The sequence below is a fragment of the Empidonax traillii genome, unplaced genomic scaffold (genome assembly GCF_003031625.1).
Source record: "Empidonax traillii isolate 1590-97213 ecotype Southwest subspecies unplaced genomic scaffold, ASM303162v1 scaffold953:size233439, whole genome shotgun sequence".
NCBI classification, from domain to species: domain Eukaryota; kingdom Metazoa; phylum Chordata; class Aves; order Passeriformes; family Tyrannidae; genus Empidonax; species Empidonax traillii.
Window position 1 is genome coordinate 100983 of NW_020956146.1, and position 132457 is coordinate 233439.

The following is a 132457-nucleotide window of genomic DNA, read 5'->3' on the forward strand; positions in this document are numbered from 1 at the left end:
CTCATGAATTTCGCTTCCCTGCCAGAAAAGTTCAGGGCTGGGTCAGACTTTTATATGTGTTTATCTATAAAATATATATATATAAATGCATATATATATTTTTCTTCTTTCCAGTTGATTTCCACCTTTTCCCATCTAAAGACTCCTTCATCCTCTTCTTCCCTTCCCACCAGGCTTTTCCTGGGGCCAAACCCCCTCTTTTAGGACAACAAACCCTCAGATGTGTTTTTGAATGACAGCTCATGAAGGGCTCTCTCCTCCTGTTCAGCCAGAGGGCTGGCAGGAGTTTGGGGGTGTTCCTGCTGCCTGGAGGCTTTGGGATGCTCATTCTGGGCACAGACTGCCAGGGAAACCCCAGTGGTGAAGGGTTTCCTGGATCCTTTCCATGGGTCACCCTGTTGGATAACCCAGAATTCCTGCTCTGCGTGGAATTGCAGCCAAAATCCAGGAGAAGGTGGAGCCCATGAGGGCAGGTGTCCAGGGGAGCTCCCACCCCACCCAGGGTGCAGGAGGGTCCTGGAGGGCCCCACGTAGTTCCCAGAAAAATTTCAGCTCTGATCGTCCTGCTTTTCCTCTCCCCTGCTCTGAATTACCCGGCCCTGCCTGCTGGAGGGGGGCACCCTTTCCCCAGGGGATTTTCCCACTGCATAGCAGGTTTGCCTGGACACAGATTCACAGAGGTGAATTCCAGCGAGGAATTCCTGAATGGTTTGGTGGGAAGAGAGCATCAAGACCATCCCATCCCACCCCCTGCCACGGGCAGGGACACCTTCCACCAGCCCAGGTGGCTCCAAGCCCCGTCCAACCTGGCCTTGGACACTTCCAGGGATCCAGGGGCAGCCACAGCTTCTCTGGGCACCCTGTGCCAGGGCCTGCCCACCCTCCCAGGGAAGAAGGAGGAGGTTCAGCAGGGCAGGAATAACACCCAACTCCACCTCTCCTGCCTTCAGCTGCCCAGGGGAGGTTTAGGCTGGACATCAGGAAAAATGTCTTCACTGGAAGGATTTTCAGTCCCTGGCACAGCTGCCCAGGGCAGGGGTGGAGTCCCCACTCCTGGAGGGATTGAAAAGCCGTGTGGATGTGGCACCTGGGGCCGTGGGGCAGTGGTGGCCTTGGCAGGGCTGGAGCGGATGATCTGAGGAAGTTTAGAGGGTCAGGAGCTGCCCAGCTCCCTGTCTGTGTTAATTCCCTCCCCCCAGAAGCAAGTGCCAGCAGGGCTTAGCTCAGGGGGATGTTTGGAGCTGCACCAGGAATAAACTGCTGAATGGCCCAGCAGCACCAGCGTGTTGAGCCGGGATCCTTGGGGACAAGGGCTGTCCCAGACCAGGCAGTGATCCATGTCCCCCAGCCCAGGGAGTGATCCATGTCCCCCAGCCCAGGGAGTGATCCATGTCCCCCAGCCCAGGGAGTGATGATCCATGTCCCCCAGCCCAGGGAGTGATGATCCATGTCCCCCAGCCCAGGGAGTGATGATCCATGTCCCCCAGCCCACGGAGTGATGATCCATGTCTCCCAGAGCGAATCCAAGGAGCCCTAATGGAATCTGCAGATCCTTCACTGCTCTGCTTGGACTCCTCTCCCTCCCCCTCCAAGCCCCTGCAAGGCAGAGCTGGGGAACAGCCCGTGGTACTTAAATCCTGAGTCCTGCCTTTCTCCAAGGGAACTGAAAGGAATTGTTTTGGAATAACAGTGCAAATCGAATTTCCCGTGGCAGATAAGGGGGAGAGAGGTCAAATATGAAAAAGGCTTTAGATGAAAGAAGAATTAGCCTGGAACTCTCCCGGAATAACTCAATTCCAGGCTCATTGTCAGCACCCCCAGAATCTGAGAGGTTCCCTCACGGAGCCCAGCAGATAAACCTGGCCAAGGCAATTTGTTATCCCGCTGCACACGGAGCTGTTTCACCAACCACACGCTAAGAATCCTCCTAAAATCCCCCTAAAACAGGGGAGAAGTCTATCAACGTGTTTGGGGCCATCATCAGCCAGCCCTGAGGAAACCAGGCAGCCCCACGTTCCAGCCAGAGCCGTGGGAAGCCACTCTGGATTGGCAGATACTCCTCCACCTCCCTGTCCTCCCGGACTCCATCCCTTGGAGTGGGGTTGGCCCAGCCTGCAGATATTCCCAAGGGCTCAAAAGAGCCAGGAGGGGTTGCAGCCCCTCTTCCCTTGGCTGGATCATCATTCCCCAGCCTTGGCAGGGTCGGTGTCGGGCTTGGGATGTTCCCAGCGGAGTTTTCCACCATCTCCCCTTCAGCTTCCCTCTCTTTCCCAGACAAAGTTCTCTCCAGACACACAATGCCAGCTTTTCCCTCCGCAGATTCTCCTGGTTTTCCCTCCCTGGCTGGTGGCCTCTGGGGGGAAATCCAGCTGTTCTTGCTGCAAACTCAATTTTTGTGGGATTTTTCATTTTGGCAGGCGCTGCCAACACACATCTGAGAGCCACAGGGGAACTGGGAAGCTCCAGGAACTTCTCCACGGACATCCCAACGTCCACATGGGGATATTTTCACCAAAACCCCCACTCTGGCCCCGAGACCCCCCTTCCATGACAGCAAGGAGCCCCTTGGTTTACAGTGGATGAAACAGCCCATCCCACCAAAGGCTGGGCTTGGCCTGGGGGGCCAAGGACCCTCAGCAGCGCCAGGACCCCCCTCCTGGATAACCAGGCTCCAGGAATTCCTGTCTCACCATGGAGTGAACCTGGCCTGGAAAGCAGTTGCTGAGCTCGCTCTGGCTCCATTATCCACGGGGATTGGGGAGGATTTCGGGAATTGCTCCATGCAGTGGGGAAGGAGGGATTTTTGTATAATTTTTTTTTACCTTCATGTAATTGAAGAGTGAAATTCTGAAAGCTCTGCTCAAGGACTCTGGGGTTTAATCTCAGGAATTGCTCCCCATTCCCTTCCTGGTTTAATGGGAAGCAGGTTTCTTGTCCCTGCAGGCATCTGAAGCTGATGACCGGTGGGCAATTGTGCCTTGACAGAGCACAAAGGCACCATGTCTGCATCCTCACCTTTCTAAACACAGCAAACCCCACTTCTTAAAAAATTTAATTGCATTGAGTCTGAAGAATTCAGGTGCCCCTGCTCATGGCAGAGGGGCTGGAACAAAATCATCTCTAAGGTCCCTTCCAACCCAAACCACTCAATGATCCCAAACCTTCCCCCCTTGGCACAGGGGAGTGAATTCAGAAAATAGATGAAAAAGGCCCATTATAAAGGAGATAAAGGACATGTCTGAGCCCTGACCCATCTCATCCCATCCCATCAAAAGCCCTGGATGAAAACAAGATCAGCAAGGGAAACCAGGGTGGTACTATAATTAACTTTTTTCTTTTTATTTACACCACAAGAATAACAAGTTGTCATAATGTGGTACAAAATACTGGACTCCTAATAAAGTTGAAATTGAAGTCGGTACTGTCAGAGAAAGACACCATTGGCCAGTAAAAAAAAAAAACAAAACAGAACAAAACCAAACCAAAACAAAAACCAGAAAAATAAAAAGAGAAAAGAGAAAAATAAAACAAACAAAAAAAAAAGCCCAAAACCAAAAAACCGAAAAACCAAAACAAACCCCCCCCCCAAAAAAAAAACAAAAAAAGAAAAAGAAAAGAACGAGAAAAATAGTCCAACTCCACCAAGTTAAAAGATGAGCACAAAGAATCACTGAAAGGAGGGTCCATACAATAAAGAGTGAAATTGTGTCTAAATTACAGCATAAACCGGTAGCTGCTACCAATGGTGACGTCATACTGAGCATGTATAGGTATAAAGTAGAATATAATATAGTTACAACTTTTTTGATACTACATATCTGTAATAAGCTCTCGGGTGAATAATGTTTCAACCCCTTCCCCCCCTCCCCGCCCCCACTTTTTTATATATATATTATATATATAAGTTTGTCATCCTCATAAATTGGAAAATAGCGCCTCCACTATGGAGCACAGAAAAGTGTTAATTTATTTTCTTTCAATAGGATACTTTTTTTTCTCTCTCTTTTTTTTTCTTTTTTTTTTTTCTTTTTGTGTGTGTGTGTTTTGTTTTTTTTTTTTTTTTTTTTTTTTTTTTTTTTTTTTTTTTTTTTTTTTTTTTTTTTTTTTTTTTTTTTTTTTTTTTTTTCCATCAATATCAAAGACAAAGCGAAGCCGGGCTGAGAACGAGCCCGGGCCTCGCGACAATGAAGAAAAGGCCTTTTTGCCTTTCGCCGCAAAGTCTCGTTTTGTTTTTTTTTTTTAAAACCACAGTGTTGCACAGTACACGACTGCTTAAAGTGAAACCGAGCGCTAATACACCCCGGAAAAGTTATAATTCCTTACAAAAGTTGGGCTGTGCTGGAGAGCTGGCCCTTCCCAGCCCTCCCCAGCCGCCCGGCTCTCCTCGCTCCGCCGCGCCCGACCTGCCCGCCCAGGCGAGAAATCAAAGCGAAAACACCAACCCAAAGGAAAGGAAATGAGAAGAGTAACGAGAATAACCATGACACAGGCAGTTTACTTGGTGTGTTCGGCGTAGATTCCCCCCCTAGAAACACTGGTTCCACATAAATACAATAAACTCTATTATTGGTAAGTCACAAGTGCTAGAGAAACGTCTTAGTTGTTTGTTTGTTTGTTTGTTTTTTCTTCTTAAAATGAGAAATGTTGAAGTAGTCCTTTGTTTGCTTTCTTTGCAGTTACTCTTTTGAACAACGAAAAGCACGATTTCTTATTGAGTTCAGTGAAACAAACAAAAATTCCCACTCTCCTTCCTTTTTTTTTTTGTGTGTGTGTGTGTGTGACAACAACATCCCAACCTTTAGTCTCCGCAAATGCCACGAGAGGAAAAAAGAAAATCTCAAACCAAAATGAAACGAAACAAAAACCAACCCAAGAAAGAAAAAACAAAACAACAAAACCCAAACCAAAAAAATCCCACAAAAAACCCAACCCCAAACCACCATTTTTTTTTTTGTTTGTTTTTGTTTTCAAAGCTGCCAAGTGTGGCGTGCAAAATCTGTATACAATATAAAGACATGCCAACCTTACAGACCATGCAACCTCAAGGTGTAGGAAACTTAAAAAAATATATTCATATATATTTATATATATATTTATATATATCAATGCCCGTCAAAAGAACGTGGGCCCAAAAAAGTTTACAAAAGGAAGAATGGAATGAAGACGTGACCGTGACTAATAAAAAAAGGAATGTTTTTGTATCGAAAGTAAGAAACCAAAAACAAAAAGCAAAACGACAACGCCCCCCCTCCCCCCAAAAAAATAAAAACAAAAACAACACCCAATGGCTATTTGTGTACTGCAAACTGGGCCTCACTTCACTGCAAAGAGGATTTAAAGATGCTCCTTCTCTTCCCAGGCAGGTACAAAGATGCCTCGGGCAGCACCACGGTGGGATGCGGGAGCACCCTGGGCTCCCGCCCTCTGGGAAAGCCATCGGAAACGAAGAAGCAAATGGCTCAAAAAGGTGAAAAATCCCCGGGGAGCCTCAAAACGAGGGCTCCTGCCCCTCTCTCCGTGCCCTGGAGAGCATCCCCGGGGAAGAGCATCCCCAGGGAAAAGCGTCCCCAGGGGAGCGGGTGATGCTCAAACAAATCCACGTCGCCCGGAGTTCAGAGGAGACGAGCCCTGACGCCTCGGGAAAAAAAATCTTTCCACCCTTGGCAAAAAGCTGAGTGAAATGATGGGAAGGAAGGAAGGTGGGATCCCGACGAGCTCCTCCGGTTTTCCTAAAGGAACCGGCTCAGCACGGTCAGCCGGCGGCTCCTGGGAACACCCAAAAGGAAGGAAAAAGCTTTGCCACAACCAAGAGGAGAAACGGGAAAAAAACCTTCCAGGGAAGAGCTGGCAAGAGAAAGGAGGGTGTGAACACGGTCACCGCCCACAGAGGGAGGACAATTCCAAGGAGAATTCCAAGTCAGTCACCAAACTCAGCAGTGGGATTGATTTTAGGTCACAGCAGCAAAATGGGCAGGCGGAAAAAATCCCGGTCCGCCCCATCCCCAGGTCCAGCGTGTTCTCACACGGGATTCTCTTAAGGAAACGCTGAGGATGGTCCTTAAAATTCCCAATTTTCGACCGTACTTGGGTCTGCACAACTCAAAGACTGTAGTGTTTTCAACTGCACTAGAAAGGGAGCAATAAACCAAAAGCCTCTTGCCTTCGCTCACGGGTGGGGTTGCGGTTCCAATGCCTCCCGTGACTCCCGAACGGAATGGAAACGGCTGCTGGGAGAACTGGAGAAAGAGGAAGTTACTGGAAGCGGCCCCGTCAGTCGTCACGGGAACAGGATAAAATAACAGGGATCACCAAATGACAGGGATGGAGGAGAAGCTGCGTGTGGGGGTCGGATGTGCTGTCCTACACTGCTCTGAGGCGGCGCCGGCGCCTCCAAGATGCTCCTCTAGGATGCTCAGCTCCTCATGGCTGGCTGCCTCTCCCACCCTGGCATTCCCAGGGGGAAAAAAACACCTCCAGCCCTACCAGTGACAGGAAGAAGAGGAGAGAAAAAGAGAGAGGTGGGAGGTGTGCGGGCATCCGTCGGTCCGGCGGAGAGAAAACGCCAGGAATGAGCGTCCAACAAGCTTTCCCAAGGTTCCCGAGATCCTTGGAGGACAAAGACATCGCCCGTTGGATGCTACTACGTCAAAGGTAAGGAAATTCCTTATTTTCTCTACACAGCTACTAGAAGAGAACTGAGGAAATATACAGTGATACAAAAGAGCTCACCACGTCCCCTCTTCCTTGAAAAAACTGCACCCAATCCCGAAAAAAATCAACTGTGTCCGTGTGCCACGGTCCCTCACGCCTGCAGGAAGCTGCTCACCGTCCAAAAGAGTCGAGGGAAAGGAGAGAAAAGCAGAAAGGAAAAGGCAAAACCCCAAAGGAAAATCGGGGAGGAAGGGAGGGAGGTTTCGATGCTATTGCCGCTCGGGAGGGAAACCTGCCGAGGAGGAGAGAAAGGTCGGAGTCACACAGACAAGGCTTCCGGAGGGAGGGGGGGGCGGGAAAGATCCATATAAAAATTAACAGCAAATTCATCGTCTTCGCTATAAAAAACTCTTTGTTTTTCTTGTCTTTGTTAGAAAAGGATCACAACTAAAAACCTTAAATTAAAATACAAATGTTTAGGGTAGTTGCCCAGTGGCTCAAGTGTTGGCTTTCTGAAAAACTTCCCAACCTGTCACCTGAAAGTCCTCATGTTTCAACCTGGATCCTTTTCCAAAAGCACCTTGGACGTTCCAATTCCCAAATCTCTCCCTAGGGAGCTTCCAATGGCTACTGTTAGAGTATGCATTTATTACATATATTTCTTTTTTTTTTTTTTTTCTTTGTTCCTAGAAATGCATCATAAATACTTTTCTCAATAATTCATAGGAATCCGGTTTCTAAGCTTGGAATACATTTGGACTATACATTATACACATATATATATTTATACCTAACAATTTAAGCAATATCTCATGCTAGTTGCTTTTAATAAAAAGCATTCCAGTCTTAAAACCTGCAGTTGTGTCTAATACATGCTTCGACAACCAAATCGATAAGTTCAATTACCAGATAATGTAGAAGAGAGAGAAAACATTGGAAAATTTGTTGTTAAAAATGGTTGAATTTCAAAGACCCAACAGTATTTGCCACTTTTTTGGCAACTACCTTATTTTTTTTTCCTTTTTTTTTTCTTTTTTTTTTTTTTTTTTTTTTTTTTTTTTTTTTTTTTTTTTTTTTTTTTTTTTTTTTTTTTTTTTTTTTTTTTTTCCTTTTGGTTTTGTGGTTTTTTTTCGTTTTTGTTTTTTGTTTTGAAACAGCAATGAAAGAAAACAAAACAAATCCAAACTTGTCGAGAGTTTTTGGAGACGCTCCGTTCAGCTGATGCCTGCTTCCCACCACCATGCCAGCACAAGCCAAAAAAGTCTTCCTTCCTGATGGCAGTTCTTGGCTTTCCCAACCAGAGGAAAAATATTCAGGAACTGCTGTGTTCTTTGTGGTTTATTATTATTATTAATTTTTTTGTGTTTTTTTGTTTTTTTGTTTTTTTTTTACTTAAGGCATTGTTCCTCAAACTTCAGAAAATCCAGCTGCACCAAATCCATCAATTAAAAAAAAAGGCACAAACTCATCTTCAGATGGCTTTGGAGACCATAAAGCCGACTCCATCTGGGCTCAACGTTTCCCCCTTTCTCCTTCCCTTTCCTTTAGATGTCAGATGAGTCCCTCATTCCCTGTCCCTCCCCGGTAAAAATACACCATCTCCCAGAGTTCCCGTTCCCACAGGAGCTGTCGCCGACTCCCAGGCAGGCAAGAGCCGTTCCAAAATATCCAAGAAATGAAACTACACGATGGGCTGAGTGGTTCAAGCAGAGATTGCTCAGTTGTAAGCACCAGTTTTTACGTTAAGGTTTGTTTTATTTTCGCGTGTGTCTGTTGTTGAAGCTTTGATTCCTTTATATTTTTGTGTGTATGTGTTTGTTTGGTTTTTTTTTTTGGCAACTCTGCCAAAGACTTCCCGGGCGTCGTTCCTCGTTGCGCTCCCAGTGAGGACCAGAGGAAGAGCACCCAACGTTGTCGGTCCTTTGCTGCTCTTCACCAGCGTTTTTCGGCAAATAGAGACTCAAAGATAGGCAGAGATTCCGGTTTTGTTGTCGGTTGCTTTGCTTTACACCTGGCTGTCCTTCCCGTGTTCTGGAATCACCCGTGGCAGGACGCAGGAGTAACAAGAGAAAGCTTCTTGGCAGAGCTTCAAGACGAAGACGAACAGACAGGAGAACTCCAGCTCGAAGGTTAATGCTACAGGGGAGGTTCCTCTTCCATGGGCTCGTCCTCAGGTCTGAGGGGGTTCACGGCCAGGCAGGACGGGGAGAGGGAGGGAAGAGAGAGCAGAGGGGTGAGCACGGCAGAGCTGGGCAAAGCAGGGCCAAGTTTCACACCTGACAGTCCCATCACGTTCCCACCCACAGGGCTGGGATCAGCTGGCTCACCTGGAATCAAAACTGGCCACTGGGAGGGGTGTTTGGACAATCTGTTCTCACTTCTGGAGCTCTGGCAGCCTTGGGGCTGTGCCCACTGCCCTGGGGAGCCTGTTCAGTGCCAACCACCCTCTGGGGGAAGAACCCTTTTCTAAAGCTCCCCTGACATAACTCCAGGTCATTCCCTTGGGTCCTGTCCCTGTGCAACATTCCCATTTCCTGCAGCCAGATCAATCCCTCCCCTCACGGCCCAAACACCCAGGGGGTGTCCAGGAACGCAGGGAGGACAGGGAGAGCAGCAGGGGAGGATGAGCCCAGCAGGGATGGGACGAGAGGTGGGGAGGGAAGCAGCTCACCTCTTCTCCGCCGGCTTCACGCCCACCGACAGCGACGCCATGGCCGTCACCGTCTCCGCCTCCTCGTTCTCGCACTTCTGTGCCTCCACCAGGGAGTATCCCACCGTGGAGGCGAAGCGCTGCAGGGAGTGCCAGTACTTGCCTGGGGGACAGGGGGGAACAGGGACATCAGGGCTCCTGCCCCATCACAGCTCCTGCTTTCCCAGACCCACCAGCCCGCTCAGATCCACCCCGGGAAGGCTCATCACACCTCTGTGACCTTGAGCCCTGCTTGCTCTCACTTCGTGGTGCTCAGATAATAACCTTCCCTCTTTTCCTTCCTAAACCTTCCCTTTCCTCTTTCCTTTCCTTTCTCACATCAAAACCCTCAGAAACTTGCAGACCTAAGGACAAACACTGGAAAGGGAAAGATTCAGTCCAATCCAGACCTGGACTGGACACCTGCATTCAGTTCCTAACTCCCACACGCTTTTTGTAGGCAAATCCCCTAAGACTAAAGAAGTCCAAGCTGGATTTAGAACCGTGAAGGCTGGAAAAGGTCTCCAAGATCATCAAGTCCAGGCCTCAGCCTTCAGTGGATTTTTTTATGCTGTCAGTTTGCCACCCATTTTCATTGGAAACACCAGCGGGAAGGGAATAAAGGACATTCTCCTGGCCCCCAAGGAATTTCCTGGTACCCAAAAAGCCACAGCAAAACCTGAAAGCAAGACCCCAGACAGCGAGGGTGGCACAAGGGGAGGAAGGAACTTGTTTTCAAGCATCTCCCTTTCTCCTGGGCTGGGCAGCAGATCTGAGGCTCTTACTCCAAACCCCTTTTAGTTTGCTGTGCTCATTTTAAAGAGAGAAATCTGGCTGGCTCAAGGTGCTGCTGAGGTGTCCCAGCGTTCCTGAGAAGCTTCTGGAAATGGAATTCAAATTCCAAAGCCACCTGGCATTTTTAGGGGGGAAAAAAAATCCCCATAGTGCTGTGGTGTCTTTAAAGCTACATTTTCACCCTATAAAAGGGAGACAACCCCCCTCCAGTTTTAAACCACAAATGTTTGATGTGGGAAGGTACCAGGACACAGCAGTGGGATTCCTATCTTACTCAGGCTCTTCCACTCCATCCCCCAAGAATTTCCCCAGGAAAGCTCCAATGCAGTGATTTTTACCTCCCTGGATGAATAAACCTGAAGTATCAGCAAATCTCTCTCACAGAATCACAGAACATCCTGAGCTGGAAGGGACCCACGAGGACCATCAAGTGGGCCTGCACAGGACACCCCAACAATCCCACCCTGTGCCTGGGAGCCTGTTTCACTTCCATGCCTCTCTATCCTTAATTAGGATGCCACAGCAACCAACAAGACTTGTGTTGTTCAGAGATAATTGCTTCAGAAGGAATCAGAGTAAGCTCTGATTGCAGGACAGTCTGTGCCTTACAGAGACTTTAGAGGGTTTAATCCTATTTCGTGTTGGATTAAGGGTTGGACTTGATGATCCTAAAGATCTTTTCCAACCTAAACCATTCCCTGATTCCCTAATCCCCCCTTAGGGGCTAAAGAACTGCCCTGAGTGAAGTGCTCGCTGTGCATTGCCCTGGCCAGTCAGACCAGTCTGAGGCTGCACCACCCCAGTTCACGGTGCAGGGACCACCAGGAAACCAGGCCATGGGAACACAGGGCTGCCAGACCGTGCAAAAGTCAAACAGGTGTCCCCCCAGGGCAACCCAAAAGGCAACCAGCTGGGTCAGTGGGGCTACTCACTGTGGATCTCGATGACCTTCTCCATGGAATGCACGGCGTTAGCGTTTGCTCTCTGCTGGAAAACCTTCTCTGGGAGAGGGTCAAGCTGGAAGGAGAAACACCAAAGAAATGTTATCACTGAGTCATGGAATCACGACTGGTTTGGCTTGGGAGGAACCTTAAAGCCCATCCAGTTCCACCCCCTGCCATGGGCAGGGACACCCCCCAGTATCCCAGATGGCTCCAGCCTGGCCTTGGACACTTCCAGGGATCCAGGGGCAGCCACAGCTCCTCTGGGCAGCCTGTGCCAGGGCCTGCCCACCCTCCCAGGGAAGGATTCCTTTCCAATCTCCCATCTAACCCTGCCCTGTGGCAGTGGGAAGCCATTCCCTGTGTCCTGGCACTGCATGTGACATGAAATGCCCTTTCCGTGCTTGACAGCACTTCCTCCTGTTTTCCAGGAGATATTTTCCTCCTGCCTGATAGAGAGCTCTGCCCATATCCATCCCAGCCCTGGCAGCTTTCACTCAGCATAGACAAAGGGAAATCAGATCCAAACTGAAAAGCACATCCTCCTCTGTGGCGTTTTCCAGCAGGTGGAGATTGCAGAGCACCAAGTCAGGGCTCTGCTCGTGCCAGAAAACGTCAGCAAAAGCAAGAAGCCTTGGACATCCTCCTGGATCAAGACCACGAGGTCACAACCCTGGCCAAGTCTGCTCTGCAGCAGGAACATCCCAGACAAAAGGCTCTGACAGCACTGCTGGAGGGCTGTTTTGGGGTTTCTTTGATTTCCTTTAGGAAAACCCAAGAAGAGGGGAACACCTTCACCCTCCCTGGTTCTCCACGTGAAACATGAATTCCTAACAAACCTCCATGGCTGAGTGTCCACAACCAGAGATGCCCACTGACTGAAAACAACAGTCAAGGCCCAGCCAGGGATATTCTCCAGCAAAGAACAGCCACAGTTTTAACAGTCAAGAAACCAGAAATCTACAGCAAAGTTTAACTGCTCAAAGCCAAGAGAACCTCCAGCCAAGACTGCTCTTATGAGCACATGGCAGCCATTCCATAGGTACTTCAGGAGCACCAGGAATTGCTGCATTCCAGATTTTAGTAATTATGGATTGCGCTTTTTATTAATTCTCTGCTCTAAAAATAGTTCTGGCCCAAACTGGTTTCTGTCTGACATTAAGGGAAGGCAAAAGCAGGGCCTGGGGGAGTCTTTAAGTAGGAGCTTTCTGACACCGCTCCGAAGCACGTTCCTGCTTCCAGAGCACTCTCCTCTTCCTCCTCCTGGAATAACCCTCACACACAACAGCCTCAGCCACTGCTGTCCTGGGAAGGGGAGGAAATACCTCTGGGCATCAGGCAGAGGTTTTAAGCACCTCCTTGAGAGCCTGATCCTGCACAAACCCCCAGCACTGCTGGCAGGGGCTGCTTTGGGGAATGGAACAGTGGCTTAGTGGAACTGCCATCAGCAGAGCTCAGAATCATGGAATCTTGGAATGGTCTGGTTTGGAAGGGACATTAAAGAGCATCTTATTCCACCCCCTGCCATGGGCAGGGACACCTTCCACTAGCCCAGCTCCAAGCCCCATCCAACCTGGCCTTGGACACCTTCAGGGATCCAGGGGCAGCCACAGCTTCTCTGGGAATTCCAGCTCCTCACTACCCTCACAGCCAGGAATTCCTTCCCAATATCCCATCTATCCCTGCCCGCTGGCACTGGGAAGCCAATCCCCCTTGTCCTGTCTCTCCACCCCTTGTCCCCAGTCCCTCTCCAGCTCTCCTGGAGCCCCTTTAGGCCCTGCCAGGGGCTCTCAGGTCTCCCTGGAGCCTTCTCCTCTCCAGGTGAACCCCCCCAGCTCTCCCAGCCCGGCTCAAAGTCTCTCCCTGCACCAACCCCACCTCTGTTTTTCCAACTCATGTCCCATCAGCGTCACACGAGTCCCCACAAGGTAACACATCCCTTCCCGTTCCCAAGGCACAGCAGTGCCTCCCTGCACACCCCAACCCTCAGCTGCACAGCCAAGCCCCGCTTTCATTTCCTGGCCGGTTGGAGAGGCGCCGGCTCCTGCTTTTCCATCACGCCTGCTCCGAGGCGGGAGTTTTGATCTCCGCAGACGCTTTGGGGACTGGCACCGTTCCCCTCATTTCCTACCCGTCCCCACACGGCTCTGGGATCGTTCCTGAGGCAGCAAAGCTCCCACAGCTGCCTGTCCATGTGTGTGCAGGCAGGAGCCTCTAACAGGCTGTACATCAAACTGCATCAAAGGGCCGCGGCACAAAGCGCCAGCCGCTCCCTCCAACTTCCCTGCATTAAAGAGATTTGAGGAAAGGCCGTGATAAAACTCGTGTTTCCTGCTTTTTGATGTGTGGGTAAGTCGGGGGGGATATTGGCCTGATATCTGCACAGCCTTACAGCCCACCTAGGACAAGTGAGAACAGGTCTAGCTTGAAGTATTTTCAAGTGTCTTGGAGCTGTGATTAAAAATTTCAGTGTTTTTTACCTCTCCCCCGGCTCAGTGAAACCACTCGGGTCGCTGACAATGGCTGAGGTCCTGGGAATGCTGGGATCTCCCCACAGCCTCACACTTCCCAACACATCCATGGCTTGGATCAAGCATTTATTTACTGCAGGCAGATCCTCACCCCATGGTGCAGTCACCCCCCTGCATCCCAGCAGGAATGATGTCCTTCAGGTGTTATTCCCACTGTTTCTCTTCCAAAGTGCTTCCTGCCACTGCAGCCAGCTGCTCCCAAAGGGGGATGGAGCCAGGGGAATTGTCTGTGGTGACAACTTGGCTTCAGAGAGGTGGGTGATGCAAAAAAAATGTCATGGAATCGTGGAATGGTCTGGGTTGGAAGGGACCTGAAAGCTCATCTCATTCCACCCCCTGCCATGGGCAGGGACACCTCCCACCAGCCCAGGGTGCTCCAAGCCCCGTCCAGCCTGGCCTGGGACACTCCCAGGGATGGGGACCAGGGCAGTGGCAGAGTCACCATCCCTGCAGAGGTTTAAAAGATCTGCAGATGCAGCATTTCTTCCTTAATCCTACTGACACTGAAAGTGTGGGAGGAAACAAGGCAGAAAAGCTGAAGTATCTAAAGTTTCCTCGGCAGGAAAATTCGCTGAGCTTCCCAGAATCCAAACCCTGTAATTCCCTGGTGTATTTCTCTGTCTTGCCCTTATCTTGCAGCCACACCCCCCGACCTTTCCAGCCAATTTCTCTGACACAGCTGAGCCTTTTCCTATACAGCAATGTGCAGAAAATACAAACTGCAAAACACAACTGCAAACAGTGCCAAGCGAGCAACAGGTCTAGAAAAGGGGAACAAAGGGAAGGGAAGGCTTGGAGGATGAATTCAGAAGTAAATTAAAATAGTTATTTTTTTCAAAGAGCACAAAGCAAGTTATTTATATAAAGGATAAACCCAAAAAATCAGTTTTCAGCTGCTTCACTCTGCTTAATTCAGACTGTCAAGCACAAGTAGCTTTTATATAACAAAAACACTCTTCAAATCAATGAGTGTCAAAAGGACCCAAAGCGATGCTGAAACTTTGGCAGGTTTTGGGGGATGAGCTGCCCAAATCCAAGGAAGGTGGAGGTTTTTTTACCAGGATCAACCAGGCTGGGAAAGACCTCTGAGATCACTGAGTGCAACCTTTGCCCCAACCCCACCCTGTCACCCAGCCCATGGCACTGATGCCACATCCAGTCTGTCCTTAAACACCCCCAGGGATGGGGACTGCACCCCCTCCCTGGGCAGCCCCTTCCAGTGGCTGATCCCTCTCTCTGGGAGCAACTTCTTCCCCATGTCCAACCTAAACCTCCCCTGGGGCAGCTCAAGGCTGTGCCCTCTTGCCCTGCTGCTGGTTCCTGGGAGCAGAGCCCGAACCCCCCTGGCTCTCCCCATCCTGTCAGGGAGTTGCAGAGAGTGCTGAGTCTCCCCTGAGCCTCCTCCTCTCCAGGCAGAGCCCCCCCAGCTCCCTCAGCCTCTCCTCACAGCACTTGTGCTCCAGTCCCTTCCCCAGCCTGGTTGCTCTTCCCTGCCCCTGCTCCAGCCCCTCCATGTCCTTCCTGACCTGAGGGGTCCAGAGCTGGACACAGCACTCCAGGTCAGACCTCACCAGTGCCCAGAGATCCCAACAGGTAGAATTCCCTACCCTGCTCCTGCTGCCACACTCTTCCTGAGCCAGGCCAGGATGCCATGGAATGATGCCAAGAAGGCCACCTGGGCACACGTCCAGCTGCTGTCACCAGCACCGCCAGGTCCCTCTCTGTCCCCCTGCTCTGTCCCCAGCCCTGGGGCTGCAGGGGATTGTTGTGACCACAGTGCAGGACCCGGTCCTTGTCCCGGTTGAACCTCATCCCGCTGCCATCAGCCCAACCCTCCAGCCCACCCAGGCCCCCTATGGAGCCCCGCAGCCCCAGGGTGCCCCAGGTCAGTGCCACGTGTCCCGTACCTCGTTGCCCAGCAGGGCAGCCACGCAGGCCTCGGAGGCGTCGCAGATGGCGGTCAGGTCGTGGCCGCCCTCCAGGGCCAGGACCACCCGGCCCCCGGCCAGGCCCATCAGCTGCTTCGTCAGGTACCCAAAGCCTGCAGGAGGGAACAGAGGACATGCAGCAGAAGGGCAGAGGTTGTGCCTGGAACGGGGCTCCTGGCGGCAGATCAAAGGATGAGAGCGGGGAATGACATCATATTAAAAAAACCACCAGGGATTTGAAAGGACTCGGCGCATAATGCGAGCCAGGCTGGGTTTTAATTCCAGAGCACCTCCATCCTCCCTCAGCACCCCAGTGCAGCAGGGAATATTCCCTTGGGAAGGAGGGAAAGAGGCGGATTTTGGCCCTTCTTCGGGAGTTCAGCCTGAAAGGACTCAACGCGCAATGTGAGCCAGGCTGGGTTTTAATTCCAGCCACAGCTCCCTGGGATGGATTCTCCGGGAGCTTATCCCAGGTGAGAGTATCACCAACCTCCCTCGGCACCCCAGCAGGGAATACTCCCTTGGGAAGGAGGGAAAGAGGCAGGTTGTGGTCCTGCTTTGGGAGATGCCGAGTCGGAGCCGTGGTTTGGGAGACGTCAAGTGGGAGCAGTGGAAGGGGAGGGAGGAGGAGGGAGAATCAGGAATATTTCAGCAGGGATAGCAGCACTGCAGTGCCCCAGAGCCATCTGACATCTCGTTCTCGGCAGACAGCTCTTCCCCTATAGAATATGCTATAAAAATTCCAGGGGCACCCGGCACTTTGATCAGATGACACACAATACATTTCTCTCCCCTTTAAACAAAACAGACCCAAGCTGGGAGGATTTAAAAAACGTGTCCTCAAAGCAACCTTCCCCCTCAGAAAAAATCCCAGAAGCCAAACAAAAGGAAAGCCAGGGAATTTCTCCCCTCCATCGCCCTGCTTTGTGTTCTGCAGAACTGGCAAATTAACAAATTAACAGGCAGATAAAATGATTCACTGCTCTGGGAGAGGAGCAAACCATGGGAAATTCTAGCAGCAGGTAAACAAGGGCTTCTCGTTCCCAAGTGTTTCTGGAGATCTCAAATAACTTGTCTCTTGTAAATCTATTTCACTTTATTCTTATATAAAGTTTATAAGGTTCAGCTCCCTCATGAGGTTTTTGAAGTTCACTGGAGAGAACAACTTTCCTGGCTTACACAAACTCTTAAAAAATAAGAATAAAATTCTTTTTGTAAGAAAAAACTGTCTCCTGGATTCACTGGAATGAAACAGTGCCGGGTCAGCTCAGCATAACCTAGGAGGGGGGATTTCAGTGCATCTCCTAAAGACATCTCGGATTCAAAGCAAAAAGGAGAAATGTATAAAAAATTATAAATATAATTTGCACTCAAAATTGCAATATGCAATGCTTAAAAAAAAAAAAAAAAAGAGTAAAATATATGTTGCAAAATAAAACCCCAGGGGAAGTCAAAAGAAAAAGGCTGAAAAAGTTTTGCCAACGCAGTGAAAGGTCTGAGGTTAAATCCCAAAACATAAAATTTGGGAATACTGTAGAGCAGCAATTGGGCCCCAGTTTTGGCTCCCTGCTCCTGCCAAGCCCCAACTTACATTTTGCTGACAGGTTATACCCTCCCAGGGGGGTGGGATGTCCTTCCACCGCATCGAAACCGGACGACACCAGCACCACATCCGGGGCAAACTCGTTGGCAATGGGCATGACCACGGTCCTGCAGCACAAAGGAACCAAGGAACACATCAGCTGGGCTCCTGAGCAAAGCCAGGAATGGTTAAACCCTCTCAATGCTCCAAGCTGGCACCGCTGCTCCGTGGCAGCAAAGCCCAGCTCCTGTTCTCCTCCGAGGCGAGAGCAGAACACGCTGCGCTGTCTGTGATTGTCCCATCGACGTCCTCGTGTTGTGAGCAGGGAAAAGAGCTGGAATAACTTGTGCTTCCCATCTGGGATCATATCCTGCTTTACAGGCATGGGAACAAGGAGAAAATGGGAGGGTATCTGGCACAGGCTGCAAATCCACCTGGAAAAAGGCAGTGCATGGCACCGTCTCCGTGTTCCTCCTCCAAAATATCTCCTTCAGGTTCGGCAAAGTGGTTTTGGTTTCTCTTTTCCTTGCTGAACTTTTCATTTCCCATGAAATGAAAGGTTGGGAATGTCCCACGCAGCAAAAAAAGCTTTAAAATGCAAATGTCCCACCCAAATACACCTCTTTGAACTGGCTCCCCACCCAAAAACACCTCTCCCAGTGCCAGCTCCCCATCCTCTCACATTTTATCCACTAAAAAATGGATGGAATTGCTCAGCATCCATAAACTATTGACTGTTCAAGCTGGTATCTAAACGAAACAAGGGCTCTGTGCCTCTGGGTTCTCACCAAAAGACCTTTTCCCTTTGGTTTCTCTCCATTCAAACACCACAATTTCTCCTCAAAACCCACAGGAGAGGCTGCAAACACCCCATTCCCCATCTCAAGATGCATTTTCCAAATGATGTTCTTTTTCCATTATAACTTTTTCCAGCATGGCCTGAAGTGGTTTTATTCATATCCCAAAGCAGGAACCCGTAAATATCTTTGCATTTATCGGCCATTTTACTGAGCGGAGTCATTAAGTGATGCTCTGAAACAGAGCCCAGAGAGGTCTGTTCCGTGCTGGGATGGCCCAAGTGCTACCAGGACACTCCTAAAATCCACCATAAATCCATAGAATCCACCTCCCCCACCAAGGGCTGGAGCAGCACTTCCAAACCCACCGCTCAGGGCTGAGGGTTTTATTCTCCCTGAACTCTGAAGTCCTGCTGAGCCCTTTAATTCCCAATCAAAGGAAAACTTCTAAAATAATCCCATTTATTTTTCCCCCCAGAGTTCTGACACCATGGGAGCTGCCAGGACCTGGGGGTTAACCCTGAGCCCTGGTGGGTGAATTTTAGAAGAGGACAAGCAGCAGTTGTTGGTTCAAAGCAAATCAGGGCTCAGAAGAAGCCGCTTTGAGGATGCCCAGAGTTTTCTCCGCTGCAGGATGGAGTGACTCCCACCACAAATGGCTACTCCAACTGGGAGCAATTCCAAGAGGTGCTGTGCGTTGTTGGGAGGTCCCTCAGAGTTTTAAGGAATGTGTCCCAGGTCCCCTGGCTCCCTCTCCGAGAGGTCCAGACAGACAGTCCGTGTCCACTGACAGTCCCAACACGTCCCAAGCCAAGAGCACTCCCAAATCCAGAGCCGAAGCCTCCCCTTCCCCTGTGACTCCCATCCAAACTCCCAAGGGCTGCTCTTGCTTCTGATTTTCTCCAAATTCCAGAATCAGAGATCACAGAATCTCCTGATTCCACCAGGATCATCCAGTCCCACTCCTGGCCCTGCACAGGCACCCCAACAATCCCACCCTGTCCCTGAGGGTGTTGTCCAAATGCTCCTTGAGCTCTGGATCCTTCCCTGGGGAGCCTGTTCAGTGCCCAACCACCTTCCAAAGGAAGAACCTTTTCCTGAGATCCATCCTAATCCTGCCCTGGCACAGCTCCAGCTGTTCCCTGGGGCCCTGTCCCTGGATGTGAGAGTAAAGAGATCAATATTCCAAAGCCACACTCCACGCTGATATCAGCTCCACATCCATAAAAGCAGCTGTATCTTTGGACATAAAACTTGATCCAGGAGGGTCAGAGTCAGCATCCCCTCATTTTGCCTTTTTAATTGGAAAAAAAGGCAAAGAAATCCCCCATGTTTCCAGGATTCCACCTGTGGGCAACATTTCTGGCCCATCTCACCCAAGCCTTTTCCTCCCTAATCCTCCCTGCCCACGTGGAAAACCAGCCCCTTCGCTCAGATCCACCCCAGTAAAGCCCAGTCCTGGAGAGAAAACGAGGATTCCACTGCAAACAACCCCAGGGCTCTGCCCTGAGGATGAGACCACAAAAAAGCCAGAAAGTCAAATTATCATCCAGGAGACGAGCAGTTCTGCCTGGAATCGGGGCATTTAAGGAATGGCCGTAAAGTTCTTCAGTGAGGAATGAACAGCCCTAACACTGAGTATTCCCTCAATCCACGTGGACTCTTTCAGAACACAAGGAAATTGAAATTTCCTGAATTTTAGAGGCTTGGTTTGCTTGCCTAAACTAAATTAAATCTCTCTTTTTGAAGAGGCTGAACAGGGACAACTGGCGGCTGCAAACAGCAAAACCTCCCCAGCGTGTCCTGCCATCGCTTGGGAGCGAGGAGAAAAAAATAAATGCAATTTTAGCTCTGTTTTCCAGAGGCCTGAAGGAATTATTTTTAGCCTGGGATCAGCCAATCGGCCAATTAAATGCCTAATAAATGACATGCAGGCAAAACAATCCAAAAGAAGATTAATTTGGGGTTTAAATGCTCAGTTGCAGCGAGGAAGTCAGGGAAATTTAGAAGGCTGAGCATTTTAGGGGAGCCTTTTTCCCACTGTTGGCCATATATATAAATGTTTTATCTATTTTCTATATATGTTCTGTAGATATTCATATGTGCTATGGATATATTTTTTTATATTATGGGTCTATCTGTATAAATACATATTTTGTGTTATATTTATATGTACTACATATCTATTTTTTAAAATTATATATAATATATAAATTATATATTATACACATTAATATATATTATATATAATATATTTATAAAAATACATTTTTATATATTATGTGTATATTTACATAAATGAACAACATATTACACATTTATTCATATAAATTCTCTATATTTTAAACATGTTATGTCTATGTGTATGTTAAGCACATACTTTTATATATTATGCATCTGTTAACAGAAATATATTTTATATATATTTCTCTATGTTAAGAATATATTTTTATATATGTTATGTGTATATTTACGTGTGCTAAGGATATATTTTGATATATTATGCATCTATTTTTATAAGTATATTTTATACACGTTAAGTATACATTATACATATATAAATGATCTATTTTTTATGTTATGGGTATATGCCTATAACTATATATTATGCATCTAGTTATATAAATTATACATTTTTATATATGCTATTTATACATATGTGTACAATTTTATATATTATGCACCTAGTTAGATATATATCTATATATCATGTAGATGTTCTCATATATTTTAGCTATACATTTTAATATATTCTGCATCTACTTATATATTATATATTAATACATCATGTGTATATTTCTATGTTTAGATATTTTATATTATTTTAAGTATTATATTAATTAGTTATATTATTATATTATATATATTATTAAGTATTATACATGTCATGTAAATGTGCACATATGTATTTATACGCTATGTATAAATTATCTGTTATATATTTATATATGATTATATATTTAAAATATTTATATATAATATATATTTATATGTGTTATGTATGTTGTATATAAATGTATATAAATATATATAAATGTGTATGTATATTATATGTATATGGTTATACACACATTTTTTATACATATTAAAAAATGTGTGTAGAACCCAAAATGTCATCCACTGCTCCTAAGGCTAATCAGCCTCCTGAAAATTCCAGCCTTTCTTTCTCCAGGCATCCATCTCCACGCTCATTTTCCATGTCCAAAGGGATTAGGAATTCGGGGATAAGATCAGTGTCAGAAGAGCATGAAATTGAAAACGCAGGAACAACCAAGCCAGGCAAACCCATCATCGTTCCCCCCCTCTCCTGCTCCTTATTCCCGCTTTATGGATCCCAGGGAAAACCAAAATCCCTCCCAAAATGGGTTCCTGCACTCATTTAATGCTTTTTGAGGGATCTTCCCAACAGTCCCGGCTTTTCCTTCCACTTTAGGTATTTGAAAAAACAACTGAGCTGCGTGTGGAATTCTAACTGTGGAGGAGACCTCGGCACGGGGGCAAAAATCCTGCTCCAACCACCAGGAAAACCTTCCTGCAGCGAAACTCCCGTAGGTAACACAGTTTAATTCCACTGATTGCTGTTCCCATGGAACAGGGAACCAGCGGGAGTTTCCCCCTTTCCCTGCAGGTCTCTCAGCTGGGTTTGCACGTTCCCGGGGAGGATTTGGGGAAGGAAACGCCATTCCCGCTTGTGTAAAACATCAGGGAATGACACATCCCAGTCAGAAAACCCTCCAAGCCTTTTACAACTGTTTGTTTCTATAACGACGCAATAACAGACCCCAGGAAGGGCTGGATGAGCTGAGGACTTTGGGAATGACATGTCCCGCATTTTCCCCTTTAAGGTTGAACACATTTCTCCCTGATCTCTGCAATTTGGGTTGCCCACGTATTTTGGGGGAGAGTTCAGCCCAAAATTGGGATGGAGTGGAGTTGCTCCAAGCTTCCCCCAAACTCCCCGAATCCCTCCTGGAATCTCCACCCTGTGTCCCCCCCTAAAAAATGCCACCAGCCCAACCCCGAGCCGGTGATTTCAGCCCTGGGTTACGAAGGTAACGGGGATAAAGTGCAGGGCAAGGCACGTTTTTAACCCTTGTTCTCACTTTTGGGACATCCTGGTGGGATTAAGGAGCATCCAGAGGTCAGGAGAGCCTGGGCACCTCGTGGGTCCCTTCCAAGTCGGAATATTCTGTAACCCCACTGCAAGAAGTGGGGGGGGGGGGCAATATTTGGAGGAGGAATCACAGTAGGAAAATCACTGATGCAAACCCCCCTCTTTCTTTTGGGATGGAGTAAACTCGCACCGAAACAGGTTTCCAGCGGGGGGATGAGTGACTCCATTAGGAATTATTTATTCCCTCATTTCCACGGACAATTAGCTCCGTTGTTTTCATTTCTCAAACCCACACACTGGCTCACCTTGAAATGAAACCATCGCGTGTGGTGCTCGATTTAATTCTGCTCCTTTTATGCAGAAAAAGGATTCTTTTTTTTTCCCCTCTAAAATAGACGGGGAATGTGAAGAGTTAAGGTTTAAAAAAAAAAAAAGGGAAAAGAAAAAAAGTCTATCAGTATCTTTGCCTGGCTCAAAGGATTTCCACTGATTCCTCTCCAGACTTCAAAGCCTTCCCAGTTTGGCACCGGGACTGGTTTGAATTAAAGCTCAGCTCTCCACTGCAGAGTTTCCAAGTTCATGGTGAAAATGCCTCCTGCTTCTGGAGTTCATTATGGCCAATTTTCTTATCTTTCCTTCATCTCCTGGTTTGATCCCCGGCAAATGCAACGTGGCATTCGATGGGGTGGAATAACAAGGTGCTGCCTTGAAGGCATGAATTGTCTCCGGGGGCTAAAGCAAGAAAAGAAGGGGGGGAAAAAATGGGATATATGACCCATTCCCTTCACTTTCTGACTCTCAGGGGACTATAAATTGCAAACTTCAAAGAGTTATTTTACATTCAAATCAATAGAAAGATTCGGGGCGGTGGGGGGGGGGGGGAATCTTTTTCAAAGGAGCTGGTGGAGATTTCAAAAGGTCACTTGATAATGGATTATCGTGCCCCAAGTTGGAGCAAGATGAAAAAAAGGCTTCCCGTTAAAGTTATGGACTGAAGGTGTGCACATGGAGTCCCATGAGCTTCCCAAAAACTCCTAAAAATAAAGGGCTGTGAGCAGCTCCAAAGTGTGCTCCCCAAAGAGCTGCTCTCTCCGGGCAAAGACACCAGGAATGGCTGGGAAAAGGCAGTTTTCCAGGAGCCTGGGAAGTTAATTAATATTTAATGTCACTCTGTCCCCAACTCCAGGTTCTCTGCCTAAGGAAGAGACCAGGTTTGGGAATGTCAGGATAACCAGACTTCCACCTTGGAGCAAAGTGCTGCCTTCCAGGAAGAAAACAGGGATTTGACAAGGTGTTGTTTTAAATTGGGAATATCCTTGGAAGGCTGTGTAACAGCAGCATGAAGGGGGGCGGGGAAAGCTCTTTTTGCTCAGTGTAACAGAAGATAAATACATGTTCTTTAGGACAGGGAAGAGTGCTCCTGGATTTAATGCCATCCCAGCAAGGTGATATTCCAGAAACTCACAACCCATGTCTTAGGAAGGATGCATCTCCCTGGATTTAGGTGGGGTGGCCACCAAACCTGCTGTTGAGGACAGAAAACCACTTCAAAGTTTTAAAAAAATTCCAGCTGGAGAGGTTGGAGCCACAGGTGGGAGGCAGGTGTGGGACAAGACTGTCTAAAAAAAATCATGGAGTGTTTTGGGTTGGAAGGGACCTTAAAGCTCATCTGGTTCCACCCCCTGCCATGGGCAGGGACACCTTCCACTAGCCCAGACTGCTCCAGCCTGGCCTTGGACACTTCCAGGGATGAGGCAGCCACAACTTCCCAGGGAATTCCATCCCAACCCCTCCCCAGGAAGAATTCCTTCCCAGTATCCCAATCTAAACTTTTTTTTCTTGACCTTGAGTCAAGTGATTTCCTCCCCTGCTCCATTTGGAGCCTCCAGTGATGCCATTTTTGGGTCCCAGAGGTGCCCCCTCAGGCCCTGGGGCAGCTGCACCCCCCCAGTTCCAACCTGGGCTGACTCTTCCCAAAGTTTATCCCACTTTTCCCACCCAGGTGAGCTCAGCCACAGAAATACTCCCCCTAAAGAGGTCACGAGGTTTTTAGCCAGAACCAGAAGGGTTTATTCCTGTCAGTGAATAATTTCTATCCATGGATCCATCAATGCTGAGCAGCAAATCTGTCCATCCCTCGAGGAATATCCTAATTCAGCTTGTTTTTGTCATGGCACTCAAAAAAGTAACTGCAACTACCTGCACATCCTGTCTTTCTAACCTTGGAAAGGCAGAAAGCCCAGATTAAGGAGGAGAAAGAAACCCAGTTTAGGTGAAAACCCAATTTTGAAGAGGAACAATTCCCTCTTACCTGAAAGCAGTTAAATATTCCGTGTCTCCCATGGGTGGATCCAGGCCACCAGTAAATGCCATGTTAACGTTGAAACCAACTCCTGCTCCTGTGCCAACCTGGAAGAGGGAGAGGGGACTTTTAACAACACACATGGATACAAACAGGGAATTATGGCAGCACATCTCTTGGATTCAGCAGTGAGGTGAATTCTTCCCCAGTCCACAAAACAAGAGTGAAAATAAAGCTCCTCCCTGCCCTGATCCTTATGGGAGTTGAGGACCAGTGGAATTTGGCTGCTGCTCTCCCAAAAAACACCTCACCAGCGCCTGGATCTTCTTCCTTGTTTTTTAAGGAATGCAATACCTTCCCATAATTAATTCTCAGCTTTATCCAGAAGCGTATTTTCTATTTCCTTACAGTTGCAACTGGGGAAAAAACCCTGTATTTTAATCAGAGTGAGCTCCCCCTCTGCTGGGGAAAAAAAGATTCACAGAGAAGAGGTTTTGGCTGCTTGAGGGAGACGTGGGTGGGAGATGGAGATGGAATTAAATCCCCCTCCTTGCCTGTCCCCATCTGCCCTGATTGCAGCTACCTGAAAACAGGGGGGAACTGAAAAACAAAACAAGGGGTTCCAGCAGCTTGTTTGCCAAGAAGGTCTCTGCATATGAAAAACGAAATAAAATTGAAAATTAATGTTTTGCAAATGAATTGAAAATTCTCCAATTCAGGGTTATTTATTCATCTGAGGCTCATTAATTACTCATTAATTGCTCATTAATGACTCACTTTGAGCAGGACACAAAGCCCACTGCTGGGAGGACTTGGGGGGAAGGCCCCAAACACACAAACCCGAGGGATGTGTTCCCAAAGGAGCACCACTGAGGTGGCAGGAGCTTCTCTCCAAGCCTGGCAGGGGCCTCCTGGGATTTCTGGGGGCACCTGAGCGGGTCCTGGTGCCAATCCATGCCCTCACCTCGTCGGGAGCACCGCTGCCTGGGAAGAAATTGCCATCATCGTAGCGATGGAGGGAGATGTAAAGGACATTGGGATCATTGTAGAAGGCCTGCTGAGTCCCATTCCCGTGGTGGACATCCTGAGGGACAGAGATTAGAGGTTAACACCTTCGGAAAAATGTGGATTAAAGGCAAAAAAATTGGGATTTGGGGGGTTTCTTGCACTTGGACTTCATTTTGGCACTTCCCTGATCCGGCTGAAGGAGTTTATGGGAAAAGGGAATAACCTGCTTTGCCCACAGATTCCTTGTTAAACACAGAATAAACACAATCCCAAGTGTCTGTGGAACCTGAGACAGGACTGGTTTACTTGGATGGAGAGAACTGCATTCACACCAGATACTGGGCGATGGAGAAACTGCATTTTTTGCCCCAAATCTGCAACTGATACCAGTAAAGTTGTGTTGGACCCAAGGAGGTTGAACAACACAACCCATCTCCAGACCCCTCATGTGGTGCAGAAACACAGCCTGGAACTGGACAGGTGTTCAAAATTCCCCTTCCTGCTGTGAAAAACAGGTGGGAAGTGAGGGAAAGGATGTCCTTACAGTAGGTCCAAAAGACAAATAAATCCACTTTAACTCGGTTTAGCCCATTTGACAATATAATCAAAACTCCTGACTGACCTCCAGCTACTCCAATGCCTTCACAGCCACATGAAATTTATTAAAAACCATAAAAATCTATAAACTGCCCCAGCAAAACCCCCAAGGAGCTCTTTCTCAGAGGTAGGACACATGGATCATCCCTTCAGAAGGACAAGCTGTGCCAAGCAGCCTATTCCTCCCAGCAGCTGGTCCTTGCATCTTGAAAAGAAAACCGGGAAGGACCAGGAAAAAAAACAGCCCTTGAGTTATCCTTGAGACTGTGGGTCGGGCCTGTTTTAGGAAGCAACTACTTCTCAATTACAACTTTATTTGGGAAACTGTGGATTTTTCAAGAAGTTTGTTAAAACACTTTCAATCACTTTAAACCCCGAATTTTTTCTCTTGCAGAGCACAGGCAACAAATGACTTACAAAACCAGAGTTGCCCCTTACAAGAAAAAACCCACCCAGAATAATTTCCACCTGCAGTTCCCCAAGGAAAATAAGTGGATTTACTCACCCAGTCCACTATGAGGATTTTGCTCACGTTGAGCCTTTGCTGGAGCAGCTTCGCTGCGATTGCCACGGAGTTAAAATAGCAGAAGCCCCTGGAAGGGGAGAGAAGAGGGAAGGACAGGGGTTAATGACAGCTTTCCTTGGTCTCAGTGCATCCATCACCTGGTGGAACACAGGAGGAAGGAATTCCTTCCTTCCTCCTTGGAAACACGGAAGGGTTTGGGTTTGTCTCGTTCCAACCCTCTGCCATAGGCAGGGACCCACTTCCCACTGGAAGATGGCCATGTGCTGAATTCCAGCAGCAGGCATCCTGCCAGCTCTGGGGAAACAGGGAATGCCCCACATTTGCCCAAACCCACTGCAAGGAGAGGCTGGAACGCTGATCCTTGCTAGAAAACACCCCCCCGAAAGCACTAAGCAGGACCTTACCCTCTTCCAGAGAACTGGATACAACTCATCTCACCTCTCAATGAACAGGAATTCTGGAGGGATAACCTAGCAAAATTCCTTTGGAATTTCCAGCTGTGGATCAGGCCAGCCCTGCAGCAATTCAAGCCAGCCCTCCCTCATACTCACATGGGGGTGCTCTCCTCCGCGTGGTGCCCCGGGGGCCGCACAACGGCAAATCCGTTCTGCACACAAAGACAGGACAGGGAGGAAGTCAGAGAGGCAAAGAGAGAGAGGCAGAATCCGCAGGGGAAAGCCTGAACTGTGCTTTGGAACTACGGGGTTGCTCCTGATGGTTTGTTTTCTCACAAGAGCAGAGCGGTGGGTGATGATGCTCTCTGGGAGGGGGAGAGAAGCGGTGGAGCTCCTGCAGTCCTGCATCCCCGAGCCCCCAGCACAGCCCAGGGCTGTTCCCACACCAACCTTGAGCTCTCCTGTGGCCACTTTGAAGACCAGCTCGATGACACAGCCCACGGCCAGGCGGGCGGCCCCCGACGAGTGCACTTCGTTCCAAATGGTGTCGCTGTCGACCTGAGGGACACAGGGAGCCACGTGAGGGGCAGGGGACAGGCAGCCCTGCTCCACACAGCCACCAGCCACAGGGAGGGCCAGGACCAGGGGGAACGCTGCCCACTGCCACAGGCAGGGTTAGGTGGGATACTGGGAAGGAATCCTTCCCTGTGAGGGTGGGCAGGCCCTGGCACAGGTTGGGCAGAGGAGCTGTGGCTGCCCCTGGATCCCTGGAAGTGTCCAAGGTCAGGCTGGATGGGGCTTGGAGCAACCTGGGGTGGTGGAAGGTGTCCCTGCTCACAGCAGGGCGTGGGACTGGATGAGCTTTAAGGCCCCTTCCAACCCAAATCATTCTGGGATTCTGTGCCCACGGTATCAGGATTTTTCTTTAATTGCCCAGGAAAGTGATCCCAGATGAAATAAAAAGGTTTAGGAAATCATTCCATGATTCTAGAAAGAAAAAGGAAGAGGAAAAAGGGAAAGGGAAAAAGGAAAAGGGAAAAGAGGAAGGAAGAGCCAGCGCAAAGGATCCCAGGGGCTGTTATCAGGGATGGTTCCTGGCAATATCCACCCTGAGGATGCTTTGGAAGCCACAGAAAAGCATTTGCAGAACAACACAAAGCCACGTCCGTGCCTCTGGGAAAGCCAAGAACAGGAGGGAAAGCCCTCCAGGGACTAACTGTGGTACCAGGAGCCCTGAAAGTTTGGGCAGTAACGTGGGAACAGAAGTACAATGGCATCTGTCACACACAACAGCTCCAGCAATCCTGGATCAGCACTGCAGGATGTGGGACTGACCTGACCAGGGCCCTCCAAAAACCCCAGACAAGGTGGGAAGAAGAACCGCCCCCAACCAGCCCATCAGGGCTCTGTGAGGGTCCACCTTTGGGCTCCTGCATCTGTAACTAATCCATCTTTTTGCCTATCTGACCCATCTTGGAGCACATCTGACCCATCTCTGGGCATATCTGATCCATTCTGGAGCAAATCTGATCCATTTTTCTTGGTCCTGAAAGGCACTGCTGCAGGACACAGGAGGTCAGGGCTTCCCTCTCTGCCTGGGCACGACAAGTACCAGGCTCCTTCCATGGGATGCAGGCTTGCAGAGGGCCATCTTCATCCCATTCCAGAGGAATGGAATACAAAAAAAACCAAAATTCACGTGTCCTAATGGACCAACAGACCCTTGGATTCCCCTCAGATGGCTCTGGGTGCCAGTTTTCCCTTTAAAGGAGACAGGAATCACCGGTGCCGAAGCCGAGCCACGTTCAGGCCCTTGGATGCCTGGAGAAACCAGGCTGGTGGTGGCAGCACTTCAGGAAGAACGAGGAGGGCAAGGCAGAGTGGATTTACGGTGATATTACTTAGACTGGAGGAAATTAGGTAGTTGGAAAAGAGCATTCCCACTGTGATTTAGAACCAATTCCAAGGGGTCTGCTCACACTCAGCTTCCCAGTAGGAGAGGACTGGATCCAGAGATCCCTACCACCCCATCCTGCAAACATCTCCAAGATAAGGATTTACCACCCAGCCACCCTCCTGGATGTCTGAGATGACTCCAAGGCAGTACTTCATCCTGGGAGTGTTGGAATGGTCTCTCCAAAGCCCTCAGTGCTCTTGCCATGCTGGAAAATGTTCCTCGTGTTGCCCTGAGCTGGACTGTTGTGCAGCTCCCAAGCTGCTGCTGTTTGGTGCCCAGGCTGCTGTTGAGCCCTCCATCATTCCTGAATCCTGAAGTTCATTACAGGGAAGAGGCTGTTTGGCTTTCCCTGCCCGGCAGCTCTTTGATGTCGCTGCCATCACAGGAGCTGTCAGGCCAGCACAGCCAGCTTTGCCATCTGGAAGGACTTTATGCAGAGAGGAAGCACATTTCTTGCCTTTCTTTGGTCCAACAGGGTGTATTCCTTGTTCTTCCCCTGGATCTGTGGGACACAACTGTGGCAGGCACCGACTCTCCCACACTGGCCTCGGTGGGATGAGGAGCCCTTGTGCTGCTCATCTTGAGGGGAAATTCATGCCTTGATCATTCTAACGAAGAATTTGCCAGGAGAGCACCCAGAGAGGGCTCCTAGAGATGGGGAGAGGGAATTCAGCTCCTGGGATCTGCTGCAGGCTCGTCCCCTTCACATTATGTGAGGAGGGGATGCCAAAGAGGAAGGTCAACAGCTCGATCCGGTCTCTGTTCTGGAAAGAATGTCCAAGATGTTTCAGGGTGAAACCTCCCTTCCTCATAATAAAAATTACAATTTCCTTATAGGAACTCCCTCCCTTTAATAAAAGCTCTGGGTTTTATTAATATCCATGATGAGGCTCCTACTCACACAGTGAACTCTGCTCAAGTGCAGCTATTTCAGAATTAAATGAGCACCTTAAAAAAGGTTTCATTATTCTACTATTTCCTTTAACTGAAGAGCTACACAGAGAAGAAATTAAGTGCAGGGACAGGTTGTGCCACAGCTCCAGACCCTGCAAAGTGAAGCAGTTCTGCTCTTCCCTCATGGAGCTGAGGCGACAGCAGCACCCAACGGTGTCTCCTCCGACTTGCTAATTAGTTTCTCCTCATTTCCATTCCATGGAAGTCCTTTTTGAGGTCTCTGCTCTGCCAGAACTCCTTTGTTTGCACAGGTAAAGGTTTTGACACGCTCTAATCAAGACTTTACAGCCAAAAATAGAGTCACACATTCTGGAGAACAACACGAAGAACACCCTTTAAAGAACCTTATCTTTGGACGCTTTTAGAAAATGTGCAGAAAAATACTGCACAGAAAAGAAAACACACTTATTAGCTAACCTAAGATCAAGCCTTTGGGTGATTGGAAGAATCTGGATGGGAATGGTTCTGCAGACTTTCAAAGCTTCAACTCCTGTCTCCGAAATCATCTTCTAATTAGCCTGGATTAGGTAACGCCGTGGAGCAGCTAAGTCAGACACAGAGAAGTGGAGATGAGCAAAACCACCCTGTGCTGCACTTGCAGATGCTGCTGAAGATCAGCAGAAATAAATTACTGCTGCTTCAATCAGAGCCCACATCTGTTGCTGCAAGTGCTTCTGTGCTTTCTTCCTCCCCTGCCATGGCTGTCGGTGCCAGCTACGGCCACGGGAAGGTTTCTTGGGATAAACCAAGGAGGAGAAAGAGTTTCCAACCACCTGAGATCAAACTGACCCCTTTTTCTCATTGATTTCAAGACACTGAGACTTAGTTTTCAAAGAGAGAGATCAGAAGGGGTTATGAGGTGAAGAGATTTGCTCCAAACTGTTTTCCTGCTGCTTCAGTTCAAGAGCTCAAGGAGAGCTTGGACAACGCTCCAGGCACAGGGTGGGACTGGTAGGGTGTCCTAGCCAGGGCCAGAGGTTGGACAGGATGGTCCTGATGGGTGCTTTCCAACTCAGGATATTCAGGATATTCGCTCCCTTGAATGTCCTTTGTCTTGCTCACTGCTGACAACTCCTGGCTGCCCAAGCACCAGGATTCATCCTCCATCCTGAAGCAAAACAGCTCTTCATGGGGTTCCCCACCTACAGTGCCCCACATCACCCTTCAGACCCATCCATTCTTTTCATCTACACAGCATCTCCTAGAGAAGAGAACTGCTTGAAGAAGAACCTCCTGGTTTCCAGCTTTCCAGTCCAGTATTTCACGTGCCACCCTCAGCTCCTGAAGTACAAGCAACAGGAATCACCTGCTCCGGTACAAACGCAGAAGAGGGCCTGTCCCACCTTATTCTACTTTTTCCTGTCTTTCCTTTTCACTTTATGGTATTATGGGCTCCTGGGAAGTATTTGGCACACCAGGTTGGAGCTCTCTGGGGAAGGCAGCTGGAAAGCCGTGGGGAGCTGAGTGCAGCGCCTCGTGGAGTGTCCCTCTGCCCCTTGGAGATAAACACAGTCTACATCAGAGAACTGAAATCTAAGCTGAAATAAATCTCTTCTCATTCAAGCTTGGGCCACAAACCACTGGGAGTGAAAATGATTCCTCTGATCATCACGTGTGCCTGATGGTCCTTCACCATCAGGAAAAGTGGGAACGCTGGGGGGGTTCACCTGGAGAAGAGAAGGCTCCAGTGACACCTCCAAGGTTTAAGGGGCTCCAGGAGAGCTGGAGAGGGACTGGGGACAAGGGATGGAGGGACAGGACACAGGGAATGGCTTCAAACTGCCAGAGGGTTAGATGGGATATCGGGAAGGAATTCCTCCCCGTGAGGCTCTGGCCCAGGTTTTCCTGTTAAAACTGCGACAATGCTATAAATATCAGTAAATATTTAATATTTAAGGGGCTGTGGAGACAAGCAAGCAGCAAGTGAAGTGCAAGCCCTCTCTGCAGCGGGAGCACATCAACAATCCCAGCTCTGCAGCGTTTCCTGCCCTGCTTTTGGATTCAGTGCCAGACTTGTGGGCCCGTGCTGGGCCCGGGCTCTGCCTCCCCTCCTTACCATTCAGCCTTCATTTGCAAATGATAATTTTTTTATTTTTTTTTTTTTTGCTTTGAATGGCATGCCTGACTGCAGGGCAGAGTAAATCCAAGCCTTTAAAGCTCCAGCCAAAAATTTGCCATGAATTAGGAGGCTGCAGCATATTTACAATACAAAATAAAATCTCTCCTCGAGTGGCGGGATGAAGGAACGGCGATTATTCTCCTCTTTTTTTTTTTTTTTTTTTTTTTTTTTTTGACGGGATAATTTTCAAAGCAGCGATTTTGCAAAGGCTCAGGAAGAAAACAATTTTGTTTCATTTCCATAACAGAATCCAGACCTTGAAAACTCAACCTCACGAGCTACAATTATGCAGCAGAACTACCACTGCGAATTTTCAAACACAATGCCTTTTATTGTCTCCTCTCATTCTTTTCCCCTTCCTGTTCTCCACGATTTTCTGTCCTGTCACCCTCCACAGAAACTCTGGGGCAGAAAGTCTGACTTGAAAGGGAAACAAATTTTAAGTTTTCAGGCTTCAAAGGAAAACAAGAAAACCTTCAAAACAAGGTATTTAGGGTCTGGGGTTTTTTTTGTTTGTTTGTTTCATGGGAACAAACAACAACAAAAAGTCTTATTATGTGGAAATCTGACAGCTGAAAAGTGATGTTCAGCTTTTCCAGGAGGGATGGAGGGCTGTTTCAGTCACCTCCTTCAGAATCCCCGTGGGTTTTTCTGGAGCTGGGGGATAAAAGATGCCAAATACTGAAGACAAATCCCTTGTGCTGCGCAACCTGTGGGACATTTCAGTTCAAGGACAAACTTACTATTTACAGGAACTTCCTAAATCCTGTCCTTGGATAATCACTATTTTATTACCCCCGTTTTCCACCTGCTGTGGAGGCAGCTCTGAAGTCCGAGGACTGAAGATGAAACACCTACACAGCACAAACACATCTTGCTTTCCATGGAAAAGGCATTTTGGGATGCAAGGGGAGCAACCCCAAAGCCATTTAAACGTCCCTGCCTGGGAAATGAGGTTTTTCCTCCTAAAAACCAGAGCCCAAACAAGCCTCTGAACGTCCCACACACTTGGACTCTCCAAAATAGCTGAAAAATCTTCCTGCTGCTTTTGAAGAAAGGCACGTGAGGCTGAGCAGCCCCACAGCCCCTGTTTATGGGCAGCATCTGGTTGCAATTACCCACTTGCTGGAATGCAAAGCAACAATTTTTTTTTGGTGCTGAGGGCACTGGGAGAACAAACAGGACATTATTTACACATGGAAGAGAGTCACTCACCCCGACACCACCGCAAGGCAGCCTGACAAACATCGACGTTAGAGAACCTGCAGGGACACAAAAAGGGACCCTGTGAGGCAAAGTTCACCAGGTCTGGGGCCCATCTGATGGCAAACACAGCAACACAGACTGGGGAGGGGGTTGTTCTTTAATTTCTCAGCTCATACACACATACAATGTACTCGGGCTCGTTCAAAAGCCTCCCCAGAAGGAAAGGCTTCTATAAATCACTCATTTTTATGCCAGGTTTGGGTGCTGTCTGACGTTTCCAGCAGTGCCACTGACTGTAAATGACTGAGATGCCACCAACAATCTGCTGGGATGAACACTCTGATCCCTTTCAACTGGCGGAGGACAGGAAATCATAAAAACACCCCAATTATCACCCATCTGCAGTTACTACACGGCTTTGGAGAGCAGGGGCTTCATAAAAGAGGAAGAAAAAAAAAAACAAACCAGTGGCAAGCAAAGAAAAAACATGTGTTTTGTCTGGAAGAGCAAAAGCAACAGGAAGAACTGGAGGAAAATGGAGAAAAGCCTCTGCAGGGCTAATTCTGGATCTGTAAGAAATGTAACATCACTTTCTGGGCTTCTGTGTGAGCAAATTATCCTCCTGACAGGGCTTGGAGCAACCTGGGCTAGCAGGAGGTGTCCCTGCCCATGGCAGGGAGTGGAATGGGATGAGCTTTAAGGTCCCTTCCAAGCCAAACCGGCCTGGGATGCTACGACTGAAAGAGGAGTTAATGCATCTGGATTAGCTGAGCTCAAAGGGAGATGCACTGTCTGATTAGATCCACGTGGAAGTCCTTAGATCATCCTGCCTCGGACCTGCTGTCACATCTTTCACTGCTAAACCACCCGTTATTTTGATATTTATCTTCTTGACAACAATTTCTGATCGCTCCCCACAAATTAAAACCAGCTCGATTTGCCCAAGTTTCAGCTTGTCCAAGAGGTTCCAAGTCCTTCCACTGTCAAAGGAGAGATGGGTTTGTATTTTGTATCCTTGACTGTGAGGGGAAAATGGTTTTAAACTGGAAGGGAGTAGGTTAGGTGGGATATTAGGATTAAATCCTTCCCTGGGAGGGTGGTGAGGGCCTGGCACAGGCTGCCCAGAGAAGCTGGCAGTGTCCAAGGCCAGGTTGGACAGGGCTTGGAGAAGCCTGGTCTAGTGGAAGGTGCCCCTGCCCACGGCAGGGCGTGGAATGAGATGCTCTTTAAAGGTCCCTCCAACCCAAACCATCCTGGGACTCTCTGATTCCATGAAGGCACTTCCCCCTGATCATCTGCAGAAGCGTAACAAGAACCATCCCGTGTTTCCATCCCCCAGCTTCCCAAGCTCCTCCCTTTCAGGCTGAGGCTTCTCGTGCTTTTTTCTTCCTCCCAGACATATCAAAGGCCCCGAGTTTACAGAGTCACCCCACACGTGCCAAGGCACTGAGCTCTAACAGACCCCATTTGCACACTTCAGACTCACACAGAGCTTTGCTCTCAGCCTTCAAACCTGCCCTAATCTACCCTCCAGTGTGTTTAAAAGAGCCCCACAGAGCTGGTTTGGACATTTCAAAGCCTTTTAAGCTCTCAGCAGGACAGGATGGCTGAGGGAGGGGCTGGTACGGAGCGTTCACCTCCACACTCCCAGGTTTTCCCTGTTATCCCTGCTCAGGTCCATCCCTGTGGAATCCAAAAAGGAAAGAAAAAAGATGGCCATGCAAGCTGGCAGCCAGTCCCACTGACAGCGGCTCAAGGCTAAAAGGGTGCCAAGTGGGTTTAGGAGACCAGGTTTAAGCTCAGCTCAGAGCTATTGGACAGCCCTTCCTACAGGAAATCCTTGGGGATCTCCCTCAGTTCTTTGACAACTCGGTGTTCTTTGCACCCAAAGAGACAACATTTTGTTCTGGAATGCCCTCGGGTGCTGGAATGATTTCCTTTCACTACAGGAATAAATCTGATCTCCACAGACATTTTAAAATGAGGGGTTAAAGCCACGGGGCACACAGAGCAGAGCTACAGGAGGGCTCCCAGGCAGAGCAGGAGTTGCTCCTCTCTTGGGTTCTCTAAGGAATGATTCAGCAACTGGGAGCGTCCCCAAATCCAGCACTATCCAAACAAACTGTGGAACCACTGATACAGACCGTGCAAAGCTTCACAGAGTGGAAAAGTATCTCAAGAGGTTCTTCCTGGACCTACCAAGGAAGACTTACACACCGTTCCTTTGGACTGATGGTTTGCCACTCCCAAGGATACCACCCCAGAAATCCTTCAAAGGTTACACACTAACTGAGCCATCATTCAGCTGGAGGGGTCTACTTTTGGGTTCTCTGGGTTTAAAGAGGTGGGAAGTGAGCTATAAAGACAGTGCTAATTGCCTGTTTAATCAACTGGTCAATGGTTTCTCTCTTTGGGGATCTCATGGACACACTGAGCACACTGAGCAAAAATCTTTCCAGCTCCTTTGCTGTGACATCATGCAGGTCATGGAGTTAATCCTCTTTTTATATCATCCAAAGCCAGGCTAATCCCAAAATAAACTTCCTCAATGTCAAGGTCCCAGAAATGTCTTTTTTTTTTTTGCTGGTCCCCACGTGAGAGGTTCCCAAATTGCCCCTCCAGCCTCTCACCTGCAAACAGGGGCTGCAAACAGGCCCCAGGGAAAGGGGGGTGATGGTGTCTACAGGGAGCTGAGGTGCTAAAATCCACCTGGTTTGGTGCCTGGGGGGCTTGGTTATCTCAACATCAATCCCTTAGGATTATTGCTGGGGAAAAAAAAAAAAAAAATCTATATTTCCCAACAGCTGAGGGTCTGATTCAGGAAGATCCAGACTCCAGAGAAAGGGATAAACAATATTAGTCCAAATTAAAACAAATCTAAGGCTAAGAGGCCCCTGCATCTCTCTTGCAGATTATCTACACAAACCTCACAGCTATTTGTTGATGCCTGTGCAGCTGGTTGGGGCTGCAGATCCACATCCTCAGGAGGGTATTCCAGTTCCTCCCGAGCCATGGATAACTTCCTAACACACAGGATAAAATAAACTGTCTGAATTATCTTCCCTCCTCAGAGAAACCTCCTTTCAAGTTCCGAAGACATCAAAGAGAGGGAGTTTTAGCTTTTTAGGGATCTACCTGAAAAGAGGGAGGTGTATCCAGTACACGGAGGTGGGAACAATCCTCTTGGGAGCTGCACAGGGCTAAGGACGGAGGGAGCCCCAACATCCCGCCCTTCCCGCTGCTAAGCCAGGGATGAGGATTGCAGTGTGAGTGCCAGGGGTCAGGAAGGGGAATTTTCCCGCAGGGAATGATACCTAGAAGCTTCTTGCTGTCCAGTTTCTGCCTGTTCAGAGGGTTTGTGCCGTAGAGCAGCGTGTGGGCTTCCGAGTGAACCGTCTGCAGCTCTTCCAGAGTCGCTTTCCTTCCACGGATGCACTGCAAGAGCAAGGAAAAGGGTGAGGAAATCACTGAGGAGCTGCTTAACTCTCACTGAAGCGCTTTTCTTTTTCCTCAGCAAATCATAAAGACGGAGAGCCAAACACTGAAATGGGTTCTTACCCAGAAAAACTCAGATTTTGGTTTCATCTCTTACTCAAAACACCAGCTGGGCATACAAATTAATTTCTGTTTTTAAAAGAGCGTTTGCTAAACAACAAAGGTACTGCTTGGTTAATGAATATTCAGGATTTATAAGCCACTAGAAAATGATTCTCTGGTGAAAATGTCCCTCCAAACCACCCTCCAACATCTCCGTCAGGATTATTAACCTAAAAATTTCTCCCAAACACGATTTCCAAAGTGAACCTTTGAGCAATCAAGGGTCGGTTACAACCTTTCTGCTCCAAAACTCCCGTTGGAAATCCCTCAAGGTTCAATCTGTTTCCAAGTTGTTTTCTCGCAGGAGGGGGCGGGTTGGGCTGGAGGCACCGCAGCGAATCTACTCATCCCTCAGGTGGAACCCAGAACGAGAGGAGCTTTAAGGTCCCTTCCAAGCCAAACCATTCTGGGATCCTGGGATGTTTCTGATTTGTGCCCCCTCTGGATCGCTTCTCTTGACTCTGAGAGGGATCACAGAACACCCTGAGCTGGAAGGGACCCACGAGAAACGGTGGCAGGATCTCAGCTCTCGGCAGGGGTGTTTGGGAGCCTCTCAGCTGCCTGATGGAGACAGGCTTTCCCTCAGTCTGTGTATCTGCAATTTCAAAGCCCACACTTGTTTGCGTGACTGCCGTAAATATTTATCTGTGAGACCTTCGGCTCGGGGCAGGTGTGGGACAGAAACACCACGGGGACATTCCAGGGGACAGGCACCCAGAACCGCTGGATGAGAGAGCAGAGTGGGGGTTTCGCCGTGCGGGAAATGAGCCGTAAAACTCCTTCTGGAAGAGGACAGGAACCCAGCGGAGTCTTGTTTGATCCTCCACAGTGTGTAAATCATTAGTTACTACGCAGGCTCCTGTGGTTTTCATCTGTGTTGAGCAACTCCTCGCAACCAACAGCATCAAACCACCCCCCTGCCCACAGCAAAGGGCTGTTCAGGAAGGAAAGGGAAATGTCAGGATGAGGAAACATCAAAGTTCCAACTGTCCTTTTACAAATACGAGTCGTAAGAAATGGAGTAAACCACAAAATCATGGAATCCCAGAGTGGCTGGCGTGGGAAGAGACCTTAAAACTCATCTTGTTCCACCAGCCAGGCAGGGACACCTTCCACTGCACCAGCCCGCTCCAAGCCCTGTCCAACCTGGCCTGCCTTTTTCATTTGAGGGAATTGTGGAGGTGGGAAGGAGCTGGAGAAACAGGGAAAGGTTGTGCCCATCAAGCCCAAGAGAAAAGTTATGATAAAGAAGGAAACTTTCAGACAGGCGTGGGCAGGAGATGGTGGGGATAAAGCAAAGGTAGCCAGAGAGTCAAGGAAATGGATCCTGAAATGTCAGGGCAGACTCTGGAGAAAACCAGTAGGGAATTAAGGCAGGAACCTCATTATCAAGTACTTCTCATTTTTGGGAAAAGGAAGAGTCTGAACTGTCAGAAGAGTCTGAAAGGGTGAGGCTGAACATCAGCAATGGTCAGAAGGGAAACCCAGCTGGAAAGCGGGGGAACATCAACAGCAGCTCCAAAAGCAACCAGAAGTACCAAATTAAGCGGGAAAATCAAGGGAAAAAATTCTTACTAAAGGAAATTATCAGGAAATTAAGGCCAATAACAGATTGTACAGTGAGGAATTTGTCCATCAGAGAATATCTAACACCCATCTCAGTGACCAGCACTGCTGGTCACGGCGAGCTCCTGCAGCAGGACAGCAGGGGGCACTCGGCTTCGCGGGTTTTTTGTTCCCAAATAATCCCCAAATTCAGTTAAAGGGGCAGAAAATCCACGGACAGAAACAGGTTGGAAAGGGATGAGCGAGTGGGGCCAGGGGAACGCAGGCAGAGGCAATGCTGCCACCGCGTGGAAGCTGAGCCGATGGCTCCACAGTTCCCACAGCTGCTGCTGCTGCTGCTGCTGCAAATGTTTATCCTGCGGGCTCCGGCCCCGCAGGGGTTGGGGACTGATGAATGCACACCTACAGCCCTAGTTATCTGCACTGCTATGTCAACTAGGAAGCAATAACAGTAATAATTGATATATAATGTTATATTTCATATCGAATATATTCTATATATTCTGTTATATTTATAACACTTTACATAGTATATTTTATATATAATATTTAAGATGGAAATATAAATAATTAATAATAATTAAGGATATTAATATAATTACATAATACATTGTACAATGTATTATATAGCATATCGATAATATAATTAAATAATAAAAAATAATATATATTTTATATGATATTTCATATATAATATAGTCTGTATATTATAATAAATATATTTATACAATATACTGTATATATTTAAAATTTCACATATAATATATTAATATAGTTAATATTAATGATAGTAAATAATAATATCAATAATATAAACTTAATTTATATGCTATATGTTATATAGCATATATTAATATATTAATATAATTACATAATGGTTATAATAATAACATACAATGTAATTTAATAATAAATGCATATAATAATACAATAATCTTATCAATATATTTATATACTCAATTCTTCCATGTAGGGGTGGTGAGGAACTGGAATGGATTTCTCATATACAACATATATTTTATATATACACTACACATCATATATTTTATATCGCATATATAAAAGTTATTTAATATTAATTAATAAAAACTAAAATATTGATATCATTATATAATACACTGTACAAGGTATTATACATCATTAAACATGGTATTATAATTTAATAATAAAAGTAATATATTTATATATTCTACACCTCATATATAATATAGATTCTATTCATTACATTGTCCTGTAAATATTTTAAGTATCACATATAATATAGCAATATAATTCATATTAATTAATAGGAATTCATAATATCAATATTAATATAATTAATATAATATGTATTGTATGGCATATATTAATGAATAGTCATTAACAATACCGATATCAATATGTCACATATTATATAGCATATATTAATATAGTTACATAATGATAATATAATAATGATTCTAACAGCTAACCCCCCCACAGCCCCCTTTGCTGCGTTTTCCCGTGCTTTTCCTACCTCACACTTGCCCCGCAGCCCCGTCTCCTGCAGCCTGGACCAGATGCTCTGGATCCTGCCCGCGTGCTCGGGGTGGCTGTTGGTGTTTCCACAGGTACACTGGTGCTTCAGCATCAAGGTGTCATACACAAGGCCTGGGACAGAGGGGCCAAAATGGATCTCAGTTAAAAGAAAAAACAAACAAACCCAAATTTGCCAGATTTCGGGAGGGGGAATAAAGCGCGTTTTGTACTTTATATCCACGCGACAGCTCTAGAGCAAAGCTGGGCGTTGGGCTCCAAGCCATGGAGCTCCAAGGAGTGAACATCCAAGGTGCATCAAACCTGCAACCGTGCCTTGTTCTAGGAATCCTCAGTGGATGCGGCAAAGGAACCAGCACCAGCACCTGGAGGCTTGGGAGTGACAGGAGCTGGCACCCCAAAGCATCACCTCTGCCAGCCAAGCAACCGCATTTTAGGAGAGGAGGGACTCGCTGCTAAAATGACTCCAGGGCTTGGGACTGGAAAGCAGAAGGAGTGAGTGGTTGGCAGGCCCATGTTTCATAGAACAGCTCGTGCTGGAGTCGCTGCATCACCGTTATTTGACAACATGCTAATTAAGGCCATTAGCACCCACTTGGGCGTCGTTATTCAGCACGATATGAAGGATTTAGCAGTGTTGTTTCATCTCAATGAGGGAGTCAGGCAGCTAAATCCCCTCGCGTTCCCAAGGATTTATGGCACGACAACTTTGATTCACGCTCCACAGTTGCCTGGGTCCGGTTTTGGAAGGAGAGCTGAGATTCCAAAGCCAGCGTTCTGCTGGAGGAAAACAGCAGGTCCTCCCCAGCCACGCCCCAGGGACAAATGACCTGTCATTTTTTTCTCTCAAGCAAAAGAGACACGCAGTCAAAGCTTTAAGTCCACCCTTCCCTTCAGCCAGAAGGTCCAGAGAACAGAATAAAAGGGGTAGGTTTGGGGTTTTTTTGCCCCAAAGAATAAGGTTTCTTGCAAGAAATACCTGTCTGAAAGTACAGGATAAAGTTGATCCGAGGGCTGGACCCCCCCTGCTCTGGAGTCAGGCTGGAAGAGCTGGGAAAGCCTCCAGGGAGACCTGAGAGCCCCTTCCAGAGCCTAAAGGGGCTCCAGGAGAACCGGAGAGGGACTGGGGACAAGGGATGGAGGGACAGGACAAGGGGGAATGGCTTCCCACTGCCAGAGATTAGATGGGATATTGGGAAGGAACCTTTCCTGTGAGGATGGTGAGGCACTGGAATGTATTTTTCCAGAGAAGCTGTGGCTGCCCCTGGATCCCTGGAAGTGTCCAAGGCCAGGTTGGAGCAACCCGGGCAGGGAGTAAAAACCAGATGGGCTTTCAGGTCCCTTCCCATCCGGGGTTTTCTAGGATTTCTGTGAAATCAAGTCTTGGGAACCCAAAGCCTCTAAAGGCAGCAAAGGCAGGAGCTGGTCCCGGATCCAGGTGTTGCAGGGTGTGCTTTGGCTGGTATCCCTGCTGGGAAATCCCAGAGGAGCACACCTACACTGGCTTCCCCCTTCCCAGCTCAAGGCTGGAGAAACAGCACCGTTGGCAAGCACGGGGAGTTCAAAGGGGCTTGTGAGGAACCCGACCCAGAGAACAGCCCCAGACACGCAGCCCGGAGCTGAGGGTCCTGCTCCTGCACGTTCCCAACGCTCCTGCACATTCCCAAGCTTGGCTCCAGCTGCAATCCCACCTCCTGACTGAGTGTGGGCATGTTCTGCCACTGAAGAATTTGGCTTCTCCCCCTGAGCAAACCCTGACACTTGCTGGTATCCAGCCTCAGGGCAGGGGCCTGGCAGCTCCTCGCTCTGCTGGAGGTGAGGGGAGCAAAGGGAAAAAAACAGCCCACAAAACACAACCCAGGTTCAATTCCAGGGAAAGAACAGAGCCCTGGGGGATTGGCTGGCTCTGGGTCAGCCAAAGGCCACTGAAGAAAGAAGGTGTTGCTGCAAAGCTCTGTTGAGGTCTCCTATGTTTGATCCACAGCATCAAACACCCCAACCAGCTGCTGGGCCAAGGCCAGCCCTGAATTCACCTGAGGAGAAGCTTTCACCCCAGTCTGAGTTTATCTAAACCACTGCAAGGTCTTAAAGAGATTTTTAGATGGGATATTGGGCAGGAATTCTTCCCTGGGAGGGTGGGGAGGCCCTGGCAGAGCTTTCATGGAGTATCTGCATCTGTGGCTGCCCCTGGATCCCTGGCAGTGTCCAAGGCCAGGTTGGACGGGGCTTGGAGCAGCCTGGGCTGGTGGAAGGTGTCCCTGCCTGTGGCAGGGGGTGGGATGGGATGAGCTTTAAGGTCCCACTCAACCCAAACCATTCTGGGATTCTATCCCACCGCAAACCAGGCCTTCACAGTATTTGGTGGATCAACAGTTTGTCCTTTCCCAAGGGTTCCATGACAACAGCAGTGTCTCCGTGAAGCTCTCCTCGCTCTAATCACACATCACTCAGCATTCCTCTTTCCTAGAAACCAACCACTGGAAAGACAGGAGCTGTTCCCAATTCCTCCCTGTGGCTGGGGACACTCAGCTGAACACACACACACTAAGGTAATCTTGGCAATTTAAGTTTAAAATACAAAACTCCATCGGCCGTTGCAAGTTAAATTAAGTGGTGCTGGAAGCGAGACTGTTCAGACACAAGAACAATCATTTTTAAAGGTCAGCACTAAAGCAAAACCAACTGGCTTTCCTTGGCAGAACAAACATATGATTTGAGGTTCAGATAATTATATTGCTCTGCACAGGAGAGAATAAATGCCTCCATTAGAAAGGAAAAACCCTTTAATGCAGAACATCAGAATAATTTGTGGACCCATTTTTACAGGAGATCAGAGAGTGGATAATTGGAGCTATGCAAATTAACGGCCCAACCTGAGGATCCTTATTCAAGTGTGTAGAACAGGGCAGGCACAAGGATTCATTAAAGTCACGGGGCTGGCTGATCTGGAGAGGGCAAGTTCAAGGACTGGCTTTCTGGGAGGAAGGAAAATTAAATGTCATGCTCTGGGACATCAAACTGATTGCTCAGAGGAGTCAGGAAGGGCACAGCTTTCACTTTGATGTGGAGTAATGGACATCATGTTTGAGGGCTGTATTATGGGTTCTTTCCCCTGTACCTTTGAAGTCTCAGGTGTTGTCACTGAGAGAGACAGAAAATAAAATATCCCAACCCCCCAAGTTTCCAGCTGTCTGGAGTGACTCTGTTCAGAGAAAACTTTAGATTACTGTATTATTTCTATATAATATCCCAAACATGAAAGGGATGAGCAATTCCTTTGCCTGCTGGACAGTAATTGATCTCTTAAGAGCCACAGTGGTGTGCAGAGTGATGCTGGTTGGCTTAATTAGAGCCATTAATGAGGTTTGGTTCTTCCAGCCCTCTCCCCACATGATCACACCAACTCCAGCCCTCATTCCTCTGCCATCCAAAGCACATAATCCCGTTAGGATCAGTCTCCAAAGCAGCCACTTACCAACCAGATGGATTTTCCTAGGGAAAAAGCAGCCTGATGCACTTGAGCACTTTGAAAAACACCCAAGACTTTAATTTCCTGCCTTTCAAAGAGTGGCTCAATCCCAGTGATTAAGCTTCAGCAGCCACCTCCAAGCCCACGCTCTCCGACACACCGTGGACAACTCCAGGAAAACAAGAGGCAACTTCACTCACACATGTGCTCAAGCAGCTGAAATTCCTCTCCTCTCCTTCTCCCTCCTTCCACGCCTGTAGCATTGGGCTCTTTCTCCCTGCCTCTGTTACAGAATCCCAGAATCAACGAGGTTAAAAAAGCCCTCACTGAATCCAACCTTAAGCAGTGACAGATCATTAAACCAGTCCCTCACCTTTCATGAGGGACCACAGTTACAGGGCTGGTACAGAGGTCTCATCTTTATGCTTCTCACCTTTCTCAGAGCCAGGGAACGCCCAACACTTCCCCCCTGGACAGTGTTTTATTGTGTTTTCCCTCCTCCATACAAATGCAGAGATGGAAAGCACTGGAAAAATTAAGCCCTTGGAGTCTCAACCTGGATAAATGCCATGAAAAGGGCATTTTACAGGTGAATCACGCTAAGCATCCTTTGCATCATCCCACTACATAAAAGCAATGGGATATTCGAGCTTTTCTTTATTGTTTTAAACCCTGCCTCCAAGGAAAAGGAATCCCAACACTGGAACAGCACCTTTTCCAAGCAGCCCAGGCCTCACATCTGCATTCTTCCTGTTAACCTGTGCTTTGAAATGAGGTTTGGAGGCAGTGAATAATCTCTTCAAGCAGGGCCAGGCTTCCTCGTTTTTAAAGCTCCAAGGTTTGGGGTTAAGTGGGTTAGAAGCTCAAGTTTCACGTGCTCTGACCCTGAGCCAGGGGACTACTTGTTGCATCCCTGGCAAAAGCCAAGATCTCTTCGCCTGGGCAGAACTGGGAATGCAGTTCTGCTGCAATTCAAAGGTTCAGTGTTAACAACAAATAGAGATTAAAGGGCCGATTCACCAAAATGAGCCATTCCTTGGGTTTTTCCAGGGCTGACAGCACACACCTCCCACCCTGCAGCTGAGGAAAAAGTCATCCTGAACATCATCTATTACTACACCACCAGGGCCTGAAAATAAACCCGATTCACAGCACCGGGTGATGCAAGAAGTGTGGGTTAAAAACGGAATAAAGGCATGAGGGGAAGGCAAACAAAATCACGAGTCGCTCCCATTTGGATGTTCTGGGATTTATTCCCCTCCTTCCCTTTTCCCAAGGCACTCAGCACGTTGCAAACTGTTCATTCACAAAATAGAGCCTGTGACATTTGGGGGAAAAGGCGGACTCCAAAATATCCCTCATCACCCAACACAGGGCTGGGAGAGTTGCACAGAAAATTCCCTTTCAGCTGTTGCTAAGGGCACTGAAGAGACAGGAAGGATTTGGCGGGGGGGAAAGATGTTTGTCAGGATGCAGGGAGAATTATTCTCTGTTTTTAATCTTGAATCATAAAATTCCAGAGTGGTGTGGGTTGGAAGGGACCTTTCAGATCATCCAGTTCCAATCCCTGCCATCTGCAGGGACACCTCCCACTATCCCAGGTTGCTCCAACCTGGCCTTGGACACTTCCAGGGATCCAGGGGCAGCCCCAGCTTCTCTGCCCAACCTGTGCCAGGGCCTGCCAGGGAACAATTCCTTCCTAACACCCCATTTAACCCTCCTCTCAGTGTAAAGACATTCCCTCCTGTCCTGCCCCTCCATGCCCTTGCAAACAAAGCCCAGCCTGAGGCCAACCAGACCCACAGCCCACGCAGCCCCCAGAGCCTCACCTGTAGTGAACCTTGGCTTAGTGGGGGGCTCCTGCACGGACATTGGGAAGGTGGCTGAGGCTGGAGAGGACTGTGCCCGGGACAGGGGCCGGTGTCCCCCGAAGGACACGGGCATCCCAGCTGCCTCCAGCGACGCCTGGTAGTTCCTCAGCTGGTGGATCCGCTGCTGCTCCAGGAGAAGGGCTTGCTGTGGGGAAGAGAAGCAGGGAGCTGCTGAAAGGGCCTTCCTAAATAAAAGGGTCTTATAGGATTTTGAAGGTTTGGAGGCTTGGACCCCTTTCCCTTGCATGCAGCAAATGAAGATGGGAGTTTCTAAGAGACGAGCCAGGCATGGATTTAGGATTAAGGCTGCACTTTCAGAGGAATGGGATCACTGTGGTCCATCGTTAGCAATTACAGAATCCCAGAACAGTTTGGATTGGAAGGACCTTAAAGCTCCTCCAGTGCCACCCCCTGCCATGGACAGGGACACCTTCCACCAGCCCAGGCTGCCCCAAGTCCCGTCCAACCTGGCCTGGGACACTTCCAGGGATCCAGGGGCAGCCACAGCTTCTCTGGGCAAATGCAGAGTCTGAGCAACACCCCAGTGACATTTCTGGGGGGGCATGGATCAGCTCTGGTACCTTGTGATCAGATTTATCACCTGCAACCCACAGGCCTCCGGTGCTTGCCCTGAAAAGGGATCCTGGCTGGAGGCTCCAGGATCTCTAATTCTGCAGACGGAACACCCTCCATTGCACCTCATCCCCTGCTCTTTTACCCAGGCCTTCTCCAATTTGCTTTAAAACATAAAACCAAAAGAAAATCCTCTGCTAGTAGGATTCCATTTCTACCAGAAGCAGCTCAGAAATGTTAAGACACACTTTGCCTTCCCGAAGAAACGACCCTAGAAGTGACTCAGTGGCCGTAAACACGCTGTGCATTCCAGATCACCCAGATTCTCCTCCCTGGGGACTCGTGAGCTGACTCCAGGGAAGGAATCACACAGACTCTATACACAGCCACGAGCTGGCTCCCCTTACATCCTCCCCCTCTGAGCCGAGACCCAAGACAAGGAGCCCAAGTGCCACCGTGGTGCTGGGGGCGCTCACCTGACGGAAGAGCAGCTCCTGCTCGGCCTGTCTCTGCCCGGGCTCCAGCTCCTGCTGAGGCTCTGCCTCCTCCTCGTCGCTCTCGATGGGTTCCTGCTTCACCTGCACCACGCTGGCCAGCGCCGGGGCCTCCTTCTGGCCGGTGGCACGGTCCCCGTAGGGCTCCTCCAGCAGGGCCTGGTGCTCCCGCAGCTCCTCCTCCGTCTCCTCGGGGTGGCTCTCGTGCTGCCGAGCGGGCTCGTTGGGCTTGGATATGATCTGAAAGCACACAGACCCACCCAGGAACTCTCAGACTCGTCCCACGTAAAGTTCACCCCGTTCCCCAGCCTCCTGAAAAGAGCAATTGCGAATTGTGGCCTTTGCCTCACGAAACGGGCGCTCCAGGGAAAGGTCAGGGCAGCCTTGGCATTAAGAGCTCTGAAATCCCGTGTCTCAGGTAATGACACCCCCTTGTTTTCCACTCAGTTTTCCCTCTGAAGAAATAAGAGCCTCTTGTGCCCACTCCATTATTCACATCCACTCATAACAACCGTCAGGATGTTTGGCAATTAAATTCTGAAAGAATGCAAGAGACACAAACCCCTCTAAGAGGGTTTTTGCTGCCTTGTTTGCTCAACGTCACCTTGAATCGCTCCCTGAATTTTATCTGCAAGGCCGGAATAAAGATTCCTGGAGAACTTGCACTGTCATGGAGCTGGTTACGAGGAAGCTCAGGGCGCTCAGCTTAGAGCAAACCCCTGGTTCTAACCAGACCTTCCTAACTAGACACAGCAAACATCTCCAAAAGCAGCTCCTAAACCAAAAGGAACAATTTAATTTTCACTGTAATTCACTCAGACTCTTTGTAAGTTCATTGGCAAGATAAAATTCACAGTTCTCCACCTCAGACTGCTTGTAATTTTTATTTGGAATAAAAAAAAACCCAAAAAACACAACCCCAAAACATGACCTGTTTCTAACTCTGGCATAGGAAAACCAATCCATTTCCTCTCTCTCAGGCTGCCCCCGTTTCACAGGCTCATAAAGAAACTGCTGCACTTTGAAAGCTGTCAGGGCAAGGTTTAATGAGGATTAGGTCATTGGGATGGAAGGCAATATTGATTTTAAATCTAATAAAGCTAAATCAAAACCTGGTTATTGAACACATGCAGGAGGAGTTACTTGCTCTTTGAAGGGCAGTGGCTCAAATCTGAAACTAAGCCTTTTTCTCCCCCCCAAATTTAGGAAGAAAGGCTCTGTCATGTAAGTCAAGCAAGGAAGAGGGGCAGGAATGCATGGAGCTGTGTGTCCTGATGTGGATCTGGAGTTGGTCAGGAGCTTAAACGCCAAATGACGTGGACAGACCAAGGTGAGTCCTCACAGCTCGGACAGGAGGGTGGAACCAGGTGGGGATTGGGCTCTTCTCCCACCTGACAGCACAAGAGGGAACGGCCTCAAGCTGTGCCAGGGCACATTTAGATTGGACATGGGGAGCATTTCTCCAGGGAAAGGTTGTCAGGCACTGGATCAGGGACATTGCACTCAGTGATCCAACCCTCCCAAGGATTTTTGGGAAGTTCCCCCCCTGCCCTCCCAGTCTCATTCCTTATATTACACACTGAATAAACCATGTTAAGCTAAAGGTTCTTCCATCCATTTTCTTTAAGCTCTCTTAGGCTTGATGAATATAATCCCTTTTAAAGTTAATTAAATCACCACAAACCATCTGCTGCTTGGTTTTTTTTGTTTTTGTTTTTTTGTTTTTTTTTTCCCCCTGCTTGGATCGGAGGTCTCAAGCTTTGAACTTAATACCTTCTGAACTTCTGAACTGCAGAAGGTAATTGCTGGGAAAAGAACTCACAGTGTCACTGTCACAGCTAACGGGAACAAGAGGCAGTGTCATTCCCGAGAAGTTTTAAATTATTCCTACTCCTTGAAAATGGAAGAATTGAATGAAAACCACAATGAAGGTTGAAAGATCAAGTGGCCCATGCCAAGGACACTTCAAGCATTCCCTTTGCTCTCCTAATGCAAAGGGAAATCTCTTGGTCTGTCACCGGTTCGAGCCTCTGCAACCCTGTTTTGAAGAGAATTGCAACCCAATTTTGCAGAGAAAACATTGTTATGAACACATTCCATATAAAACACGAGCATCTGCATCCCAGGCCTGCTAAAACTCCCTAAAAATCTTCCATTTGTGCAAGTTTTTATGCAATTTAAAATTTAAGGTAACAAAAGCGCAAGGGGCTGAATATACGGGGGGGCTTTGAGAATGCTCCTAAATATATCTGAAATAGTGACCACAATGCACCATAAATAACTCCTCCATCCCTTAATTAGCTCTCTGGCTTCCTCTGCAATGAGGTTACTCCTCTCTGTTCGTACCCAGTTGGCCTCTGGCTGTCACCTACTGCCACCACAAACCCTGTTAAAGACACTGCCCCTCCAGTCTTGGGCAGGCAACGAGTTCCCTACAGAACAAATGAAGTATCTCTGCTCACAAGCGTTTCTGAAAGGCTCCAGGCAGCTGGTGAGATTTCTTCCCTACATCTTCGAAATACAAAAAAAATCCCCAGAAACGTTTAAAAAAGCACAGCAATGGCAGGTCACAAATACAAGGAAAAGCAAAGAATTCTTCCTTGTTCTGTGGAATTCTTCGTGACAGGTAAAAAAAAAAAAAAAAAAAAAAAAAAGCTGCATTTTTTGGCTGTTAAAATTTCAGCTGTCATTAGCTTTGTCTGCTAAATATGAGAAACAGAATGACAGAATTGTTAAGGTTGGGAAAGACCTCCAGGATGATTGAGTGCAACTTTTGACTGAGTATCACTGTGCCCAATGATCCACATTTATTCCTTCTTTGCAGGGGGACTCTGAAGACTTGGAAGGTGCTACTGAACAGGTTAGAAACATCCAGTTGCTCACCAAAGTCTGATGGAGAATCCCCCACCAAAAAAAAAAAAATAAAAAAAAAAAAAACCCAGACTCACAGGATGGTCTGGGTTGGGAGAGACCTGAAAGCTCAACAGGTACAGGCTGGGAGCTGAAAACAACCCCACACACCTCAGAAGCTGAGGGTAAACCATCCCATTCCCACACAGCTCATCCAGGGCTCTCTGGGGGGAGCAGAAGCTCGGAGATCACCTGACAACAACACCTAAAGCCCATTTCACCTGTCAGACACATCCAAGAGTCCAAACCTCGTGGAGAGAGGGTGGTCTGACTTCTGTCCACGTCCACACCTCCAGGGATGGGGACAGGAGTCCCCACTGCCCTGGGCAGCCTCTGCCAGGGCCTGACCAGCCTTCCAGGGAAGAAATTTTCCCCAATATCAATCCTAAAACCTCCCCTGGTTTAGGTTCCTCTAGGTTTGAACACTAACCATGCAAAAAGGTGGGAATTATTAAGGTCAATCGGGATCATGGAATGCCAGAATGGTTTTGGGGGGAAGGACCTTAAAGCTTATGCAGTTCCACCCCCTGCCACGAGCACAGACACCCCCCACTATCCCAGGCTGCCCTTCCCACCCTGGCCTTGGACACTTCCAGGGATGGGGCAGCCACAGCTTCTCTGGGATAATTATTTGAGCAAGAACTGATTCAGTATCTTATCCAGAATCTCATTTAATGTCTCAAACATCAACTGGCAACTTCAGCAATGCTCTTTTCATTCACTCCTGTCTCTCCTGTCCCCATTTTTGGGGTGTTCCACGGGGGTTTGGTGTGAGTGAGTTTATCCTCTCCTTAAAGCAAATGTCACCCCCGGGGTGACAACAAGAGGAGCAGGGCTGGGACCCTCATTTTCCAGACAGATCCTTGCTCTGAGCAGAGCAATGACTCTCAGCAGGTCAGCTTTCAGTGGGATGAACCACATTTGCTTACACCCAGGTGATCCCCAACCTGCTCCTGACAGGGGCAGAGCAGGGACTTTGGACCCCACATGGGAAGGGATCCTCAGGTCCCCTCCAGTCACCCCATGGAGCCTTGTCCCTCCTTCTGTCCCATCCCTCTGCCCCCTCCTTCCCTGTCCTCATTTGTCCAAGTCACTGCTCCAAAGCCTCAGACGTCAAGGTTTCACAGCCAGATCCCCATGTTGATTATTATTAATAATTTTAAGTAAATCAACATATTTCTCCTTAGTTGCCTTCTGGGAAACAGCAAGACTTGTTTTGGCTGCAAATCTCCTCAAAAACTTCATCTGCTGTAGGCAGCTAAGGCCAAAACCTCAAAGTTTGGGAAAAATCACGTGGAACTGAGAAGAGCCTTGTATTATTTATGGGAAATCAGGAAATAAATAAATTAATGCAATCAGTTCTGTTAAAAATTAAATAACCTATTATTTTATTTTTAGTCGTGCCCTTAACTCTCCTACACATGAGGGTCTTAAAATATCCCTGCATCTGGGAAAAGTCTTTTTCCATGTCAGCACTTGGATAATATCCCACAGGATAAATTCGCCACACGCACACAGCGTTAGCACTGAAGTGATTTTAACTCATTCCTTCTATAAATCAAACCCAGGGAAGCGGCCCCTCTGCCATCAGTTTAATTAACCCCCCCCTCTGCCTGCTTTTGCTGCAGAGATGCCACAGATCCCAGCTCCGACAGAGCTGGAATTCAGGGCTCCTGGGAGGTCCGAGACAAAGCCTGGGTGAGCTCAGGGGTTACGTCACGCCCAGGGCTTGGGAAGAGCCTCGAAAACCCTCAAAGCGTGGAGCTGACACTTATTCCTGCACAAAGAATCCCAAGCCAGCGCCCCCCATCCCGTGACCCCGGGCCTGGAGAGGTGTCAGGAGGGGGGTGAGGGGGTTTCTAGGGCAGCAGCAGCTCCCCGTGTGAGGGGCTGAGCCAGGGCCAGGCCTGGCACCCCCAGCACGCGGTGGCAGCGCTCCAGAAGTACAGCATTGACGTCAGAGCCTTGTGTAATCGTCCTGCCCCGGCTCCAGCCCATAAACAACGGGCTGGGGGGCTTCTCTCCTGTTGGAATCCAGCTCTTGGTAGTTGTGTTCTCTCACAGGGCTGGAACGGTGAAAACATTTGGAGAAAGCCGCTCGGTAAACGAAAGCGCAGCGATCCCACGGGCTTGTCCTCCCCAGCCTCAAACCTGCTCCTGGAATTGCTGGTTTCCTAAGGAAAGCCAGCATGGGGCTCCTCGAGAGGAGTGCTTAGAAAGCCTCACAACAGAGCAAATCACAGAATGGTTTGGGTTGGGAAGGACCTCAAAGTTCCAACGCCCTGCCACGGGCAGGGACGCCTTCCACCAGCCCAGGCTGCTCCAAGCCCCGTCCAACCTGGCCTTGGACACTTCCAGGGATCCAGGGGCAGCCACAGCTTCTCTGGGCAACCTATACCCTCACAGCCAGGAACTCCTTCCCAATATCCCATCTATCCCTGCCTTCTGGCAGTGGAAGCCATTCCCTCTTGTCTTATCCCTCCATCCCTTGTCCCCAGTCTCTCTCGGCGCCCCTTTAGACATTGGAAGCGCCTCTAAATTCTCCCTGGAGCCTTCCCTTCTCCAGGTGAGCCCCTCTAGGTCTCTCAGCCTTTCAGTAAATCTGCGTAACTTCACTCACAAGTATTTCCTGGTGTTGTGATGCCTCCAAGAGCTCCCGGGCTGAAAGCAGGAGGTCGAACAGCACCAGACCCCGAAACTGCGCGGTCCTTCCTGGCGCCGCGCGAGGGGGAAGAAATGCCATCAAAAACATCCATCCTTACCTTGTTGATGTGCAGCTGCTGCTGCTGGAATTGCTGTTTGTGTTTCTCCAAGAACTGCTGGTGCTGCTGCTGGATGACCAACTGCTGCAGGGCCTGGGCGTTCTGGGGCAGGGGCGCGGACTGGGTGCGCCCCAGCGGGCGGTGCTGCCGCAGTTTGTGGATGGAAGGGGAGACCCGCTCGCCTCCAACCAGGGGCTGTGCGTGGAGGGGCAGTCCTGAAAGATACCAGTCTGAAGATAATACAGAGGAAAAAACAGCAGAGGAGAAACAAAAGGAAGGAGGAAAGGAAGGGAGAAAACGGCTGTTGAGTAACGACGTATCACGTTAAACCTCCGCCACCACTTACAGCTGGAGCGGCCTCGAAAGGGAGCAGGTAATTAATTCATTGATTGACAAACACTGCGGGGAGAAAGGCTTTGGCTGGCTGGGGTTCTTTGCTTGGTTGCTCAGAGACCCCATGGAAACACCTCATTTCCTAAAACCAGCAACATCTCACAGACCCTTCCACAGTCTGAAGTTTAAATCCCACGGCTTGGTTTAGGCAGTAATCCCAGGCCCAAGCCAGGCTGGCACCCCACTGCATCCAGCAGTTATCCCTGGATACACTGAAGGGTGATGGATGATGATCAAGGAAGGCATGGCTGCCCTTGGCTGTGCTCTAGTCCACACCATGGAAATGAGCAGGGATGAAAACTTATCCATGTGATAACCCCCTGAGCAGGTCTGTGCTGGGAAAAGGAGCATTTGGGGAATACAAGAGCTGTCAGGCTTCATTATTTTCACAGGAAGAAAGATGACAAATAGCTAGAATTGTTTCCACCACTGTCCTGTGCATACATGCCAGTAACTCCAGGCAAACCAAAGGTTTTGGGATAACTGGAGTCACTCATCCACCTTTGGCAATCTGGGTGTCACTGATGACCCCCCCCCCGTGAAATGTCCATCCCAGCTCTGGGAAGGGCACGTCTTTAGGGATTGTCTTCTTAGCTGTGCTCTCTGAAAACACACCTTCCCACTCTTCTTAAGACAGCCCAGCAGGGAGCCCAACCCGAGGGTGGAGGAGCTGAGGATACACCTTCCCTCCTGCTGGTTACACCTTGGGATAGAAAGCCATCACCGGGAACTTGGGAACTGCTGCCTCGCCCACGGGGGTAAGGCTGCTCCCACTCTTGGGAAAGAATCCCTCAGCTTCCTTCAGGCTCTGCTTTAGAAAAGAAGCTGCCCAGGAGTCTGCAGCCAGCTCAGTGCCATGGATCAGGAACACCTTGGCATTCCTGCCCTGGGATGTGACCTTTTCCCACTGATTCTCAGAACTGCCCTACGTGCAAGGATCTGACTCATGAAAAAGCCTCTTTTCCTGGGGGAAGGTTTAAGGAGTTTCCCCCACTCTTTGCTCTTCTGAAAAGATTCCTGTGTATTTGATTTTATAAATGCATGTCTCTACAAATGTCAGTGTGTACCCACACTAATCTGGGTATGGATACAGGGATCACTGGGAGAGGTGTGCTCCTTTTCCCTCAGAGCGCAGCTCCTCCTCCCAAAAGTTCCAGTTAGACAGCAGAGATTGCACAGGGTATTCTGGAATACCAGCTTCCTCCAAGGGAATGACCAAGGTCCCTGGAAAAGCTTTCCAAGGAGAAACCTCGTTCACAGACTCCTGGAGTGGTTTGGGATGGGAGGGATCTTAAAGACACCTTCCACTAGACCAGGCTTCTCCAAGCCCTGGCCAACCTGGTCTTGAATTTTGCAGCTGACAGGAGTTTTCCTCCAGAGCCGAAGGCCATCAGCAGAATCCCAATAACCACCCCCCTGCTGCCAAGGAATGTGCCAGTCCCAAGTGCAGCTTGGCAGCCTCAGGGCTTTGGGGAGCACGTGTGAGCTCCGTGTCTCGCAGCTGCTGCCTCTGGACCGCGTGTTCCTCCTGGAGGCTGTGCTGTGTGGTGACTCTCCCTCCCCAGCGCGGCTTTGGAACACGCTGTGCTCGCTCGGCAAACGCCGCGGGCCAGCGGGAACACGCTCGGAAGCGAGCGCTGCAAAGGGAGGGAGGCAAACCCCACAGCTCCCCAAACTGACACCATCCCCAGCTCGTCACAACCCCACTTATAGCCCCGGGATCGGGATGCAGAATGAGCCCCCACGATCCACGCTTCCCAACAACCTCCAGTGGCAACGGAGGGGAAGGAATCCAAATGAACACGTCAGTAACGCTGGCAGGACGTCCTCTGTCCCACTGTTACCTGCCGTACACCAGGAGCACATCCCACCGCGAATTACTGCTTGGAATCGAGCCCATTTATGGGAACGCCTTCTCACAGGTACCTCATCCCGAAAATCCCACCCCGGGAGTGACTCACGGCAATTCAATCCCAAGAATGGGACGTACCCAAACAAATGCAATCTGCTGGAAGGCAGCTGATTGTGCCGTGGATTTGCTATTTATATTAATGATGAGAAGGAAGCATTTTAACCCGGAATTTGTGCCCTTCCCACACAGAACAGGAACCACCCGTGGAAAACAGGGATCCTAAGGCACAACTTGCCCCCGCTTCAATCTGCAGTGGTTGGAACTCTCCAGCTAGAGAGTTCTCAGTTTTTACTTTTTATGGAATAATACCATTTATTTTCACCTCACCAAAACGACGAGGCAGCTTCCCCCTCCCTCAGGATGAGGTGGGAAACCTCAGACTTGGGAAAAGTCCCGTCCCCGCTATCCAAACGGATCAGCAAACACATCCCCAAGGTTCAGCGTTCCAGCTGCACAGATGATGTGGTATCTGCAGGCTGCCTTCCCAAGAACCCCCCAGATTCCTGGCGCTTCCCTGTTTCCCAGCCGTGTCCGAGCGCTCTCACCTGTGACGAGGGGAGTTTGTGCAGTCGGCTGTTCCAGTAAGACCATGTGTTGCAGGAGAGGGTTATGTGCGGTTCCCCCATCCCTTTCCAACGTTGTAGTGCTCAGGTAGGGGGTGAGGTGAGTTCCAGGGAACAGGGAGATGCGCTGCTGCAGGGCTGGGATGGCCAGCCTCTCCGCGTCCTGCTGCGCCGAGCCCGCCTGCGAGGAGAAGGGGGGAGTTAAGGGAGGAATCGGCACGAGGGCCCCTCCAGAGGCTCCTCCCAACCCCACTTACGCTGGAAGGGCCGGTGGCAGGCAGGCCTAGCGTGATGTTGGGCAGGGAAGGAGAGGTGTAGAGCGGGAGCTGTGTCACGGAGCCCTCGCGGTTCACGAGCCTGTGGGCCAGGCTGGGCTGGGAACAGAACAACAACAACAAGGTCCTGGTCAGACGCCCCGGGAAGGACCCCCAGCAATCCCACCCTGTCCCTGAGGGCACTGTCCAAACGCTCCTGGAGCTCTGGACGCTGCCCTGGGAGCCCGTGCGGTGCCAGCCACCCTCTGGGGGAGGAACCTTTTCCCACCAGCCACCCCAAACCCACAGCTCCAGCTGTTCCCTTGGCACCTGCCCTTCTCAAGCTCATTTTAAAGCTAAAACAGATTATCTTAAAAAGAGAAAAAAGGCCTTACAATTGCTGTTGTTCTCTTTAGCAAATAACAGGCAATTTCTGTTATTAACTGGTGTGCGTAAATCAGGCTTCAAAACCTCACCCAAAAGCCTTAAGGTTGCACTTATGCAGCTATTTCCTGATTTTCAGGCTGAAATGCAAGATTTCCTGAGTTATCTTCTGGGCACTTAAAGCAAGAACACTTTAGTAAAAAGACCTTTAATTTCCAAATACGCCCTAGAAAACCCATTATGAAAATGACAATAAACTGCCCGATTTTCCTGTTAGGAAACAACTGTTCTGAGATCACCCTGAATTCTCTGCAGGTGATTTTCCAACTTAAACAGAATTTAGACTTCAACAAGACTCGCTATAGAATTTCTACCGGTAAAACACAGGTGCTGTTGTGAAAAAGGCGATTTTTGATTAACTTGATGTTCTGCTATGGGACAATCTTTACCTAAGCTGTGGCTGCCACATCCCTGGGAGTGTCCCAGGCCAGGCTGGACGGGGCTTGGAGCAACCTGAGCTGGTGGAAGGTGTCCCTGCCCACAGCAGGGGTGGAATAGATGATCTCTAAGGTCCCTCCCACCATCCCAGGTCGCTCCAAGTGTCAGCCAACCTGGCCTTGGACACTTCCAGGGATCCAGGGGCGGCCACAGCTTCTCTGGGCACCCTGTGCCAGTTTTTTAACAGCCTCATAAAAACCCTCTTTTTTAATCTCGGATCTAAACCTGACCTTCCATGTGACTGTTTGTACCTACACACTTCTCCTTCCAAGTGATTCTGAGCACCACCAGCAATTTTGCTTTAATTTAAATCACACAGTGTTAGTGCTCCACATGGAAAATAAGACAGTTATTGTCAGCAGAGGAATGAAATATTTTCCTGAGACGGCAAATGAAACAAAACTACATCCATTTTCTCTTTGAGCAATCAATACTCTGGAGTTGTGCCTCAAACTATCCCCCGGGGGTTTGGGATGAAAACAGCAGGGAGAAGAAGACAGCAGCTTGATGCTCTCAGCACATGTTATTTGGCAGCGTTATCAGCACTTCAAACACCCAGATCCCATCTCTGGGCTGCACAAACAGGCTGGAATTGCACACAACAATTTCTGCAGGGACAATTTTCAGCTGCAGTCGAGTCCTTTTTATAGTCTTGTACCAACTGCAAAGGCAACGAATCTCCAGTGCCTTTCAGAGATAGAAAAACCTTTAAATCAGTATTTAAAAATAGAGCGTGTCTGTTTGAAAGGAGGCAGAGCTCCAGCCATTCCCCACTGAAGGCAAGCACTGAAACCTAAATAATGAACCTGGACACCACCTTCCAACACATCTGAACTGGTTCAAATGGCGACATAATAAACTGAGAAGCAACAAGATCCGTTTCTCATTGAATGCAAAACACAAAGCTGAGAGTAAAACATCGAGTTGGCAACATTATCTTTTCAGAAACACTGAAATACTTCCAAATCCGTGTAAATATGTAACGGTGGGGGATCCTGGTCAACTGACTTTAAAGAAATCTCCAGCTCCCAGGTCATACAACTTCTACTTGAGGAAGATTTTAAAGATTTTAAACCCCCCATATTTTTTCCCAAATGAAACAATACAGGCCAATGGATCAGCTGGGATCACACAACATGGAATGCTGGCACAAAGTGCAGTTATTTTAATTTGGGAAAGGGAAAGGTTTTGGCAGGACAGGGTTTTTTTTTTCCAAATCATCTATGTTGCTCATGCCTCAGCCCAAATTCCAAAATGACTGCATTAGAAGCGGTTGATGGAGAGAGTTTTCCTTTGTGTCCATTTGGTGAGGAATCAGTGGTCTGGTCCCAGATGATTAGCTCCAGGTATTCAGCTGACAAATTAAGTGGATAAGGGGAGTGCTACAGGCTCGCATTGCCCTGCAGGAGCTCAGGGAAGGGTCTGGCTTGGAAGGGATTTGGGGGAAGCTTCCTGCTCTGCCCATATCACAGAAACTGTCAAATCCACTAGTTCTTCCAGCAGCAATAATTGGGCATTTCCAGTTGGCCAAGGATACACAGGATTGACAACTCCTGGAGCAGCAAAATCAGTAACTCATTGCTCATCTTCCCGGGGCAAGAGAAGCCTCCACCCTCCCCACCTTAATCTTTACAACAATTATTTGAGTCTAGAAGGTCTCCTGTGGACTTGGAACGTGTGCTGGGTAATTTGGCAGGGGAGAGGCTGCAGGAGGAGGCATATTCCCCATCTTAAATACTGTTACACTACATTAGAAATAAAAATAAAGTGCAAATCTGCCCAAGACTAGAAAGCAATAAGGGCTGACATTTACACCATGAGAAGCCCTTTTCAGTTCTAAGGGAATACTCGTGGAGAACAAGCCCAAGCCTGTTCTGAGAGCCCTGATGTTAAGACAGAGTCTATATTCATGGGGAAGACAGCTAATGGGAAGCTGGATAAAAAGAAATGCCCCAGTAACATCAGACAACCACCCTGGTTTTCGACTTGCAAGGGAACGGTGGGAGCCAGTTATCGTGGCCCACACCCCGGGAAAAGCTGCGCTCCGGAATCCCTAAAAAACAGGAGCTGCCAGGAGGAATCCAAGCCCAGCCGACCCGGCCCAACCTGCCCTGGACATCCACAGCAGATGCCTCGAGTGATGGTGAAAGTTGATGGGGTTATAAACTGGCACATGGTAACAGCCCCCGAGTTTTCAAGTGCCCAGCTGGTCAAAGCCCTTCAATCCAGCTCTGGTTTGGTCACGCTTAGACCAACCTACTGCACACAACAAACCCACCCCCAGCACAGGAATAAATCCCCCAAACACTGAAATACTTGCATTTGACCTTGCTAAACCACTTTATTTTTACTCTCTCCTCACTGCAAAAGCACTACAAGTCACCACAAGCTGCTTCAACCCAGATTTCATAGGCAGATAACACGGCCCGTCAGCCCAGGCTGGGGGTAATTCCCAAAGGCTGCTCCGAGCCACCAGCTGGGCTTTTCCTTTCGTGTGGTTCCCTAAGCCTAAACTCCTGAAACTCTGCAAGGCCTGCTCAGCAGCCCAAGGGGGAAGAGGCAGGGGGGGAAGGGCTCTGTACCTCTGCCGGGATACTCGTGACCGATCCCGCAATCCCGTTCTCGGTGCTGATGTTGTTGGAGCTGTTGTTCGGAGAGCTGGGACCAGATCCAGGAGCACTGTTGCATGCAGAGTCTGAAAAACACATCCAAAAGCAACTCTGAACATTCCAAGCAATCTCTGGGATGGTATTTAGCCAGATAACAACCCCCCAAGCTCTGTTGTGGAGGAAAGCAACCCCTCCTCCTCCTCCCCATCTTCCCCCCAAATATTCCCAAGGCTCTTAAAATACCAACACTTTCAAATGGTTTGTCCAAGGACCTACTTACCATATTTACGACTTCTCCCCGTGGGGATTTCCCTTGTAGTGTATTAATAACTTAAAATATGAGTGAAAGATAATAAAAGACATGTAAGGCTTGAAGAGGTCAAACTGGAGGATGTTGGATTTGTTCTGCTTCATTTTTCTAGAAGAGCTTTTCTCCCCCTCTTTCCCCTCTGACCCTGAGGACTCCTCAGACTTCCCTCAGAGGGTCTCTCACCTGGTTCATGGCACAGCTGCCAGTGTTTCTCCTTCTATTTGGGAAGTTTAGTAACATTAAACCCTTTTCTTCTGAACTTTCCTCGTCCCCGAGCACAGGATTTGCCCAGGGGCAGGAGAACCTCCCAGCAGTGGTTCAGGCTGCAGCAGGTTCCTCACTGCTCCAGGATGGCCCAGGAGAAATCAAATCTAATTATTACAAGGGCCTGGAGTGACAGGACACAGGGAATGGCTTCCTACTGCCAGAGGGCAGGGTTAGATGGGATATTGGGAAGGAATTCCTCCCTGGGAGGGTGGGCAGGCCCTGGCACAGGTTGCCCAGAGAAGCTGTGGTTGCCCCTGGATCCCTGGAAGTGTCCCATTCCGGGTTGGAGCAACCTGGGCTGGTGGAAGGTGTCCCACCAGAATCCCCTGTATCCTTCAGGGATTAAACATCATTTCTGGTCCCTGAAGTGGAACTTCTTAAAGAAGTTATTTTCCATTTAAAAATCCCCTTTTCCCACAAAAACTCCAGAGCAGCTTCTCGAGCCAGCTCTGTATCAGTGAGAAAGGGGGGCTCCCACTGCCATTTCTGAAGGCATAACTGGGAGAAATGGTCAGCCAGGAGAGGCTGCTTCATCCTAAAAGCCACGTGCCAAATAGCAATATATGAGTGACAGACACTTGATTTTCACCTCTGAAAGGCTGCCAGAGCTCAAGGAGTGTTTGGACAGTGTTCTCAAGGACATGGTGAGACTGTTGTGGATGGTTCTGTGCAGGAGGACTGGACCATCCCAGGAGCTGGACGGGATGATCCCTGTGGGTCCCTTCCAACTCTGGATATTCCATGACTCTCAGCTCTTGAAATCACCTCCTCCCTCTGCAGGCAGAGAGGCTCTGACACGAGGAAGTGCCCAGCGTGTCCCAAACCCACCCCGTTCTCCAAAGGGAGCTAATTCTGAGCTCCTCTGAACGATGATCATGTGCCTTTGAGAGAGACGAGTCTGGAAAAGCTGTCACTTGGTGGTACTTACCCCGAGACATCCCTAGATGGTGCTAAGAATTAACTTTATGGTAAATATCTGTGTTATCATCCCCTTTGCTCTGAGCCCTCCTTACCAACTTCACTCCCAGAAGAACATGATTTTTCGACAGGAAACTGCCAAACAGGAGTCAAAATACATAAAAGACCCATTGCCAGGCTCAGGAGCTCGTTTTGGGAAGGGAGATCTTTGGGAAGGGGGTGCCCCGTGTGCCTCGCCCGCCGTACCTGTGACGTCCAGCGGGCGCTTCTTCAGCGCTGTCACCACCGGCCCGTCCTTCCTGCGCAGGAGGGGGCTGCTCCTCCTCTCGGCCACCTTCTGCTTTAGCCTGGACCTCAGCTTCAGGTTGGGCTCAGAGGCTGGCCAGCAAGAGGGAAAAGGAGAAAGGAAACAGTGGTTATGATTTGGTTATGATTATTTCAGCAGTTTTTTACTCAGCTTGCAGATGAGCTGAGCTGAGCTGAGCTGAGCTGAGCTGAGCTGAGCTGACCTGGCTGCAGTGGGTTGCAGTTGAGCATTTGCAGGAGGTTCAGTTAAATCAGTCACCCCATAACATGTTTTTGAAACACAGACCTTTTCATACAATAAACGGGTCCCAGCCTCTCTGACACCTGAATTCACTGACAAGGAAAGGCAACGGCATTGGAGTTAAAAATATAATAAATGTCCTGCAAAGCCTCCTCCTACAAACTGCTGAGAACTTGCTGGGGTTAGTGCAGAGAGCATCATGCCCATCTCCCAGTTTCCCAGCTCTGCCTGACTCGCTCCCAGCCCAGCAGCAAACCTGACTTATCCAAGGCATCATCAGCAGAGGAATGGGTGAGACGACGGGGATGCTGCTGCTGGTCAGCGTGGAGCATCCCCGTGGGCTGAGATCTGTCTCTGATGTGCTGCTGGAATGGGCAGCTCCACACCCTCAGAGGCATCCCACCCCAGGGGGAGGGAGGGGCACCAGGGGAAGAGGACACCAAACACCAAAATGGAACCCCACGACCAAACCAGGGGAGTGTTTCCTGCTGCTTCAACCCCCTGAAGTGACTCAGCCTGGAGTCACAGGAGCCTCGAGGAATGTCCACTCCAGGAAAAGGGCCTCAGAGTGTGGCCAAGGAAAGCCAGCACCAGGGAGGAGAAGGTTTGTTTGTTTGTTTGGGGAGCAACGTGGTTACATCATCGCAGCCCCAAAGTTAAGGCAGATCTAAAACCACATCAAATGCTTGGAGGGTTCTGGGCTGCCAAGGGTGGATGCGCTCCCTGTGCCCACAGTCTGACTTGCTTTGTGGACACCACGCTTTCCAGAGACTCTTCCAAACCTCTGCTGTGCCCAAATCCTGAGATTCCATCTCTTCCAGAGCTCCTGGGAAGCCCTGATGGCTCTGGGTTGAGGACAGCTGGAAACAGCCAATCCACTTATCAGGCCTTTGTAGGGGTGATGCAGCAGCAAGTCAAGATGATTTTCTCAAGATGATTTTCTCTGGAAACCTCCAGATCTGCCCTAGTCTCGAGTGAAATCTCTGCTTGAGGGTTCCTGACAGTTCTGAGAGGTGGGAACTGGCCCCATCTTTTCCCTTCCCCAACCTCCCAACACAATCCCTTTGAACCAGCAAATCCTGCACTCACACCATTAACAACCAACACACTCCAGGGCCAATAATCTCCATTTCTTTAGAAGAATTAAAACAGGGCTTACAGGCTGATTTGAATTAACTAAGCCTGGCTGCAGCTCTATTTCCCTCCAGTTGGCTTTGACCACTGGGTCACCTCGAAGATCAAGCCTGACAACGTTAATTGCAGGGCTCAAAAAACCAGAAGGCTGATGAATTCAAGATCAAATGCTTCAAGTTAAGCCATCAAAAAACAGTTCTTTGATGGAATTTTTAGGAGGGAAAAAAAAAAAAAAAAAAAAAGCTTGTCATGAATGTTTTGGACAGAAAAACGCCAGCCAGAGATAAAGGGAGAACTGAGAGGAGTGTCAGGCTCCTGGAGCTGATGCTTCCAATGCAGAATGAAGTGCATTAGCAAGGGGGGGAACCATCTCAGAGGGCATTTGCATATTAAATGGCTGCATGCAAATTGGAAGGGTGGACCAGTTCAAATACAAGCACAGGCTCCAAACGGCTCCTTCTGGAAGTTCCCTTCAAACCACAAGTTGACTTGGTAGCTTAAAAGTAAAGTCTTTGGGTACAGGTGTCCCCCCACATCCTTCAATTCCCAGCTTTAATCTGTCCCTAAGACTGAGCATTCCCAAGTGTCAGGATGCTCTGACCAAGGCTGCAATGAGATGATCTCAGAGGTCCCTTCCAACCCAAACCACCCGGGGATTCTCTGATATGGGAAGGTGTCCCAGCTGGGTGTTGAAACACCCACTGGAAATCAATGGAATCCACGCCACAGCTGTTCAAAGGAGAAAGGGAAACCTGTCAATAAAAAACTGGGTATCAGCCCAAAATTTTATCCTTACCCCATTTATACCCTGCTGAAGGATGGGAACACACCACTAAGTGGGTGGCTTTCAGAGAATGAGTTGGCTTAAAAATCACCTTAAAAATGGGCAGGGAAACAAAAGATTTGGGGTCACAGACGTGAAGCCCCCATGTAAAGCCACAATAAAAACACCCTTTTATATAACGAGAAAGGAACGAACATAGAAAACTGCGTCCTTAAAAAACACCTCCAGAATAAGCTGCAATGTATTGGAATTCGTCAGATTAAACCATTTTAAGGCAAAATCATCCCGTATTTCCCCCCTTCGCTTCCTCAGCTGGAGGATCAAGTTTTGAAACACCAAAAGGTCTATTTAAAGAACTGCTCTGATTTTGTTGTTTATCCCTCAGATATAATCCCAAATCTAACATGGCATCAAGACCTCAGAGAGCATAATCCCTACATGGATTTAATTGGGTGCTTAGAGCCCAAAGTAGGTGAATTAAAATTCAGCACAGAACAGCCTCAAATTCACAGAATTGACACAAAACCTATTTTACAATAAAAGATGAAGCCTCCAAAACTCAAAGCAAGAATTTCACCTTATTCAGATGGCTAAATAAAGTATTTTATAAGAAAAACGTTTTGAAGATGAGGAGAGCCGTCCTTCCCAAGTATAAAACAGGAACTTAAGCAACACATAACTATCAATTCCTGACAGTCAGTGCACGTTCAGTGTTCCCTCAGGAGCACCAATCCCACTGGAAATCTCCCCCAATTCACCAATATGCCCAACCAAAGCCTTGCTAACTGGAGCAAATTAAAAAAACTGGAGATTAAATAATGCAACTCCAGTTCAAAAAAAAAAAAAAATCCTGGTCCTCTACATCTTGAAGCGAAATCTTTAAAACAAACGCGGTGAAGTTGATCAAAAAGCCCCTTCAGCAAACAAATGAAGCCCATGCCCAAGTGTGAGTCAGCTCCCACAAAGCCAGTGAGATTTCTGGAGCCCTGACATCCTTAATTTGGCCTATAATAAGGATTTATACAAAGAATATTCTGTTTTCCTCCCAGGAAATTAATAACCAGAACATAAGCCAAAAAGCTTCCCTAGTTTTCACAGGCTCCAGCCCAAGTTACCCCTCTCCTACGTCACTGAGTGCAGCAGGACCCATGTAATCCAATTCTTCCAACATTTATGTCATTCCCATTGTTTTTTTTCCTAGAACTGCAGCCCTTAAGCCGCTCAACTAATCAGACATTGAACCTATGGAAGGCAAAAACCCACCAAGTCCTGGGCAGACTTTGCCCTGTGTCCATTGCCCACCCCCAGTTATGGAATTAAAGCCAACAGTGCCCCAGGAAAGCCCTGCTCCCAGTCCTTGGACAGCTTCCTTTTGGCAGCTGGGGACTGAGAAGGGATAGTACTCTGTTGTTCTTCTTATTATTATAATTTTTAATATTTTAATTATTTTCCTGCTAAGCCTCACCAGCCAGGCAGAGCCCAAGAGAATTCTCTTGGCTCCCCTCTAACACCCAGGTCACTCCAAGAGAAAACACAGGAGAGGGAGAAATGCTGCCTGGAATCAGCCTTTTGCAACACCCAAAATTTGAATAGAGAGAAATTATCTTTTTGTTCAAGCAGTAGAGACACACAGAGGGGTGACACTGCCCAGAGAAGCTGTGGCTGCCCCTGGATCCCTGGAAGTGTCCAAGGCCAGGTTGGACGGGGCTTGGAGCAGCCTGGGCTGGTGGAAGGTGTCCCTGCCCGTGGCAGGGGGTGAGACTGGATGGGCTTTGAGGTCCCTTCCCACCCAAACCATCCTGGGATTCTGTGACTCTCCAAAGGATTCTGAAAAAACCCACAGCAACCAAAAAAACCACCCAAGAGGAAAAGCATGTTAAGAAGTTAAATAATTCCCTTTAAATCTCCATGGTGGTGGTGGTGGCAGCTTTCTAATTAACAGAGTGTTTTAATACATCCACTGCTCGAATTTCAGAAAGCAGGGAATGCCTTTAACAACCTTGTTCCCAGGGAGAAAATGAGGACAGAATTCCTTAGAAATGCAAAACTGAAAAGCTCTGTTCAAAACCACTTCAGCAGCTCCAAGAAAGCTGTTGACAAACAGCTCTTGGGGTTATCAAAACAGGCTTCCAGAGCCTCTAAAACTCCTCTGCAAGGGTCCCCCAGAGATTTTCCTCAGAGGATCCCACTGAAAGAGATTAAATTGGGAAGCCCCCACACTGACCTGGGGGCTGAAACGGTCACTTAAGTTTTCCCCTCCCAACAGCTCCCAACAAAGCCCAGACACTAAAACATTGTCCAGAATAAAGGAGACTCCCCAAAATGGGAAATAAAAACCCTGGTGCTAACCCAGGTATTTCCCAGCAGCACCAACCAAACTGTTCTTAGATCAGTTCAGTACAAGGAAGAGCCCAGGGAATCTGGAGAGAGGGAAGGAGTGAAACGCATCCCCAGGATTCAGGCAATCAGTAACTGCACCAGGAAAACAAAAAAAACCGGAACAGCCAAGAAACTGCAACATAATTCAGGAAAGCAAATCAGAGGGAGGAGGATCTGAGGGCACAGGATGCATCAGGAGCACGCTGCAAGTGTGCAGGGTATCCCATTCCAAAGGCTTCCACGCACTCCTGAGACTCCATTCCTGCACATCTCCCTCTGCCATAACTTCTGATCACAGCAGGACGCTCTAAATGAGAGTAGAGACACACAGAATTTCATGGAATTTGGGAAGGGATCTTAAAGCCCATTCAGTGCCACCCCTGCCATGGGCAGGGACACCTTCCACCAGCCCAGGTTGCTCCAAGCCCCATCCAACCTGGCCTGGGACTCTTCAAGGGATGAGGAATATTTATTCTTCCTAAAAATTTTACAACTTGCACCCTGCAAGAGCTACTCCTTCAAACTGCCTTCCCACAGCCCCCTAAGTTACCCTCTCCCCGGGGATGATGCTGGTTGGGCTCCAGCCCCGGTAATCAGAACTCTATTGTGATGGATTCTGTTATTTGAGCCGCAAATATTTAATCAAATTTAATAAAATTGGACTCCGCGACACGGAGGTTTTAAATTACCAACACAAAGCCAGGGCTTCTGGTGCCAAAAATCTGAAAAGCTCACCAGCAATAAAGAACTTTATTTAGGATGGGCTCCAGCCTTCCCTGCCTTTTGTTTACACCAGACTGTTCAGGAGCCTTTCTTCTCCAAGCAACTTAACATTCTTGGCACCGGGAATTCTGCAGGATCTCGCCGTGCCAGAGCCTGACGTGCTGTTGCGTTGAAAGGAAAATAAAAGAAAACAAGGAAAAATCCCCAAATTCTGCCCTGAACTCATTTGTATCCCAGAAGATTAATGCTGGTGCCCAGAAAGAACAAGCATCAGCCTTCTGCAAGGCCCAAATCAGCTCAGCATCTTCCTGTTTGAAAACAGCCACGGCTTTGGTCGCCTCCCTTTCCCAATAATGTGATTAGATCCATTTATCAGCCTTAATTCCCCCTGTCTGCCAGGGGTTCATTCTGCAGGAGTCTGAGGGAGAGCTCGGGCTGGGAAGCAGCCCAGGGGCAGATGTGCAGATGTTTTCCTCCTCCTTCCAGAGCCCTGGGAGCAAGAAGGGCGGCCCATCCTCAATCCCAGGAGGAGAAGTTCCCCTGGGGGGATGAGCCAGGGAGGCTTCGGAGCGTGGCAAAGTCCATCCATGCCGTGGGAATGATTAACGGGCCAGGAACGCATCACCTGCTTTCACGAGGCACAGGGAAGAGCTAAGAAGCTCTTGGAATCAGGCTGCCCCCAGGGATGGTGCCAAGGGATGCTTCCCTGCATGGAAATGCCGGGGTTTCCCAGAGGAGCCCGGGAAGTCTCTCCTCCCCCAGAAGCGGAGACTGGAGGATGCCCTGCCTTCAGCAGATCCAAGTTTTTGGAGTCCTCCAGGAAGGACACAGGCAAAAGCATCACCCCCAGAGGTCCAGGGAACAAGTGACAGGACAAGAGGAAATGGCCTCAAGGTGCACCAGGGGAGGTTTAGACTGGATACTGGGAAAACCTCTCATGGAAAGGGTGGTCAGGCATCAGCACAGGTGGAGTCACCACTCCTTGAAGTGCCCAAGAACCACGTGGATGTGGTGCCTGGGGACGTGGTTTTGCAGTGGCAAAAGGGTTGGACTCTATGATTTTGGAGGCCTTTTCCAGCCTTAACAACTCTGTGACCTTTCCAGAAGGGTGGTTTTCTGTGATTTCCAACACGCAGCTGGTAAAATGCTGATCCACACGTGCTGGTTCCTACACATTTCCACCACCATTTCTGACCAGCAGGGAAATGGGAGCTGGTTTGCCAAAGCTGCATGTTACTTGTCAAAAAAGAAAAAAAAAACACAACAAAAAACCAACAAACCCAACATTTGATATGATTTCTGTACAGCAAAGGGGTTCCAGGATTGTCTGCATGCTTCCATACAGCCTCTCCAGGAGGAACAGATCAACAAGCAGCAATTCCTTCTTCAGTTTGTCTGGCAGCCAGCAGGTTCAATCTCCAGGCCCCTGGGCTAACCTGGGCAATCTGAACATAAACTATCTCCTGCTTTTTTTGGGGGAAAATCAAATCAGATGAGATCAGAGGAGCCAGCGTGGCAGGGAAGGGCAGCAGAGGAGAGAGGGCCCACCTGTCTTGCGGAGCGGGAAGTCGTCTTTGGAGTCGTACATCCCCAGGACCGGGTGGTTGTAGGTGCCGGACACGCCGCTTTGGGGAGGGGAACTCTGGTCCAGAGAGCTGTGCTGGGTCTTCCTGCACAGGAGGAGAGACAAGGAGAAGCTTTAAAGCAGGAACACACACAGGGCACGAGCGCAGGCTCTAGGATCTCAGCGCCCAGCGGGGCAAGGGCGAGACTTTAGTTCTGCCTTTGTCCTTCTGGGCACTCCCACAGAAAAAAAATCTAAAATCTCATACACAGGGAAGCAACTAAACTTAGTTTTCAGTGCAGTAATCACCCTGTGAAGTTATTTAGCCATGAGCACAAATTCTAAGCCTGTACCTGGGCTGGGTTTTGCTAAGTCATGTTCTCGAACGTAACCACGGGTGTTGTCACCCCCCTCAACCTCGGCACGGACGACCAATTTCCTTTCTCAGAATAAACCCAGATCTAGCAAAGTAAAAACCCAGATTTTCAGCAAAGGCACAATGATTGAAGCTGGCCAAGAGCAGCCAAAGGTGGTCTCCTGCCCTTCCTTCGCTGCCTCCCAACCCAAGGGCTCAGCAGAGCCAGGGCCAAAGCTCTCAGCACCTTCCCAGATGAACTTCTCCAAGCTGATAATTTATTGCTTTGTTTGAGCAGGCTGCTGGAAGTAAATTACAGTCTGTTTGCTGAGGATATTAAATAATGAATGAGTTTTCTCAGCCTCCCACCAGTTTGTTGGCTGCATCTTTCCCACTTAATGACTTGTGCCCAGCTCTGCTGTTTCTCAGGAGCTCTCCCAACCTGGGAGAAGTCTCCAGTTGGCAGAGGAGCTACACCAGCAGAATGGCTGATTTAGCCACACAGGTGACAGTCACTGGGCTCTTACAACTTAACTTAAAATGAGCAGGATTTGAACCCCGTGTTTCTTCTAAATCCTAAAGAAAACAGGACAACAGAAAGCAGCACTTCGTTAAAAAAAGAAGGGAATATGTGAAATTTTACATTGCCTAGAAACAGGCATCGTTGGAGACCTTGGCTGAAAACCTCTGGTTTCACTCCTGGGAAGCTGTGCAGTCCCAGAGCCCCATCCTGCCACACAATGCCATTTCTGGCTCTGCACAGGGCAAGAGGCTTTTTTATTCTCCCCTTTTTTTTTTTTTTTTTTTTTTTTTCTTTTTTAAATCATGACTTCAAGCACACAATCGAGGACATTATTGAAGCTGCTTGCTTCCCTTCCCAGGGAATGTGCAGGAATTCAAAGGGCCTGTTTAGATGTGCTCTGGGGCTGCTGAATGACAGATATTGAGCTCTGCAAACAGGAGCGCATTCCAGGGCTCCAGGACTGGGATGTGACGCTGCTCCCAGCAAAAGGCACTGCTCTGCATGTCTGGTCAAGAATTCCAGAGCTCTTGAGGGAGAGGAAATGGGTACATAAATGGAGCCTGCAGGCATTCCTGAAAGCACATCCCTTCATTTCAGGCACCCCCTGCTCTCTGAGGTCCTTCAGACACCCCTGTGCAGACACAAAGGTGGGACTTAATGATCTTGGAGGTCTTTTACAACCTTAATGACTCCATGGTTCTATCCTTCAAACACGTTCACCCAACAGACACTGACTATACCTTCAGACACATGGACTGTGCTGGAATGTTCTGTGCACACAGGGTGGAGACACCTGTGAAGGTGGGAATAACTTAATGTAGAATTTAATGTCTCATTTCAAGTATAATTATATCTCTCTACCTCCTCACCCTGCAAACACTCAGTTAAACTCCCTTTTAACATGGAGTGGCTGCTTCCCAAGCATTGCTGACAACTTCCCAGGGAAATCCCAGCCTTGCTTGCTGAGCCCAAGGTGCTCCTGCCAGGTTGGACCTCCCGGAGCAAAACCTCCTGGGAGCTGAGTTCTCCAGTGGGCTCAAAATCCACAGGAGGGACAGTCTGACCAGGAACTTCCAAAGAACCTCTGCTGCTGCTGCCTGTCAGGGAATTACAGACCAGCTTGGGTTGGAAGGGATCTGAAAGCCCATCCAGTGCCACCCCCTGCCACGGGCAGGGTACACCTTCCACCAGCCCAGGTTGCTCCAAGCCCCATCCAACCTGGCCTGGGACACTGCCAGGGATAGAGCATCATCCTAAAGGTCTTTTCCAACCCTCAGGACTTGGTGGTTCCATGTCAGCAGGACACCTCTCCTGCCACAGCCACTGTTGTGGTGCTCAACACCTTCAGGAGATGTTGGTTGTTTTTTTTTTTTTTCCAAGGAACGCTTTCAATTTTTTCAAGGAAGGAATTCACAAACCTTAATAAGATCAAAAGGAAGTGCTTAAAAGCTGGTGTGTCATTTCCAAAGGCTCTTGCAGCATCTGGTACCACTTAATTGCCTTCCCTGCTCACAGTGGGAGCATGGGGAGCATCTCCTGCAAGGCTCGTTTGCGTGTGTTCAATCCAACCACCACCCAACTGCATCACATGGCAAGTATGTAGGGACATAAATATCTCCAGAACTGAGCTGGTAACCTATGAGATGCCATATAAATAAATACTAATATGTAAGGAATTTAAAGGTTCTTTGAAATAGAACAGAAAGGAAAAATCTTCCTCAGCTCCTGCCTTGAGCGAAGGGTGCGTTCCCAAATCCTCCACCCCGCTGCCACGTGCCCTGCTCAGAGGCTGAGCCGAGCAACTCAGCGCTGACAGAGGCCCCAAGAAAGATCTGTGAGGCCCCTGAGGCTCCTCCTTCCGCCCTGGGTTAGAAACCCTCACGCCACCACAAAACAGACGAGGGGACAGCCCTTAAATCGGTAAGAGAAAGGAAAGGATCTTCGTGCGATGGTTTGTTGCTGGCATCCCTGGAGCGTCACAGGAGGGGGATGCTGGGATTAGTAAGAGCCACAGGGAACATAAATAATACACTGGTGCTCAGAAAGCCCTCAGCATTAGTCTAGAACAGGGCAGGAGCATCCTAAAAGCCCCAACATCCTGCATCACCCCTGGCCCTGCAACACAGAGAACCCCAGGATGGGTTGGGTGGGAAGGGACCCTAAAATCCATCTTGTTCCACCCCCTGCCATGGGCAGGGACACCTCCCACCAGCCCAGGGTGCTCCAAGCCTTGGGCACTTCCAGGGATGGGGCAGCCCCAGCTTCTCTGGACACTCCTAATTTTTATTGACTGTCTATCACTTCTGGATTAACTGTTATTTTAACCAGCTGTTAAATGGAGAACAGGAAGGCTCAGGGCCTTCAACCACCTTTAAGAAAATCCCCAAGTCTCAGATTAGATTTTCAGAGATGTATTAAAACTGCTCAATCTCCCTGGACTGGAAGAACACTTGAATCCTTCTGCCAACTCCACTTCAGCATTTCTGTCCTGGCTCAGAGCTGGGAGAGCTTTCAAATTGCATTTCAGCTCAGTTTCTGGAATTTGGAAACATCTTCTGGCTATGACCTCATCCTCCCTGTACACATGTTCAGTTTTTAAGACTTGAAGCACTGTCAGAACCTCAGCCTGAACACGAATCTCATGGCAAAAATGAAATGTCCTTGATTTTTGTCGTTCAGAATTTCATTAATTTTCTTCTCGCTAACGACAACATCAGAAGCACTTTGGCTTTTTATTTAATAGAGTCACAATGTCGTGGCAGTGGAAGTTTTCAGCTCATCTCAAATTTCCTGCTTGTCTTTTACACAATGAAGGAGTGATTTTCTGAAGCTGAAAGTGCTTTCTTGGAGACCGAGAGCTGAAAATTTCCAGTTGAAAATTTGATTTTTCAGTTGTGACTGGAAGTGCGGCCAGGACTCATTGGATGTTTCCAGAAAGAGTCAAATAAACACGACTTCCCACTTTGAGAGACTGAGATGAGCAGAAAGTGTTAAAGGCTTTAAAACAGGAGGTTGCTCAACTATCCTGAGTTGAGATTCAGTGACTCACAGAATCCCCTGAGCTGGAAGGGACCCACAAGGATCAGTGAAATCCAGCTCCTGGCATGAACTAACTATTCCTCAGTTTCCTGAAGTTCAAGTTTTAAAACACCTGAAAACCAAGCCCTGGGTGAAAAGCTGGGCGACTTCCACAGGTTCATGTGCAGGACCCGTGAGCTGGAACAGCTGGGGATTAAACACAGCAAAGACCTCAACGCACCGCGACCCTCCCGGCACACACGGGAATTACTCCCACTGAAACCCTCTGGAAAGGGCTCTTTGGGAATTCTGGGGGATCCCACGAGCACGTCAGGCCTGTTCCCCACACCTGCAGCGACTGGGTGCCAAGGACCAGCCCCACTTACCCGTACCAGAAGCGAGGGTCACTGGAGATGCAGTGGTTGAGATTCCGGTGGGCCAAGGCCTTCTTCTTGTTTAACACAAACTCCTGCAACTTCATCTTCACTTCTGTGCTTGCCACTGCACCTGTAAGAAAAAGGAAAAGAAAATAAAATAAAGTTGGTTTGTTCTTTTTTTTTTTTTTAATCAATTCCCGTCCTGGGAAGAATTTTAAATGTCTCAAAAGATTCAGAGTTAAATCTTTGATTTCCAGCCCAAAAGAAGAACTTGGTTTTCAAAGGGAAAAGAACAAAGTGCCTCCAGGAAGGAGCTCTCCCTTTCTTTTTTTTTTTTTCCCCCCCTTTAGCTTTGCATAAAATCACAGGTTATGTTTGAAAACAGGGATGTAATCAGAGCTTTAATTTCACTTAATTTCAAGGATTTTACACCAGTACAGAAGACACTTGGAATAAAACACTTGTCTGAGGTGCTCCAGCTCTCCCTGAATCAAAGGTATGAGAGAAAAAGGGTCTTGTGGAAACTCCAGCTGCTAAATGTCACATCTGGAAGCAGGGGGGGAACGAGCCCAACATCTCACATGCAGATTTTGTCTTGAAAACTCCTGCAAAGAGGGACCTCTTTGTCCCTGTGCACACCAATTCCAATTCACTTCCCAGTGTCCAATCTCCTGCTTCACACGGAAAACCAAACACTTCACGAAGAAACTCAGTGATTTTTGCAGAGTTAAAACGCCAGCTGCGCAATTCCTCATCCTGACTCCTCTCCACAATGGAGACCAGGCTGTTTTCCTGCCCTGATGGATCCAACTGCTCATTGGGTTGACAGCCCAGGCTCCCCGGCACAGCTCCTGCCAAACTCTGGCACCGGGACACGTGGAAAATGAGGCTTCATCCACACCGGGGCGTGAAGCAGGAGCTCCAAAGGAAAATATCCGGGCAAGGAGGGAATGAAAAAGCCAGGAAAAGTGTCTGCTCTACTAGGAATAAAAACTCAAAGATCACCCCGTGGTATTTTCGGCTCCCGGATCCCCCTCGACGACGAGGTGACATTTGACACGCAGGGGAAACATTTCCTCTCAAGAGGAGGAAACTGCAGCATTTCTTATAAGGCAGAGCCTGAGGGTGAAATACTGTTCAAACACCGAAACAGTGCTCAGAAGTGTAAAAATCCCCTTTTTTGGAGCCCTGCATTTCACACTTGCCCTCCAAACACAGGTTTGGTGGCAAGTTCAGCTGAGGAGCTGGAGATAAACTCCTGAGCAGCAAGACCAGGTGAGGTGACAAATTCCTGCTTCAAGGCCTCCTCTCCCTGCAAACAGCGTCTTCTTTAATCCATCAGCATCTTTAAAACAATCAGATGTGGCTGTGTCCTGTCAGCTTGGGATAAACCTGTTCTTTGGAAGACTTGAAGCTGAACAGCTCAGGATGGTGAGGTTTACAGGAGCTCCCCGTGCAGGTTTCCCTCCTTGGCTGGAGGTTGAAAGGCCCCAGACACCATGGAAGGGTTTGGGTTGGGAGGAATCCTAAGGATCATCCAGTTCCACCCCCTGCCATGGGAAGGGACACCTCCCACCAGCCCAGGCTGCTCCAACCTGGAATGGGACACTTCCAGGGATCCAGGGGCAGCCACAGCTTCTCTGCCCAACCTGTGCCAGGGCCTGCCCACCCTCACAGGAAAGGATTCCTTCCCAATCTCCCATCTCTCCCTGCCCTCTGGCAGTGGGAAGCCATTCCCTGTGTCCTGTCCCTCCATCCCTTGTCCCCAGTCCCTCTCCAGCTCTCCTGGAGCCCCTTTAGGCCCTGCAAGGGGCTCTCAGGTCTCCCTGGATCCTTCTCTTCTCCAGGTGAGCCCCCCCAGCTCTCCCAGCCTGGGGTGTTAACAAGGAGGGAGAAGAAACTCCACCTCTATCCCACACTCTCCATATTTCAGATCAGGACAATTATAGCTGCGTTGCTCCAAATTTTCCAAGGTGCGAAAAATAACTTGAGTATCCTCAAGAGCTGAGGTGCTCTAATGATTCTACACCACAGCACTTCTTAACTAGAAAGTAATTTAAAAATAAAACCGTAGCCATGGGAACAGGAGCTTCAACTCAACATCCCCAAAATTCTCCTTCATTTTTCCCCTGCACCTCTGTGTTGTGTCCAGAGGGCTCTTTGATCCCACTCCACAGAGACTCAGGTTGGACATCAGGGAGAATTTCCTCATGGATAGAGTGGTCAAGCATTGGAAAGTGCCCGGGGCAGTGGTGCAGTCACAGTCCTGGAAGCGTCAGAGAAACACGTGGATGTGGCACCTGGGGACAGGGGTTAGTGGAGGCCTTGGCAGTGCTGGGGGAATGGACAGACTTGATGATCTCAGAGGGCTTTTCCAGCCTTGATGGTTCCCAGTTGCCACATTCACACACAGGGAGAGGGAGATTCAACATCCAGGACATTTATTTTTTTTTTTTTTTACTGTCCCAGACTTTCCTGCTAGAAAAGTTCTTCTTGGAGCTCTACCTTATTCCTGCTTCCCAGGCAGGATCCCACCTCCTGGCACCCCCTTCCACCACTTCTTCCACCAGGAGCTCCTTCAATCCCTGTGAAACGAAGACCCAGGGAATGGAGGGCACAACTTGGCGAGGCATTTTTCCTCCCTTTCACTCCCAAAAGAAACCAGAACAAGCAGCCTCGAAGCGCCTCTGATAAGGGAAATTGTGAGGCCATAATGATCTCATCAAGTGCATAATGGCACGTGGGAAGGGCCCCCACAATCTGTAACCTCCTGAAAGAAGCTCCTGCTGAATGGAAACGCTTTAAAGGGAAGAGCTGAGGACTCAACGACGTCTTAAAAGGAGTGGGATTCAGAGGAGTGAAAGGGAGAAGCAATGCAGGGTGCATCTGGTGTTTTATGGGCTTAATATTCTGCCTCCATTAGGAATGCTGCCAAAAATACTTCAAAAAACGTTAAATCAAGGGAAGAGAGGCCAGGCTTCCTTTTGAAAAACGCTAAAAAGGCATTTAGTGAGACAAAACTGGAGATAAAGCAGAGAAACACATTTCCCTCTTCCCCTCCATCCCTCCCCACAGTTCCCTGTGCAGCCCAGGAACTCACAGAGGTTCCTCCAGCCCTAGGAAGGTCCTTTCTGGCTCCCACTCAGCTGCTCTCCCTGTCACCACCCAAACAGGGGAGCTCTGGCCACTTACTCTCTTTTCCTTTCTCCTTGTTCTTCAGCTGCTGAAGTTTCTGCTCCCGGTGCTGCTTCTCCAGCTCCTGCTCCTGCCGGTGCTGCTCCAGCTTCCTCTGGTGCTCCAACAGCTCCTGCTGGTGCTTCATGGCCAGCATCTCCTGCTGCTGCTGCGGAGAAGGGGCGGGGGGAGAAAGAGCAAATTAACACCCTCAGCCTTCCCAGGGCTAAGCCAGAGGATTTTATCCAGGGCTTCAATCCATGGGAACGAGGAGGAGCATCCTGGTCAGGAAGAACCTCGTTTGAGGACACAACAAGAAGCTTCTGCCCAAACAGGTGAATCCCCAATCCCTTTGCTGCTGTCAGAGGAGGAGGAGGCTGGTCCCTGGGCCTTCATATTCTCTTCACTGTCTGCTTTAATTAAACCACCTTCAATATTTGCTGTTGTCCAGAGCAATTGTAGGAATTGTGGCTGCCCCATCCCTGGAAATGTTCAAGGCCAGCTTGGAGCAACCTGGTCTGATGGAAGGTGTCCCTGTCCATGGCAAGGGCTTGGAATGAGATGAGATGAGCTTAAAGGTCCTTTCCAACCCAAACCATCCTGGGATTCTGTGATTAATTATAAAAGAACTGCTTCAACGTAGAGAAAAATAATTCCTTCAATCATCTCTCCAGGAAGGATTTACCCTCTCGACTCACCCACATTCATGGAATAATCAAGAGACATGATGCCTAATTAAGGTCAGGCAAAGCTTCCATCAAATGGGATGTTCAAGGCTGGGAGCACCAAAGGCTCCAGTGCAAGTCCCCCCTTGGGTCTCCAAGTCCCAGCACCTGGAAGGTGTCAGTGGACTCACCGACCTCCTGGGAAATTTGGGGTGGATCTCCCCAGCCCAGGGGATCCTTTTTAGGTCCAGAGGGAACTCCCCGAGGAATTGAAGGTGGCAGTTTGATCTGCTGTGCCCTGGGGTGGTCTGTGTGAGAGAACACCCCCTGTCCTGACAGGAGCACACCAGGGAGAGCAGGTGACAAGTGACACATCCCGGCAGCTCCAAGAGGCGGGAATTGATCTCCCCGGGGCTAAAAATTCCTTTTGCTTTAAGAACCACCACCTTCCCCTCCCCCCCCAACTACGATTTACCACCTCCCAATTTTCTTTGCACCCTCTCCAGCACGATCCCTGCTGGAGCCAGCTGTGTGGGCTGCCCTGGCTCCTGCAAACCCCCCGGAATGCCGGAGTGCTCCGGCTCCCACCGCCCGCCCCACACTCTTTATGTTGGCAGCTTATAAAGTAACAGATTGATTTGGAGCTGGCAGCCTCCAGCTCCAAACCCCTGCCTGCTCCAGGGAGGGATGAGCCTTCTCCAAGGCTGCCCTTAATGGGGGTCTGTGCTCGGATACCACCCACTGCTCCGGGATCACACAATCCCACACGTGGAAAGGGGTCAGAATCACAGAGTCATGGAACCCCAGAACATCTTGGCTTGGAAGGGACCTTAAAATCATCTCATTCCACCCCCTGCCATGGCTACTGAGACAGGGAACCTCCTCTCTCCAACAACATCTTAGTCCATCCTTCTCCAAACCCTGCACGCAAGGCTCCCGCCCCACGGACAAGGACTTTTCCTTCTCCTTCAGCACATTTTAATTCCTTTGACTGTGATTCTCGGGGTGTCCTGTGCAGGGCCAGGAGCTGATGATCCTGAGCTCGGGAATTCTGTGTTTCCCTCATTAATCTGTGGCACTGTACGTTCGGACCACCCGACACTTCAGCTGCCGATGCACTAAAGATACACCAAAAACTCCACTACTCTATATAAAAATGCAAAAAAAATCATCTAAGAGGTATTTCCAATCTGCCTGGCTATCTGCTGGAAATTTTCCACGGAGGAATCCCTGCTGTGCCTGTTCCAAGCAGGCAGACTGTTGTAAAACACCGGGATGCAGTTCTTTGCAGCGACTGCACCCATGCTTCCCTTCCCCATCCTATACGGAATTCCAAGCAAACAACCGAAAACCCAGGCAATAAAAACCAACAAAAGGAAGGGGGGGAAAAAATAAGGGAATTCAAAAAAAAAAAAAAAACCAACCCCAACACCAAAACCTAGTTATTTTTGTTTTCTAATTAAGCAGCAGCTTCTACTAACACATCTCCATTTGGAAAAAGAGGATCTTTCCCGACTCCCAACAAGTCCACCACATGGTGGGCTCTCAGAACCCCGCCACGGAAAGTATGCAAATGAACAATATTTAATGCACAATATGGTAAAACAGGTTTTGTTATTTTCCCGAAATCAGGAGCCTTTTCTCTCCATCTGCAGTCTCCTTGGCTGTGCGGGCCCTGCTTGCCGCGATGGTTTACATACATTAGGCTGCTTTAGCAGGAGCTGCGCTCTCACCGACATCTGCAGCCACCCGCCGCTGAAGAGCCCAATTTGGAGCTGGATGCTTTAGGGAAGTTTCATTAGGGATGTATTGTTCCTGCTCGCTTTGACCCTGGTTCTCACAAAGCCTGTTCTTAGGAGAGAGGGTTGGGTTTTTTTTTCCTGCTCGTTTCCAAGCTGAGGGCAGGGGGGGGGGAAGAAAAAAAAAATCAAAATAAAAGAATGAAGGGACGTCTCCACGGAAAAGGAAAGGAAATCACTGCTGGTGTCTGCGAAAATGGGCTAAGAGAACCCACCCAGGTGTCTTCTCAGGGCAGGAACGTTTCTCCACAGCTCTCAGGAGCTCTGATGTATCTGGATTGGATCTCAGGGAAAAGTTCTTCCCCCAAGGGTGCTGGGGCACTGAACAGGCTCCCCAGGGCAGTGTCCAGAGCTCCAGGAGCGTTTGGACATCACCCTCAGGCACAGGGTGGGATTGTTGGGGTGTCCTGGGCAGGGCCAGGAGTTGGACTCGATGATCCTTGTGGGTCCCTTCCCGCTCAGGATATTCTGCGATACAAAAAACTGTCCCATGCACTGAAAGTTCAGGAAAACATCTGCTTCTGATTGACTGAAGGCAACCGAGGCAAATCTGAGCAGGCAGTGGCCACTGCCACCCCTGTGCTCATCACACAGTGCTGGGTTTATTCCCCAACTCCGCTGCACAAATATTAAAATTCCCTTCCCAAGCGACACACTGAGGGAACCCCCCGGATCACAGACCCAGCCCGAGGAGCACACGGTGACAGACACAAACACTGCATTAGGGAGCTCACAACATCTGAATTAGGTGCTCCTGCCAAAATCAATATTTGTAAATATTTATAACTATGGGGATTCCTGCATATGTTTAATGTCACTGCTCCCACTGTTCAGGAAAACTGCACAAATGTTCAACTGTACCTGCAGTCAGTGCTGCTGCTGCTCCTTTGGCATACATGAATATTAATAAAGGCAAGAAGGGGCACCGAGAGCATTTCCAGGTATTTATCTGTCAGCGTTCCAGTGGATTTTGCCTTCACATTCCCTCAATTGTCTCTGGTCCTCCAGCGTGTCTACCTGGAAGGGGGACTGACACCTTCTCAGTGAGGGCTCCGTCACCTCCCTCTGCACAAAGAAACCTCTTTTTCGGGGAAGTGCAGCTCAAACTGCTCCCTTTAGTTGTTACAGCACGAGCAGAAGGGCAGTGCTCCAGCAGCTGTGGGGGGCTGACACCAAATCCCATTTCCCAGAGAGAATGAATTTCGTGGAGACCTCCACAACCACTCCTTGATCCGCTGAAGGAGTAGCCAAGCACGGAGGTCCCTCCTGCACCCCCCCCTCACTCTTCCATCAGGAGCCAGGCACAAATTCCTTGTTCTAAGGCAAATCATCTGCCCCCTGCTTCCAATTCTACAGTTTGGGAGGGTTAAGACAGGTATTTAAAATCATCTGGAGCTGGGGGTCTGTAAAATGAAGTAAGATCACGGCTGATGACAGAGAAAGAACTCAGCAAGAACAAACACCCCGAAAAATCATCAGCTGTGGATGGAAGCAAAGCACGGATGGCACTGGATTTCTGGGATAACTCTGGGTTGGGTTATTGCAGAGGGATCTCAGTGCTGGCTGGACTCTCTGCCTCATGTTCTCCCCATCCTGTTTACTGAAGTCTCAGGCTGCAGCTCCAGTTTCAGGACTCGCTCCCTTGGCTCTGGCACGGCGTGTTTGGGATTTCTCCTGGAGCACCGGAGGCCAGTCAGGATTAATCAGCTGCACTGGGAGATCAGGAGGGGGGAAAACGTTGTGGTTTCCAGCAGAAGCCAAGACACAGAGATCTGAGGGAAGCAGCATCCATCATCCCTTCTCCTGGACGCACACCCAGCGCGTCCCGTTCCCGCCACCGGGCAGAGACGGCCGGAATCTCTGCCAGGAGCATCCCAGGCAGCTCCTCGGGGAAACGATCCGTCCCAGCCGGCAGCTTCCCGGGCAGGAGGCTGAGCTTGGGCAGACACATCCTACTGGGAGCGTCTGGCGCTCGAGTTCACGAGGCTCAAATGTCTCCAGGAGCGGGAATGCCGGCTGTGCTCCCTCCTCTCCGGCTCCGGGGGAGAAGATCCCATGTTATTACCTCGGCAGCTTCTTATGGATCTACTACCTTACATCCCAGTTCCCTTCCCTCACCTCTCCTAGAAGGCTGGAATACCTGCACAGGTACAGCAGTGGGAATGCTTTTGGAAGTGCCTTTTGCTTCCTGACTCGCTCTCCAGCCGTTCTCAAAGGCAGAGTATCCAAGAGCCTTTCCATTTGCAGGATCCAGCACATTCAGTTCCTTTTCTCATTTTCCCCTTTGAAGGATGAGGAAAACTCCTTTGTGTTTGCCTCTGCTGGGCCTTCCATGGTTCTTACCATGGAAGAGGGGAGGGAATCAGGAGCAGGGAACACTCACACCCATCCCACCATGGATGGCAGCAGGTAAATCACAGAACCGGATTTAAATCATTCCCTGGAAGCCAAAGAACCATAGAAATTCCTTAAAGGAGGAGTTCCAGATGCTAAATAAGAGATCCAACCTCAATCCCTGGAGGAGCAGTTATGTCCTGCACAGGTTTTACTCCAGAAAACTCTGGAAAATTCTGCTCCCTCCAGCCAAGGAAACGTGAAGCCAGCAGAAGGAAACCTTGCTTTTACTGATTTCGAGCAGGTCTGTGAGGACCAGCGCAGACCAGCTTCCCTGGCCGAGCACTCCAGCTCCACCAACAGTGGCTGGATGGGAGGAAGATGCCTGAATCATCCCAGGACTCCTTCAGCCAAGAGATGGAGTTAAAGGTGTGCAAGCTGCTCCATGGATTTGTTGACAAAACTCACCCCTCCCCGTGCAGATTTACCCTTGGAGAAGCTCCTGACTCTGCGGTTGAGGGAAGTCCCCACTCAAAGAGAGCAAACGCTCTGGCCTTCTCAAAGCCTTCCCCAGGGTCACTTCCAGCAGAAGTGGGGTTTTGCAGGATCCAGGTCTAAGTCCTGGAGCGGGCTCTGCGTCACTGAGGGGGAACAGGAAACCTCTGGAGGCTCTGGGAGGGCGTCTGAGCACAAAATGTCCAGTCTGGCTTTTCACCACTGGTTGTACCAGTTGCAGCTTCCTTAGATGAACAATCCTGTCAGCCCAGGATCCAGACAGAGGAGGACACCTGCCATCTCCAGGTCTTCTAAGTTCCTCCAGGAAACGGTGCAGGCTGTGAGGAACAGGTGCCTCGAGGAGGAGAGGCACGGAAATGAGCAGAGGGAGTCCCACCGAGGGAGCAGACACACCCTGGAACGGGAGTGGGACCCACAGAGGGAGCACACACCCTGGAACGGGAGTGGGACCCACCGAGGGAGCAGACACACCCTGGAATGGGAGATGGGACCCACCGAGGGAGCAGACACACCCAGGAACGGGAGTGGGACCCACAGAGGGAGCACACACCCTGGAACGGGAGTGGGACCCACAGAGGGAGCAGACACACCCTGGAACGGGAGTGGGACCCACCGAGGGAGCAGACACACCCTGGAAGATGGAGATGGGATACAGGGGGGTGAGATGTAAGTTTGCCCTCCCAGAGCCCAAGGGAAGGGAATGCTTGGCAGGAATCAAGGTGTCCCTGGCCTTGGGGACGGTGAACCCAGCACAGCTCCAGGGGATCAGTAGATAACACCAACCCCCTCAGCAGGACTGGAACATGCCCATTTTTTCCTGTTGAGTAGGAATTAACACGGAGAGGCCACCAAAGAGAAGCTCCAGGCGCTGTCAGGGCTATGCCAAGAGCAAGTAAAAGATGATGGGATTTGGGCCCAATGAGCTGTCACAGAACCATGGAATGGGTTGGAAAGGACCCTAAAGCTCATCCCATTCCACCCCCTGCCATGGGCAGGGACACCCTCCACTAGAACAGGTTGCTCCAAGCCCCATCCAACCTGTCCTTGGACACTTCCAGGAATATCCTGCAGGCCATTCCAAGGGCAGGTGGCTCCACATGGAAGCAAAGAGCAGTTTCTCCCTTCAGGATCCACATGGCAACTGTAGAGACACCTTCGGAGAGAAAATTACAATTCTTTACAGCGCAGCAAAAGCTGACGGAAGATTCCCTGGAGGACTCTTACCCTCTGGAACCAAAGGAATGGCCAGAGAGCTTCACCTCTGAACAAGAGGCCAACCCCTCTGACGTGTTACCACCCTCGCTCCAAGCAGTAAATCACCGTGTCCACAGAAAGGGAACAATTTCAGGATCACCTCAGAGGGAACATCCTTACAAAGCTCCTGTCCCCCTCGCTGCTTCCCTGCAAACTCCCACGGGAAAACTCCCTCCCTGCCGAGGCACATGAGATGACAGGCAAACTGGGAGTAGGACTGCACGTCTGCAGGTCAGGACTGCAGGCCCAGGAGGCTCAGCTGGGCTCTCACCCCGCTGGGGTGTCCTGCGTGAGCTCCTGCCCGCGTGCGTCAGCAGCACCGAGGAGTTTCCGGGTGTAGCCATAAAACAGCCGGAGCTGGGAAGAGCCCTGCTCCAGGCTGGGACGGAGCACACACACACAACCACATTCCCCACCACGTCCTTCCCTCCTCCACTGAGCTCACCCCGCCTCAGGAGCCGCTGGCCCTGCCAAGGCACCGATCCTGCCCCGCTCCCACCGTCCCGCTCCGGCCCCTTGACCAGAAGGCAAACGGAAAAGCTTTCGGTAACTTCCAGCTGATCTTGGCTGGGAATGAGTGACTCAGAAAGGAAAAAATTCCCTGCCATCCCTTCACAACCAAAGGTCAGGCAGAGCTCACAGTGGGACCTGTGGAGAGGCTTTCCACATCCTTATTCCAGCCTCCCGATTCCGCCCTTGGGTTTGTTTGGGGAGGCAGATTGCAAGGCCATAAATGCTGTCACACATCTGCTGAGGCACGCTGGGATGGAAAATCCACCTTAGGAAGTGGCTACAGGAGGGAGGAACCTCTGCCCCTGGAACCTCTGCGGTGACCTGTCCAGCATCGAGCCTGGGGAATCTGCAGAGCTGAGCTGGAGCTGTGAGGCACCCTCCCTGCTCCAGATGCAGTGAAGTCTTCCAAAGGCTCGGCTTTCTTTCCCCTAAACACGTCAGGGTTTTCTCAGGATCATCACAGGACCACAGAAGGGTTGTGGTTTGAGGTTGGAAGGGACCTTGAAGACCATCTTGCTCCAACACGGGCAGGGACACCTTCCACCAGACCAGGCTGCTCCAAGCCCCGTCCCACCTCATAGCAAAGAACTTCTTCCCAACATCCAACCTAATCCTGCTCTGTCTCAGTTTAAAGCCGTCCCCCTTGTCCTCTCCCTCCATGCCCACGTTCTCTCCCTGTGCAACGATCCCACTGGCCATTGCAGAGCCCTCCCACAGGTACTGTTTCCCTCCCAGCCTGGCCCTCTCCAAACTGCACCACCTGGGAGAATTCAGCACCTGCGTGTGAAGGCCAAAACACACCGTCCGTAAGGGCAAGGACTGGGACACCCCAGGGAAGGGATCACATGTTCAGGCCATCATCCCACCCTCCTCTCCTCCTGCACCAGGCCAGATGTTTGTGGAACCAAACCAAGTTCTGGAAAATGCCAAAATTTCAGCTCTCAATAGGAAAAAGTTATCTACTGGAACAGAAAAACAAGCAAGCCGTGCCAGCATTTTCCCAGCCAAATTTCACTTACTTGAGAAGGTTTTAAGACGTTTCTTAACACTCAGGCTCTGTCTGGGGGGTGGGAAGGAGAGATGTCCCCCCTTCTTCCCATCCCAGCTCCTCTGTTCCCACCACCGTCAGGGCAATGAAAGGAATAAAACAACCCCAAACCACAAGTCCTTCTGAATGGAAGACACTGAAGATTTGGAGCTCCCAAAGAGCTCTGCATCTCCAGTCAGCACTATTTCTATCCCAAATTCCACAGCTCAAGCCCCAGAGCTTCACTTACAGAGGATAAAACGGGGTTTGTTTGCTTTAATATCCCCCCCTGCTTTCTTCCTGAGGAGCTAGACAGTTCAAAGTCCAAATATAAAGTCACATATCGTAGTTCTCTGGATAAAATCATCCCTTCCCTGCACCCACAGCCACTGGAATGAACACAGCTGCCAGTTTCTAAGATCCAGAAGTCATCTAAATGTGGGCTGACTCAGGGATGCAAAGGCAAGAGGGACGTTTTCCCAAGGCAAAAGCACCACAAGAACTCTTGGTGCCGGGTTTGGGGGTTCTTTTCTCTGTGAGGTGTCACAGGGTTCATTTCAAGAAGGTGCTGTTTGATTTTTCAAGCAATTCCAGTCACACCAAACCACCAGAGATCATTCTGCAGGCCATCCTTCAGTCCAGGCTTAAATCATCCCTGTTTTAAGCTTCTCATCCAGCCAAGCTTCCACATGAGAGGAAGAAATTCATTACCTCATGGTCTGGGATCAAAACGTGGCTCCTCAAAAGCACACCTCGGGTCCTTCCTTTGACCTGAATCAAAGCCTTCACAGAAATGAGAGCAAACCTGTTCCCATCACCAGTGCTTTGAGCTTCTCCAGGAACTGGGAACGAGCCTTTCTTATTTTTAACAGACAAATAACTAAAAGGCCCACGGAACTGCAAGGAAATAATGGAAATATTTCTCACAGAAGTTCCCTAATCCTTCCCCCTCGAGCGCACCACGTGATCCACAAATGCAGGAAAGGTGCATGGGCAAATGTACACAGAGAAAAAGGTGTGGATACAGAATAATTCTACTCTTATTCTATTATAATGCGTTATTATGTGTGACATGTATGTGTACACCCAGAGATACACACACTGTGCCTCTGGGAGTGCATCTACAAATGCATTTACACCCAAGCACCTCTGCCCTGGCAGGAACCCACTAAGGACAGGGTTTGCTCTTAATCAAACCTCAGACAGGAGCAGTTCTTACAAACCCAAACCCTCTGCCCTGAAAAGTCTGTAAATAACACCCCATTAACTTTTAATCCCACCTTCCCCGCTCTGACATGCATTCTGTATTAAAATGCAAGTTATATAAGGTTGAATCGAGGCTGCTTTTTAATATTACATTAAGGCTATTTACCACGTGCAGCACTAATCCCCCTTTGCAGGAGGAGCCTATTAGCAATTCCAAAAGCTCCCGTTGCCATAGCAATGGGCCAGCACTGGGAAATATTTATATAATGTCTAATGTTTGCACTGTGCAACAGCCATCTTCCCAACTGGACTTCCAGCTGATCCTGGGCCTCTTCCCTCCCTGTCCCATGCAGGGCAAAGCCTAATTCTGAAACACCTGGGAGTGTGCAGAGCTACCTGCATTCCCTGCTCCTGCAGGGAAAGAGGGCCAGGCATGGGGGCTGCACCTTGTGCTGATGGCAAACGTCCACAGGGCAGTTTAGAGAATCATGGAGAATCCACAGTGGGAAGGGACCCACAGGGACCATCCAGTCCAACTCCTGGCCCTGCCCAGGACACCCCAACGATCCCACCCCGTCCCTGAGAGCGTTGTCCAGACCCTCCTGGAGCTCTGGCAGCCTTGGGGCTGTGCCCACTGCCCTGGGGAGCCTGTTCAGTGCCAACCACTCTCTGGGGGAAGAACCTTGTCCTGAGATCCACCAAAACCTCCCCTCACACGATTTCAGGCCGTTCCTGTCACTGTCCCCACAGAGATCAGTGTCTCTTTATGGCACTCTGTGCCAAATATGTGACAGCAGGAACAGGGAACCTCCTGGTGGGTTGAATTCCACTGGAACTTCCCGGTTGGTGCATCTTTGGTGTGCAGGGAAGGGAATGGAGCTGGAGCAGCAGGAGGGGCTGAGGGAGCTGGGGGGGCTCAGCCTGGAGAAAAGGAGGCTCAGGGGGGACCTTCTGGCTCTGCAATCCCTGACAGGAGGGGGGAGCCGGGGGGGGTCGGGCTCTGCTCTCAGGGAACAGGGACAGGAGGAGGGGAAGCAGCTTCCAGTTGCACCAGGGGGGGTTAAATTGGGTATCAGGGGAAATTCCTCCACTGACAGGGTGGCCAGGCCCTGGCACAGCTGCCCAGGGCAGTGGTGGAGCCCCCATCCCTGGAGGTGTTCCAAACTCGTGTGGATGTGGCACGTGGGGAGAGGGTTCAGTGCCGGGGCCGGCAGCGCTGGGGGAACGGTTGGACTGGATGACCTTGGAGCTGTTTTCCAGCCCTCCTGATTCCCTGATCCCAAGGCAGGTGCCCCCCACTTACCTTGATGTGCTCGTGCAGCTGTGCCTCGTGCTGGCGGGAGAGCTGCTCGTGCTGCCGCTGGAACTCCGCGATCAGGATCTGCCTCTGGATCTGCTGCTTCTGCTTCAGGGCCAGCAGCTCCTGCTGCAGCTGCTGCTCCCGCAGCGTCGGCTCCGTCACCGGCATGGAAAACTGGTGGTCCAGGCGCAGGTCCATCGGCACTGACGTCGGGGCAACTTGCAAGGGCAGCGCTGTGGTCACATCAACTGCAACACGAGAGCAGAGGTGAGTGAGGGCCCCGTTCCCACAGGGATCTGATGCCCATGCCATGTCCAGAACCTCAGACTGACTCGAGAGCAGCACCATTAAACTCTGGCAACGAAGCACTCCAGGAATGTAGGGATCAGGGGCTTTTCCTCCAGCCACCACCTCCTATGGACACGTGTCTGCTAAAAGCAAAGGGTGTCAACGCGTGTGTGACCCTTCCTGACACCACCTGTGCCTCCAAAACACGTCCCTCCCTTCCACTCACCCAGCATCTCTTGAAATAGGGAGGATTGGGGTTCATCTAAGACTTCACAGAGAGGATTCATCCTGACTGATGGGGGATGAGGGGATGGAACACGAGGCTCTCACTTCAAGAAAATTCTGCAGAAAAGCCCTGTGTGCCGTGTCATAAACCCCAGACAGGCTTGGGTTGGGGGGCACCTCAAACACCAACAGCCCTTGGAGCTTCTTCAGGGCCTCCTCTGGACTTGCTCCAGCAGCTCCATGTCCTTCCTGGAGGCAGCACTGCAGGGGAGTCTCCCCAAAGCCGAGGGGAAGGATGAAAGGGGCTCGTTGTAAAAAAGGGCAGCGACAGACACCTCAGAAAACCACCTTTGTAGTAACTGAACTCAGCTCGTTTCTGTTTGAAAGAAATATCGCTGTTATGCCATGAACGACTACAAACTTTCTGAATTCCCCCCCAGGTGACAGTCCTGCATTTCCCAGGGTTCCTATTTGCCACATTTCCCGCTTCCCTCCCCGGGGCAATCCCTCAGTGGCTCTGCTGAGGGCTCTGAATGAACAGCAGCTGCAGGAGAACAGCGGCTCATCCCTCAGACACACCGAGCTCCAACAAAGCTGCAAGTTAAAGGTGGGGTTTTGTCATCCCCTCTGTCAGGACACCAGTCCTATCGATCCCAGGGAAAGAGTTTTAACAGGGTTTTTCCCACACGCTACCCTGGAAGAGGGCTCCAGGAGCACAGCCCGTGTGCCAGAGCTGAGTGTTCCCTCCTCTCCCTGCTCCCAGTTTGTGCCAGGCAGGAGGAGGAGGAGGAGACTTTCTTTTTTTGATGGAAACATTTTCTGCAAAAGGTCACATTACTGGAACTGTTGCTATTTTTCAACCCACAAGCTCTCCCTTCCACTTCCCTATTGTTTTCCTTCCTGTGGCATTTTCCCTGCTCCCCTTTCTCCCCCGCAGGGCCAGAGCTGGGAGCCCTTCCACGACTCACGGAACCACAGGGATTCTGGGGAGAGCACCTGGAGAGAAGCACTCAAACTCACCTAATCAGCGTGTTTGAGGTCTCTGGGGAGACCCTGGAGCCCCTTCCAGGGTCTGAAGGGACTCCAGGAGAGCTGGAGAGGGACTTGGGACAAGGGATGGAGGGACAGTGCACAGGGAATGGCCTCCCACTGCCAGAGGGCAGGGAGTGATGGGATATTGGGAAGGAACTCCTATCTGTGAGGATGGTGAGGGGCTGGAATGGAATTCCTAGAGCAGCTGTGGCTGCCCCTGGATCCCTGGAAGTGTCCAAGGCCAGGTTGGACGGGGCTTGGAGCAACCTGGGCTGGTGGAAGGTGTCCCTGACCATGGCAGAGGGTGGGATGGGACGAGCTTTAAGGTCCCTCCCAACCCAACCCATTCTGGGAATGATTTGCAGGGGCAGCCACAGCTTCTCTGGGAATTCCATTCCAGCCCCTCACAGCCAAGAACTCCTTCCCAACATCCCATCTGTCCCTGCCCTCTGGCAGTGGGAAGCCATTCCCTGTGTCCTGTCCCTCCATGCCTTGTCCCCAGTCCCTCTCCAGCTCTCCTGGAGCCCCTTCAGGCCCTGCAAGGGGCTCTCAGGTCTCCCTGGAGCCTTCTCTTCTCCAGGTGAAACGCCCCAGCTCCCCTAAGCACCTAAACCCAAATCCAACATCCAGCAGAAGGAACCCCCTTAGTGCCTCGGGATCCATTCCTCCTGCTTTATTCCCGAAAAAGAGCCTCAACTGCTCCACATGTCCTGAGAAAACTCACCAAACCCCCCCTTCCCCATCCAAAGGGACTCATTCCCCATCCAAAGGGACTCATTCCCCCAGAGCAGGGGCACAGGGGGCAGCTGCAGGGACGGTGACCACAATTCCCATTGAGAGCCTGGGCAGAGCTGCGTCATTCCCGACTTTTTCCTGCTGCAGGCTCAGAGCAAGCCCCTGTCTGCACTGCCAGGGGCTCAGCCTCCTGCCACAACCCAACCCCCCCTGCCCCACGGACACATCCCCAGGACAAAAACAGGCCTGTGTGCTAAGGAATATTTCATGGAAGGCTCAAAAATTGCCTTTGTAGCTCCTGCCTTGGGAACACGCTGAGACAATGGGAGTCATGACGTGAGCAAAGGCACAAAGATCATATTCATGGGACGAGAAATGCCAACCCCGTGGATTGGGAGACCACATCATGATTATGAATAATAAACTATCTCATGGGCTCTCCCTGCCTTTTCCTTCCCTGTAGGAACAGAAGGAATTTCAGGTTTATTTTTTTGCCACCCCTGGCATATAAGGATTCCCCCCCCCATTACTTTGATTCCACTGTCACGTCACGATGGTTTTTACACCAAGTTCGAAACGCTCTGCTGATGTTTCCCTCCCCAGATAAATAAAACATGGCCCCACATCAAAGGCTGTACATTAATTAAGACCTAAAACACTTCAGGCCCCATCGATTGCTGATGGAAATGGGAAATTTGACACACACCGAGTGGAAAAACCCCCAAATACAGTGAAATGGGAATAAACTGATCATCTCAAACCTGTCAGCGAGGTGCACATCCGACAAAAAGGGTTTAATCACAGAATCCTGGAATGGTTTGGGTGGGAAGGACCTTAAAGCCCATCCCATCCCACCCCCTGCCATGGGCAGGGACATCTTCCACCAGCCTCGTCCAAACACACCAAAATGTAACCAAAAAGTGAAACCAAAAATTCAGCATGAGCCAGACACGGGCTACTTCACCTGAACATTTAAATTCCAAACTTTTTTACTTTAACTTGAGCCTAACTTTAAAAACCTTTTTAAATTATTTAAAAATTATTTAAAAATTATTTTAAAATTTTAAAAACATTCAGAGAGTGGTTTGGTTTGGAAGGGACCTCAAGGACCATCTCATTCCAACCCCCCTCCCATAGGCAAGGACACCTTCACTAAACATCAACCTGGATGTTTTAAAATCAGAAATCTGTTGCCAAAATTTTTTTTTCCTTCTGTCCATTTTTATTTATTTATTTATTTTATTTTAATTTAAATTTAAGCAGCACAGAAAGCTGCCTCTCCCATTTCAAACCCAACACCACCTTCAAAGGGAAAGAGCAGGAAACGCTTTCCCTGAGCCCTCCCTCCCTCCCTCCGGCACAGAGCGAGTCCCGCTGGACACGCACAGCTCCTTCCCAGCTCCTCTTTCCTCAGCAATTCCCTTGGGAACAGGGAGAGATCCCACCAACCTCCCCAGACCTGCTGCAAAACCAGCGACAGCTCGGGGTTTTTAAAAAAAAAAATTCCCTGCATTTTGAAGAGCCTTTAAACGGCGAGTTGCTGCCAGCAGGAATGGCTTTGGGAGCACGGAATTCGAAGCCATGGAACACCGTTCCTATAACCCATCACCTTCATTTTCCCTGGAATCAGCCTGGAGAAGGAGGCAAGCAGCTCCTGCTCGCTCCAAGGGAGCGTCTGAGGTGGTTTATTCCGGAAGGAGGATCTGTGCCAGTGGAGTGGCACTAAGTTTTTGGGAATGAGACCGATCCCCCCGGCAGTGGGAGGCACTGCCATCCGGAAGGGCGGCCGGGCAGCCCTGGGATCCTTTTCCAGAGGGGCTCCCACTTCCCAAAATGCCCAAACTCCCCGAAACACTGAGAGACAGTGAGATCAGAGCTATAAATAGCACCGAGCTACTGCAGGATCCGCCTGCAGTGCCAGGAGAAAAGCAGGGATTTTGTGTGGAAAGCGGAACGAAGCCGCCGAGTTGGTTTTATCCACAGGGTGGGAGATGCCCCAAATATACGGAGAAATGAACAGGGGAGAGGGAAAACCCCACATTCCCACCGATATTCAGCTCATTCCCTAGGCAGGACTGGACGAGAGGAGCCCCCAGACCGGCCCAGGAGCAGGAGGTGGGAGCAGCCCCCAGGACACCAATATTCCCTGGGGCACATCCCGAGCATCCCGTGGGGCAGGATGAAGGCACAGCCCTGCTGTGCTCCTCCCTGGATCCGTGCCAGGGCAAAGGGAGGGACCAGTCCAGAATCCGGGAACGCTTTGGGGTTGGAAAGGACCTTCCAGATCACCCAGGTCCGGGTGGGACAGCAGGGAGAAACAGTTTCCTCTGCTCTGCTGAATCCTTACCTTTACTATCCCATTCTCCAGGAGCAGATCCCAGGGAGGGCGTTTGGGGCTGGAATTACTCGACAAGCTTAAGCATCACAGCCCAGACAATCCAAAGGACAACGAGCCGGAGAAGTGGGAGCAGGATTTGCCCCCAGAGGCGATTCCTCACTCCGGACACAGAGCGCTGGCCCGTAAGGAAAACCAGGCTGCAGCGGCACCGGAGCCATCCCACAGAGGCAGGTCCGTCCCCGGGAATTCTTGGATAGCGTGGGTGACCTCAAAGACAGCCCGGATCCTTCGTGGGAGCACAAACAGCAGCTGAGGTTTCCTACGAGCTCCGCGCACGCCGCGCTCCAGCGAGGGCTGGAGTCATTCCCCGCTCCCGGAACATTTCCCGCCCCATGAATGGGAACCAAAATGAATCATCCATCCCCTCAGCCGTGGAAACGCGTCGTGAGGCGCCGCTCCGCAGGCAACAGATGGAGCTGGAAATGTCACTCACTCATTCATCACCCAGAAACTTTCTGCTGATTACTACCCAGACCTGAAGACATATTAAGATTCTGGATTTCTAAATCCTGCTTTTTTCGGAGCCTGATTCCCTCCCCGAAAGGATCTCATTAGCATGTATTAGAAACCTGCACACAGATCTTATTCCCAGTGATAAGGAAGTTGAAACTTGAAGAGCAGAACTGTCTCCATCTTAAGATTTAAAGCTTTATAAAAAGGTCTCTTCACCTGAAGAAAAAGCAGACCCACCAAACTAAGACAGACTTTCTGTCTCCACAGCAGACAGAAACCAACCTTTTCCGGTGTTTTCACGGGGTCCCAGAATGGTTTGGGTTGGAAGGGATCTCTCCCTTTTCCCTCAGAGCAGGACATCAGAGTTTGGATAAACTTTCATGGATGAATATCTGGGTCTTCCCTTCATGAGCACAGGAAGAGTTCAAGGGCAGGAACAATCTCTTGATGGCACAGACGGCTCCAACAGAGATGTCTCCAAGAGATGAGCCTGTGCAGGATAAGGGAAGCTCCAAAGGGAGACACTCCAGTTCCACCACCTCCTTTTCAGCCATTTTCCTGCTCTGTCTCCTTGTTTTCATCAGTGACATCTCTAACAAATGAGAGTCCTGGATGGTGCCAGAGCTTTTACTGAAATTCAAGATGATGGAATCGAACCAGTTGGTCGGGACTGTTTCTTACTTCAGATTTCACGCAGCTGTGGGAAGCCTTTGCTTCCATGGTGTCCCTGCTTGCTGGGGGTGGGCATCCCAAACCCACAGGTTTCCATAGAAAAAAGCATCTAAATAAACAACAAGCAGCAGAAACCCACAAAAATAAATGTGTATCTCTTCTTAAAAGGCTCAGGGGGCCCAGAGAAGCTGTGGGTGCCCCTGGATCCCTGGAAGTGTCCAAGGCCAGGTTGGAGCAACCTGGGCTGGTGGAAGGTGTCCTTGCCATGGAACTGGTTGAGCTTTAAGGTCCCTTTTCCAACCCAAACCAGTCTGGGATTCCTGGGAATGCAATTTCACCTGCCTCCTTGTTTCAAGCCTCATCTGGCCACTGAACCTCTTTGAACCATCGGTCAGGGAACTCCTCACCTTACCAGACCCCAGGAGAAAGGGGCAGGCTGAAGGAAGCTCAGCTGCACTTCTGAAGAGCCAAACCCACGTGGATTTCCCACAGGCTTCGCTCTCCTCTCACTCTGAGCTTCCTCCAAGGGAAAGTGATGCTTTAGAGGAGAGAATTAAACATGGGGGAGATGCAGCAGGAGCCAGAAAGTCTCATCCTGAGATTGTGCATGGAAAACTCCCCATGAGGAAAAGGAAATCCACCTGGCTAGACAGGCAAGGGGGGGTTTGAGGGACTTGCCTGCTGGTCCTCTGGAGCCTCCAAAGGGGTGACTTCTCCCTCAGCAAGAAGGAAAGCCCCAGCAGGAGTGTCAGGAGTTAAACAGTGGAATTCCAGGAGCCATCACATCTCCTGCTCGCTCGGATGCTCCGAGGAAGGATTGTTTTCCCATCACAGCTCCTGTCAGAGCCCAGCGGTGCCGCTCCCGTAGCCAGAGGGGTCCAGGGGCAGAGTGGGCAGGATGATGTGATGGGAGCTGAAGGGCAGGTGGGGATGGTGCCAGCTGGGAAACAGCCAGTTTGAGAGAGTGGGGGGGAGGAAAGCAGTTATGGCTACAGGGAAGTGCTGTCAGCTTCCCAAAGCCACGGAGAGGGAATGGGAGAGCAAAGGCACCTCTCTGCTGCTGGGAAGGAAGGCCAAAACCCAGGCCTTGCCCTCCTGCCTGGGAGGGAAGGGGATTGTTATCATTTAAAGCAGGAGCCAGAGTGGTGCTGGAGCTCTGGGCACTGTCAGGCAAAGAGGAGACGGATGGAACACACTCTGGGATCGGCAGCTGGTGATCCTGTGGGAAGGGCAGCTTTAACAAACAGCTCAAGATCTAATGGACCAATCTGTTTAGGAATTAGGCCATGGTACCTTAATTCCTTAAGATCACAGAATCCCAGAATGGGACAGGACAAGGGGGAATGGTTTCCTCAGAGGGCAGGGTTAGATGGGATACTGGGAATGAATTCCTCCCTGGGAGGGTGGGCAGGCCCTGGCACAGGCTGCCCAGAGAAGCTCTGGCTGCTCCATCCCTGGAAGTGTCCAAGGCCAGGCTGGAGCAACCTGGGGTAGTGGAAGATGTCCCTGCCCATGGCAGGGCGGGGGGAACAGGATGATCCTTAAGGACCCTCTCATCCCAGACCATTCCAGAATTCCACAATTCCATGAATACTGTCTTCCAACCCCTTTTAAATTTTCCCTCTTAAGGAAAAACCAGTGCAGCAACAAACCAACCCCTCTCTGAATGAACACATTCCTTTAAAAGACCAACCTCATGTTGTTCCTACCAGCTTTTAGACTGAAACTTCTCGTCCCGGCTCACCTGTCCTCGGACACTCAGTGGCAACTAAAAGGCCCCTGACATCGAGAACGGCATTTAAATTTCGCAAAACACTGTTCCTAAAAGGTTAATCAAGCACTGAAAATCATCATGTCCCACCAAGCCCAAGGAAGAGCAGTGACCACAGCACTCCTGTGCCCCTCCAGGGCTCTGGAAAGAAAACGGAAAAGGACAGCATTCCCTTTTCCAAACAAGTGGAGGAATGGGGGTGAACACCCACATTAGCTCCCACTTCCCATCTTATTCTCCTCATCAAACTCCTCTGTGACACCTGTAACTCTCAAAGCCCTTGCAAGCACCCAGAGAAAAGCAGGAAGTTGGAGTGCAGCCTGATCCTTCCCCAAAAAGAAACAGGATGAGGAGAGAAGCCCGAAGGTGAGAGACATAAAACATCTATATAAGGCTGGAGATCCTGCATGGACCTAAAATAACCATGACTCACTTTTCAGAGCACTTGGAAGAGAGAAAAGGCTTGGGAAAGAAGCTGCAGAGGGTTCAGGGATTCAGCCAGCCGAGGACATCGTGGACAAAAGGCTTTTGGAAGGCTGGAAGAAAGGGATGAAAAGGACACCCAGGCGACTGAGGAACAGCCACAGGGGGTAGGCTGAGGAGGAAGGCTTTTAAAAGCAAGTTTAAGAAGGTTAAATTGGATTCAGCGGTATCTGGAGACAAACAGAGATGGAAATGGCTCATCCACTGCCTCCCTGAAACGCTGCACACGCTCGTCACTGCCAAGGGTGGAAATGGGACGTTCGGTTCCTGCACTCATGTCAACGTTCCTGGGCAAAACACTGCTTCAGGGGGGTATCCAAACACTGCTTCAGGGGGGTATCCAAACACACAGATAGCCCCTGCCAAAACCACATTGAGACAGGACTCCTGCTGGACACCAATATACAGTTAATGCCTTCTCCATCAAGCAAACCACGCTTTACACTACACCTGTACTTTTAGGCCACTTCCATGAGGCCTTGTGTGATCTTCAGAGGACTTTTCCAGCCTTAATGATTCCATGACTCTGTTCTATGTAAGGATGGATCCATGAGGGACTATTAACAAAACCCACTGCCTGCACATCGAGAGAGCAGCACGTTATTTAGGAAGGAAGTTGCTGGGCCATATTTTCAGAGGAAAATGATACAAACAGCCCAAACCAGCACTGTTTGCCACAGACTGAGGTGTTCAGGTCAACAGAGGTGGTTTTAGAGCACAACTTCATTCACAGACAGAACAGAACTAGATAAACCCAACCAAACAAAGCTCCAAGGAGGAAGGAACACGGGGCTGAAACATGTCACAGTCAGTTTGATCACCAGTGTGTGTTTAGGAGACGCAAAATTCCTTCCTGACCTCACCCAAACTTTGACTCCCTTGCACGATCATCACTCTGTCAGAAATGCCATCTCGGTATTTTTAGGTGACAGTACATTTGTTTGTACTGTACATTTCTGGGGAGAAAACTTGTGATATTTTGTAGGTCACTCGGTTTTACCATCTGCCTTGATTTGTGCTTAAGGGAAGCGCTGCCTCTGAAATCCCCGGTGTTGTACACAAATCTGAGGATGTCGTAACCAGCAGCAGCTTGGTTTTGTGCCATCCCAGTGGAAACACTCCTGGTTAAGGGAAAAAGGTATCCCTGGAACCTCGGGGATGGTCAGTGCACATGGGAGCACCTGGGAGGTGTCTGTCCACCACCACCACCTCCTGAGGCAGGGAGTGACCTGCACGAGCCACAGCCAGAGCCATCCCTGCAGAGCCTCACAGAACCATGGAATGGTTTGCAAGGGGTTCTTAAAGACCATCCCATCCCACCCCCTGCCGTGGGCAGGGACACCTTCCACCAGCCCAGGTTGCTCCAAGCCCCGTCCAACCTGGGCTTGGACACTTCCAAGGATCCAGGGGCAGCCACAGCTTCTCTGGGCAACCTGTGCCAGGGCCTGCCCACCCTCACAGCCAGAATTCCTTCCCAATATCCCATCTAACCCCCCAGTATCCTTCCCAATATCCCATCTAACCCTGCCCTCTGGCACTGGGAAGCCGTTTCCCTTTGTCCCGTCCTTCCATGCCCTTGTCCAAGGTCCCTCTCCAGCCTTCTTGCAGGTAAATAGTTTGTCAATCCCCCTGCATGACTTTAAAAAAAACATGTAAAATAATGCAAAGCTTATTGGTAAACTAACCCCAGGGTGGGAGAGGTCCTTCACTGCAAAGCTTCTCCTCTCCTTGCCAGCCCCTCTCAGATGCCTGAAGAGGCTTTACCAGCCACCCTGACAGCAACAAAATAAAGCACAGCGACAACTCGCTGATCCCTGGGAAGGAAAGCGCGGAATTATTCAGTAAGGTCTTGGAATTTTCTAGCGGATTTGTCCTTGTTTTGACCATAATCTCACAAGCGATGCCAGCAGCAAACCCATCTGGCGCGTGTAAGACGAAGTATCTGCCGCCCGGGAAGATCAGTGTCTCAAAATTAGCATTTGCGTTAAGATCTGGTTTTGCAACGGCTTAAAGGACAAACGAGTTCAGCTGCTCTTCAAACAGTTCACAACTTCCAACTGTTCCACCCAGGATGCCTAAAGCTGTTTGTAGCTACAGGGGAAAGGGAAGGGACCGAAAACCAGGAGCGACGCTCTTCATGGAATCAGGGAATGGTTTGGGTTGGAAGGACCTCAAAGATCAGCAGGACCTCAGAGTCCCACCCCACCTTCCACTAGAGCTGGGTGCTCCAAGCCCCGTCCAGTCCTGTGGACCACACAGGTCTCATGGGCCTGAGAGGCTCCACTGGCCCCACAGGCATCACAAGCCCTGTAGGACCAACAGACCCCACTGTCCTCAGGGGTCCTACGGGACCACCAGGCCCCACAGACCTCACAGCCTTAATGCAGTGCCCAGTGGCTGGAATTTCCTTTAAGAATCCACTTGGTGGGACACAAACAGCCCCCTGAGCAGAGCTCCTGACCTGAGGAAGACAGAGAAGGTGACACCAGTGACACATCAGCTCCACCTCCACCACACCCACCCCGGTGCTGACGGTGTTGAATCCATCGAGGAGGTGCCGCTTTTAAGCCAGGTTTAACCCCCTAATTCTGTGCTGAGGTCAGAAACCCCCTCAATACCTGCAGGCAGCTCTCTCTGCCCGGGGATGCACTGCTCAGTATTCTGGGTTTTAAGCGGTGTTTAGGTATAAACCAGCAGTTAATATTCAGTTCCAAGGCGTAAATAACACCCTGCATTACGAAACAGCTCCTCAGAAGCTGAAATTTTCATCCCATGCACGAACCCAACTCCGTGGGATAAAGAGTAAAAGCGCATTTTAAACTACCTAACACTTAATATCCAACATGCTCCAGGCCTGTCTGAAAACCCCCATTAAAGTGCTTTAGAAGGACTGGAATTTGTCTCAATATTCTGGAGATTTTTACATCACGTGTAATTCCTACTCATCTGTCACCTCGTGCACCTCATTTAAAGGTGATTTGTCTCCTGTACAACAGAACTGTGGTGTAGTTCCTGCACCAGCATCCTGACCAGCAGCAGTAACTCTGTTAACACCTGCAGCCAAATCTCTGCACTGCAGCCCAAATCATTTAAAAATAATAACAATGATAAAGAACATTAAATATTTAAATATATATTTTTTTTAAAAAAGCAACAGGGAAAGTGCACCTCGCTAAGCCTGGGAGAAAAAGTACAAAAAAAGCTTCTGTTTGGCAAAAGTCTAGGAATATTTGAGGATATGAGCATTTACAAGCTTCAGGAATTTGTTGGGGTTCAGTGAAGCACAAGTTGCCAAGGAAATGCATTTCCTGCTTCTCTGCTGCAACAAGCCTTTTCCAACCCAGCAAACAGCAGCAGAACTCCAAAGCTCCCTACTCACTCTGTGCCCAAGAACACAATTTCTGCTGAAACTGGGCTCCTCTAAAGAGAAAACACTCCACAGCTTCTCTGCCATAAATACCACCTGACGTTCTTTTTCATGCAGCCTGGTGGGTCCCCACCACTGGGGCTTCAGGAGAGGACAGTTAAAGCAGAGTGCAGTAATCCACGTGCTCCCAAATGGAGATAAACTGCCAGTTTTCCTGGTGGTTCCCCAAATTCCCCGTTCCACTGACCGGGGTGAAACGGCTCGTTACACACACCGTGCACATTTGGCTGCGCATAAACCAGATGAAGTTTCCTGGCTGCTTATTCAGGACACCTGATCCCTGTGTCAACACAGCCAGGATCTTTCCTGCTCTGTTACTCCCAGCTCTTATCAGGACCAGGACACGGCCATATCGTGTATCGAGGCGGCTGGAAAGCAATAGCCTGAACACAAGTTCAACCTTGCCCTGGGCTGCCACTCGAGAGGGGGGGCTCTAGAATTTCATTCCTGGCAATTTTAAGGATTACTTCATGCCAGCATAGGGTCACCATGGTCCCCGAGGTGCCAAAAGGGATATTTTACCCATTTACTTATTCTTAGTACCATTAGGAAAGACAAGAGCTTGGCCGGGAGCCGCCCCAAGGGCTCTGCCCATCGCCAGGAGTTTTGGGGGCATCACCTCTGAAGGTCAGGGACTGGGTAACCAGGGGCCACCTGGAGCTCCACACATCCCGAGTGGCACGTTGTGGTGGATCGGAGCAGCCACAGCCATGCTCTCCCCATTAACCCAAGCAGCTCCTGGGTTTTCCCCACGGGCCTGAGATCTCCTTCCATGTGCTCGTGGGTCAGAGCCAGAGCCCTGCATTCCCCTTCCAGAGGGACACCGTGGAACTCCCTCCCACGGGCTCCTGCCTGCCCATCCAGAGGGAGGATGGGGAGGGAGCAGCAGCACCTGGGGCACGAGAAGGAAAGGAACCACTCTTGGGGCTCTGCCACTCCAGTGGCTTGGGGGGAGGTGGAAAAGCATCTTTACCTCATCCACTTCACACAGATGATTCTCCAGATTCTCCAGCTCCTCCCAGGATCTGTCTGCCCCAGCCCCGACTCAGTCCTCTTCCTCCAGCTTTTCCTCCTGCCTTCTCCAGCGTTATCCCTTCCCATGAGCTCTAAACTCCCGAGTCTTTACAGATTTTCTCACAGGCACAGCCAGGGATGGAGGACAGGGATCTGGATTTTGTTTAGTCCAAGCCACACTAAATCCCTGGAACAGGGATTACACAAGCATAATACCAGTACAGACACACATATATCCATATGTATTATACCTGTAAGGATACACAAATCCCTGGGACGGCGATTTACACGTAACATGAAAGGAATTTTATTTTTTCTATCCATAAAAACGGGGGGGGGGGGGGGGGATTTTTCTGATAATGTTCCACCTGTAGCTTGCCAGCAAAACTTTTGGTCGAAGGTTGGATTCGATGGCCTTGGAATTCTTTTCCAACCTTAATGATTCTGTGCTTGCCACCAGGAAAAGCTCTTTGGACCCTCTGGACTACCAAAAGGCAGGAAAGGGAGACAAGGAGCCGTTTCCTCTGGAACATCTGAGCTGGCTTTAAAATCCAAAACATGATGTGTGAGGTTAAATAACCCCCCCACACACACAGTTCCATTGGAATGACAACAGGGCTGGGTGCTTCTCCCAAGATCCTGCTTGGGAATGTCCACAGCTTCTCTGGGCAACCTGTGCCAGGGCCTCCCCCCTGCAACAGGATGCTCCCTTTGACTACCTCTGCACTATATATATTCCCTTTTAACACATTTTACCAGAATCAAAGGTAAGAAAAGCACAGCAAAAAAAAAAAGAACTAGGTCTGATATTTTTCTAATAGAGCAATTTCCCATCATATTGAAAGCATAAAAATTTGCTCCTGTTATATAAAACTGGAGAAACAACATTGAAAAATATTGAAGAGCTTAAGACAGTTTTGGAATAGGAAAACACAGGGGATAAAGGCAGTCACTCTGTAAGTATTTTTTTTAAATGTCTTCTTGTAACAGCTGAATGTATTTTTAGAAGAAACTGAAAAAAAAAAACCCTGCAGTAATTTCTTCATTCTGAGGGACAATTTGCAGACAGGTGGCATCACTGCAAATAAAAACCTCCCATATGACACTTAACCGATGCCCACCATGCCCTGACAGCTCAGGATTTCCCAGACCTTCATCAGCATCATTCCAGTGACGGGCAGGACGACAAACGGGGCAAGAAAGGCAAGTTTTGACCAAAGTTTCACCCGGGGTTTGGTCATCAGTGCAACCTGGAGAAGTGCTACAATAACTTAGGAGCTCCTCTCTCCAAAGGGAAAGGCCACTGAATTCCATCAGAAACTTCTAAACAACTTCCCCCTACAAAATTCACCACAAGAACTGCCAGAACTTTAAAAAACACCTCCAGAAAGTACCACTAAAACGTGCAGTACATCTCTTCTCTGTATGAAAACTGCAGCTCCAAATCAACGATTCCAAAGCTTTTTATTAGATCATAAAAAAACTTCAGGCCAGCTCATAATGAAATCTCTAATCAAATATGAATGAATCATCTGATATGACACAGTCCCTTGAATGAAAAAACAGATGGAAAAGTAGTGATGGTTTAGAGTGGTTTAAATCACAAGATGTTAAGCCAAAGGAGCAGATATTTAATCACAGAATCATGGAATGCTTTGGGTTGGAAATGTCCATCTCATTCCGTGGGCAGGGACACCTTCCACAAGCCCAGGTTGCTCCAAGCCCTGTCCAACCTCGAACATTTCCAGGAATGGGGAGTCCCCTTCCCTGGGGAATGAGGGAATGTCTCTTCAATGAATCATCAGCAATTCCCCAGGGAAGCACCTGGAGTCTGCTCCGGTGTTTTAGGCATTGTTGCACAAGTGATTCACCTGATATTCCCTCCACTGGCCAGAGAAAAAGCAGAGCCAAATATAGCCCTGAAAATCAATATACACCACGGAAGAGCCTCTGAGACCTTGCTAAAGGCAGCTCTGGGAGAAGAGGAATTCCTAAAATCCTTGGAATGCAGGTGCTACTCTTTCCCCTTTGGAGATAAACCACTCCCCAATTAATTTGGGCAGAAAGCCCCCTGGGGAGCAACGCAGGGCATGAAAAGGGAAGGAGGACCAAAGGAACAGTCCATCCTCCTCCTCCAGCTCACATCCATCCGTCAGGACAAGCTGATGGAAAAGAGGAGTGGAGTCCAGGCTGTCAGACTCTGCAGTCCTGGAGCTCCTCCATTTTGGTTTCCCCTGAAAAAGTACCAGCACCAAAAATCAAATCAAAACTAAACAACAAAGATCTTACCCTGGTTACCTCCCTAAGGCTGCAAATCCAGGTGAAACGTCCGGAGTGGGAACACACCTGGCAGACAAGACACGGCACAGGCACCCCCAAGATTACCTCTGATTTTTCCCCCAAAAAACCCCTCAATCCATGACCAACTTCCCACGAAAAATGCGTCCCTTTTCATTCATCTCACAGCACTGTTATTTTTAGCAAAGCCAGAGGCGATGGGAACAAACTCCTGATTAACCCTTCACGGGAGTCTTTCCATGCCTGCTCCCATCCTGCCACCCCCTCCTTCCCTGGGCAGTCACCGAGTTCAAGCACTCCAAGGCTCTTCCCTCCACCACCTGCTTCTACACAAACACAAAACAACCCTTCCTTTGGCAGGGAATTGGTGAGAACTGTTGCTTTTGAAAATGACACTTTGGTGAACGGTCAGGACAAAGCAATCCCCTGAAACCCAGAGCTGATCAGAGTGAACTAATGGACTAAAGGAACCCCGGGAAATCCAGAGCTGATCAGTGGGAATTAATGAACTAAATAAGGTGAGGGAAGAATAAAGGAAATCAGCAAGTTGGGGCTTGCAATAGAGCAAACTTTCCTGCCAGTTCCTTCTCATCCAGGAGCAGCTCTGCATCCAAGAGCTGCAGACTGAAGTGCCGCTTTCGGCTGCTGAAAGAGGAGTAAGTTGTTAATAATTCATCCCACCCCCTGCAATTAATAACCATTTCCTTGTGGGTAAGAAAGGAGGAGCTGGATAAATATTTTTCCTGAGACAAAGGACAACAAAGCAGAGTTGAGGAGCTGTGGGTTCCTGCTCTTCCCACCCCACAGGGTGAGGATATCCACGCTCTGGGCTCCAGCTCTGGCATAACAGAAAATGCCCAGAGAAGCTGTGGCTGCCCCTGGATCCCTGGAAGTGTCCAAGGCCAGGCTGGACGGGGCTTGGAGCAGCCTGGGCTGGTGGAAGGTGTCCCTGCCCAGGGCAGGGGTGGAACTGGTGGCTCTAAACCACATTAATCTGTAGTTTTTCTTTTATCCTGGAATCCCAGAATGGTTTGGGTTGGAAGGACCTTAAAGCTCATCTTCTCCCACCCCCTGCCATGGGCAGGGACACCTTCCACCAGCCCAGGTTGCTCCAGCCTGGCCTTGGACACTTCCAGGGATCCAGGGGCAGCCACAGCTTCTCTGGGCACCCTGTGCCAGGGCCTGCCCACTCCGGGTTAAAAGTAAAGAATTAAGGAAAACAACTTTGCTCAATAATTTAAATAATGACTGAACTTCAATTCCACTCAAGCCAGTTCACTCCTGAAAGCATTTCACAAAACTGCCCGAAATGTTCCTTTTTTTGCAGTTGAAGTGCTCTGCAGGACGGAGGATTTTTAGGACTTTCTCACCATTTCACATCAGAGGAGAACAACTAGCAAGGGTCAAACCCCTCCTTCACTTGGTTGGTGGTGAGGAGAAAACCATTCTGGTTTCCTACAATCACACCACAGTGATTTTATCTCCCACCCAAATGCAGGATAAAAGCCCGGAGACCACTCCAGTTCATTCAACTCCACCCTGCCCAGGGCAGGGGAACATTTGAAACCAAATCTCCCAGGACACAATCAAACCACTTTTTGTTTCCTTAAGCCGTTTTCCAACATCATTATTTCAGCCGTGCCTGAGACTTGGGACACACACAGCCCCAAATCCCACACACAACTTGCTTTTCCAGAGCAGAATCCCAGAATGGTTTGAGTTGGAAGGACCCTTGGCCAAGGAATGAACCCGGCACAAAGATCCCAGGCGGGGAGACAAACCTGTCAGTTGGCCTGTGTTACCACAGCCATTTAAAAACGGGAATCTCTCTGAGGGTTGGGAAAAGAGAACCTCCCTTACCTGCTGGACACGTTTGGGAGCACACGGAAGGGAGGGAGATTCCTCTCAATCCGAAGCCAAACGCTGGTCAACAACCAGCTCTTCCTTTTCTCCCCCCAGTGCTCGACCTTCTTAAAAGATTCCTTCCCCAGACATTCATTTCAGTCCACAAAACTCCAGGTTAGGTCACAGCCCATCCCCCCTCTGCTCCCCCCAATCTACTGAAGTTGTTTTGAATAAACCTCATCTACATCTTCCCAGCTGGCACCACCAGAAAGGCTCAGATCTCCTGCGAGATCTTTTCCTTAATACAAAAGGCCCTGGAGGCATTTTGGAAGGCAACAGAGAAGGGAAAGTTGGGCTTCTGGAAGATTTGAGCTGCTACCTGCAAAGCACAGAGTGTTTTCTACCTCCTGGTATAAATATCTCTCTGTTTGCACCTGGAAACAGAACGCTTTGGGAAGAGAGAAGGGGGGAAGCACAAACACCAGCAGCAGACTGTTTTCCACAGAATTCCAGGTGTTGGGAGCAGAACTTTGGTTCCCATCCCTTGAAGAGCTGCTGCTGCGAGCAGCAGCCAGGCTCCAGGATGGGCACCAGAAGGACAAGACCCAGGAGGGGCCGTGGCAGGATCATGGGAAGAGGGAGAAGAGCAAACAGCCCAGAGCCCCTTTGATCAGCCCGGTCTCAGCCCCTCTTTCCACACAAGATTCCTCCTTAACAAAAACAGCAGCTCAAGAACCTCCCTGGCTTCCCAGCACTCCTTTTGGGCTGGGAAAGGACTCCTGAGGGTGCTGCTTTGCTCTCCTGCCCTCTCCTCTCTAAGGCAAACCAGGCAGCTCCCACCAGGCTGGGCTCTCCTCAGCCCCCTGCCTTTCACTGAATTCACTGAATTCCCAAACCCCACTCTCCCAGCCTGGGAAAGTAGAGGTGTGCAAGTCCTAACAGACTTTGTGCCAGCATTTGGCATTTGCATCCTGCTCTCCCACTTGCAAGGCAGAGCTGCAGGAGGTTCTCCTGCACCCCTGGAGTAGGAAGGAGGTTTAAGGAGAAGAAGTTTTCCCTTACCAGAGCTGGGCATGTGGTTCACTCGAGGTGGATTCAGCAGCTCCACTGGCTGGTCTCTGCCAGAAAGCCCATCTGGAAAGAGGAAGAGGAATAAAATCACATCAACACTTTGGGCAGCTGAGCTATTTTTAGCCAGGGGGAAAAAAAAAAATTAAAAAAAACCAGTAACCAATTATCAATGCAGAGCAGAAACACAGGGAGCACAAATCAATGGAAACGAGAACATTCCCAGGACAGCTGGAGCAGAAAATAAAAGAGACTGTATCCCAAATTACGCTCAGGTTTTCCCAGCCTTTCAGTCCGCAACTGGTACAGCTCCCAGTCCAAGGGAACGGGCACAGCAGCTGAGAAACCTTACCAGAGAATGACTAAATGGCAGTTCCTTCCTTGCTGGGAGAGCTGAGCTGCCACACAGACACAGCCCCACGAAGCAAAGTTGAGGAATGGCTGGAATATGCCAGGGAGATGTTAAGGAAAACTGACAAATCACTGCAGGAGATTAAAATGCAGAGACATGCATAACAAGCCCCATTTTGCATAAGTTTGGATTTCAGAAAGGCATTAAAAACATACTTTGTAAATGAGATGCACAAATCCATCTTGCTGAAGCAGTTCCCTATTTAAAGTATTTCCAAGATTGTATCTTGCAGCCAGGTAGAGTCAAACAGAACCAGACCCGGTGCTGGAGACTGCCAGACCTGATTTTCTACTCAGCCATTCCCTTCCCAGCTGTGTCCCCCCCCACACACACACACACACCTCCAATAAAAGTTGAAGCAAAACGTGCTAAATGATGTTTTCGGTGTAATTATGAATATGTGAACACAGAGAATTTATCTCAACCCTATTTGTTCCAGTCTGTCTCCCTTTTCCCCTCTAACCCCCTTCCTGTGCTGCAGCTCTGATAGGATCGAGCCAAACCCTGTCTGGAGACATCAAAGAAGCCACCCCATCTCTCTCAGGCAAAGGACAGAGTTAGAAAAATATGAAGACTCGTTTCCTTCTCCCTATTTCCCCCTTTTTTCAGGAGATGAAGCACAGCTGGGACTTCTCCTGGGTTCCCCGTCCCCGAGGTGCAGCCTCAGGCGACGTGTCAATGCATTAAATTCTGACCCTGCTTGTTTTCCTCCTCTCAACCAAGTCCTCTGGATTATTCCCATACAATTCCCCCCATATAAAAGGGGGGGTTTGCTTTGTTGCTCCAGGGCTGGATGTGCTGGAATAGCCCAGTTCTGGCACTGGGGGGGCGATGCTTGGCCAGTTGGGCTTCACCTGCACCAACAGCAGAGACAGCAGCAAGTGAGGAGAAAACCAGACTGGAAAGGCAGAGCAAAACCTCACTATTTTAAATAAAACCCATCCACCAGCTGCTCCAGATTCAGTGGGTGGCACAGCCCTGGGAACCTCCCAGTTTTTGGGGAGCGGAATATTTTCGGCTTCTCTGCTGAGGTTGAAGGACCCAACTCGGGTGCTCTGGGAGGCAGCTCCAAGTCAGTTTGGGGGATTTCGAAGCCTTGTTTAGTTCTAAAAAACAAAGTGCCTGCATTTCTCAAATAATCAAGAAAAAAGAGAAAACCACAAACCAACACTGTTCAATCTTGGTTTTGAAAGGCGTAACAGATTGAGATTAATCACAGAAGAAAACGAAGAATATCTGACACCTGAAACCCCAAAGAGTGTCAGGACTGCGTTTCTGGGGTTGCTGTATTGGGGATTAACAAATAACTCTCTGTTTGGAGGAAAAAACAAACAAACAAACAAACAAGGAGGTGGTTTATCAGGAAATATTTGCATAAGGCCCCTCCTCTCCTAAAGTACTGCTGTGGATAAAAGTAGGTTAAAATGCCCCTCTACCCTGTCCTTGTGAGACCCCACCCAGGTCTGGAGTTCCCAGCACAGGAAGGACGTGGAGATGCTGGAGAGCCCAGAGGGGGCCCCGGAGCTGCTCCAGGGCTGGAGCCCCTCTGCTCTGGAGCCAGGCTGCTTTGATTGATTCCTCCTCTCCAACAGATGATCTAAACCTTGTCAAACCCTAAAGAATTATCTGCTAAAAACTTCCAAGAACTGCCCACTGGAAGATGGGGAACTTGGAGTCCTGGGCTGTGGTTCTGTGCTTTATTGCACTTTAAAAGGGAAACAAACCCCTCTTTTTTTTTTTTTTTTTTTATATTCAACCCAGTTGCTTCCCGGGCCCTGCTGCACCATCACACTGAAGATAAACTTGGACACAAGCTCAAGAAGAGCGTTTTCAGCCACTGATGGTTTCTTGCCATCATCACTGGAGGTGCTGCTGCACTTCCCAAAAAGTGGACAGGCAGGGGAAGCAGCCTGGAGTGCCACCATGGCCAGGCAGGCCAGAGCAGAGGGGTCAAACCACACAGGGTTCGACCCTCTTAGGAGCCACAAAACCCTGTTTGGAACACTGACCCAAACCACAGCAACTGCAAAACATCCCTGAGGTCTCAATCTGTCCCAAGCTGCTAAAAATCACTGGCAAGGAAACATCCTCCTGAGCTGGTTCTGTCTGATGATCTCCCAAAAACTCTGCAACCACCTGCTCTGTCCATCGAGCCTGGAGGGAAGCAAACAGCAGCCTGAGAACAGTTAGTGCAGCTTAATTTCCAGATGGGTATTTCTACTCATTAATTAATCAGATGAAGCCATAATTCACTGACGGAGACTTGAACACTTTTGTTTTTCTCTTAATCTGTCCCAGGGAGTTATTTAAAAATACAGGTTTGGAGGCACAGCTGGGTTTGCAGGGTTTCAAGACGTTGAAAAATAGTTAAACAAAGGCAAAACAGTGACAGCTCATTCCAGAACAAACCAGAAACATGATGGATAAAAACCATCAGGAAAGATGAAGCATCAAAATCAACAACATCACAAAACCAGAGAAGAATTAAGGTTGGAAAAAAATCATCAAGTCCATCCAGGGCAAATCCAGAGCAGACGAGGACAGGAGAAACACAACTTAACTATTTGTATTAATTAAAAAAAAAAAGAAATGAGACAAACTAGTTGTAAAAACAAATAAATAAAAAAAAAGAGAAATAATAAACAAAAAGAGAAGGCTGAAGCATTTTTGCTTGCAGAAACCTGGAAGCAGCCTTGCTATAATTATGAGTTTAAAAATGCAGGGCGGAACTGGGAACCAAGAGGTCATTTGAATAGTTTTCCATGTATTCAGATCTTGGGACCCGATGCAAATCACCCTGGCCTACTTGAATTCCTGGAGGGAAGTGAGGAGCTACCAGAAATTGCCTTTTAAAGGACACCTGGAGCAGGGGGAAAATTCTACAGAGCTGTGAAAGCAAAACTTCAGGAGAGCCGGGGGAAAGAAGCAGAGAAAATCAGCATCGCTGGCTCAGCTCTGCCCCTCTGCATCCCAAACCCGGGAACCCGAGCTGGAAAATGGCTGGATGGGAAGTGACGAGAGTACAACCCCTCCCACACTGCTGGTGATGGTCCTGAGTACAACTACAAATGAAAAATACCTGGCAAAGCCAGGGCAGGAGAAGGAGAAGCCGGAGGACTCCACCAAAGCGAGCGGTCCCTGTTCACCCGCGATGCCGAGGAACCGAGCTGAGCCCTGGATGAGTCACCAGGAACACGTCCAAGGTCATCGCCCCCCAAGATGAATCGTGGGCAATCAAGGGGAAACTCCTGAGAAAAGGTTTCTGAACAGGAGACAGAGGGGCTGCAGAACTCAGCTCTTCCAGCACCGCCCCTGTGGAGGGGAGATGGGCTGATGGCCCCGAGACATTTTTAGGATGAACAATTTTCTGCTCACGCAGTGAGCTGGAGACCAGTCCACCAATTTCTGATCTTCCTGAGTCATAAACCTTCTGCACAGCACCCCACTGCACAGCACAAATCAGGGGTCTCTGAGAAGGCTTGGAAGGGAGGGCAGGCCCTGGCACAGGGTGCCCAGAGAAGCTGTGGCTGCCCCTGGATCCCTGGGAGTGTCCCAGGCCAGGCTGGACGGGGCTTGGAGCAACCTGGGCTGGTGGAAGGTGTCTGGGGGTGGGACTGGATGGGCTTTAAGGTCCCTCCCAGTCCAAACCATTGTGGGATCCTGGGATTGCTGCCATGCCCTTCCCACAGCTCCTCCTCTCCAAGGAAGGCTGCCCAGCGCTCCACAAGCCAGGACAAGCCCCATGCCCTGGCATCAGGCTGGAATCAGAGAGGCCCCTGCTGGCCCAAGCCAAGCTCTCCCTGTCCCTGGCAGTGCCCAGGAGTTATGTGCTGTCTCCATTACACGTGTAAGCCCACAGCAATCCCAGGGATCTCTTCCAGGCACAGGGATTTCTGCTCCCAGTGTCCATGTGCCACAGCCACACCATCAAAAGGCCCCTGTGCTTCCCACCCGAGCCGGGGCAGCAACGCGCAACCAGGATTTCTGCGTGTCACTGCTCGGCAGGGCTCGGGGAGGGGCTGGGGAGTTCAGAAACCAGACCCTGCCCCAACCCTGCGTCCCTGGGATACCAGGACAGGAATAAAATCCTCCCTCCCTGCCCACAGAGCACAGTCCACCGAAAGAGCCTGCCCTGCCCGTCAGCGGCGTGTGACAAGTGACAATATTAGCCATGAGAACACCAATTAGCACCGACGGGTTATTTATTTGTCTGCTCGCTCAGAACGGACTTGGGGGGGAGGGGGGGGAACCTTCCTTCAACATTTACAAGAAAGCAATTAGGGCAGCAAATGGATTATTTCTCTTTAAACCTATGAGAAAATGCTCAGTGCATATTTCCTCTCTAATTTGTCTGCACTCAAGGATCTATTTTTGGAAGTCTCCCTAGACTGTATTGTAGCACCACATGTACTGTAATGGCATTTTAATTAGCCCAGAGAGCTGGAAGATGCACTCTGCATCCCAAAGAGAAGCAGCCTAACAAAATGAGAGCATCCTTGCCTTCCCTTCCTGGAGATTTACAGCCTCTATCAACCCCAAATACCAATTATGGCAGGAGCTGACTGTGACTGCTACAAACACCCAGCCCCAGCCTCTGGAACTCCAACCCAAACCCAGGATCCGAGCACTCTTTACTCAGACTGTAAAGGTGGAGGGTAAAAATAAAATGCTGCAGGTAGAAGGGGGAGAGAAGGAGATGAGACAATTAAAATAAAAAGATGGATCTCTTAAGAGTTGGGCTCTAAGTACGTTCGGGTTTGGCCTGCAAGCATCATCAAAACAGCCATTTAGATCAGGGTGAATCCAATCCTGCTCAGCTGGGGTTGTTTGGGGAATTTTTTCATTAATAGGACTACTACAACTCCATCTGATATTGCAGCGAGCCACCCTGCACTGCCAGCGAGTGACATGACACATCCCCATCAGCAGCACTGCCTAGGCACAGATTTAATTGGCCATAATTCTGATTGCTTGCTTTGGATGCAGCAGAAACTGGGTCAGGCTGCTGTCCATCCCAGTCACAGAAGAGGCTGGCACATCTGGAATCACAAACCTCCTCCAATCCCTTGACAACTCAGATGAAGCCAGAGACATTCCTGTGTCCGGGTATCAGGTGGGACATTCCCCCACAGCACCTCACAAATGAGAACTAGGATGGCTTTCAAGCTTTCTTTTGCATTCAGATCCAGAGGAGTATTTCCCAAGAATCTGGAGATACTCAGGCATAACCTCGACAAGAGCCTGGCCCTGCTTTCCTCCCCCGAACCCGCAAAGATAAACCCAACAGGTCCCACTTTGGTTGACAGCAAGGTAAAAGCAATCAGAAATAAAAACCTTGGAGCAACCTGGCAGAGTGGAAAGTGTCCCTGCCCATGGCAGGGGGTGGGACTGGATGAGTTTTAAGGTCCCTTCCAACCCAAACCACTGTGGGACTCTAATGCCCAGCAGCAGTTCATACAGAAAGCACCTTTAATGTATTCCTAGGAAGTTATCCCAGAAGCCAAAATACCCAAGAAGTGCTAAACCAGGAAACTGTGGCCCCCAAGGTGTTGACAGACTAATACCCAAATGACAAGACTGCTTTTCAGATGGCAAGCCCTGAAAGGATTGTGTTCCACTTCCTAGGCCCTCATTTCCCTTAATTCCTGGCAGTGGGAGGACAAAGCAACTCCTACTAAACATGACAATCTTCAGTCTCTCCAGCAGACTCTGGTGACTTCATCCACCCAGGACTCCAAAGATGTGTCATTCTGGAAATCCATGGGAATAAAATAACCCTTTCCACGTAAATGCAAGGGATGTGAAGGTGTGGAGCAAACCATCCACGGGATCACAGAGACAAAGCTTACTGCACGTGGCCCTGATGGAATCACAGCAAGAAGGAAGAGCTGCCCCATTCCAGAGGATTTGCCTCCCCCTTTGGGCAAGGAGAGGCAGGACCCCCCCAGCCAACCTTTCCACTGCCCCCCCCAGGCACAAAATCCAGGGAAGAAACAATAAAATACAAAGGAAAAATTACCCCATGAAAGGAAGAGAATGCAATACTACACTTTTGGGAGGCGTTTTTCCTTTTTAAGCCAAAAATGCCCATACTTAACGCTGGGTTTCACTCCATTTCTCTACAACCCGTTCCAAAATTCCTCTATAACCTGTTTGGCACACGGAAAATAAGGGCCAAGTCCAACTCGGGCCAAGCTCGAGCACAGGGAGCAGGAGAGGCTGATCAGGATCACACCCTGAGCCCCTGTCACACCCTGGCAGCTCAGAGGGCTCCGAATCCACCAAGGAACCCACCTGGCAAAGGCAGCCTGTCCCAGGGGAGCGTGGAGCACCAGGATTCCCAGCGGTTCCCAAACGTGCTCCGGAGCCGCTCGGGCTCCTCCAGCTCCCGGTGCCGCTGCAGCCGCTCGGAGCGAGTTCCACCTCTGCGGGGCCAGGCAGGAAAGGCTGACATCTGACTCCAGCCTCCCCAGCACCGCCCAGCCACCCACATTCCCAGGCACAGAGCTGTGTCCCTGCCCTGGATCATTCCCAGGCACAGAGCCGTGTCCCAGGCCAGGCTTTAGTTCAGGCCGAGCTCGCCCCACCATGTCCCACGGTCTCTGGTCTCTCTTCGTGGCCACTGTCAGCAGGTTCCTGGTGGTGGGTGCCCAACACCGCCTCAGGGATTCCATTCCCACCATTCCCACCATGTCCCTGTCTCCCTGAGTGCTGGGAGACTCCCAGTCTGCAGGATCCAAGATGCCCTGATGTTAAATCCGTGCCAGGTGAGCTCCTGCAAGCAGAGTCAGCCTGGGACTTGCACAGCACTTCCCCAGTATCCCAGTCCTTCCAACACCAGGTAGCAGGAAAAATGTCCCAGTCTACCTGTTCCTGATCTAATTCCTTGACTACAGGGGGCTGGAGCCCCTCTGCCATGGAGACAGGCTGGGAGTGTCCAGCCTGGAGAAAGGAAGGCTCTAGGGAGACCTGAGAGCCCCTTGCAGGATCTAAAGGGGCTCCAGGAGAGCTGGAGAGGGACTGGGGACAAGGCATGGAGGGACAGGACACAGGGAATGGCTTCCCAGTGCCAGAGGGCAGGGACAGATGGGATATTGGGAAGGAATTGTTGGGGGCTGGAATGGAGTTCCCAGAGAAGCTGTGGCTGCCCCTGGATCCCTGGGAGTGTCCAAGGCCAGGCTGGACGGGGCTTGGAGCAACCTGGGCTGGTGGAAGGTGTCCCTGCCCGTGGCAGAGGGTGGAATGGGATGAGCCTTGAGGTCCCTCCCAACCCAAAGCACTCTGGGATTCCGAGATTCCATGACCCCTGCCGTTATCTCCCAGTTTTACACTGTCCACGTATTTCATCTTCCTGTCCATCCTGTACAGATTCCTAAAATCTGGCCTTCGGGTATTTTTAAATGCTGGATAAAAAAACCCGACTATCATTTCAAAGCATCTAAAAGTAGATTCCACTTTCACAGACTCGGTGGAGCAGCGATTTCCCCACTTGCTCCGAAGCAGCCGAGACTCCGCTGTTCGGAACTATAAATATATTCATGGATATTTTCCCTGGCACGAAGCACTTCAGTTTTAAAGGCAAGAGATTCATCAACTCTTCTGGAGAGCTCCATCCTCACTGCTTTGATTCTGTCAGCGAGCACAGGCTCCTGGCAGGAGTGGAGGAGGGCACAATCTGCCACCATCTGCAGGGTGCAATCCATCGGAAAAGGTGACTGTCCTCAAGAAATTAGCACAGTCCAAGCGTTTAACTTCCCTCTGGAATGTTATGTTCAACCAACAGGCTCTTTCCAGAGCCATTCTGCAAAACGTTCCCGTTCCCTGCGTGGTGTTGGGTTTCTTTTTTTTTTTTTTTCTCTTTGAAGTTTTAATGGAGCCTTTTATCAGGAGCGGGTAAAATTTTCCATCCTTCCCGGGAGCGTTCCACAACCCCAGCTAAATATTTCTGCAGGAGATCAGGGTTATCAATGTGAGGAGCTTAATCTGCTGAGACAGATCCCCTGAACTCCAGCACACCAAAATAAGTGTTCCCCCCCCCCTCCAGGACCGCTCCGGGGGAGAGGTGCCGCTGGCACCCGGCCGATCCCCAATCGCCCGCTATTCAGAACCCGGGAATTCCCACTGGACAGCTCCAAACTCACAGCTACAGTGCCCCTCCAGCCCAACCCCAGATTTCAGGAGGTTTTTCAGAACTGATTGCTGACACGAGGACGAAGCGAGGGAAAGGGAAGAAAAGCCACCTTGAAATTATCCTCAATTGTCGGCAGCGGGAGAGCAACGGAGCGCATTTCCAAGGCGGGAGAGGAGGTTCAATAACCTGCCTGATTTCCCCTTCTCTCCAGAATGAATAAACTGTCAGGAAGAAATCCAGCTGAAAGATAGCCTGGCTCCTCCACAGCTTCAAAGGAGGCTCCAGCTCCTGCCCACACGCTCCCAGGACACGCTGTGCAAGCTGAAGAGACGCCCCGGGAAGGGAAGGATCCAGGAGGGAACAAACCGTGTGTTCCAGGAACCACAGAGCCTGCATTTCCTTCCCTGCCCCAGCCCTGCTGGCTCACAGGCCAAACAGCACTCAGCCACCAGAGGGATGATGCAGGAGGGAAAGGTTTTACCCCCCGAGGGCGGTGGGCACTGAACAGGCTCCCCAGGGAATGGTCCCAGCCCCAAGGCTGCCAGAGCTCAGGGAGCACCTTTAGGGACATTGGGGTGTCCTGGGCAGGGCCAGGAGCTGGGCTGGATGGTCCTTGGGGGTCCCTTCCAGCCCAGGAGGTTCCATGACTCTGTGAACCATCTCCAAAGCAGGCTGCATCCAAAGGCTCCCACCCTTTCCACTCCAGAAAGAGGGAAGCGACAGTAACTACTCAGCAGCCCATGACACCAGTGCTAAACCCAAGAAAAATTCCTGGATGAGGCAGAGGGCAGGGAGAAAACAGGCAAAGGAAAACTGATGCCTGGAGCCTTCCCTGGACCCTGCTGGCCATGGGAGCCGTCCAGGATTTCACTACTAAGCTGCAGCTCCTTGAGCACATGGCAGAGTTGGAAGGAGCAGGGGAAAAAAGGGGCAATTTTTCGTGGAGGAAAATAAATACGGAGACGTGGAAACAGCAAATGGATCAGGGCTCGGGTTTACGGAGCTGCTGGGCCCCAGGTGGCTCCCAGGCTTCAAGGCTTCCAGCCCCAACCTCTCCCGTGCTCCAGTAAGCCTTTCTGCTACAAGACAAGAGAGAAAATACCGAGGGAAAAACCCACAGAGGCAAAAAAAACCTTCAGGGATCCGAGAAAACTTCCAGTTGAAGGCAAAACCCAAACAGAGGGGACAGGGAAGCTGGAGAGGACAAGTCTGCTTCACACACAGCTTGAGCAGGACCCCAGGAAAGCTCTTCCACCTCCCTGCTGGCCCCAGCATTCCCCAGCAGGCATCAGGACAACACACTCAGGAACAGCAGCTCCACATCCACGTTCTTCCCAACATCCAACCTGATCCCACCCTCTGTCAGGGTAGAAAACTCATCCTCACACGTGGTACCATCTCCACACCGAAGCCTCTTACTGCAACAGCATCCAACCCCCTGCCCACCAGTGAAAAGTCCTTCTGGCCCAACATTTTAAGGCTCCCAGACGAGCTGACCCCGCTCCCAGGCAGCCCAAAATGCGGTTCTGGAGCGAGCACACGTCTGAGTGCCCTCAAAGAGAGAGAAAACACCAGTTCTCTGCTTGCTTTGCTCAGATTTCCAGCAGAAAAATGGAATGCACGTGAAAATGGAAGGAACTGGTGTGCAGGGTCTGGATGGTTATTTCTGTGAAGTCACCACCAGAAACACTTAAAATTACCCTCCAGGTACCTCCAGGCATTTCACCCACCGGGTTCCACAGGTTCCTCCTGAGTTTTTCCAGCTGGGATTCACCCAGAGGACAGCTCCCAACACCTCCCTTGGTTCACCTTGATGATGGAAAGCAACAGAAAGCTCCAACAGAGGAAAATCCCCCCAGTGCCCCTAGAAAGGTACAACCCACAACTCCCCCACGCTCAGAATTTCCCTTTTTTTTCTGTTCTGTTGGAAATCCGGGGTTAACACAAGCTGAAATGCTGATGGAATACATAATGCTTTTGCCTTGCCACACTGGCTCATTATCCCATGGTGATCTAATCTAGTAATGGTAGATAACACCAGGAAGGTGGATGTGCTTTAGTGAAAGCATCTGAAATGGCACTAAACACGGGAGGAGCGTGAGGGTGCCACCCTTTCCTGGGGTGTGGAGGAGCCACTCCTGTTTCCAAGCCAAGGAGAAGAGAGTCCACCTTACCATGAGGCCAACCCAAAACCCCAGAACCCCTCAGGTTGGAAAAGCCCTCCAGGGTCACCGAGTCCAACCCTCAACCCGCCCCACCACCGTGTTCCCCACTGACCCCCGGCCCCAAGTGCCACGTCCACGAGGCTTCTGAACACCTCCAGGGCTGGGGACTCCACCAGCCCCCTGGGCAGCCCTTCCACCACTGTCACAAAATAATGTGACAACCTTTACGTGATAAAGGAAACTCAAGAAGCACATTAGTGAGTATTCCTGTCCTCCCTTTAGGGCACAGGAGCTTTTCCCACAGTGTGCAGCCTCGCAGGGGAATGAACAGCCCCAGAGCACCCCCTGCACCTGCAGAAACACCCCGACTGCCCCAGGACTGCCTGGAGACACCACGGACACCAAATGAGGAACCTCAGGAGCTGGAACACCCCGCTGAGCTCCGAAACCCAGGGGGGTTTCTCTGAGGCCACAGTCAGATGACTGCATGATGAAATATTTTGGTGAGTTACAAAAGGAAACAAATGCTCTAAACATCCCTCTGTGGAGGTCTCCGAATAGAACGGTGGGGTTGGGTTGGAAGGGACCTGAAAGCCCAGCCAGTCCCACCCCAGGGACACCTTCCACCAGACCAGGTGGCTCCAAGCCCCGTCCAGCCTGGCCTTGGACACTTCCAGGGATCCAGGGGCAGCCACAGCTTCTCTGCCCAACCTGTGCCAGGGCCTGCCCACCCTCCCAGGGAAGGATTCCTTCCCACTATCCCATCTCTCCCTGCCCTCTGGCAGTGGGAAGCCATTCCCTGTGTCCTGTCCCCCCGTGCCTTGTCCCCAGTCCCTCTCCAGCTCTTCTGGAGCCCCTTTAGGCCCTGGAAGGGGCTCCAAGGTCTCCCTGGAGCCTTCTCTTCTCCAGGCTGAACAATCCAATTGTCCATTGCCATCAGAAGGTATCTTAAGAGGTCTTCCCAACCCTCTTCTCCCAAAAAACCTGCAATAATCCCCACACCCTCTGAAAAAAAAAGCATCCAGAATCCTCTCCCATTGCTGCTCCAGGGACTGACGGTGTCAGGAAAAGACAACCCTGGGTTACACCTCTGGCTCTGCTGCACAGCCCTGGAGAGGAAAAGGCTCTGAGCTGGGGCAGACTGGCCAAAATCAGCCAGGGATTCCGTGCCTCCCAAGAGCTGCTGCTCTCCCAAGGAGGGCTCTCTGGGGAGGAGGCAGATGCTGCTTGGAGTTAGGAATTAACGTCTTTAAGGGATATTTTTAATTCATAACAGGCCTGAGCTCTCTCTTTAAATGAATATCAAAGTCAAGCCTTTTCCTTCATAACGCCTTTCCACATCCATATTATATACATGGAAAATCACTGAATGGAAGGCTTGATATACAGAAAACAACATTATCCCACCCCTGGAAGTGTCCAAGGCCAGGTTGGACGGGGCTTGGAGCAACCTGGGATGATGGAAGGTGTCCCTGCCCATGGCAGGGGGTGGGATGAGGTGATCCTTAGGGTCCCTCCCAAGCCAAGCCATTCTGTGATTACCACATCAATTAACACATTGATATAAATGTATGTCTATGTATGGATTCTATGCACTTATCCACATAATTAGTGTGATAATACAGTAATATCCTCCATCAGCTGACATGCACAGCAGGCTCAGCACGTTCAGTAAGCACAACACATCCCAAAAACCAGTGAGAAAAGTTAAAAGTGGTATTAAGAGGATCTGAATTGGAGCCCTGCACAGCCTGTGGAAGAGAAGCCCAAGGTGGGCCCCAAATCCAGGTGAACAGCCCTAAAACAGCCCATGGGTGAACAGAAACCGAGGCAGGGGAAGCAGGACACAGGGTTTGCTCTCCCATCACGTTTAGGGAGCTCAGCCCTCCCTCTGGAACCACCACACGGGACACAGCCCTTGCTCCAGAGCCTGGGAGGAAGCAGGCAGCTCCCAGGGTCCTGGCAGCACCTCTCTCTCTCTTCACTTCCAGCTTAGCTCATTCCCTGAAATGATTTAAACACCTCCAGGATGAGACTGTCTCCTTGTGCCAAGCAGAAAGCCGTTACCAGGGAGGTGGGCTCTGAGGATGAGGAAGCTGGCAGTGGAGAAGCAGCAGGAGTAAGGCAGGGGAAGAGGAGCCTGCTGGTGTTTCCCGCAATCCAAGGCACTCCCCGCTAACTAAACGCTCATTTTCCCAGTTTCTCACTCCCTGGAACCAGTGCACAGGGTTATCCCAAACATCTTATCCCACCTGGATGTTATTTACAGTCAGGAACCACCGTGATTACAAACTTTGCTGAACGGCAGATTTCTCCATCAGCTTTGTCCCCATCCTCCAATGTTTTACACCAACAGCTATTTTTGGGTTTCTCTCCTCCAGCCACTGCTGGAAAATCCATCCCTGTCCATGGAATCACACACAGCAGCGCTGCCTTTTGCTGGTGCAAAAGCATCCGGAGGCAGCGCCGCGCTGACGTTCCCATCAAACCAGCGCCGCCATTCCCATCAAACCAGCACCGCCATTCCCATCAAACCAGCACTGCCAATCAATCCATGGCCTCCCAGGAAAATCAATCCCGACCCACATTTCAACACTCCCAAGGCCCAGCCAGCAGGAATTGTTCATCCTTTGCACACCACGAGCAGAGGAGCAGCTGAAAACACTCGACACTTGTCAGTGCTGTGACTCCAGGGAGATTCCCTGGGGATGGTTTTTCCCTCCTTGGACTGGAAATGCATCGAGGCAAAGCTGATTCCGCAATCCCTGCAGGGCTCTACAAGGACTCCTCCAAACCAAAACCTTCCCAAGAACCACAGAATAGCCTGAGCTGGAAGGGACCCACGAGGATCATCTCTCGTTCCACCCCCTGCCATGGGCAGGGCCACCTTCCATTAGCCCACACTGCTCCAAGCCCTGTCCAACCTGGCCTTGGGCACTTCCAGGGAGGGGGAAATGATTGAGGGATCATCCAGTCCAACCCCTGGCCCTGCCCAGGACACCCCAACAGTCCCACCCTGTCCCTGAGGGTGTTGTCCAAATGATCCTGGAGCTCTGGACACTGCCCTGGGGAGCCTGTTCAGTGCCCCAGCACCCTCTGGGGGAAGAACCTTTTCCTGAGATCCTAAACCTGCCCTGGCACAGCTCCAGCTGTTCCCTGGGGTCCTGTCCCTGGGCAGAGACAGCCTCTGGACAGTCTTCCAGACAAAAGCAGCGAGCTCCCACAGGAAGGGCCTGTGGAACACGACCCAGCTCAACGCACCTTTGGCCAACAGGAAAACCCCTGGAATTGCTGCTCCCTCAGGCATCGCCTTGCTGCTGGGACCCCTCAGCGAAGGAATTGGGCACAAAGACCTCCCACCTTTTTCCTGGCCATAAATCCCATGGTTTGATCCCTCTCTGCTCCCAAGTCACGCAGCAACACCAGCAAATCCTCGCTGCTCTCCCTCCACCTCCTCCTCGGTACCCCCGGCGTGCCCTCGGACAGTTCTCATTGTTCTCCAGCCATGGTTTCAAATCCAGTGGTGCCCCTGCATCCCTGTCATCCTGTTCTCCTGTCCCTGGCATTCGTGAGGTCTGACCTTTTCAGGTTTACATTCCCAGCCTTTGGAGCCCTCAAGAGCTTTGCTACAGAGAGCAAAAATGAACCAGAGGAATTTCTGGAATGGTGACTGGACTACTGATGTTTCCCAAGGCAAAACACACACTGCTTCTATTCCAGCTTCCTAATTCCCTGGTAAACAAGAGAAAATTGAATGACAAAAGAACCCTAAGGAGCTGGAATCTTCGGAAAGATGGGAAACAGACTTCCAGGGCTGCCCACACAAGCGAAGAAGCTTTCAAGGGCAGCACAAACAATGCTCCAAATGAGGAATGCAGCAGGAAGAAAAAAAAAAAATGCAGCCCAGCAACTGGATTTCCAAGTGAAGGAAAGCCAGGCAATCACTTCCCAGAGCATCCCACCACAGATCCAACCTCACATTTCTGCCTTTCCTTTGTGCTGTAAATGCCAGACTGATTTTCCTGCTGTCCCTAATTTTTACAGATCCCTTCTACCCAGCTGCCACAGAGCCACGGCGTTCCCAGGCTGTGGGAAGCCCCGGCCTGGAGCAGCTCTTCCTCCCCACTGCCAGCTCCGAGAGGGAGGCGTGCACGCTCCTCCCAACACTCCCAACACATCCACTGCTCTTCCCAACACATCCACTGCTCTTCCCAACACATCCACTGCTCTTCCCAACGCTCCCAACACATCCACCACGTACAACTACCCCTCGGGCCCTGAGCTCTGCACTTCATGAGGGCATGGAGGGACAGAACACAGGGAATGGCTTCCCACTGACAGAGGGCAGGGCTGGATGGGATAGTGGGATGAAATTCTTCCCTGGGAGGAGGGTGGAGGGCTCCTGCCTGTCATTCCTGCCTCTGTGATAACTTCTGGATTGAAGCAAAGCAACTGTGCCTGCAGACCAGCAAGAGGATTACATAAAACCAAACAAATAATAACATATTAAAAAAACCCACACAAGAGACTCTAATACAAATCAAGACCCATATTTTGAGGCACCAGGAACAAGTCAAAGGTAAGTTTATATCTCCAGAGGACCAAGACTTTGCAGAACTTCTCAAAAGCAAACAGTTTTCACCTGAAGTCCAGGTTTGGTCACACACACTGTTGGGAGCTCCAGGACAATTTGGGCAACGCTCCGAGGCACAGAGTGGGATTGCTGGGCTGTCAGAGCTGGACAGGACGATCCCTGTGGGTCCCTTCCAACTCAGGACATTCTGTGATTCTCCTTTCCCCCATTTCTGTCTGCCCAGTCCCTAGATCAGAGAGCACTTCAGGGCTCCACTGCCAAAAGGTAAGAAAGGTTTTTGAAGCATCTGCAGTTATTGAATCAAACTGAGCATCACTCACTAACACCAGCACTAAACAGGAGGCACTGCCCTGTGGATTCTGTATTAATAATGACACTTTCAAGCTCAGGAGTATTACCTATAAAAAGTTTAAAAACAAAAGAAAACACAACACAAAGTGGTTTTTTTTGTTGTGAAATCTTTAAAAAATTGAAGAGCCAGTCGAGGACTCAGAAACTGGGGAAGAAAAGCAAAAACATCCCAAAACAATTTCTAAGTGCAGCCCTAGGTTCCAGAATGACGGCATCCCAGAGTATTTAGCAGTTTCCACTCAAGTTCAAGCTAATAGAAAGATTGAACTTTAATTTCCACTGAATTACTGCCAAAAGCTCGCCTTCAACGTAGGGTGGAAAAAGTCTTCTCCCTCCTGCTTTTTCAGCTTGTGCAGGACACACAGCGAGGAAAGATTTTCACAAGGGGGAATGGTTTCCCACTGCCAGAGGGCAGGGAGAGATGGGACACTGGGATGGAACTGCTGGCTGGGAGGGTGGGCAGGCCCTGGCACAGGGTGCCCAGAGAAGCTGTGGCTGCCCCTGGATCCCTGGAAGTGTCCCAGGCCAGGTTGGATGAGGCTTGGAGCAACCTGAGGGGTGGAACTGGATGATCTTTAAGGTCCCTCCAACCCAAACCATTCCATGAAGCACAAAGAGGGTGCCAAAACCAGGCATGGTTTGACTGATCACAGCTCTCCCTTTGATTAGGGTTCTCTCAGGAGGGCTGGTTTCCTCCTCAGCAACAACCTTCTGCCTCTCCCACCTCCCACGCCACAAGCCAGCACAAAACCCAGGCACAAACCTGAGGCATTCCCTATTTTCCCTGCATTCCTAAACTGAAGCTTGGAGATGGAGCACTGAGCGGGGCCCTCGCAGCCCCAAAAACACCCAGCCCGGTGCTGAGCTGGTTTTTAGGGCCTCCCTTCCCTGAGCCCAAGCACAGCCTGGTGACTTCAAAGCCTTTTAGAACTCACTGCCCTTCTCCTCAGCCTGAGCCTCAGCTGCAGCCATTCCCTAATTCTGAAATGTTCATAAATCAGAGGTCAGGAGGGGCTTCCAAACAGCCCAGTCCCTGCGTGTGACTGTTGAGCTTTACAGCCTCAGTAACTCCTGGGCAGGGAGGCAACAGCATCACTCTGGCACATCCCCAGCTCCTCTGGGCTCAGGCCATATTCCTGAGGTTTGGGCAGCCGGGAAAAGCAAGAGGAGGTGGCCAAGTATCCATGAAAACACTGGAGATTAAGCCTGTCAGCCACAGACCTGCACAACAAGAGAGGCAGAAGGTGCAAGAATCCACACAGGTGCTTCATTAAACAACTGGAATTTGTTACATATCCCACAAACCACGGGAAAATTCCTGCCCTAGGGATCCAGCTGACTCCACAGGGCTTTTCTGTCCTGTCTCCCACCCCAGCCAGGCTGGGGAGGGGCTCCTAAACACCAAAGGGCACTGAAACACTGCACTTTTTGCCTTGCACCCAAGCCGTGCCTGCAGGTGCTTGTCAGAGATGAAGCCCAAGGACAGAACAGGTGTCCCTTCTGTAAGCTGTCCTGCTCAAGCAAAGGAAAACAGGATGTCACCTAAAAGCCTCAAGAAAGGAAAGTTACACACCCGAAACCCCCGCCCAGAGCCTTCCCGCGACACACCTTGAACCAGGGACAAGGGACCAGCACAAGATTCCAAACAGAGGAAAGACCCATTTCACAGGATCCTGAAATCCTCAAGGTTGGAAAAGCCCCCTAAGACCCCCAAGTCCAACCCCTAACCCAGCACTGCCAAGGCCACCGCTCACCCACGTCCCCAGGTACCACATCCACACACTTTCTGAACCCCTCCAGGCACGGGGACTCCACCACTCAGTGAGTTATTTCAAAAGCTGGGTGGAACAGGAGGAACCACCAGACCAACACGTGCCCCCTGTGCCGCATCTGCTACAGCCACCTCTTCTTACAGCTCCTTTATTACCTTCTTTGGGAACCCAGTGAGATAAGGATCAGCATCCTGACACTTGGAAATTAGCTCTTTTCCGTGACTGTCAGCAGGAAAGCAGGAATTAATCCTCTAATTTCAGCCTGAAAAACAGTGAGAGCAAGTCCAGTGAAGAAAATAAAAATAAAACTGGTTTCTGTGTTTGGAAGAGGATGGGAGGGGGGAAGTGTTTGGAAGAGCAGTGGCCTTATTATGCTGGCAGAGCTCCAGCCCATGAGATCAATGTTTTGATGAGCACAAGGACTGGTGCCAGAGGGGGACGGGAAGGAGGAGAAGAGGCTTCAATGAGCTGAAAGCGTGGAGAGAGGAAGAGGCAGGGAAGTGGTTTGAGAATGAACTAGGTCAGGGGTGGGTTTAGGACAAGGGAAAGCAGGGAATGTTTGGGCAGGAACATGGGAGTCAGGGAGGATCTCAGCTCCCGGTTCTGAAGGCTGGGAGGAGGGATGAGAGCTGAGGATGTGGTCACTCACACCCGCGAGTGGCAGGAGGTGGGAGAAAAAGGAGAAGGGTTTACAGCGGCCCTGGAGACAGCAAGACAAGCACCATCTGCCTAAGGCAGCTCCAAAGGGAGCCCACAAAACCTCAGAAAAAACAGCTCCCCATCCGAGTTCAAGATCTCCTGGTGGGACCGGCGCCTCCAGGCGAAGGGCAGGGAGACTCCTGGGGGGCTTGGTTGTTTCCTGGGCTCTCTCCACACCCCTCCCAGCACATCAGCAGCAGCGAGTCGTGTCCCACCCACCCCAAGGCTGTTTGCCAGAGGGATTTATTTCTGGGCTCAGAGGTGGGAGCTGCATTCTGGCGCTGCCATTGCCTGGCTCCCGATCCACACTTTCTAGGTCAGGAACGATCACAGAATCCTGGAATCCCCTGAGCTGGAAGGAAGATCAGCAAGTCCAACCCCTGGCCCTGCAGAGGACACCCCAAAAATCCCAACATGTGTGCCTGAGAGCTTTGTCCAAACTCTCCTTGAACAAGTTTAATTTGACTGAAATTCTTACGGAAAAAAAAAAAAAAATTAAAAATAACCCTGTATCCCTTTCTGTAAAAACACTCGGGATTAAACCCTGCGCTCGCACAAAGAACCCTGCACAGAGGAGTCTCTCTGAACACAAATCCGAGATGAATGAACAGACTCGGCATCCAGCAGGAGGAGTCGGAGGGACCAGGAGGGAAGGAAGAGCATCTCCCCACCTCTCCCCTGCCCCACGGCCGATTGAACCCGGCTCGGGGCGGAGCCGCTCCGAGCAGCACCCGCCCGGGTCCTGTGCTCCGAACGGCGAACAAAGGGATGGTTTGTGCCTTCAGTGTGGTTTGATTGACGCAAACCACGGGCCGAGCGGGTGATTCAGAGCTGTCAGAGCGGAACGCTCGCGTCCAAGCAGCATCCCCGGGACGGGGCTGCCGATGTGCCCGAGCGCTCAGCGCTGCCGGGATGCTCGAGCAGACCCCCCACCACAACACGGGGGTTTATTTACCCCCTCCCTCCCCCAAAAAAGGACATTTGGGATTTCCCTAGGCTGCGCTACATCTTCAGGCAGGAATGTGTAATCAGCACCGTGCTGTACTTCCCCACAGCCCGGCAGGAAGGATCATCCCAGCGGAGCTCCGGGATAACCCAGAGCCAGATCCCACCGAATTCCTGCTGTTTGACAGACGTGTGCTTTGACCTTTCTGTGCCCAACCCCAGTCCACTCCCTCTCCCTCCACCATAAAGACATTTTCCCTCATTTTTTTTTTCCTATCCCTGGACCACAAAGAGCAGACCAGAGAGGTTTGGGGCTGGGGACACAAAGGTTTTCCCCCATTTCACCAAAGAGCCGAAGTCAGCACCTGACCCTGACCTGGTCCTGCTTTCCTTGCCCCTCAGGAAGCTCTGTACAGGGTATCCAGAGGTGTGGATCCAGCTGGGATCACAGGAGGGCTCGGGCTGGAAGGCAGGATCATCCTGGGGCGCCCTGCACGAGGATCGCGCGACACAATCCGTGCATCTCAGTCCAACTTACCCCGGAGCTCTGCAAACTGGGGAGGAACTGCACCGATGGGGAAGACCCCAGATCTCCTCCTGGCTGGAAGAGGGGGGGATCTGCGGGAAGAGCCGCAGGAGGGTCCCTGCCAGCAGCAGCAGGCTGGGGCTGTGCCCCTGCAGCTCTGCCCACCACACACAAAGACAGCAAACAAACTTCTACCATCATTAACGCGTGAAAATGACACCATTATGTTCCTGCAAACAATTAGGAGACAAAAGGGAATGTACAGAGATCCTGCCAACGCCACAAAATCAACTGAGAACATTGTTCCAGGCCAAGCTTTCATTGTTTCACACCAGTCAGCTTCAGGAACCCTTTCAAGGCAAACGTGCCTGTAGGTGAGAAGTTCCAACCCCACCACTTCTGAAGTCACTCTTAAATCCGAGGAGCACCTTGGGCCTCTGGATCCTGAGCTGGCTTTGCTGGAACAAGCCCAGGGCTGCCAAAAGAGCATCTGCCACAGCCCTCTTGGCTCCTGGTGTTTTGAGGTCTCCCCCATCACCACCTGCACCTCCCAGTCCCTCACCCCTCCTTCACGCTCCAGGAGCGTCTGAAAACGCCTTCAGAGACAGGGTGGGATTGTTGGGGTGTCCTGGGCAGGGCCAGGGGCTGGACAGGATGATCCCTTCCAGCTCTGGATGTCCTATGAAACAGTGCTACCCCACCACGAAGAAGATTATTTTAAAGGAAGGGTAAGACCTGAAAGAGCTCCCAGTACAACAGAGCCCTTCCAGCGCCTCCAAAATGCCTCCCACTTCTCTGCACTTGGGACCAGCCTAAGGAAAACTCGCTCCATCAGCTCCAGAATGCCAGATCCAAGTCCCCAGGATGAAAACAGAGGGGGAGGAGCAGAAAACAAGTTTTCTCAGAAACCCACTGCCACGAAAGAGCAAAGCAGACGCAGTTCAGTCCCACAGCCCTGCAGTTGTCATCCCTCCCCGGGTTCTGGTTCAAAAACACAGCCCAAAGACAAAACCCTCCCAAAGCTGGGAAGGGTCTGTGCAGCCACGGCAGGATTTTCCCCCTGGCACGGCTGCCCAAGGAGCTGGCAGGATGTGCCTTCAGCTGTGCTCTCCAAACAACAGATCGCTTCTTATCCCCTCGGTCGAAGGCAGAGGGGAAGGGATTCTGCAGGCAGGACCCTACAAGCAGCTGCCTGCAAGTGCCAACAGCTGGAAACAAGGAAATGTTTTTAAAATAGAGAGGGCAGCAGCAGATCAACACATGAGGATCAGGACAAGGTGACAGACAAGAGCAAATACTTTCACTTCCAGTATGAATTTCTACAGCTCTCAGGGTTTGGGGCTTGGGAAACCGTCAGCGTGACCACCATTTTTAGGAAGCCCAGAAATGGAATCTTGGGTTGTTTTTGGCTTAATGCAGGAAATCAGCTTTAATGACAACCTACAGTCAGCTCTGGAGTGATTTTCTTTCTGCTTCGCTGACACACACGACAAGACTTTATTAGCAGGGCTAAAATTAAAACCAAAACATTTCCCCCAGCTGCACAAAACACTTAAAACTCTCACTGGCACCTCGAGACAAGAGACCCAAAAAATCATTTCAGAGCCATTCCATCACCTTTTTGTATTCCAGCTTTCCCTACTATTTCGCAGCAGTGCCCGTGACCAGAGATTTCCCATCATCGAGACCAACCCCTGCCCAGCTTATTTTCATGGAATCCCACAATGGTTGGGCTTGGAAAAGACCTTAAAGCTCATCCTGTGCCATGGGCAGGGACACCTTCCACCAGCCCAGGTGGCTCCAAGGCCTGTCCATGGACACTTCCAGGGATCCAGGGGCAGCCACAGCTTCTCTGGGCAACCTGTGCCAGGGCCTGCCCACCCAATCCCATGGGACACCATGGGTTCTGACTCGGCTCAGTACTTTGAGGATTTCAGATGATCCCATTATTATCATTAGAAGAAGCATCTGAGCAGATAAAGGGTTTCTGTAGAGTGCAATTTGGGGCGATTTCTCGTGAATTTGAGGGGTTTGAATGCCAACATCACAAGGTTTCACACTGCTGAGGGACAGAGGATATAGAAAATATCGACAGGACAAGGGGAAATGGATTTAAACTAAAAGAGGGTCGATTTAGATCCAATATAAGAAAGAAGGTTTTTTTACAATGAGGGTGGGAGGGCCCTGGCACAGGTTTCATGGAGAAGCTGTGGCTGTCCCTGGATCCCTGGAAGTGTCCCAGGCCAGGTCGGATGGGGCTTGGAGCCACCTGGGCTGGTGGAAGGTGTCCCTGCCCGTGGCACAGGATGAGCTTTGAAGTCCCGACCCCAACCCTTCTGGGACTCAACAAGAGCAGTTTCCACAACAGCCACACTGAAAAAGTCCCAGTCAATAAAACATGTGCTCCCCACACACGAGAATCATGTTCAGAGTGCAGATCTTCTGAGGGTGTTCCCACCACCGCCCCAATTAACACTAGGATTTATTGCCACGTTGGATATCCTGGAACAGCAAACAAGGGGAAAAACACCAGCCCAAGGAACTGTGCTCACCCCTCTGGAAGAGCCCATGGGGATGATTTCAGATTATCAAACCTGAGGCAGAAATAGGGGTTGAGCTTTTTTGCTTTGCTTCAGCAGTTTGATGCACAAGGGATGCTTGGAAACCTTTAAAGAAAGGAAAAAAAAAAAAAAGGCAAAATCCCTAAAAGGTTTTGCTTGAGCTCCTCTGCCTGACACTGGAGAACCTCTGCTTTGGAAAAAGAGAGGACAGGGAAGACAGAAAGAGTAAGAAATGATGATTAGGGAAATAAAACTTGGTTTTGCTGGAGAGGAAAGTCACCCAAGCAAGCGATCCTGCAGCACAGCAAACCCCTCCCACACTCCCCAGTCCAACTCTAACAGGAACGCTCAACAAAAACTTCCCAAACCTTCATCAGGGTAAAGAAAAACATCCCAATCTCCAGGAAGTCAGCAAAAGCAGAGCCCTTGACATCCTCACCTGGCTCCAAAGAGTTTCTCCTGGAGGAGCTGGGAACAAGGGGACTTCCCTGCCCGTGTAATGAGTGCCCAGGCTCCGAGGGGAGAATGGAAGCACTGAAAACTCTGGGATCACTAGGAACGCTGTGGCCCCTGGCTGCAGTCCCTCAACTCCTCTGCTTTGTGTGGCTCAAACTCCCCGTACAGGTTTGTTTATTTTTGGCCTGCGAGTAAACGACTGTGTCTGATTAAAAACATGTCAGTCACCCAAATAAAGCAAATATTGCCCTCCCCAGGGCTGACCTCAGACATGTTCCTGACACGTGCGGTTTGAACAGGGACTTAAAAGAATCACCAACTCCAAATATTTACTGTAAAACTGGAGAGAACTTTCTAGATCCCTCAGGAATAGGGGTTGCTCCAAGAGTCCCTGAAGAGCTTCAGCTGACCGACTGCTTGCTTCCCAACTTGGCAACTGGGGGAAGGAGAGAGCTGGGAATGTCCAGCCCTGCAGAAGAGAAGACTCCAGGGAGCCCCCTCCTCCAGTGCCTGAAGGGGTCCAAGATAGCTGGAGAGGGACTCTGGATAAGGGCCAGGACACAGGGAATGGTTTCTCACTGCCAGAGTGCAGGTTAGATGGGATATTGGGAAGGAATTCTTCCTTGGGAGGGTGGAGGGGGGCTGGAATGGATTTTTCCAGAGAAGCTGTGGCTGCTCCATCCCTGGAGGTGCCCAAGGCCAGGTTGGATGGGGCTTGGAGCAACCTGGGCTGGTGGAAGGTGTCCCTGCCCAGGGCAAGGGTTGGAATGGGATGAGCTTTAAGGTCCCTTCCAACCCAAACCATTCCATGATTCCATGAAATCCGGTACAGCAGAGCTCCAGGTTAGGAAGGGGCACTTTTTAAACCTTCCCCAAAAAAATGGAGGAGCAGCAGAGAGCCCCTCAGCACCCACCTTTCCCACGGTGGGAACCCCTCCCCGTTAACTGAGAGCTCCCCACAGCCCGGGACACCACAAAGGTGCTGGGACTGGCCCTGGGGAGACACGGCCCTGGAGCTATTTATAGCAGCCCAAGGTGTGCTGCTGCAGGCAGGGAGCAGCTTGTTTTCCCAGGAATTGATCTGTGCAGGCAGATTATCCAAACAGTCGTTTGGGCATCTCCCGGGATGTGCCTGTCGGAGCAGCAGCTGGGAGGCCTCTGCCTGGGAATGCCGGCTCAGGCCAGCAGAGACTCCTGAAATCCTGCTGCAAGGCCACCCCACGCAGCTGGATGCAGGCAGAGGAGAGTCCTGATTTCATGCCATGCTGTTCCTCTGCTCTTCAGAAATCACCTCAAGCCAATTTTCTCTGTAAATCCTTTTTTAGGCCTATCTGCACGATCCTCTGGGAATATCTGGATGGTAAACTCAGTATCCAGTTTCTGTTTTGGGCAGAGACAGCCCAATTTCTTTCAAGGCTGTTCCTTCTACTTCAGTGGTTCTTGTTCTCCACCAGTTTATCCTTCCCTTCCTGCATCCCTGCGTGGCAGGCACAGCTGGATCGTGCCTGGGAAGCCGAGGAAGGGTATCCAAAGCTGCCCAGCTCTCCCTGCTCGCTGCTGCAGGGCAGACCAAGGTGGTGGTGGTACCTGGTGGGTCTGATTCTGTGCTTCTGTTACTCTATAACTGCACCAACCACCACAAAAAACAGGCAAGTGTTAGAATTTACAATTGGAAAGCCGCCCCTGGCCCCAGTGAGCCGGTGACACAGCTGGGTGGGAGCCTCACTTGGGATATCTGGGCTCTTGGCTGTGTTGGTGGCTCAGGGCCTGATCCAGCCCTGGTGAAGCCAGCTGGGATCTCCCCTCGGACTCAGAGCTGCAGCTGCCTCCCACCACTGCCATCCTCACACCCAGAGCAGGGCACAGCCCTTCCCACCAGGACAGCCCCAAGGAGCACCTGCCCCTGCTCCTGCCCAACAGCACTCTCCAAGGATCCCTCTGGAGCCAGGGAAGGCTGGGGAGCTGCTCTGAACAGGCGGAGGAGACATAATGGAGTGGCTCACCACACATGTGAGTGCTCTGCTTTATCTGGCATCACCCAGGGCACACCTCACCTCCTCCAGGGTAATCAGATTTTCAGAGCGGGACCCAAAAGCTGTCGTTTGGCTCCATGGGAAGAGGAGCCTTCCCTGCACAAAGATCCTTTCTCCCTCCTCCCTTTTAAAAGGGAACGACAAACCGGAGCAGGGAAGCCAGGCAGGAGCCTGGGACTGCACAGTCAGAGCTGGGGGCCCTGAAACTCACTCACCCACAGCAGCAGCCACTGCAAGAGGGGGGAAAAGCCACCCCCAAGCCTTTGTTTTCCCCTCAGTGACTTATCCAGGTTAATTTTGCTGGCTGGGCATTGCAAAACCAACACTTACCTCAAGAGCTGCCTGTTGAGCAACACGGTCCTGCCTCTGTTGCAACCACAGCTGAGACTCACTCAGGAACAGCCCCACTCCTCAATCCCTCTGCCCCAGCTTGGAAAAGGCAGCTCTGAGTTCCAGGACTCCAGCAGGGGAGGGCAGATCACACCAAAAAGGACAGACCACAACACACACAGACCCTGTGCTCAGCTCTGCTTCAGCCACTCCCTTCTCCCTGCTCAGCAAGGCACAAGCAGCAGGAGGGGCTGGGGGGGCTCAGCCTGGAGAAAAGGAGGCTCAGGGGGGACCTTCTGGCTCTGTAATTCCCTGACAGGAGGGGGGAGCCAGGGGGGGTCGGGCTCTGCTCCCAGGGAACAGGGACAGGAGGAGAGGGAACGGCCTCAGGCTGTGCCAGGGGAGGCTCAGGTTGGGTACTGGGAAATTTCTTCACCAAAGGGTGGTCAGGCATTGGAACAGGTTCCTGGGGCTGTGGTGGAGTCCCCATCCCTGGAAGTGTTCACAGAGTGTGTGGATGTGGAGCTTGGGGCCGTGGCTTAGTGGTGGAACTGGCAGTGCTGGGTTAGGGGCTGGACTCAGTTACCTTGGAGGTCTTTTCCAACCTTAATGATTCTACGATTCTGTGACTGACCCTGCAGGGAGAAACAGCTGAACCCCCTTTCTTTGCTGTGTCTCCAGACTGGAAGTCCATGCCAGAGGGGTAAATCAAGTCCTGGCTCTGCCCTGCGAAGGCACCGTTGACCGAGACGTTTATTTCGGGGAGTTTTTAAGGAATTCTTACAAAACCAGCAGCAAACACCCAAATGCAAAGTGACTGACCTCACAGTCCCCATGCAGACACTCAGGAGGGAAGGCACTGGAAAAGCTGGATTGTGGGGGGAGGGTGGTAAGGGGAGCCCAGCACAGCCGCCCCAGACAGCGGTTCCTCCGAGCTCCCTCATCCTTCTAGGGAAGATGACAAAAGTTTAGGAAGCAGCAGCTGCCTTGGGGTGAGAGACGAAACCATCAGCTTGAATGTGCTCTCGCACAGAACAACACTGCCAGCAGGTGAGAGCAGCTTACAGCAAACAAATTCACAGCATCTCACTCCTCAGCTTCCATTCACTATGAAATGAGAGAACAGTATGTTCCACAAGCACGTTACCCCCCTGTCTGAAACTGCCCCCCAAACCTCCTGCTGTCCCAGCAGGCTCTGTGTCCAGGAGGGTCAGTGGTGCCCCTCTGTCCCACCACAGGAGGAGGGACAGGTAAAAGTGACGCAAAAGCCAATGTCAGTAACCTGCCAAATCTGTGATTCCCTGCCCATCTCGCAGGAGTCAAACAGTCCATTCACACTTCAAAGCACAGAAACACAGCAGCTGCCTCTTCCCTGCAGAGCTGGAAAAGGCTTATGGATATAAACCCGCAATTCCTTGGAAAACTGGCTGCCCCAGCACTGGAATAGTATGGTAAACTGACAGAGTCGATTTGCATCAGCCTTAAATCAGGTCCATTTCTAGTGGTCCTTCTCTATTGTTGTCTCAGTGCCAAGGATAAATCAGGAGTTACTCCAAGCTCATTCCCCACTGACACACAGCTCTGGGAGCACTGGCAGGGCTGTCAGAGCAGCTGTGGCTGCCCCATCCCTGGAAGTGTCCAAGGCCAGGCTGGAGCACCCTGGGATAGCGGGAGGTGTCCCTGCCCACGGCAGGAGGTGGAACGAGGTGATCTTTGAGGTCCCTTCCAACCCAAACCACTCTGTGAAAACTTCCTTTTGGGGACACTTCATGCTCCAGGAACCAGATTTTAGACACAAGTGCTTACAGGGAACTATCAGTGCTTTCTGCTGCTGTTGAAACAGTGGGATTTGGGGCCAGGGGAGAGGGTCTGAGAAGCTCCAGCAGCTGAACATACAATTTGTATGTGCCAGATCAAGAGCTTTAGCTTGGGCCTCCTTATAAAAAGAGATTTGTAAGTTTGCAATAATCAAAACTGAAAAAAAAAAAAAAGTGAATTAGAGCAACTACTCTGGTTGAAAACATTAAATAAGCAGCAGAGGAATCCACGTGCTGCACTCAAAGCCACGCTGGGCTGAAACTGCTCCATTTGTAGGTCCTATTTTCTGTAATTCCTCCCTGTGGAACATCCATCACCCATCTGTTCAGGAAGCCAGCCAGCCAGGATTCACATACCCCCCACTTTATGTTTCACCAAGTCCAGCTCAGTGTCCTCCTCCACCAAACCACCACCCTCGTGGCAACATCAACACCCACAGCCATCCTCCCGCACCTAAAAAACTCCTGTTCCCTATGAAATGAAGCCAGCAGGGGGGAAAGCCAGAGCTCAGGAATACTGAGGGCAAGGACACGGCTGGAGCAGAGCTTGTTCCCCCCACAGGGGACAGAAATATCCCCATTTGTGTAAATACAGCCTTAGTCAACAGGGCAAACCCTACAGAGATAAATGTCACCCTCTGACGTCAGTGCCACAGCAACCTAATCAAAGTGCAGCCTTCAGCTATTTTTAAACCCCGCTTAAAGTATTTTTCTTAAAAAAACAACAACTAAACTAAGATAGCATAAAAACCCATCTTAAAAAACAACCAACCAAACAAGCAAAACCTCTCGAAAAATAAATCTGTTTAGCAGCACAAACAGAGCTGAAATACTTCTTTCTCTCTGGTGCCCTGGACATAAAAAAGCAAAAGCTTTCCCCGAGCCCGAAACTTGCTGTTCCATCCGATGCGTCAGAGCACTAGAAAGCAAAAGATAAGGATTTGGGAAAGCACGGGGATCAGATTGGCACCAGCCTTTGTATTGGAAATTTCCCCAGACAGGTTAAAAATAACCCTGGAGCGTTGGAAGCCATGCTGAAGGTTGGAAGCCATGCTGAAGGTCGCTCTCCAGAGCTGCTGTGTTTATAGTACCAGCTCCCGGTGCCATGTGACTGCCACTGCCAGGACTGCTGTCCCCAGAAAACACGGGATCCCCTGGCTCCAGATTCTGGCCATGGAGGCTGCTCACAGCCAACAGGACAGGGGAGTCAAGCCCAGCTCCTCCTTGCTTGACTTGTTTTCCTTCTTACAGCTAATCCTCTGGGACTCAGACCGAAAGGAGACGTTTCTGTCCGCCACGTGCTCCGGCCAACATTCCCATCGGGCATTCCCAGGCCCAGTGTCAGCGACACGACGGTCAGCATGGCACGAGGCACATTCCCATGAGGAACAGGCCACAGAGCTTCCCAATTCTCTGGCCTCTCAGAGCTCAGCCAGGGGAGAAGAGCATGGACACCCTCACAAAGTGCCTTTGCAGGTGAGAAGGTCAAACACCCCCCCGACTCACCTGAGGGGATGTGCTCCGTGGGGAGATGGTCAGACACCCCCCAAACCCACCTGAGGGGATGTGCTCCATGGGGAGATGGTCAGACACCTCCCCTGACTCACCTGAGGGGATGTGCTCCATGGGGAGATGGTCAAAAACCCCCCCTGACTCACCTGAGGGGATGTTCTCCATGGGGAGATGGTCAGACACCCCCCCTGACTCACCTGAGGGGATGTGATTCATGGGGAGATGGTCAGACACCCCCCAAACCCACCTGAGGGGATGTTCTCCACGGTGACCCTGGGGATCACATCTGGGCTCCACAGTCTCCATTTACAAAGAATCACAGGATCATCAAGGTTGGAAGAGACCTTCAGGATCATCCAGTCCAACCAACCCCACCATAATCAGCCCTAAACCACGTCCAGGAGCCTCTTGAACGCTTCCAGAGACTCCCCCATCTCCCTGGGTTATTCCAATGCCTGACCACCTTTTCAGGGATTTTTTTTTTCCAATATCTACTCTGAACCACCCCTGGTGCAACTTCAGGCTATTTCATCTCACCCAGGGCAGAACAGAGCAACCCACACCTCACCACAACCTCCTGTCAAGTACTTGTAGAAAGCAAGAAGGTTCCCCTTGACCTCTTCCCCAGAAGGAAAGAGTCGGAAAGGAAGGAATTCCACCTGGGAACACCTGATTCTGCCTTAAGCTCCAGGAAGGAATAAATTTAGAAGGGGCAAGTATCTTTAATCCTTCCTTCACCTGGAATGTACAGTTGATTTAAGGGTTTCTTGAAGTTATCTGTATTTAACAGAGGGGTGCCTGAAGAGCTCCCAGCACCCTCCTGCTCCCATGGAAAAACGGGATCTCCAGTGGCCGTGGCCTCCTCCAAGTGGGACTCCAGCAGCGAGGCTCTGCTGGCTTCTGAGCTTAACCAGAGTGACACAGAAGGGCAGGGAATAAATCTTCAGCAACAGAAGAACCAACATCAACACAGGAGGATGGAGAACAGGAGGGAAGGAAAGAGGAAAATCCACGTCAGCTCCTGCTTGGTGAGATCACACCCCCCCCCGACTTGTGAGGATGCACATGCAGACGAAGACAGACGTGTATTGATTCCGCTCCCAACCCAGGGGCTGCCTTACTTAATGGAAGACAGCAGAGAGAAACCTCTGGGATAAAGCAGCAGTGGAAGAATCCATTTCCCCACCAGGAAAAATCGATGATTATCCATTTTCCCTCTTATCCTCCTGAATTGGAGAAAACGAGCTCAGTCCACCTCCCATCTGCTCCCCTCCCAGATGTTCCTCCAGCTCAGG

At 50.1% G+C, this 132457-nt stretch overlaps 1 protein-coding gene and 1 pseudogene across 1 annotated transcript; both read right to left on the reverse strand.

Annotated features, from left to right (window-relative positions):
• Positions 1-3268: 3268 nt before the first annotated feature.
• On the reverse strand, positions 3269-5035 carry LOC114067672 (annotated as a pseudogene).
• Positions 5036-9318: 4283 nt separating this feature from the next.
• On the reverse strand, positions 9319-102923 carry HDAC4 (histone deacetylase 4). The gene is made up of 24 exons (XM_027903258.1): positions 102853-102923; positions 85153-85397; positions 74554-74704; positions 71371-71491; positions 67073-67194; positions 60204-60335; positions 58436-58548; positions 54975-55091; positions 54700-54898; positions 51850-52079; positions 46160-46417; positions 45069-45255; positions 39751-39884; positions 36407-36527; positions 33102-33148; positions 27307-27414; positions 27013-27068; positions 26441-26528; positions 25295-25414; positions 24340-24437; positions 17127-17245; positions 15515-15648; positions 11068-11152; positions 9319-9464 (listed from the first exon to the last, which is right to left on the reverse strand). Exons 1-24 carry the CDS (start codon positions 102863-102865, stop codon positions 9319-9321), a joined length of 3144 nt encoding a protein of 1047 aa, XP_027759059.1. The 5' UTR covers positions 102866-102923.
• Positions 102924-132457: the final 29534 nt, after the last annotated feature.

Excerpts from the sequence above, each read along its gene's own strand:
- HDAC4 (XM_027903258.1), bottom strand. Across the intron at positions 11,153-15,514 it reads CTGCCCTGCTGGGCAACGAG|CTTGACCCTCTCCCAGAGAA; the intron begins GTACGGGACACG and ends TTCTCCTTCCAG. Across the intron at positions 9,465-11,067 it reads GAAGGTCATCGAGATCCACA|GCAAGTACTGGCACTCCCTG; the intron begins GTGAGTAGCCCC and ends CCTGTCCCCCAG.